Source organism: Protopterus annectens, chromosome 3.part1 (genome assembly GCF_019279795.1).
Source record: "Protopterus annectens isolate FY-2018-M chromosome 3.part1, PAN1.0, whole genome shotgun sequence".
Lineage (NCBI taxonomy): Eukaryota > Metazoa > Chordata > Ceratodontiformes > Protopteridae > Protopterus > Protopterus annectens.
Genome location: NC_056732.1, coordinates 1,147,393,175 through 1,147,537,353, shown reverse-complemented (window position 1 = coordinate 1,147,537,353; position 144,179 = coordinate 1,147,393,175).

Below are 144,179 nucleotides of genomic sequence, written 5' to 3'. Positions count from 1 at the left end.
GGGCTGATAATATTTTTTAGTGCAGGTGTATTTTGTGGTTGGTAAAGGACTTTATGTGCCACTATTAGCTTGTTGTACTGCAGTAGGCTTGGCAGTTCAAGCCATCCTAGGCGATTTAGGTTGTGACAGTGGTGTGTCTGGTAGGCTGTGCCAGTAGCAAATCTGGCAATGTGGTTATAGCAGGATGATAGTTTATTAAGATCTGTTTTGTTTAAGTTGGAGAATAGAGGTGAGGCATAGAAAAGAGTTGATAGCAGATGGGAATGGGCAATTGCAGTTCTAGCAAGTGGGATAAGGAAAGGTTTGATTCTGTAAAGAGAGACAAGATTTTTATTAATGGTTTTGATAGTTTGATTGATATGTGCATCAAACTTCAGGTTGTTATCAACTATGACACCCAGTAGTTTAGTTTGGGCTTCTGATAGTGCCATTGTTAGCAGTTATGTTGAAGGCTGGTAGCTGGTCCTGCATGTGGGGGAGAAGAGGAGCAACTTAGTTTTGTTGGGGTTTAGGATTAGATGTTGATTGGAGAGCCATTTTTTCACTGTATTGAAGGTAATTTGGGTTAATGTAAATAAAGCAGCCGGTGAGGTGTCAGAACAGATCAAGGAGGAGTCATCCACATATTGAATGCAGGTATCATCTGGGATGACTAAATGAAGGTCATTGACAAAGATGGAGAAAAGAAGGGGTCCTAGTATCAAACCCTGGGGGACTCCTAATGTGATGGGTAGGTGAGATGATAGCTTGTCCTGCCATAGGACTGCCTGTTGCCTACCCTGCAGGTAGGATTGAAACAATTGGAGTGCATGGTTGTTTAAGGAGAAGGCCTTCAAGGTATTTATAAGCATTTTGTGGTCAACCATGTCAAAAGCCTTGGATAGATCTAGAAAGAATGCTGAAGATAGTTTGTTATTATTGCAGTTGTGGTTAATGACATTAGAGAAAGAGAGGAGGGCAGACGTAGTACTGTGGTGTGGCTTAAAGCCATGCTGAAAGTTGGACAACAGTTTGTTCTGTGAGAGGTAGTGCATGAGCTGTATGTGTACACACTTCTCCATAATTTTTGCTAGAGGTGACAGAATAGCTATGGGTCTAAAGCTTGAGGGTTCAGTGGAACTACCTCCTTTATGGAGAGGTATGACATGGGAGAGTTTCCATATAGTGGGTACAGTAGCTTCAGATATAGCTCTGTTGATCAAGATAAAGATGGCTATGGTGTCAGCAGGCTTTTGCAGATAGTCTGCTAGGAGGAAGTTGGCAGCTAGGGTGGTGGGTCTTGGTTTCTTAAGTAGGGCATGAATAAGTTGAGTAGGAACAGGTTGGAAGGTAAAGTATGTTTGGGTACTGGGTATGGCAACATTAGAATTAGACCCATTGGGAGAGAGTTGGCTGGCTAGAGACTGGATAGTCTCTGTGAAGAAGCTGTTGAAGTTATTAGCAATGTCTACTGGGGATTTTTGTTGGGAAGCTGAGGGGGGTGGAGTGGCGGTTTGGCCTGGGTGGAGTAGTTTGTTTATTCCTGCACAGAACTTTTGAGGTTTTTTGGTGTTTTTGCAGTAGATGGTAGTAGTGTTTCTTTTTGTCTAAGGTTATGGATTTTTTGGTGTCATTCCTTAGCTGTCTGAATCTTAGTTGATCAATATATATATTGATCAATATATAAAGTATATTAATGTAAAAGTGTGGGCACAACACACAATTTCTATGTGCAACACTGCCATCAGGTGGACATTCACTCCTTTTACGCTATACTTTTGCAGCTCTCATCTTAAGTACTGGAGCAATAGATATATGCACATTTAGATCCGGGAACCTATTAGCTTCTAAAACCAACTGCCAATAAAGCTACCTGGCCTCAATCTTATTTTACCAATGACCTCCCCTTGGGTCTTGCTCCACTTTTTCTAATACAAAAAAACAAAAACTAGCACTACTGCAACTTAGAGAATGTTTATACAAAGTATTTTTCATATCTTTGTTCTTTATTTCACTAAGATGTTCATATATTCTCCTTTTCAATTTCCTGATAGTTTTGCCTATACAAAATGCCACGCAACACTTGCAGGTAACAGGGTAAATTACTCCTACACTATGATAGTTGGAATAGGTGTTTGCTTCCATAAACCTATCCCTACGTGCAATGTGTATTGTTTCCTTAGTCTCAATATAGGGGCAATGGGAACAAGTCTCACATTTAAATGTGCCTTTTCTCTTTCTATTTGGTAATCCTTTCCTACTTTCTAATAAATCTTTTAAATTCCTACCCTTCCTATAGGTAAACCGAAGGGGTAACTTGAAAAGTACTTCCAAATCTGAATAGCACCCAAATTTCTCCCAATGTTTTGTGATAACTTCCATGATACCAGCAGTATCATTAATGAGATTTATAGCAATATTCCCCCCTTGGTTTGTAAATTCTTCCATGATGCTCCCATTGTTATTGTTATTACTAATATCACCCCCATTATCAGGTATTATACCTAATATAGGACCATATTTCCCAGATCTACCATCATTCACTTCTTTCATAACTTCCTCTATAAATTCTAGTAGATAATTTCTCGCAAGGAACATACTTTTTAATTTTTGACTTTCTAACTCATAGTCCACATGCATGAAAGTCATCCTTGAACTACGTATAAATTGTCCCTTAGGGATACTTCTTTTTTGCCTAAAGGGATGTGAGCTAATAAAATAAAGATAGGAATTGGAGAAGGTATCCTTTCTTTGAATAGTGGACTTAAATTTCCTATCCTCCTCCATTTTCCAGATGGTAACATCCAGGTAATGCATTTTTCTGTGTGTAATACAACAGGTAAACATCAAAAATATAGTAGTTTGATTATGATAACTAAAAAATTCTATCAACTTGGTCTCTGTCCTTGTCCAAAAAATACAAATATATTCCAAATAACACCTATAATAATTCCAATATTTTGCATATTCGGAGAAAAATACATATTTCTCCTCCCAAACTGATAGGATGATATTAGCATAGGAGGGAGCACAACATGCTCCCATCGTTACCACTTTGGTCTGTTTAAAAAAACTCTCCTTCAATAAAGAGATAATTGTGTCCTAGAACCAAGTCCATGAGATCCATGCAAACCAAAAAATTGTCCCTGTCAAATCCCCTGTGGTTATGAAGAGTCTCCCCAAACCACTCCATACCAACTTTGTGGGGTATGACATTAAAAAAATCTTGTATGTCCAAAGTCACAAATATCAAACCTTCATCATGCAACTCATCCTTCACACTCCTCAAGAAATCCAAAGAGTCTTTTAATATCCACCTTCTGATGTCCAAACGGTTTTCAATTTGTTATCCAAATATTTGGCCAAAGGATACATTTATGAACCATTGGCGGCCACAATGGGCCTCAAAGGGGAGGGGGGGGGGTTTAAAAGAATCTTTGTGGACTTTTCGGATTCTGAAAATAGAAGGTATTTTTGGTCTATCCATAACTAAATATCTGTAGGTATCCTGAGTTATCAAATCTTCATACAGCATCTCCTTTAAAACAAAATCTATTTTTCTATATCCTAGATTAATTTAATTTTTAGATACACAAATATACCTAGTGGTGTCATTTAATATTTGCAACATCTTACCAGAATATAAAATATTAGCCATCAACACCACCCCTCCCCCTTTGCCGTGCTGCATACCTCTAACATATGCATTCTCTCTGAGTGTTTTTAATAGTTTATTCTCCCCTTTAGTTAAATTAAACTGATTGTTCCTGTTATTTAAACACTTCCTCAGTTTCAGTTCCACTTGTGCCTAGAAATTCTTTAACTGGGGTGGAAGGTTGGGTTGATAGTATTTTTCATCTTAACTTCAATATTTACACCAACTACATTTTTGCCTTGAAACATAATTTCCAAATTATTTCTCAAAAACATTTTCAAGTCTATCAAGACATCCGATATCTAACTTTTACAGCTGGGGATAAATTTAAATTATTTGCCGAATAGCTCAAAGTGTATGTCAGTAATGTCTATACTACTGTAATTATATGAACTAAAGTCATTAAGGATGTACCTATAACCTTCCACTTTAACACTCTGCGATAGAGTTTCTTCATCATTTTCTTCCAAATTACCCCCCCACTCGATACCTCCTTCCATTTGGGGGTTCAGTTTGATAGTACTGCACTGGTGTTTTTTTGTCTTAGCCTCTCAGACCTCCTCAATTCTGGGTATTCTAAAGGGTAATTAACTTCAGTATGGTTGTAGTAATAATCATTGCCATCATGTATATAATAATCTGCATGTCCATCCCTGCCACCATTAACCTTCCCCTCACTATCCCTATATGGTTCCACAGTCTTGTATGTATACTATTTTGAACTTCAGACCTCCTTGGTGATTTTGGTTTGTATAATTTCTAAGGAGGTACCTGCCAATTAAACTATGACATACCTCTCAACCTCTTAGCACAAGAAATCTAGGCAAAGCCAAACATAATGGGAGGACAAAGGCCCAACAATAGGGACACATTTTAATATTGATCTTATAAACTTAGAAAGCTTCTAGAATAAAAGGTTTTCTGTTGCATGCATTTTCTGAAAGATATGAAGTCTGAAATTCAAATATATGTCATGATTTAGTGAACTCAGTCCTCACTGATTTGTCAGCCAACCACAAATTATATGAGGAACAGACAAAAATATGAGGAAGAAATCTGGACATTTGAGAAGTATGACTATGTGGGATGTATTTTTCAGCCATTTTAGCTATCCACTTCACCTTATATGAATATGCTTTTAAAGGCATTTAGATTATTAATGATACCATCATGGGGTATAGTGTCATATGTTTTGGCCAGATCTAAATAAGCTATGTAAACAGAATGACTGCTGTCTGCAACCTGTGTAGCCTTCTCAAAGAAGGTAACTAAAGTGAGTAGGAGGATCTCTTTTTGGCACAGCCACACTGATATGAATCTATCCCAATAATTTATTTATTTACATATTAACATTTGTTGACCAGGAAAGTCCACTGGGTCAGAAACCCATTTTCAGTGGAGACCCGGGTAGAAAAGTTTCACATTAAAATTAAGATTACACAGAGTTACTATTTACTGTTATAAACTGTAAAGATTAGTCTTTGACATTATTCAATAATAAATTAGTAATAAGCAAACTAAGAAGTTTTATACAATTGGGTTAAATGTCAATTTTGGATAAACCATAATTCAATAGCATATTGTATACTGTAATAAACAACAGACTATGTCAATCCATTTTTTTACAGTCTGATAGGAGGGAGAGTTAAGGAGCTACAGATAGTATGAGGTAAAGTTAATGAATGATAAAGGTAGGGTGTAATGTGTTTAGGAAGAAAAGGAAATTGAAACAGCAGGTAACCAGGATTAGATCTGTGGAGGTCTTTGGATTTAGGTACAAAGGCAGGTTTGTTTTTTGAGAAAGTGATTTTTTAGGATATGTTTGAAGTTTTTCATAGAATCAAGCAGTGTAATAGTGGGGGGTTAGGTCATTCCATAATTTTGCTATGGCATAGGAATATAAACTTTATCCAGACGTCTTGTTAGGTTTGGAAACTCATAGAAGTTGTTTGTTAGAAGATCTTAAGTCTGTAGAAGGGGTGTAGGCTTGTAAGATATCTAAAAGTGTTGGGCAGTTTTCTGGATGGAATGTTGCTTTATGAGCAACAGCAAATTGGGTGTACTGAAGGTAATGGGGGAAGTCCAGCCAATTCAGTGTCTGGATGGCTTGGCAGTGGTGTATGCAGTTTAGTTGGCTGCAGGAAAATTTAGCAGTTTTATAATAGCATGATTGCAATTTGTTACTTAGGGATGTGTGACGGTTTGTAAAAATGGAGGAGCCATAGAGGAGTGAGGGAAGAGGGAGAGTACTTGCTAATTTTATTCTTGTGGGAGTATCTATACAGAGCTTGTACCTGTAAAGTTTGCCTAATTTAAAGTGAGATTTTTTTTTTAATTGCATTAAGTAAAAAGTTTATTATCTATGGTGATGCCTAGTAGTTTTGCAGTAGACACTACTTCTATTTCAGTCTTTTTTTGGGAAAAGATTTTAAAATCTTTTGGAGTTGGTTTGGATGAGAAGACTATATACATATAAATATGTCATTTTACAAAAGAACCACTAGAGTGAGGAAACACATTCTAATGTTTTAATATGCATTTCATTAACTAGTGAATTTTAACAGAATCAAACATCTTAAATATTTTAGGCTGAGAAATACTATGTTATTTTTTTGTACTGTCATCATTTTATACTGTAATTTTTAAATGTTCTTTGTGCTTTTACAATGTGAAATTTATTTTATGTACTTTTAATGCTTTAAAGCACAAGGTACTTTGCAAGTTACACCTTAGTTATAATTAATTAGGAAAATTGGGAATTTTTATTGGTTGTGGTTTTAATTGGTTGAATATTTTGAAGTGTATATATATATATATATATATATATATATATATATATATATATATATATACATATATATATATATATATACATACATATATATATATATATATATATATATATATATATATATATATATAAAATGTGTGTTTTTAACTGAAGCTTCATGTATCTGATGAAGTCTGACTGAACAAGACGAAAACAATGTGATTTTAAATCAGTTCATGCTTTTTAAACTACTATTAATCCAGCTCAGTTTTTGAACTTTAAGGCTGTACTGAGTTCCTTTTCTGTGGTACATGACTTTGTCTTGGTTTCAAGATTATTTTGCTGGGTGCCAGTTTGAGTTTCTTGGAGCCATTTTAAGCTTAGTCAATTACCCCATGTGAGAATCAACCCTTGCACCTTGTGGCTATAAGGTAAACACCTTAACCATTATGCCAACCTCCTAAGAATTTCAGATTATATAAAGTCATTTTTTAATAAAAAGTTTGTCCTCAGTACGTTTGAGAATATTATGTGTTCATTAGATGATATCAAGATGTCATGCAGTGGACTGAAAGTCAGTACATTGTCTTTTTCAGGGTAAGTTGAAGTTCAATAAGTTCAATCTGAAGATCTCTGGGAATCTGAATAGGAGTGATGTGGTGTGTGACAAATATGGAAACTCTACCTCAGTTTCCATTAGACATGAAGCACATTAGGCACAAAACATTGGTATGGAGGGAATGCTAGCTTGGCAATGAAGCCAAATCTCAGTAACTACACAAATGTTCAGTTTGCAGGAGAGCTTCAAGATTAGCCAACTGATTATTAAGATTTCTGCTTTTGAGAACAGCCACATTGATGTGGTCCAGTTTAGCCAGACTCTGCCTTAAAAAGGCAGTATGTGGCAGCAAGGGCTTTAGAAAGTATGCAGAAGCCATGGTGCAGGTAATCTTAAGAGTAGCACTTTGGACTGTCAATCATTTTCTCATCTCCATAATGACACATACTGAACCACCAGAAAGAAAATTAAATGCAACACTGAATTTGTTCAGTCATTTGAGTGCATAATCAGTTTGAGTGAGAATATTTTCCCCAATTACTATGTCATTACTGTTTTTCTGATGGAATGAGATGTTCTATATAGTCTGTGGTCTACTCCCTTTATATGTGTGAGGATGGTGTTTATGTGGTGATGAATATCTGCTCAGACCTAGTCTTTTTAATCCTAAAAGGTTTTGTAAGTGAATTTTTTTACAGCTATAGAGTACATCAGTTTAATGTGCTTGAGGTGAGATTGGATGATGATGTCTGTAATACTGACAGCCCAGCTAACTGGAATTTTGTGTATAGTTGTATGTCATTTCTGAATATTAATATGATTCATATGATTATCTTACAAATGTATGAGAACTATATGTTATGTGTATATTCAACAATATAACCACAGTGTACCCTACTGGAAAAGAACAAAAATGTATATAAACTATATACCTGAGCAAATGTATGTTTTAATAGTAAAAGCTGGAACATACAGAGTTAACTTGCAAAGCTTCAAGAAAATAAGTTGAAAAGTAAAGTGTTTTATGATTGTGATATCTCTCAGTACACAGACACAATGTCTGCTATTTTATTGGGTGAAATGGCTGCCACCAAATTGCATAAATATTTGCACCAGTCACAGACTGGCTTATGTCTGCCAAACAGACGTTCACTGTCTGTGAGCATGTGATAGGTCATGCACTGCTTGTGAGTACAACGTGCTATAAGACCTCCAACAGAAATGATATAAGAAGGTTTACTTTCCATTTTGTCCAGGTGGATCTTCAGTGCGGTGCTCATTATAGGCATAGGGAATCCACATAGATCAAATATGCATGGAGGGAAGGAAGGAAGGGAATTAAGGAGACAGTTGAACTGTTCTTAATAAGAAGTGCTCTCAATGCTGGTTTTGTCAAATGGAAATAATGAAAAAGAGGCTATTAAACTATACATTAGTGGTACTGGAATACATAAAAGACACGAGAGAATAGAGAAGAAGAGAATGGGATTTGGGATGAAGGGAAATGACAAAATGCAAGGAACTGTGAAAAAGAGATAGCGACCAAGTATGGCAGTTATTTCAGAGGATACTATGATAATTAATGCTGCAGATACTCTGGCAATTATTTCAGAGGATAGTATGGTAATTAATGCTGAGGATACTCTGGCAGTTATTTCAGTGGATATTATGGTAGTTAATGCAGAGGATACTCTGGCAGTTATTTCAGAGGATATTATGGTAGTTAATGCAGAGGATACTCTGGCAGTTATTTCAGAGGATACTATGGTAATTAATGCTGAGGATACTCTGGCAGTTATTTCAGTGGATATTATGGTAGTTAATGCAGAGGATACTCTGGCGGTTATCTCAGAGGATACTATGGTAATTAACGCTGAGGATACTCTGGCAGTTATTTCAGAGGATAGTATGGTAATTAATGCTGAGGATACTCTGGCAGTTATTTCAGTGGATATTATGGTAGTTAATGCAGAGGATACTCTGGCAGTTATTTCAGAGGATACTATGGTAATTAACGCTGAGGATACTCTGGCAGTTATTTCAGAGGATAGTATGGTAGTTAATGCAGAGGATACTCTGGCAGTTATTTCAGAGGATACTATGGTAATTAATGCTGAGGATACTCTGGCAGTTATTTCAGAGGATAGTATGGTAATTAATGCTGAGGATACTCTGGCAGTTATTTCAGAGGATACTATGATAATTAATGCTGCGGATAATCTGGCAGTCATTTCAGTGGATAGTATGGTAGTTAATGCAGAGGATACTCTGGCAGTTATTTCAGAGGATAGTATGGTAGTTAATGCAGAGGATACTCTGGCGGTTATCTCAGAGGATACTATGGTAATTAATGCTGAGGATACTCTGGCAGTTATTTCAGTGGATATTATGGTAGTTAAAGCACATGAAACACTGACAGCTATTTCAGAGGATAGTATGGTAGTTAATGCACATGATACACTGACAGCTATTTCAGAGGATAGTATGGTAGTTAATGCAGATGATAATCTGGCAGTTATTTCAGAGAATAGTACAGTAGTTAATGCAGGTGATACTCTGGTAGTTATTTCAGGGGATAGTACGGTAGTTAATGCAGATGATGCTCTGGTAGTTATTTCAAGAACAGTGTTGTAGTTAATTCAGAGGATACTCTGGCAGTTATTTCAGAGGATAGTATGGTAGTTAGTGCAGCCGATGATCTGGTAGTTATTTCAAAGGACAGTATGGTAGTTAATGCAAAGTATACTCTGGCAATTATTTCAGAATATAATATTGTAGTTCATGCAGAGAAAATCACTGGCAGTTATTTCAGAAGATAGTGTTGTAGCTAATTCAGAGGATACTCTGGCAGTTATTTCAGAAGATAGTATGGTAGTTAATGCAGATGATACTCAGCAGACATTTCAGAAAATGTTATGGCAGTTAATGCAGAGGATGCTCTGGCTTTTATTTCAGAGGATAGAATGGTAGTTTATGTAGATAACACTCTGGCACTTATTTCTGAAGATGGTATGATAGTTAATGCAGATGACTGAAAGCTTTTTCAGAGTATAGTATGGTAGTTAATGCAGAGAATACTCAGGCAGTTATTTCAGAAGATAGTGTTGTAGTTAATGCAGAGGATACTCTGACAGTTATTTCAGAGGATAGCATAGTAGTTAATGCAGATGCTACTCTGGCAGTTATTTCAGAGGATAGTATGGTAGTTAATGCAGAGGATACTGTTGTAGTTATTTCAGACAATAGTATGGTAGTTAATACAGATGGTACGCCGCAGATATTTCAGAAAATGTTATGGTAGTTAAGGCAGAGGATGCTTGGCTGTTATTTCAGAGGATAGTATGGTAGTTTATACTGATGACACTCTGGCACTTATTTCAGAAGATGGTATGGTAGTTAATGTTGATAACTGACAGATTTTTCAGAGGATAGTATGGTAGTTAATGCAGATGATACTCTAGCAGTTATTTCAGATGATAGTATGGTAGTTAATGCAGACGATACTCTGACAGTCATTTCAGACGATAGTATGGTAGTAAATGCAGATGATACTCTGGCAGTTATTTCAGATGCTAGTATGGTAGTTAATGCAGATGATACTCCAGCAGTTATTTCAGAAGATAGTATGGTAATTAATGCAGCTGATAATCTGGCAGTATTTCAGGGGACAGCATGGTAGTTAATGCAGATGATACACTGTCATTTATTTCACAGGATGGTATGGTAGTTAATGCAGGTGATACTCTGGCAGTTATTTCAGGGGACAATATGGTAGTTATTGCAGGTGATACTCTGACAGTTTTTTCAGAGGTTAGTATGGTAGGTCATGCAGAGGATACTCTGGCAGTTATTTCAGAGGATAGTGTGGTAGTTAATGTAGAGGATACACCGGCAGTTATTTCAGAAGATAGTATGGTAATTAATGATGAGGATACTCTGGCAGATATTTAAGAGGATAGTATGTTAGTTAATGTGGAGGACACTCTGGCAGTTATTTCAGATGATAGTATGGTAGTTAATCTTGATGATACTCTGGCAATTATTTCAGAGGATAGTATGGTAGTTAATGCAGATGATACTCGGGTAGTTATTTTAGAAGACAGCATGGTAGTTAATGCAGATGATTTTCTGACAGTTATTTCAGAGGATAGTGTGATAGTTAATGCAGATGATACTCTGGCAGTTATTTCAGAATATAGTATGGTACTTAATGGTGAGGATATTCGAGCAGTTATTTCTGAGGATAATATGGCAGTTAATGCAAATGATACTCTTGCTGTTAGTGCAAATGATTAAGGCTATGACTTGCTAATGAGCTGATCCTTGTGATACAGAATGTTGATTCTCAGCCTGCATTTGTCTATTGTTTCACCTTGAGCAAGTCACTTAACCAGACAGCATTTTGGGGCAGTTGGAAAAGTGGGCTAGGTCTTTCAATGCCCAGTAACTGCCTATGAACCTACTAAAGAAAACCAGGGAGGCAGAAAGAAAACCAAGCAGAATGGCTGGATGAAGTGAAAATGGCAGAACGGTTTCTAGTTCATGCAGGAGCAGGGGATTACAAGAATAAAGTAGCAAAGACATGGATGCCCTGGAGGAGAAAATGCAAACATTGTAAGGCTATATATTGTTGGGAAGCAAGAAAAGAAGACTGACTGGAGGAAAGAGGGGCAGTATCCCAGAAAAGATGCAATCACTGAAGACGAAATGCAATGAAGGAAGCACTTTTATAGGCAGCAGGGCAATAGAATAAGCACATTTCTTGCCGGGCACTGTTCGCTTTTCTCTTCTTCTTCTTTTTTGTAAATTATTTCACCCTGGCGGTATCTGCAAATGGCCATTTGTGATTGGTGCACCATCTGGCAAACAAGTGCAAAGTAAAATAAATAAATAAAATAAAGAGTAACCTCATAAAGAAAATGAGGAAGGTGAAAGCAGGAACATGATAGAAAAGGGAGAAAAAGTAAGACAAGAAGTAAAACTTTAATGAATAGCTATATTCCATCGGTAAGGAACATAAAGAAAAGGTCGGGATGAAGGAAGTGAGAAAAGATTGCAGATGTAGAATGGGAAAAGATGGATAATAATCACCACTGTATGGCAGGTGCAGGTGACCATGCACCAAACTGAGACAGATGGAAGTGGAGGTTCACAGGATCTCAGTTCAGTTTTATGTAGCACTAAAAACGAGTGATGATAGGAGACATGGACAAACTCTTCAACAGTACCCACAAGAAAGAGAAAGCAAGGTTAATGTTTCTTCAAAAAGATATGGGGCGATGTATGGAGTCGAGGACATCCAGGTTGATTTCCCTCAAACATATGGATGGCACAATTCTGGCAAAGAATTTATCTTCAAGAATCAAGAAGAATCTCACAGAGCACATACAAAAGGTAAAAAGCTCTTCAGCAGATAACTGGTGACTAATTTTGGCACTGATGGAAATAGATAGCAAACATGGTAACTCATGTTCAGCATCAAGAAAGCCTTCCCAAATTGATTAGAGGGGCAACCTAGCAACATGTCTGAAATACCTGAAAGCAGGAGACAAACTTCTAAGGTGAGTAAGGCCACACACAAAAATCAGGAGACAAAAAGTCAGGTCAAAAGGAAGATGACCATGAAGGTACACATCAGAGATGCACAAGGTAGCAGAGGAACAAGACAGGCAATATCTTTGTCACTTAGGTTATTCATAATGATGAAAGTAATCTTAAGAAAGGGTTTAATGGAAGAGATACAGCACTTGGAGAATGAAGGCTGTGGAAAGGTGTAGTTTCTCTTGTTGCAAATTATTGTTTTCTGATGTGCAAAACACAGAAGAGACTGTGAAGAGGGGCCTGCAACAGTTTCAGCAGTTTTGGATCAGTTTGTAATGGAAGGTAACAATATGTAAACAGAGAGTATATGGAGAAGAAATACTGGGGAGGGATATGGCAATATATGGGCTAAGTCAGGAATGAAGTAACTAGTGCTGGATGTCTAGGGGACAGCAGAGAAAACCAGGGAAGAAAATATAAGAAGTTGAAGCTAGTTGTAAGGAAGAAGGTGAAGATATCTATGGCAGTAGGAAGGATGAACATAACAAAAATGTTCATCAGCTGTTAGTTGGGGTACATGTTAAGACACCTGCTATGTGTCAAGTCAGACATTTCTGAAGGATGTCCATAAAATATGAATTAAATTTGTATGTAAATGATGGCTTACTAGACTGACAAATGAAATAATACACAGGGGAGGGTAGATGGAGATAAGGACAGATATTCATTTATTTTGGAGCATACCTTCAGGGCTTTCAATCCTGAGGCTGAGAAGAAGAAAGAAAGGGTGCTTAGAGAGGAAGACATGCTGGAGAACATGCCAAAGGAGAGAGGGAGACATCAGTCAGGTTATGAAGGTGAAGGCTTTTGTCAAGAGAATGAATAAAATTGTGAGTGCTGTGCAATCCAAATGTGGAATTGGATCAAGTCAGCAAACTACCAAACAGGAAGGCAATCCATGGTAGAAAGGATCGTCAAGGAAAAGACAGGATAAAATGAGGGAGGCCCTCATATAGGAGGAATGTATGAAGTCCTGAGAAGACAGAATAGGTAACAAATGAAGCATAAAACAGAAAGATGAGGGAGAAAGAGAGATTGAGAGAAAAAGAGAGAGCAAGGGATAGGGGCATTGTAGAGGAAAGCAAAAATTATACTGATTAGAGATAAATGAATTATAAGTGGCATTCAAAAGGATAGGAATGGATATGAGGGAAGAGAAGGGTAAATGTGAAAGTGCAAAGGAAGGGTAACCCATAAATGGTGACATTTTGAGAACATGGGAACTGTGTTCCTTTAAAGAAGTAGGAAAGATGAGAAATGAATGCCAGAGGAGGAATGAAATACAATGGCCTTATGAAGGAAATATAGTTAGGGAAAAACATGAAAATATATGGGAACCAAGGAACAGACTGAATGGGAATCAATAGAAATCATCAATATGGCACACTCAGTAACTGTCTTCTTAGGAGTCTGGCACATTCCTCTCAGCCTCTTAGTGCAAGAAATCTGGACAAGCCAAACATAATGATCCCAAATCTAGCACACATTTTAATAGCTAGAGTAATAGGTTTTACATTAGCATCCATTTTCTAAAGGATAAGAAGTCTGAAACTGAAATGTATATCAATATTTAGTAAATTTAATCCTCATTGATTTGACAGAAACATTTGTATGAGGAAGAGAACAGAATGTGAGGCTAACATCTGGATATTCTCTGGAAATCTGTTAGTTGAGAGGTACGGTCAGGCATAGACAGCTGACATTGTTATATATGTGGTTCTATAGTCTAAGGAGGCTAAAGAGGGAAAGAGAAGTATGAAAGCAACTAACGTTCAGAGTCGTGGGGGTTAAGGTGCATCACTAAAGGATATGCATTGGCAATGCAGGCTTGTAACGCATATTTGGGGGAGGTTATTAAACAATGTGGGACTGAAATCATATAAGAATAATCAATTACAAATGTTATTGGCATCCACAGCACTGCTTCCAAGAGTAACTTATGCACAGAGGCAGATATGGGCTGAATTTTCAATGTTATTCCAGTATTTATAGCATTGAAAGACGAAACATCACTATTTAAACACTATTAGCTTGTAGAAGTCTAAATCCCATAAAGCATGTATTAGAGATGACGTCTTTTGTGGAGATAATGATGTTTAGAAAAACTAAAATTGCTTACTTTAGTGGAGAGGGAGCTGAACAGTGAAGTATACTGGGGACTTTTATAGATGCTTAGATGGTGATAGCTAAAGGTAAAAGTATTTAATCGGTGTTTAATCTTTTATTCCTACTGTCCTGTCTTATCCTTATATCTTGACATAAGTCATACTTTACAAATAGTATTAGCTATGTTCAAAGCCTAGGTTTTGTTGTCATGATGTAACAAATTTGTATTTTCTTATGTATGCTACATTTTGTTTACTTTATACTTTATTTAATATTGTAATTTGTGCATTAAAATTTACTGTTACTCATGGAGCTTTTTTCCTCAGGCCCCCACTGAAAATGGACCGGTGTCCAGTCTGACTTTCCAGGTAAACAAATGCTAAATAAATAAAATAAAGTAGAAGGGACAGAAGAAATACAAAACAACCTCATTTAATATAGCAGAGAAAGGATAGATATGCAGTACTCATGATTCCTTCATTTTCTATTCAAGTGTTTAATTCACAGAGACACATGAGATATGGAGCCTATCTTAGCAAACAATGGTGCAAGACACAGAGAAACTACTGTTGGATTGGGTACAAGCCCATTGAGATACACGCACACACACTCACACACACACACACACACACACACACACACACACACACACACACACACACACACACACACACACACACACACACACACACACACACACACACACACACACACACACACACACACACACACACACACACACACACACACTCACACATTATTTTTAAGCTTTTATTGTACGTGCAGTATTCTGTTCCTAACTAAAACAGTTTGCACAGCCAAGTTAGACCTCAGTGTTTGTAGAACATAGCCTTTGTTAGAGTAAGTTTCAAGATCTAATTTCACCTGTTTTTTAACATTTCTGTATTGCTGTAAATAAATCAAACTGTAGTACATGTATTCTTAATTTTGTTCTACCTTGCTGCCCTGAAGATTGATGTGACTTTAAAGCCAGTGCTTCTGTTGTTCTTTGCCCCATATGTTAATATGCCTTTCGAATTTGATTCCTCACTTCCCTCTCACATTGCTATTGTCAGTAGCTCAAAAGTACCAGTTGTGTAAGCTTTTAAATATTTCTTTCCTCCAACTGTATACCATATTTCCAGAACACTGAGTGCCTCTCCAACCACTTGCACTGCTCTTGTGTTGACTGCCCTTACTAAAAATTGTCTTTGGAAACTCCTCCCAATCACATATCATCTGTTTACACTAGTGAGAACTAGTTCATAGATTCATAGGCTTTCACAAGGCTCACAACCACTACGGCCTTTATGACCTAGGTGTGTAATCTAAATGTGCCCCATGGGCTATTATATCCCAGACATTATTGCAAGTGGTCTGTCAGGGCATGATTTAATGACTGCTTCTGTCCATCAGCGACATGGGGTGCAGACCAGGGCATCCACTGATACAGGTTATGCTTGAATTAGGTTAGGGGAGGACTCTGCTGTATCTGGATGGGGAGTCTATTCCAGAGAATGGGAATTCTCTGAGATGCATATCTATCCCTCCAGCATGTCCTATTTATGTTGCAAGCAAAGTATAGTTCCTTAGATAAAGTAGTTCTAATGCTGTTCATTTTGCAGATATGCAAAAGATCCATCAGAGCAGGATCCAAGGATGCCTCGTATGCCAGGAACAGATCACCTCTCAGTAGTCTATAGAAAGCAGAGTTTAGAGAAAGAGCTTTGAGAGGATCTGCATAGGACATTGTGTTTACATCCTATATTCTTTTTGTGAGGAACCTTTATGGACATTCCAGTTTTTTCATGTATCTGGCCAGGTATATACCGGAGGAGGCATTATGCTTAATGATAAGTAGATCAAATTCAGAAGTTCCTCCTTTGAGACTGCTAAACTCAAGCTACCTTCTTCTTTTTGTCGTGTGTGCTTACTGCACAGTGCACTACCTAGAAGGTTTAACCCTGTTTTTCCATACTTGTTTTAAAATTTACTCATCTTAATGTAGTATTATAATGACTCTTCCTATTAATCCACCTTATTAACATTCATATTACTTCCTATTTCACCAGTCACTCAATATCATGAAGCCACAGTTTACCTCGCCATCTGTTGCCAGATTGATAGAAATAGGAACACTGAGGTAATGCAAAAACTGCCTCATGCCAACTCAGAACTGTTTGAGTCTTCTTATAAATAATTCCATGCATGAGAGATGCAAGTATCTACTAATTCTGGAGACCAACTTCTCTTCAAAGAATGTTGACTATAGCCAGCATGTTGTCAGTTTTGATGCCTTTGTGACACAACCATGCCCACCACATCCTATGCAAACAAATACACATTTTTTATGTAAATGTAGTTAAAAAGTGCCTTTCTAAACTACAAAGAACTACTAGGTGAGAGCTTGCTGTACAGGGCAGTCAGTGTCATACTAGCAGGCAAACAACAGCATACACAGAAAGTACAGAAAGCACAAGTAAATAAAGGGGCAGAAGCTCTTAAGGTAGCAAGGCTGACACAGTACATCTGGTGACATCTTAGCCATACGTGACTCCATAATCAGGTGCACGTGTGCCACTCACCAGGCTGAGCAAAGACAGAATGATGGTTAGCTACATCTCATGTGTCAGGATCTGCGATGTCAGTAGACCCTCAAGTCCCTTCACTCTGTCTATACATATGACATGCTTATTGTGCACATAGGAGTGAATGAATAGAGACATACATACTTGGATTATATGAAGAGAGACATGATGGAATTCTCAGAATAAGCATCTGAAATTGGTGCAAAGCTAGTATTGAGCAGTATCCTACTTTCACAAATGAAGAATGAGGTGATAACTATAAACAAAAGATAACTGACTTCAGTCACTGACTTAGCCTTCTTCCTGTCTCATTCTCAGGGGATCCAATATATATCAGCCTGGAAGGAGATCATCAACAGCCCTGGCTACTTTGCTAGGGATGGCCTGAAAAAAAAATGGACATTCCTTCTACTGGCATACTGAACAGGTGGCCAGATGCATGACATACCCACCTCCCTGCAGCCCCAGCCATTCAGGACCAATTTTTGTGCCTTCCACCCAACTCTCCTTTACATATTTTATTTAAAAAATAAAAACATTTCCTTTTTTGCAATTGATACCTGGCTGCGGGGACCCAGGGAGAAAAGCTCCCAAGCAATGGATACAAAAGTTAAGATAAAAAGAAAAAAATAATATACACATCGTATAATAGAGTAAATTTGCACATATTTATAACAACTGATAAAAAATAAACATGGTACAAATATGACAAAATATAAAATATCAAGTTCAGATTATACAGTAAAAAGTATTAAGAGTTTTGTGTGTGTGTGTGTGTGTGTGTGTGTGTGTGTGTGTGTGTGTGTGTGTGTGTGTGTATAGGATTGACCGGTTATGTCATTCATAGGCTACTCATTCTAAGCATAAGAGCAAGGAAAAAAATAACAGTAGAGCAGTGGGAGATAACTTAGCCAGAGGAAGTGTAAGAACATAACCAGTGGTTTGAGTACTATTCTAGTAGGTGCTGTTTGAAGTTATGCTTATCAGATCAGGATAGAATTTGTTGTGGAAGTCAATTCCAAGCTTTAGATACTGCATGGTTATACTGTATAGTGAGTCACCATGAAAGTTATGAGATTTACTAATACTGAGTAGTAATTTATTAGCTGCCCGGAGTGAAGTCAGATTAGTATAAGGTTGAACAAGGTCAGATAAGGCTGGACAGTGGTCAGGTTTATGGATAACAGAGTGTGCAACAACTAACTGTTTAAGCGTGAGTAAGTGAGGGAGTTTAATCCAGCCAAGTTGTTGAAGTGCAGTACAGTGATGTGATCTATGTGGGAGGTTTGCTGCAAGTTTAGCAATTTAATTATAGCAAGAGTTGACGTTTTTTAAGTCTGATTTACAAAGGTTAGTGAATATTTGAGAACAGTAAAGTAATGTAGATAGGAGATGAGTCCTAGCTCTGGTGAGTCTGTCATGACTGGTAACATACGGTTTAGCCCGATAAAGAGCACCTAGTTTAATATGGACTTTTATGATTGTTAAGGCTATGTGACTATGAAACTTTAGGCCATTGTCTATAGTAACACCAAGAAGTTTTGTTTATTCTATGGGTTCAATAACTGTGCCGTTGGAGGAACAGATAGAAAGTGGAGTTTGTTTATTTGTTGTGGAAGAATTGGAAAAGTCCATAAGCTTGGTCTTCTTAGGTTTTAAAATGAACTGATGGACTGTTAGGTATTTTTCAATAATATGTAGGGCATTCTAAGTTTTATTTTGGAGCTCATTTTGAGTGGGGGCAGGGCAGATAAGGGAGGAATCATCTGCATATTGAATGATACAGACGGGATTAGTTGAAGAGCAAAGATCTCGGACAAGCCCTAGGTTTTGTTGGAGGGGTGGCATAATGGTTAAAGTGTTTACCTTATAAAGACAAGGTGCAGGGTTTGATTCTCAAACGGGGGAAATAGCTAGGCTTCAAATGGCTCATAAAGGCAGTTAGCCTAGTACTAATCTATGAACCTATCATTAGTAAAAATGATAAAAAGAAGATGGCCAAAAATAGAACCTTGTGGGACACCAACAGTAACTGGCAGTAAGGGAGAGAGTTTATTATCCGAAAAGATAGCTTGTTTATGGTTAGAGAGATAACTATGAAACCAGCCTAATGTTTCAGTGCTAAAATTGAATGTGCCACGTTTGTAGAGAAGTAATTGATGAGAGACAGCGTCAAAAGCTTTTGCATATCAAGGAAGGTGGCAGAGACATATTGTTTTTTGTTTTTGAGGAGATTAATGGTATTGGTTAAAGTTAACAGAGCATTATTAGTACTGTTTTGGGGGCGAAAGCCATGCTGGGAATCTGATAAAAGGTTGTTCTTTAGGAGGTACTCTAATGTTTGTTTATGTAAACATCTTTCTAAGATTTTGGCTAGTGGGGGAAGGATGGCTATAGGTTTGTAGTTGCATAGATCTGTGGATGAACCTCCTTTGTGAAGGGGTATGACATGGAATATTTTCCAGAGAAGGGGGACATACTGTTCAGAGATTGAGCAGTTAATAAGTATAGCTATAGGTTAAGAGATGGATAAAGCAGAAAGTTTTAGAAATTCACCTGGTAACTGACCTGCAGAGAGAGCAGGGTTTTATTTTAGTTAGAAGATTTTGTATATAACTGTTTTGGATTGGTTTAAGAGAGAAAAGATGAGTGTTGAGACAAGAAGGAAGAGGTATGGGGAGTGGTGAATTTTCTGTTTTGTTAAGTAATGTGGTTATTAAGGTAATAAAGTGGGTATTGATTTGGGTAGCTATACAGTCTGTATGGTGGTTTGTTGCAGGGGATGGAGTGGTGGGTTTCCGAGGGTTGAGAAGGTGGTTAATTGTTTGCCAGAATCTTTGGGGGTTGTATTGGTATCTCAGCTGACATGTTTGAAAGTATGTTTTTTGTCTTGTCTAATTTGTTGTTTCACTCGATTTCTCAGCTGCTGATAGGAGGTATAGTTTGTATTAGTTTTGTTTTAGTGAGAACGAGTCCAGGCTTTGTCTCTTTGCTTAAGTAGAAGAATAATTTCTTTGGATGAATATGGTAGTTTTTTAGATTTCGCACAAACTTTTTGAGTGGAGCAAGGTTGTTAAGTAGCTGCAGGAAAGCAGTACTGAAATACTGTACTGCAAGATCTAATTGAAGAGTTTTTAGAGGTGACCAGTCATAATCTTTTAAAAGTGTGTTAAATAAGGTGGGGGGAAATGGCTTCTTGTTACTTACATAGTGAAATGTAACACTGTTAGTACTATGAGTATGTTTTCTGAAAAGAAAGGTTGGGTGTTGATCACTTAGTGAGTCTGAGAAGCAACCAGTGACATAACTATTGTTGGGTTTATTTGTTAGAATCCAGTCAAGTATAGAATGCCAGTGATAGACCTTGTCTATACAGGTAAAATAAGTAATATGTTGAATAAAGGCAAATAAGTTAATAAAGTTGGTAGGAGAGGAAGAAGAGCAGGTAAGCCAGTCAAGGTTAAAGTCACCAACTATAATAGTTTCTTGTGAAAAAGAGGAGGAGGCCCATTCCAGGATGTTTTTAATATGTGTGAGGTTATTAGCAGGGGGGAAGTAGATAGCTATAAATGTAATGGATTTTCGAGTATTAATGTCTAGCTTTGTTGTTAAGATTTCTGCAGAAGGGAGATGAGGTGGGGTGGTATTAGGTTGTACTAAATTGAGGTTGTCTTTGAACATTATAGCAATGCCACTGCCACATTTGGAAAAGCTGTCCTGTCTTATGATACTATAGCCAGGAGGAAGCAATTCTATGTTTATTTATATGGGACTTGAGCCAAGTTTCAGTGATTATAGCTATATCTGGTGAGTAGTGGGCAATAGCAGCATGGAACTCATGAACTTTATTTAGGAGGCTTCTGAGGTTGAAGTGCATTACAAGTAGGTCAGAAAATTGTCTGTGGAGTGGTAGAAGGGTGATATTAGAAACTGAATCTGGTTAATGATGAGGGTTTGAGGATATGGAGAGTGCAGGGCCAGGGTTTGGGTGAATGTCATACTGGAGTTTGATGTGTGTGAGGCAGTGGAGTGTAAGGGACTTTAGTTTGTAGAGAAGTCTATGCAGTTCATACAGGCACGGTGAAGAGCTATGGATATGAACATATTTGAAAGAGAAATTAAGTGAGTTAGACATGTTAAACAGGTGTGGGGAGATGTACACTGTGTCATTGGAGTTGTGCAGGTTCAGTGCCATGGGCAGTGTAGGATAGTGGTAGATTACGGAATAGTGGGAGTGGTAGGAGGTGGTATACATAGATACTAGTAGTAGAGATATTAATGACGTGATGGAGATGAGAGATTTTATTAGCGTCATGGTGAAAGGAATCCTAAAAGATGAATGCTAAATATTAGGTGCAATAAAGAAGGATGCTAAGAAAGAGTAAACATTAAAATGAAATTAGGTGTTACAGAGAGGTTTAGATTGGTTATTGGGGAAAAAGTAATGTATGGTATAAGACATAATATGTGAGAGAGACAAAGTTATGGACAGGAAGGGATGGGGTATGAGGTGTGGGTGTGATAGTTGTAGTTTGAGGAAATGATGTAGGTGTACAGGTGATAAGAAACAGTCAAGGAGTAGGGAAAACAGAATATGCTAGAATAGTGATTGCAGAGTTGAGAGAGGTATGGTGTAAGGGGTGTGGCCTGGTTAGGTATAAACTAGAGGAAAGCAGGGGTGAGTGGGAATGGAGGTAGGGTAGAGGAGAGAAGTGAGCCCAAGTATAGCAAGGGTGAAAGGAGTAGGTTGGCCCTACTGTGGAGGCAAGGGGGGAAATAGCAAAAAAAATCAGTGTTCTGATGGTGTGGACAGGTAAATTGTGGCTATGTGAAAAAAGTGAGATTACGCAGGCATGTAAAATGGTCTTAGGTTTGGGATACTACACTATTTAATTCTGGTAGATATCACCCTATGGAAAAAGACTACAGATAAAGACTTTAGAACCTGAAGTGTCTAATGTAGATATATTAAGACATTGCCTTTAATTAGTTTATCAGAATGATGCTGGGGAGTCGGCTCAGGGACTGCTAGGGCTCAGGGAAAAGTTGAGGTGTGAGGAAATGCTGCCAGCTGGTGGTGAAGAGGGGAAAGAAAAAATTCAGATATATGTAAAAGAAAAAAGGAGGCAGGAGGGGGAAATAGATTCCAAGAGTAAGTCCTGGCTTCATGTGCAGGCCACTAAGTTAAGATGAAGAATAGAGAACAACAGTTCTATAAATGCAGTACAACATGTACCAATTGTATATGGAAGGGTTTGGCTTCTTGTTCTAATGTATCTTGAGTTTACACATGGCATAGTCCAGTAAATTCCAGGTGCAGAGAGTTAAAGTGATGTGAGGGAAAAAACAATGAGCAGCAGTCAGGTGTAGCGAGCTGAAAAGAAAAAAGAAATACAAAAACAGACGATAAGAGGTAATAAGAACCCACACACACAAAGGCAATACACACGAAAAAAAGGCAGGGACAGAGGGCGAGGAAAAAGAAAGTAGAACTAGAGGTAGACATAAACTAGATGGAAACTAGAATGGAAATAATAGCCCAGGAAAGAGGGACAGCCGAGATTAGGTGTATATACCGCTAGCGAAAAAGTAAAGGTGCAGTGAGTGAGTGGAGTGAATAGAATGGTGAAAATGGTTGGAGGATGAAAACAACAAGTTAGAGATACAGTATAACAAAAGCACACAGGAAAGATAGTCAGAGGTAAGTATTGAAATAGAAACAAAGACTAGAAATGTAGCTTAACAAAATTGTAGATTCAGGGTGCACAGAGGTTAAGTATTGCAATGTTCAAAGGTAAAAAGGAACCTGGCTACAATGTAACAAGAAAGCATCCAGGCATAGGCCGCAAAGAAGGAGCATTAGTGGGAGAGATAATAGGCTAGGTGACAGTCAGGCAGGAATACAAGCTAATAACTAGAAAAGTACAAGTGGCTACCATCAATTCAGAAAATTCAACAACAAACTCAGAAATGAAAACAACTCTTCCAAGTGTAAGTATGAACTGAGAATTGCTACCTCTGTTAAGGACAGCCAAAAAGACTTTTCAACTATGTCAGAAGCTTTAGAGGTAATGCTCAGCAATGTTCAAAGCTAATACAGAATAACAAAACTTACTCAATCCCTCAGCCCATAGCCAAAAAAGTAACAGACAGATTCAGCTCTAACTTTACTCCCCTATCTAGTTTACCTTCCCCTAGCTTATAAGTGTGCACACACCATTCCTTCTGATCACCTGGAATGCTTTCTCTAAAACCAAGAAACACTTGTTCCATGTGTCCCAATAATGTACCATGCCGCCTGCTTGTTAACACCATACAATGCCTGGATAACTCACTAGTAATCCTATCCAGCTTAAGCCTCTCGATTGGATTCACACCAGAAAAATGGAGAACTGCAGTAGTCATCTCACTGCACAAGGGGGGGCCATTACTGATTCAGGAAACTATAAGCCTATAAGCCTCTGCAGCCTTATCTGTAAAACAGTGGAATGCATTATTATGGAACTTATTATCAAGGATATAGGGGGTCTGCAAGTCCTGGATCCAAGCCAGTTTGGGTTTGTTAAAGCCAAATTCTATCTACTGAACCTGATGGGCTTCTTTAAGCATGTCACTGATGAATTAGACTTAGGCAAATCATTTCTTACTGCCTACCTGGACCTGGCCAAGGCCTTGGATACCATCTCACATTGATTCATTACTGATAAGCTAATCAAACTAAATGCAAACCTGTATGCTACCTACTGGTTAGAAAACTACCTGACAGAACAAATCTGTTCATATGGGAGACAAACTGTCTTTGAAAAGCATAGATGCTAGCAGTGTCCCCCAGGGATCAGTCCTAGAACCACTACTCTTTGGTAATTACTTCTCCAGCATCAAGGCATCAGACATCAAGGGCCTGTGTCTTACCAACTTAGAATTGTTATTAACTTTCTGTCCAACTTTCAGATTCTTCAGGAGGTGCTAACATCTGCCAATAAGTACTGTCTGGACCTTGGCCTAAAACTAAATGCCAAGAAATGCAACATTGTGACATTAGGCAAAATGGGGCACCCATGCACCTGCCATGTAATTGACAACCCTTTGAAAGCTGATTCAGTTATTAGAGATCTGGGTTCTTTCATCGACAACAAACTATTATTCTGTTATCATTTATCCACTTTTGATAGGAAATCTTTTTACCTTGCAGGACTAATCACCGGAGGTATTTCCTGCAGATCTAAGGAAGTTATTATCCCTCTCTAGTCCTCCCTTATTAGGGCCATAGTAGAGTATACTGGGCCCTTTGGTATGTATTGTTAGAAGCGTATCAGCCATTCTAAGGGATAGCACCATTTACTCATTAAGATATCCAAAGGCATGCTTTCCTTGAGCTACTCAGATTGACTTAAATATGTCCATTTCTATTTCCTACAGAATCTTGAGAGGTAACTGCTTTCTAACCTCCAAATCCACAAAGGATCCAGTCCTATGCAACTTTCTTTGCATCACAAAACAAAAAACACACCTAGCACCCGCTAAAGTGATCTTAACTTCCACTGACATATAAATATGCCCTGCTGGCAAGGTAAATATATCCCAGAGAATCCCTTTTCTATGGAATAAACTTCATTTGGAAGTAAAGCAAAATAGGTCCCTGACTCTCTTTAAAGGTATACGGGTGAATGGATGAGCAACTATAATTAAACTCTGGGTTTGGCCACTCAAGCCCTCACTGAAAGAGGCTGTTAATAGTCATGACAATGGGAACCTACAATTTTGGGGTATTGTGGCTAGGCTACTAATGGTCCTCTGGATCAGCACTCTAGTATTGCATTATGAACCAAAGAATCTATGAACATGCACACATACACACACACACACACACACACACACACACACACACACACACACACACACACACACACACACCCACACCCACAAGTAAACACACTGTCACTCACTTAGTTATGGCATGCATACACACAGGATTGTCAGTTAAACTATAACATATCTTCAAGACATGGGAGGAACGTGAATCATGTAACAAAATCTCACAGTGACAGGATATGCAGACTCTACAAAGTAGACATCTCAGCTGAGAAGTGAACTGGATAACTCAGTGCAGCAAAGTGACAGCGTTAACCAGTGCTTTGTTTTGTTGGACGATATGCACTGTGGACTAGGAATATTAAGGAGATGATAGGTATTCAGGAAATTGGTTTAGAAGAAAGAGAGGAGACTACTACAGTGCTCAAGCAAGGTAGACCCTGTGCAGTCATTATCTAAAATCCCATTTTCAATGTCCTCCCTGTATCTTGTGGGTTTTCTTCTGGAATTCTTCTTCTCACCCACATTCCAATGACATGCAGTAGGTGGACTGGACACTCATAATTATCCATAGGTGTGTGTGTGTGTGTGTGTGTGTGTGTGTGTGTGTGTGTGTGTGTGTGTGTGTGTGTGTGTGTGTGTGTGTGTGTGTGTGTGTGTGTGTGTGTGTGTGTGTGTGTGTGTATGGTATGGAAAAACAACTGTAGCAGGATCAGCCACTTGATGGTGTGAATATTAGCTCTAGAGGATGGTCACTGTTGATGTGACATCCCAAGCTCATATGCAGAAATGAGAAAATGAGGTTATTTATGTATGTGTATATGTGTAGATGGATGAATGGATAGATGTCTGGATGGATGAATAGATGGGTGGAAATTCAACAAAAGAATATGAGTTAAATACTGCCCAGTATTGAAGTAGCTTTGAAAAATTTTGGAACCTCTACAAATGCTTATATTAGCAATACCATAAAATATTCCTTTGTAGCTATAACTAGGTGTTACTTGTACATTTTGCAGAGCTTGCACACAAAGTGCTGTGCTGGCATGCAATGTATGGGCAGCCCTAGCAATAATTGCATCTAGTTGCAGCCCTATGATTCTGACTTGAGCATACATTAAAGTTGTTATAGTTTATTCTCATCTGAGACATTAAAAACAAGCTGCATTATCCCATTGCCTCAAAGGAATTATGCTTTCTGATTACTGAATAAAATTTTATTGTATATTTTATATACATTCTAAAGGAAGAATAACTGATGTTCATTTAAATCAGTCTTAAGACAGTTTTCATCTCTAGACCAAATACCAGTTATTAGAACCTTTAAAGTATAAAGCTATAGCCTTAAAAATACCAAACCACAACTTTATGTAAATGTATTAGCAAATGGAATTACACACATAATGCTACATTTTATTTATTTTCAATAAAAATTTACTAAAACCAGACACATTTCCCTCAGACCATTACTATATATATGTTATTGCAAAGGTTCTATTTTTACAGTCACATCTGATACTACTAACATATTTTGATCAAAGTGATTATTTAAAGTTTCATTCAAAATCTAGCTTTCCACCAGATACTATTATAAATGTTTACTAAAACCCATCTACCTTAATTCATCTAACCAGGCACAAAAGTTGTGTCCAGCCTCTAGAGTGACTCCATGAACAGCAGTCACCATCAATAGCGTTTACTAGGCAAAGGGGAATGGAAGTAGATTGTCTGGTCTTTTTTTTGCATCACACACATTTCACATTCACAACCAGGGCCGCATTTAGAATCTTCATTCAACCTACTGCATGTCCTAGGAGATAAGAGGAAACTGGAATACTCAGGTAAAACCCACACGAACAGACTGAGGATTTGCAGACTCCAGACAAAAGGAACCCCTATATATAATAAAAAAAAATCCTCTGAATTAGCACATTTTAAGAATGTGTATCTGTATTTATCTAATATTAATACACATACCTTCTTTATAGATCTTGTAGACCAGAGTGTGTGATATACCTTTAAGAAGCTTTCCAGTGAGTCAGCACATGCATATAAGTATGGAGCATGTTCAAGCAAGAGTGCCATTTTGAGTGAGCAGCCGGAGTCTGAGCATGCAAGTATGTAATAAGTCAGTTAGATAGTTTAAGTTTAATGTTCCTGCCATGCATTCTAATGTATTTGTATACAATAAACTACTTAAGCAAACACCCAAGCCTCACTGTCTTCTTAATGCACATAAGAAGAGTAACATGGTGTTAGAATGGGATCCAGAGTTACAGCCATGAGGCAATCAGTTAAAGCTGGAGGAATATACAGGAGTGGATCATCACTACTGCTCAAACGACTTGCAAAACAGGTCAGAAACGCATTTCAGGTACTAAAACTTGCTTAAATGATTTATTTCATTATAAATATAAAACAAACCACTCAGAATGCTCAAAACAAAATTTGTATGGAATAAAATGTCCAAAACTGCAACACATTGATAAAAATAATTACAAAAACATTTGATACAATATCCAAATTGCATAAAATGTACAAAAAAGGGAATACAACTGTATTTTTTTGCTCTGTTCTACTGTTTTGTATTAACTAAAGCTATTCAACATATCCAAAGTGTACAAAGTGTTTGCAAGTGTGTGCACTTTTACAGTGCAGTTATTTTGCAAAGTAAAGTTGTTTCAAAGAATATTTTGCAAAGTACAATTATTTCAAAATATATTTTACAGAGTACAGTATTTCTAAGTGCTCTTTATGCATTTGAATATTATTACAAGTACCTGATGTGTGTGAATGTTCATATATAATTATAAGAGCCAATTTTTCATTGTGTTTTACTATAATCTGTGGGCATGGAAGAAGGATTTTGCAGACCTGCACCACTTATGTTTGATATCAATATTGCAGAAAATTGGAGAATGTTTGAGTAGGAATATTCTATTTTCATACAGGCTGATTTTTCTGACAAAGATACACATGCAAAGACATTTATTCTGCTTAATTTAGTTGGTTCAATGGCCATTGAAAGACAGCGTTCGTTTGTGTATGCACCTGCTGTCTTTGCAGGGGAGAGGAAACACCGCCATATAGTGGTACTGGCTGAAACAAAGAAAGACCCTTGGTGCTTAAAACATAAATTTAGAGAAATGTGCAACCCACAAATGAATATTACAATGGAAAGGCACTTATTTTACACAAGAGATCAAAAGCCTGGTAACACTTTTGCAGCATATATAACTGACTTGAGAAACAAGGCAACTATGTGCAGATTTGGTGATTTGAGAGATGGGTTGACAAAAGACAGGCTTGTGTGTGGTATTAATTTGAGAGAGTGAGAAAGATTTTGCTTCAAGACAGTGATTAAACTTTAAATAAGGCTATTGAGATTTGTTAGATATGTGAGCTTACAGAAAGGCACACAAGTATGATTGCTAATTAGAATAACTGTAGAAGGCACAGTGACAAAGCTCATGCTAATAATATGCAGCACATGGTTAAAAGAAACAGGCCCAAGAACATGACAGCTACTGCAGGTCTTGTAACAGTCTCTGGGAAACCCTGAGTATTTCCAGCAAATTGTAGCGCTTGCTCAGTGAAGCATAAGGGAGAGTCAGTAAAGTCAAAAGATATGCCCCCACCCAACTTCATAGTCAGCTGTCATAATTCTGGTGGAAATTATGAACCCAAAAGAGAAAAGTGCTTAGTTTTTGGTCAGCAGTGTCATTCTTGCAGTAAGTGGAATAATTTCAAAAGATTTTGTAAATCACATAAGGCACATTATTTTATTAAAAGAGGGCATTCCAAGAGGGATGTTTATCAATTAGAAAGCTGTGACCCTACTTTTTATGTTGATGGTGTGTCTGTGCTTGGTGAAACAGTTAAAGCAGTAGATTTGTGGGCAAACAATGAAATCTTTTGTAATGTTTGGATTAATAGGAGTCCCAGAAAGCTCAAAGTAGATACTGGCTCAAACTGCAATCTTATGTCAGCAGAAATGTTTGATAGAGTAAAAGCTGCAGAACAACTTGATTTGACAGAGTGTGTGAAGCTTGTTGCTTATGGTGATGAATAGATTCAAGCTGATGGCTCAGTAGTGCTTTCATGTTATTCTGCTGGGAACAGCTATGACTTGCAATTTTTCATAGCCAAGAGACATGTGCAGTCATTATTAGGCCTCAGAGACAGTTTAAAAATGGGACTGCTTTCATTTAATAAAGACGTTTACCATGTAAGCCTGCATGGCAACAGCTCAAATTTCACCCAAGCTATTTTTTCTGAGTTTGCTGATATTTTTGAAGACAAACTACCAGTTGTGTACTCTATGAAGTTAGACCTAGATATCAGCCCAGTTGTAAGATCAGCATGGAAAGCTCCAGTAGCTATGCAGATTAGAGTTAAAACCAAGCTAGACAAAATACTGTAGCTATGAGTAATTTGTCCAGTAGAATAACTTACTGAATGGGTGTCCTCCATGGTAGTAGCTCAGATGATATCCAAATATGTATTAGGTTCATAGATTAGTACTAGGCTAACTGCCCTTACAAGCCATTTTAAGCCTAGCTAATTATCCCATGTGAGATTCAAACCCCGTACCTTGTGTTTGGAAGGCAAACGCCTTAACCATTAAGCCACCCATTTTTACTGATCCATGAGATTTTAACAAAACATTAAAAAGGGACTGTATTATATGCTCGAAGTTTTTAAACTTTGAAGCTCATATTATCGACCCTATATGAGTGAAGTTTGAAAACTTTAAACATATAAAAAAAATAAATAAAAATAAAAACAACCTACCTGAACACTCTGAGCAGAGGGGCAAGGCCCTCTGCACCCCCACACCCCCTGCTACATAAATATACCAACTCTGAGATTGCACTACATTGAAGTGTGATTGCTGTAGGGAATATTTCCTTTACTTCACTGTAGTGCGATCTTGGAGTTGGTATATTTAAGGAGCGGGTGGTGTGGGGGCATAGCCCCACCACGTGGTGGGTGCAGGGATGCTTGCCCCCCTGCTCAGAGTATTCAGGTAGGTTGTTTTTGTTTTTTATTTATTTTTTTTATATGTTCAAAATTTACAACTTTGCTCGTACAGGTTCGATTATATGAGCGTTGAAGTTTTAAAACTTCAAGCATATAATATAGACTCTATTAAAAAGACCACATCATTCAATGTGCACAGTTGAGGACGTTGCTGCCCTCATGCCAAACACCACTGTTTTTTTCTGTCTTAGATGCAAAAGAGTTCCTTTTGGCATATTTTGCTTGACTGAAAGTTTTCATTGTTAATTACATTTGGTACGTCATTTGGAAGATACAGATTTCTGAGCATGACATTTGGGATAAATTCTGACAGTGAAGTCTTTCAGCGTGTGATGGAACAAATTTTTCTGGCTATCCATGTGCTATTATAGTAGATGATATTCTAGTAGGAGGCAATGATGAAGTCAAACATGACAGAAACCTCAAGAAAGTTCTGGAAAGAGCATGTCAAGTGAATCTTAAGCTGAATCCTCAGAAGTGCAAGTTCAGGCTATGAGAAGTTACTTATGCTGGTCACTTGTTTATCAGTTCAAGCTTATGAATAGATACTTCAAAGTAAAGAGCAATTCTTGAGATGCAAGATACAGACAATGTCCACGCCCTACAACATTTTCTTGCCATGGTCATCTGTCTAGACAAGTTCATTCCAGATTTAAGCCAACTTTCAGCACTGCTCAGAGAGCTGACATGCAAAGATGTAATTTGGTCATGGTCAGAACAGCACCAAAGAATATTTGATGCCCTGAAACAAAATATTTCCAACCTATAAACTCTCAGCTACTCTGCTGTTCACAAACCAGTTACTCTTTCCTGTGATGCTTCTAAGTTTGATCTAGGTGCAGCCATTCTTCAAGAGAGTAGACCAGTAGCCTATGCTTTGAGAACTCTTACCCAAACTGAGATGCAGTATGCCTAGATTGAGAAAGAGCTTTTGGCAATGGTGTTTGCATGTTCAAAGTTCCATGATTATATTCATTGTCAACCTAACCAGATTGAAACTGACTACCAACCTCTTGTCACTATTTTGAGAAAGCTTGTGCATAGAGGTCCAGCCAGACTGCAATGCATGATGCTCAAATTGCAGAAGTACAATTTCAATCTTTCTTACAGAAAAGGCAAATATTTTTATCTTGCTAATACCTTATCCAGATTGCCCAGAAAGACTACAGAACAGCATAACAATGAGCAAGTTGATTTTGAGGTCAAGGAAGTGAGAAATTTTTCTTCCACACGTCTTGAGCATAGAACTCACGCAGCTTCAGATCCAATTCTCCAGAAGCTCAATCACTTTATCAGTCGAGGATGGCCTTCAAAGCAAACTTATTTAACAGTAGAAGTGCAACGTTATTTTCAATACAGAGATGAGATTTTATCAGACAATGGTAACATCATGAAATGTCCTAAAGTGATTATTCCAAAGTCCTTGTAACAAGAGTACATCACAATTGTGCATCGTGGCCATGCAGGAACTGATTTAACCAAAAGAAGGGTGAGAGATCTAGTATTTTGGCTTTCTATGTCAAGAGATATTGAGATAGTACTTTCATGTTGTTCATTATTTAATAGCACAAAGCCACATCAACAAAAAGAACCACTTCAGTAAAAAAAGATTACTGAACTACCTTGTTCGACAGTAGCTACAGATATCTTTGAGTGGAATGGTCAACATTATTTGCTGTTAGTAGACTCTTATTCAAACTGGTTTGAGATTGACCTACTTCCTAACCTAACTTTTAGTACTGTCATTACTAAGCTGAAGTGACATTTTTTTGTCTATGGTAGTCTGGACAGAGTTATTTCTGACAATGGTGCACAATTTACTTGTCATCTATTCAAGAGATTTGCAGAAAAGTGGGACTTTTTTCATATTACGAATAGTCCTGAATAACCTCAGTCAAATGAGTTGGCTGAGGGTCCACTTCTAAATCTCAAAAGCTCAAAATCTCGAATCTCAAAATACTGAACCCAAAATCTCGAAAGTTCAAAATGCTGAAAACTCATAATACTGAATCTCATAATACCGAAAAACATACAGGACACCAACACTTACTATACTCCAGCAGAAGTACATACAGAAACAAAAGGCAAACCATATTAGTCTACTCCAACTATAAGCAGGGGGGAAAGCTCCCCCCTCCACTCATCATGCTGTGCCCCCCCACACCCCCTGCTACTTAAATATATCAACTCCAAGATCGCACTTCAATACACTAAGATTAGTTATGTTTTAGTATAGTAATTTAAAAGGGAGTATGACTAAGGTTACAACAGGCAGTCATGAAGCATGTAATGGTATGTTTGCCATTTTCTTCTGTGAAGTTCGATTTTGGAGCTGATATATTTAAGTAGCAGAGGGTGTGGGGGGTGCAGGTGGGCTTGCCCCCTGCTTATAGTTGTAGAAGAGTAATATGTTTCTGTATGTACTTGTACTGGAGTATAGTAAGTGTTGGTGTCCTGTATGTTTTTCAATATTATGAGATTCAGTATTATGAGTTTTCAGCATTTTGAACTTTTGAGATTTTGAGTTCAGTATTTTGAGATTCAAGATTTTGAGCTTTCGAGATTTAGAAGTGGACCCCTTGGCTGAACATGCTGTTCAAAGTGCAAAACAGCTGTTAGAGAAATCCAGACATGACCATACAGATGTTTTTTCAGCTTGTTAAATCTCAGAAACATTCCTCATGATAAACATCTTGGTTCACCTACCCAGAGATTTATGTCGAGACAAACCAGAGCCACATTACCAATCATCGGTAATTTATTGGTTCCAAGTGCTACAAATAACAGAGCAGTAAAATCCCAAGTGTCGAAAAGCATTTGGCCCAGAAGTCTTAGTATGAAAAAAACAGCAAACCATGCTATACTTTACAAAAAGGGAAGGTAGTGTGGCTGCAGAAATCAAAAGGTTTTAATCTCATTAGATTTGTGAAAAGTTTGTGTCAAGAGCTGAGATCATACATTGTGGAATCACAAGGATTAGAATTCAGATGAAATCAGAAACATTTGTTATCAGTGTCCAAACAGCATCTTGCCTGTGACAAAGACTCTTATTTCTCAGACTTGTCCAATGTTCCTCTTCCAGACAACATTCCTTCAGCAATCCCTGTTCCCGAGAAAATCCCTGAGATTCCTCAAGCAGAATATTCTCCAGTGACTGTCCCTGTTGTTAAACCCAGTCCTAACTATTATGTCATGAGATCAGAACACATCTCGAAACCTACTTTCAGATACACGGCAATGTGGACATGACTGTTGTTTTTCTTTATTACTGTCTGTATAATTGCAAGCATATTAAAATGTCATTGCTTATATGAGACAGCTCAGTAAAGAGGGAGGATGTAGATCACAGTGTGTGATATAGCTTTAAGAAGCTTTCCAGTGAGTCAGCATATGCATATAAGTACTGAGCACGTGCAAGCAAAAGTGCCATTTTGAGTGAACAGCTAGAGTGTAAGCATGCAAGTATGTAGTCAGTAAGTTAATTAGATAGATTGTTTAAGTTTAATGTTCCTGCTATCCATACTGATGTATTTGTATACAATAAGCTACTTAAACGAACACCCAAGCCTCAACATCTTCTTAATGCACATAAAAAGAGTGACATATCTCATTTTAAATTCTAATATCTCATTCACCAATGAATGACACAGGTGACATTCACAACTATGGACTTTAGAGAGGTGTCAAACTCCTGTCACACTGCATGAAAGTTCTGGACAGGGAAGATTGGTAAATGAATTAAAAGAGTAGTATAAAGTAAGATGGGAGATGAGCAATTTGGGTTTAGATCAGGATGCATCTCAACTGACCCTTTGTTTGCAGTCAGACAGATAGTCGACAAGAAGCTAGAGATGACAAAAGAGACCAAATGGGCAATCCTCAGTTTGAAGTAAGCAATGACAAGGTCCAAAGAAAGATGATTTGGGTAGTCATGCGATGGTGCACAATCCTAAAAATACTGGTAGAATTAGTACAAGCTTTGTACTAGGACCTAGTGACTCAAGCACGAACAGTGTTCAGTCTCACATAGGGGTCTCCAGTGGGAGTGGATATTCATCAGAGTTCAGCTCTGATCTCACTGCTGTTCATACTGGTGATGGACTACAATAGTGAACAGGTTAGAAAGGACAGATCAACAAAGTTGCTGTATGCAGGCCATGTGACATTATAGGCAGACTGAGCAAAAACTTCACAAATGGTTAGGAGAATGGAAGGCAAAATTGAAGGCACGTGATATGAAACTGATTAGAGAATAAAGAGTTGTAATGGCAGCAAATGTAGAAATGTGAAACAGCTGAGAATTGAGATAGAAGGGAAAATAGTGGAACAGATTAACAACTTTATCTATCTGAGAAGGGTGGTTGAGGAGAAGGGATGTATGAATGAGGATGTCAAAGCTAAAACTCAGAGGGGCTGCAGCCAACTGCCACAGAGTGTCAGGGGTAGTGAATGACAGTGGAATGCCAAGGAAAAGTAAGGAAAAGTAAGGTGTACAAAACAGTGGTGTAACCATCGCTACTGTATGGGCAGAGCAATTGAGTAAGCTAGAGGTGACTGAGATGAAGTGCCTTAAATTGGTGGTAGGATGCACACTATAGAACAGAAAAATAAATGAAGACATCAGAACAGAAGCAAAGGTAGTTCCAATTGCAGACTGTCAACAACAACAGAATACATTGGTTTGGGCACACATGTAGGAAAGCGGAAGACAATCTAGTAAAGAAGATTTGGGACAGACAGAATTAAAGCAAGACAAAATGATGGCATCCAGCAGAGAGGTTGATGGATTGTGTGATAGAAGACCTGTAACCGTCAGGCATGGCTGTCGAAGAAGGTAGAAGAATGGCACTGAATCTAGAGAGATGGCCACAGTTGATACAGCACCCCAACCTTATGCAAAAAATGGAAAAATGGGGGTTGATGATGATTGCACCAAAATAGTAGTGTCAATTACTTCTTCTAACACTTTCATGAATGATAACATTTACTTTCTGCAAGTAAGATATGTCATTGTCAAAGTATTACAGACCGTTACTTTAGCTTCTAAAGTTTCTAACAATAAATGAAATAACCCTCCTGTAATGAATTTATTAAATGTGAACATGTCTTTAAAAGTCAAACACTCAGGGTCCTTTTAATTCTGAACAATGTTGACTGTCATTCAAGTAATTATTAAAATGTTGGAACAGTGTTACAAAAGACTTATATGACGGATAGTTGGGGGATACTACGGGTGCTTGAGTCCCAAGTTTTTGAAAACCACTGTTTCATAGCCAAGAATTTGAGCACCTGTAGCTCATGTAGGCTGCTATTCACATTCAAACTTGAATATGAGTTCAGGCAAGAAGGAATGGGGAGGAAGCAAAATGGGGATTCTAGGCTTAGAGAGCAGGAGGGGGATTTTAGGGTTAGAGAGTGAGAATGGAGTTTTAGGGTTAGTGAGTTTAAGGAGGAGGAGGGGAGTTTTAGTGTTAGGGAGCAATCAGGGAATTTAAGTTTAGGGAAGGGTTTGTAGTTTTAGGTTTTGGGAGTGACTGGGAATATTTGGATTAGGAATGAGGAGTGGAGGTTTAGGATAAGGGCGTGAGGACTTGGGTGGGGATCTGGCTGGAAGTTTTAGAGTCAGTTTAGGTTTTGGTAGTGCTATATAGTTTATATATAAACAGGTGTTGGGAATGTTATGTCAAAATGGGCAATCAATTAGTGGGAGTTTCAACCCTTGGTCTTTTGAGCAAGTGGCAGAGAGCAATTTCATCTCAAACTACTACAAAGTGAGTACCCATAGTAGACCCAATGCTTAACCATGTCATTTTCATTAACCTCCCAAACCTACATTGTCAAAATAAGGGTATTTCACTCTCTCTTATTCTGATGTAGCTCAGCTTAAACAACTGCAACTGAGACCTCTGCAAGGACGGCAGGTGCCCAGGCTCAAAACAAAATGAGCAATCACAAAAAGCCAGCACCCAACTGGAGATAGGAATATTTAATGTGTGGCAACACAAGACATAAAAAACAAACAGGTTTCGGCCCAATGGCCTTTTTTAATGTGTAACTTAGTCTATAGTCAACCACCTAATTATATACAAAACCAAAATACATTAATTAGTCAGTAATTAAACAATTATAAGTGTTCATTTAAACCAGGTGGACATAATCAGCCCAGTATCGCAATCCATGATTTTTCTTTTTTATTTAACAATTTATGCCAGCCTATTTTAAAGGATCTATGTCCCATAATTCTGTCAATAATAACAAATTTGAAAGTTGCTGTCTTATGAGAAATGGTATGTTTATATAAAGCTTTGGTCAAATATTTATTCCTGATGTTACTAAGATGTTCTGAAATGTGAAATTTAATGAGTCTAGAAGTTTGGCCAACATAAAAAGCTGAACACGAGCAAATTGCAAGGTAAATGGCCCAATCACTGCTACAGTTGGCAAAAACATTAATAGAAAAAACTTTAGAAGTGTTTTTACTAGACAACCTGATGGTACGTTATCCACTTCATTATATAGGAAACTCCACCATTCAAATATATTACTACACGCCTCCAGCTGTCATGCTAAACACATTGTTACCAATATTCCCAAGTCACAATTTATGAGGATACATAGAATTTGCTCTAGCATCAAATACTATAAACATTTTGATCAAGATTTAATTAACCACTTTAGGGAAAGTGGGTATCCTATGTCTTAGGTAATGCAGACCAGTAGAGAGGTTCAACAGCTTTCCAGAAAGGATTGGCTTACATATAAGAAACATCAATTTCAGAGGGACAATAAAATCAGGCTCACCACCACTTATGGTAGAAATACCTGTGAATTTGTGGATATAGTGCAGCAGCACTGGGATATTCTTTTGACTGATGACAAATTATGTGATATATTAGGGCACAAATGCTCATTCTCTTTCCGGAGAGGTAAAACTTTAGGGAGTCACTTTAGCTATTACAAATGTTTCATGCCTATGGAACATTCTATACAGGCTACACTGGATGGGTCGAAAGTTGTGGGATGTTACCCTTGTGGACACTGCTCTTTCTGCAAACGCATTTTTCAGACTAAAGAATTTTCTAGTAAAAACACTTCTAAAGTTTTTGCTATTAATGGTTTTGCCAGTTGTAGCAGTGATTGGGCCATTTACCTTGCAATCTGCTCGTGTTCAGCTTTTTATGTTGACCAAATTTCTAGACCCATTAAATTTTGCATTTCAGAACATCTTAGTAACATTAGAAATAAATATTTGACCAGCTCTTTATATAAACATACCATTTCTCATAAGACAGCAACTTTCAAATTTATTATTGACAGAATTATGGGACATAGATCCTTTAAAATAGTTTGGCATAAATTGTTAAAGAAAAAAGAAAAATCATGGATTGTGAAACTGGGGGATTATTTCCACCTGGTTTCAATGAACACTTATAATTGTTTAATTAATGACTAATTAATGTATTTTGGTTTTGTATATAACTAGGTGGTTGACTATAGACTGAGTTGCACATTGAAAAAAGCCATTGGGCCGAAACCGGTTTGTTTTTTATGTCTTGTGTTGCCACGCATTAAATATTCCTATCTCCAGTTGGGTGCTGGCTTTTTGTGGTAGCTCAACTTAAGTCTTAACTTTGCAATGGGCTATTTTATATAACACTGATTTTTTTTTTATTTTTTTTATTTTAAATGCCAGATTTTGGGCTTGTTGAATGTAATGCTCACCTTGTTCAAGTTCTGTGTAACAACTAACACATTGGTTTAGGTTAGCAGAGAGTATTTTTAACATTTTTTTAAAACGGCTGTAAAATATTTAAAACTGTCTAAGCTCAGTAGTAATAAGCCTGAGAAATATTTTCCAACACGTGGGACCTCATATACTAAACAGATCACGGTTAACATTTGTTTGTAAAATGTGTACTGTATTCCATTCATAGGTTCTTCGACCTATTCCTTCAGCACAGATATCATATAAGTCAGGGGTGGGCAAACTTTTTGATTCATGGGCCACATTGAGTTCTAACATTTGACAAAGGGGCCGGAACAGGAGCAGATAGATGGCATGCTTTGAAAACATCACCTCATTGGGGGAAAAATACACATCTTGGGATATGGAGAAAACATGTGCTTTAATTTCCAATGAAAATGAAGAAAAGCATTACAATAAAATCTCTGACTTCGAAATGAGTCTTTAAACACTGAAAATCAAATAAATGACCATTTTATTTTAAAGCACTGAAAGTTCTGTTATCCTTCAGGATATCACCATCACTCTCCTCCTGACTGTCTTTTTTTTTCAAAAACGGTAGGAGATGCAGATATACTTGTCCTGTTCCTTTTATTCAATTTGTTTCCCCGGTGCCAAACGTCAATAACGACCAGTGCAAGGACGAAACAGTTGCAGCAAGTCAGTCTGTGAAGCGTTATATTTGATCAGTGCGCACTGTTTATTTTAACAACGTGCATATCACGGAGACACACACATTTTAATGGGAGCAGTGTTGTTGGTCTCCTTTTTTAGCCAGCGCATCAAAGTCTGGAGTTAGTTTTGTTGTGGCGATTCTCAGGATGGATCTGAGGTGTAGGTCTGTTAACTTGGATCTGTGGCTGGCTTTGCTGATGTTCATGACGCTGAAGGTCTGTTCACACATGAAGGTAGAGCCGAACAAAGCCAACATCATCTGCGCTTTTCGCCTTAGATTTGGAAACGCGGCATCATTGAGTGAAGCATAAAAGTCATTTAGTTTCAGAGAGCTGAACTTCTCTTTTAAGGCAGGGTCGGACTGAAGGACAATCAGTTCGAGCTGAAGCTCCTCTGGAGCTGTTTTGGGGTCTTGTGACAGAGGAAAGGCCACCAATTGAAGTGACTTGTCAATTTTGTCGAAATCCAAAAAACGACGGCAGAATTCTCCGTGCAGTGCATCCAGTGACTCACTGTATTTCTTTACTTTTGCTCCGGCCTCTTTCAGCATGGCTAGTCTAGGAAAATGAGTGAATGACTTGTTCAAAATCTGCCTGGAGAATAAAGCCAGCTTGGATTTGAAGGCTTTCACGTTTGTGTACATGTTATGCACAAACTGCTCCTTCCCCTGCAGTTTCACGTTGAGCTCATTCAAGTGTGAAAATACGTCCGTAACAAACGCAAAGTCACACACCCAGCTCTTGTTGCTCAGCTCAGGAAATTCATCAGTCTTCCCCTGCCGCTCCAAAAACACGCCAATCTCCTCTTTGAGCTCCCACACTCGCTGAAACACTTTGCCCAAACTCAACCAGCGGACATGGGAGTGATAAAGCAGGTCCTGGTGATCCGCATCAGTTTCCTCCAGGAACGCAATGAACTGACGGTGCTGAAGTCCCCGTGCGCGTATGAAGTTGACGAGTTTCACCACAGGATTCACAACATGATTCAGCTGTAACACCGATTTACATAGAGATTCCTGGTGGATGATGCAGTTGAGGAAAATGACATCCTGGTCAGGGTTTTCATCTTTCACTTTATTCTGGATTCTCCTCAGCAGGCCAACGTTTTTTCCCATTAAATTTGGAGATCCATCTGTGGTGACGTTAACAAGCTTACTCCAGGGAAGCTTCATGTTTTCAATGGCAGTAGACACACGTTCAAACAAGTCCTCTCCCCGTGTTTGTCCTTTCAGAGACTCCATTGTCAAAAACTCCTCCATTATTTCAAAAGTTTCATTGATTCCTCGGATAAAAATGAGGAGCTGAGCAGTGTCTTTGACATCGTTGCTTTCATCCAGTGCTAAAGAATAAAAAGTGAATGACTTCACCTTTTTTTGTTTAATCTGCTGGTGATATCTTCATCTATTAGTTCCACACGGCGAGTCACTATCCGCCGTGATAAACTGATTTTCTCAAATTTGTCTTTGGTCTCCGGGCACAAAATACCTGCTGTCTCTACCATACATTCTTTTAAAAACTCGCCCTCAGACAGTGGTTTGCTGGCCTTTGCTATTTTGAATGAAAGCATAAAACTGGCCTTGGTACTTGACTCTTGAATGGCAGTTTGGCGGTGAAAAAAAACTTTGCTGAGCCTTCAAATTAGCTGCCACCTTCTCAGAAGCAGCTTCCCGTTCTTTTGTTGAGAGCTTGCTAGCATAATTAGCGTGCTTTGTGGCAAAGTGACGGCTAATATTATACTCTTTAAAAACCGCCACAGTTTCTTGGCATATCAGGCAAACAGCAAATGATCAGTGTTCAGTGAAAAAATATTTAGTTGTCCACTCCTTATTGAACACTCGACATTCTCTGTCCACTTTCCTTTTCTTGGGTCCGCTCATCTTCATAGAGGGGCGGTGGGTCAAAGGGTAAAGTGCAAACATGGAGTAATAGGCCTACGCTTCACCTCAACAAAGCCAATATATCTAGAGTGCGCCATCTAGTGAGGAAACATCAGAATTGCAGGGGAAATAAAACATTAACAAGGTTAATTTATTAAATTTTTTCAAGTTTGGCGGGCCGAATCAAAACTTTTAACGGGCCGCATGTGGCCCCCGGGCCGTAGTTTGCCCATGCCTGATATAAGTGTTCTCTTTATTAATCTTTACATTGGAATTAAGTTGCTGCGAGATTAAGCTATTGTTTTGTGCACTTGTAAACATTTTTGTATTATTATTCTGAATATTTTATTTCTTTGAAGTTTTAACATTACAAATGTATTTTTTTCAAGTTGTTTATAGGTTCATAGGTTCATAGGTGTGTACTAGGCTAATAGCCCTGGAGCCTTTACAGGCCTAGCCCATAGGATTACCTTGGCATCTTGCCACCCAACCTTAGTTTCCAGTGCCTCTGTTGAGTAAAGCCACTGGAGTGATCCCTGGGGTGAATTTTCTATTTCCCATCCAATCATCAAGAATTCTCTTGAAGAGGGCCAGTGAGGTGCTCTGCTTGACATGTATGGGAAGTCTATTCCATAGAATGGGCAGTCTCTGGGTTATGAATCTGTCCCTCCAGCAAGTTCTGTTGATTGTGGTAATGATGTTGAGGTCTCTGGAGCATGTGGTGCAGAGGGATTGGGATTTCTTTACATGTAGCAGTACTAACAGAGCTGGGTCAGACATGGCTTTGTAAGTCAAGCAGAGATCACCTCTAAGTAGATGATATGAGACAGGGAATGCTTGGAGTTTTTTGAATCTGTCCATATAGGACAAATGTTTAGCCTAGGATCCTCTTTGTGAGGTACTTTTGCAGCCTCTCCAGTTGTTGCAGGTGTTTAGTGAGGTACATGCCAAATGGGGCATTGTACTCAATGACTGGCCTAATGAGGGAAGAGTAGAGGGAGACAATGACCTCTTTCTTCCTGGATGCAAAACCCTTAGTAATGAGATGTGCCACATAGAAGGACTTTCTGACCACAGTGGCAATGTGGTGGTCAAAAGAGAGGTTGCTGTCAATCTGTATTTCCAGATCTCTTATAATACCATCTGTGTTCAGTGTAATTCATGGGAACCGGGTTTTTCCCATGGTTCTAACACCAGTCATTGTTCTCAGTGAGGCCTTTCTGAAGGATGTCAACATCACTTGGGGAGTTAATAATATCTCCCAACTTGTAATCATCTGCGAACTTTGTTAGCCAAAGTCCCTTCGTGTTGTCCTGGACTTCAGAGAATTAGATAGCAAACAGAAGAGGACACAGGACTGAACACTGTGGGACTCCACTGTTGACTGGTCAGCAGTCTCACTTGGAGCCAGCTACTTTCACACTGTGGGTTCTACCTGTGAGCCATTTTGCAACCCACCTATTGATATAGGGATTGATGCCTAGCTTAGTGAGTTTTTATATGATTTCTGCATTGGGAATGGTATCAAAGGCCTTGGCCAGATCAAGGTAGGCTGTATGAACCACCTTGCCTTCATCCACAGCTCTGATGGCTGACTCAAAGAAGTTGAGCAAGTTGAGCAGGCATGATCAACCCTTCACAAAACCAAATTGTGTGGGATCCAGAGTTTGGAGATTCCCTATATCCTTATTTATTAGTCCATCATGATGCATTCCATATCTTTGCAAATCAGACTTGTCAGGCTAATGGGGCCATAGTTCCCTGGGTCTGTAGTTGCTTCTCCTTTGTGGAGAGGGATGACTGTAGCAGTGTGCCATTTGGTAGGGACAAAGCCTGAGGTGAGGCTGTGATTGAACAGGGCACACAGGTGAGGTGTCAGTTCACTCTGTAGTTCATGTAGAACACAGCCATGGATATAGTCAGGTCCCATAGAAGCTGTATTCTTGGCCTTGGACAGTGCTGTTTTAACCTGTGCATCAGTAATACTGGGTGCCTGGCAATCTACTGGTATTGTGACTGCTTCTTTTTTTTGGGGGGGGGTGGTAAAGTTGGCACTGAATCTGTCGGCCAGTATGTTGGAAATATCTGCTGGCTCAGTATAGGAGGTACCACTGTGCAGTAGCTGAGAGCAAATCTGGGTATTGCTCTGGAGATTCTTTACATAACTATTGAAGGCCTTGTGGCTGTCTTTACTATCTGCTGCAATTCTGTTTTCATAGCTAGAGTTAGAGGACTTGATGAGAGATCTCAATTTTTTGTTGAGGCTGATAAGGGAGTTTTTCCAGTCTTGGGATTTCACCTTATTCTGGATCAGTTTTCTCCTTTTGTTGTAGAGTTTGTTTATGGCAGGGGACCACCAGATTGGCTTCCTTTTTTGGAGGAGAGCTTCTTGGTTCTATTGGGCATGGCGAGATCCATGCATTTGTGTACGTGTTCGTACAGTGCATTGGTGTATGATATGGCAGTCATACAACTATTCTCCATTTGCATGGGTGCCATGAAATTAGCCACCTCTGTTTTTAGGAGCCCAAAGTTAGCTTTGGGGAAGTTTTTCATGGTGGTTACCTTTGTGTGGGGGGATGGTGGGAGAGATGTGAATTTCCAAGATGATTAGTTTGTGGTCAGATATAGCCAGGGAGGAGTTGACTATTGGTGTAGAGCAATGGTCACCCATGTTAGTAATGACTATGTCAAGGATGTTGCTACCTGTGGTGGGGGTAAGAACGAGCCGGTCCATGGCATTGGAATTAATGAATTCCAGAAACATTGGGCAAGTGTATTGGTACATGAGTAGTTTTCCCAGTTAATGGAGGGGTAGTTGAAGTTGCCAGTATGAGGTTGTTAGGTTGGACCCTAATATTCTCCAGGGTGCTTAGGAACATGGACTGTGAGTCTTGGGACATGGTTGGGGACCTATAGCAGGCTACGACCTGAATCGCTGTCTTACCCAATGTTAGCTGCACTTGAAGTATCTCAGATGTGTTATGTTGGGCTACTAGTCTGGAGGTGTGCTCATCCTTTATGAATATGGAAACACAATTGCCTTTGGAGCTTTGGTCCAAGTTCTGGGGACGAAATGTGTGGAATGAGTTATAGCCTGGTAATGCAGGGGTCCTTTCTGCTGCCTTGAACCAGGTCTCTGTTACGGCACAAATGTCAATGTTCTCCAATTTAAGGAGTGCTTTGAGTGAGTGCATTTTGAGATTTAGACTTCTAGCATTGAGCAGCATGACCCTCAGATTGCATTTATTTGTAGCTTTTACAGTGGTTATTTGGTCTTTTGAACACAGCCTAAAAAAGGCGGTGGCAAAAGCCACCAAAAATAGGGCTGGCAAGAACCTTGGTCAGTATCCAGAAGCACAGGGGTGACAGATGCAGGTCATCTCTGTAAAAGAATTGAGGTCTGTCAATCATGTCATCTTAAGCAGACAGATACTGCATCCCCTTAGAATGACACCAGAAATGTAGCCAATTGTTGAAATCAATCATTTTCTGCTTGTACTGTGGTATCATTCTCGGTGATGGTAAGATGCTGCTCAGGGCTTGGGTCATACCCGCCTGGGGTACATAATCCTACAGCTCCTCCATGTCTCTTTTCATGTAGCCCAGGGAGGTACATCTCAGGTCATTCACACCCACATATGCAATGACAGAGTCATATTTGTACCTGTTGTTGTGGGACCTGTATCAAGTCAATTTTGTTCATGCTTTTTAAATTTTTGTTTAATTAGATTACATTAAATTTTAACATTTTGTTTTTGACAAAAATGAATCCAATCATCATTTTAAAACCTCATTTCATGGATACATTCTGTTTTAATTGCAGATATTACTGTTTTTTGCAATTCATGTGTGTTTTCTCTTCTCATCAACTTAATAAAAGTAACTCCATATATAGTACCACAACAGGAATATAGATGTTTACACAACTTGCCCTTCAGGCAGAAAAAAATAGGGTTTGGGGCTCTCAGTTAAAGAGCTTTTCAGTTGTAACACCACTAAATTTTCTATACAAGCAGCTTGAAATTAAAAAGGAACAGCAGAAAAGTAATTTTACTAGATTAATTTTTACAAAAAAAAAAAAGTATTTTTAGGTAGGGTTTACGTGGGCAATCAGCATTGATGTACTAAAATATTTTCAGGATAAATGGAAAACAGATATAATTAGTGAATGTGAAGTATATATATTTTTCTAGTTTGTTAGTAAAGAGGAAAAAATATTTTAAAGCCCATTGTATTTGCTGTTTGAGGAACACTCAGAATCAGAGACTATTTAACTGTACTGAACAAAAACCTTATGAGATTGTGATACACCTACATATTATTTCTATTTTCCTTCTGAGTAAGGTAAGAAGTTTAATTAACCAAGTCTAACAACCAGGATTTAACTAGATTTTTTGTAAGTTAATCCAAGTTCAGATTAGTGTGTGTAAGACCCCCATTCAAGTCATAGCTAGTTATAGATCCCCCTCCATGGATCATGATGCACATGAGACCTACCTGACCAAACTGGAGTCAAACCAAATATTGGCAAACACTCTGGTCATGGGAGATTTTAATTATTTCACTATCAACTGGGAAACCTACTCTAGCCCTAACTTACTAGCACAAAAGTTCCTTGACTTTGTTAACTCAAATGTTCTGGAACAAATTGTTCAAAACCCAACAAGTGGAACAAACATACTAAATCTTGTCCTCACTAACATGACAAACAGATGCACTACTGCAATTGTTGGACCCTCATTAGTTAAATCTGACCACATATTAGGCACATTTGAACTGACACCAACACCAGAACTTACAAAGGGTGAAGTCAGACTAAAATATTTCACCAAAACAAACTATACCCTCCTAGGGGTTGCTGTCTAAGAAAAATAAGGCAAGGCCTCAACAATAGAAAAGCACCTTCCTCAGACTCAACGGGTAAATAAGACAACATGTCAAATCTTCTAATGTTAACTTTTAGAAAGGTTTAGCAATCACAGCCAAAGATAATCATAAGGCCTTTTACAGCTACGTATGTAGCCTAAAAGGTAGGACCCAAGCATGTGTCAAACTAGTAACTAATAGTATCACACACACTAATCCTGCAGAGATAGGAAACCTGCTAGCCGACATTGCTAGCTGACAGATTTGGGGAAAATTGCACTCCTTTATCCCCTCCACACTTATCACAAACCTTGCCCACAACCCCCCCTACCCTACACATCTGAAGAGCAAGTCATTAAAGCCTTGTCTAAGGCAAAATAACCCAGCCTCTATGGAACCAGATGCCATCCCAGGCTGTCTTTTAAACAAACTAAAACATGAACTAGCATCACCATTAAGTACCCTATTCAATCACAGTCTAACCACTGGCTTTGTTCCTGCAAAATGGAGAACAGCAACAGTCATTCCCCTCCACAAATGTGGCTTAGTAACAGACCCAGGGAGTTATAGACCCATAACTCTGACCAGCCTCAGCTCTAAAGCCATGGAACATATCATGGACCATATAAATAAAGACATAGGCTACCTCCAAACCCTGGATCCAACACAATTCGGCTTCATCAAGGGCTGACCCTGTCTGTTAAGCCTGGTGGATTTCTTCAAAAATATGACCAAAGCCATTGACAAGGGCAAATCTGTGCACACAGCATACCTTGACTTGGCAAAGGCCTTTGACACAATCCCACACTCAGGCATTACCAATAAACTTAGCAAACTGAATGTAAACCCCTTTGTTGTAAGACGGGTTGCCAACTAGCTAACAAAACCAGTCACACAGTATCAAAGTGGGTGATTCCACATCAACCAGCAGACCTGTTACCATTGGGGTGCCACAAGGTTCAGTGCTGGCCCCCCTACTGTTTGGTATATACTTCTCAGAAATTCAAGCCAAAACTAAGGGGCTGTGGCTGACCAGGTTTGTGACTACAATTTGGGTGCAATTACTGAATCCACAAATGATGTCAATATACTTCAGGAGGGTCTTACACAGACCAACAACTGGTGTCTTATAAATGGGTCTCAAACTAAATGCAAAGAAATGCATCATCATTTCCTTCAGTAAAGAGTATATCCCTTCACACTACCAAATTAACAGCAATAACCTACGCACCTATGAAGTGGTAAGAGATCTGAGATCAGAAGTAGACTACGACCTTAACCTTGACCACCATGGGTCTACTGTAGTAAGGAAGGCTTTTTACACAGCACATTTGATTGGCAAAGGCATCACCTCTACAGCAAAGGAGGTTATAACCCCTCTATAATCATCACTAATCAGGCCTATAATTGAGAATAACACACCTTTCGGCATGTACCATACAAAGCACTTGCAGCAACTGGAGAGACCTCAGAGGTTTCTAACTAAAAAGATCAAGGGACTCCAGCTTGTGCCTTACACAGACCGACTAAAGTCCCTGTCACTATACTCAGTATTGTATATACTTCTTAGTGGAAACTTATGCCTAGCTTACAGAACAATCTCTGGCCCAAACCTAATGAATTTGCTGCACATCTGCAATTTAAATGGGACTAGAGCTACCCATTCTAGGGACCTAAATATGGTCTGTGACTTGAATAGGATGTGCTGGATGGACAGATTTGTCTCCCAGTGTCTGCGGCATCTTTGGAATAGGCTGCCAATTTATGTGAAGCAGACCACCTCTATAACAATGTTCAGAACGAACCTGGACAAGTGGATGGGGCACCATAAATTGTTACTGGGGATAGCACCCACAAGTGGGGACAGCACCCACAACCCTCCTCGACATGAGCAGTCATTACTAAATACAATCCTAGGTATTGACTAGAGTATCTATTGGGATGAAATGGCTAGGCTTGAAATGACCTCTGGGTCAATAGCCTAGTAAACATCTATGATCCTATGATAAGTGCCATGAAAGGGAAGCAATTATAATTAGCTGGATACTGAAGGTGGGCTTGTTATATTATTTTTGAAACATTTTGAAAGTAGCTGGTATAGTGAATTTGCAGAATCTCATCTACCTGGTATTAGCACTTGGGTACAGAAACTCATATTTAACTATACATCTAGGAGGCATGCAGCTTCTAAAGAAAATTTGTCTGGATATGACTGCAATCTGAGAAACCTTGTCACTTGGCTTTTTTGTTTCTATTGTGAGTCAGTTTGCTATTTAACTCAGAGATGAGCATTAGAGGATCATTTCACTCCATCTTACTGATTTCTTCTTTTAAAATTGTAGTGTCCTATTCTAGTTTTTCACTGTTTTATTCATTTTATGTATATTATGTATCTATTAACTGGGCAAACCACTGAGCACAACTGCCTATTTTTATGGGTGTCAGTACTACTAGTCTGGTTATGTGGCTTGTTCAGGATCACACAATATGCAAGTGAAGAGAGACATAACCAAACTCACGTTTGAGGAATCAGAATCATTAACAACACATAACCTCAACAGGAAGTGCTATACTTCCCAATTTCGTAGCCTACACCTGGTCAAGTATATAGTTGGGGAGGTTTAAACTCACTGATTATAATGTCCTGATGCTGCACTCCCTGAGATCTCTTTTGCACAGACTGTCATTGCTGATGTAACTTCTAATTTGAATACCAACATTGACTCAGTATGTATAAAATGTTCACTTTTCTGTATTGTTGTGACACCGTGGAGTTTGCAAATGCACACAGACTTATATTCATAGATTCCTAAAGAGTTAAAAGGAATGTAGTTCAGTAGGCCATTGAGGAGCCAAGCCCAGTTTTCGCAGACCACTGTCTAGCTGGGTGATCAGCTCCGAGTCAGACACTAAGCGATCAAATCCAGAACTACAGAAGGCAGCTCATTAACAGCTTACTGCCAGACCCTTAACAACATCACATTTAGCTTTGAAAGAAAATGAAATAGTTGTAAAATGGTACAGCTCAGATCCTTCCAGTTTTCCATTGTTTTTCTTTTTTTCAGGAGTTTATCTTTGGTGCATTCTTTGCAGTGATGTAGTGGTTTGTTACAACTCTGTCTTTGCCTTTCAAGGACAGGAAGTTTAGGTCTGGAAAGTAATAAATAGCCAATGTGAGTTTATTTACTTTGATATGGTTTCTGTATTTATTATTTGGAAATATATACCTGGAGCATACTGCATGAAGGGCTACATATGCTTGGAGAATCTAATACTACAAATAACTAGCCATAATATTAAAATAGCTCAGTAGATGCATTACTCTACACCATCCACAATTATGCAATAAGCTTCCGTTTACATTTAGAAGTCAATCCTTATTTTTTCCAGAAATAATCAGGAAAAGAAAATATCACATGAGGGTATTGCAATCAAACTTCTTGAAGACCTGTGTGTCATAAGCTTGACAAGTACATCTATGAACTGATATCACATCATTACTACAATGTTTATTATAATGTATTAGAGCAAAGGTCTAAACATATACAGTGATGATCTGATGATTACATTGTCAATATTTCTGTAGAAGGATACGCATGTGTTATGCAGGAGTTGATTCCATAGTACTGGGTATATCTAGTGCAGTAAGGTGAAAGTAAAATCTCTATTTGAAAGTTGAACAATGCAGCATAACATAATGTAGGAATGCAACTTGTAACTCATTTTAATGTCCTCTTGATACTCCTTTCTTTTTTTCTTAATTCCTATCTGTATGTCTTTCTTCACCAGCTCAGTTTTCTTCTTAACGTTAACAACATATTATTTTCAAATAAAAAAGAAGAATGTGCTTTAAAACAGTGATTTTCAGAATAGGACACCAAATTTCAATATTTAAAGCTGCATTCACAGTTTTTCTGCTGGCATCATAGGGCTTAAAGATATCATAGAAGCATGTATTCATGTCAAGAACAAGAGATCAAGAAATAAACATATATATGCTTGGCCAAACCACTCATACTGGGCCACCAGAAGAACAACGTAAAGCTCACGCTTGTTTATTCCACACAAAATACTATCTTGTAGGGTCAGTGTTAATGGAAGAAACTGAAGCTTTTCTTTTTACATATGAGGAATATCACTCATTCCAGATAGTCCTTTGAGAGAGAGCAAACAGCTGCCTCAATAACTTCAGAGGAGACTCACAGCTTTCGTTGTCCACCATTTTCCTCAATATTGCAATAGAAGATGATGAAAAGCTGTTTCTTCTGCTTCCAAAAAAGAGACCAACATTGCAGGAGAGAACAACTGATTTTACATCAGTATGCAGGCTGTGAACAAGAATGAGTATGAATCTCTAATGACTGGCATTACCAACTTACTATAATCCTCAGTGATTTACCAGAAAATAAAAGTAACTTACGAGGGGCTGTGCAAAAATGCAAGGCAAAATGAGGGATGTTCTGTGAAACTATGCACAACTGAGAGGTATACCTTATGACATTTATGACAGGGCACTTTATGCACAGGACAGGAAAAGGCACTCCTACAAAATTACAGAATTATGTAGTCAGGCCAAAAAAAAGTGAGTAGCATTAACATCACATCGTCTTCCTTGCCAAATTCATTAACAGCTGCAGGAGAGCAGGTTATGTTGTATTCATTAAATGGCTCTATATGACATGAAGCACCATCAAACAAAGAGAAATGGCAGAATGTGCTAATTAAAACATAAAGAGCTGAAGTACATGCTAATTAACCAATTCAATATGGAAAATCTATTCAGGCTTTTGTTCTGTACTCCAGAACTCTTTGGTTTACAGCATGATTACACTTAGAAAAAAACATGTTAGGTGATTCTGCTGTTATTGTAATGTTATATGTACAACAGGCTTTAAATCAAGGTGCCACTGCTGCTGCCAAACCTTGGACAAGAAGAAGGGTGTTTAGACCCTATTTGACTTATCATGGACTGCATAATACAGAAATTGCTGAGAAATACAAGGTGGACAGGGAAATACAGCAGGTAATATGCAACATCTGCTGATCCTATGTCATTTTTAGGGAAATCATGGAGAACCCAGCCCATTAAAAACAGAAGTTTGTATATCATTGTGTATACTACCTACTGCTACTTTCCAGAGACCCATACGAGTTATATTAGGTGTGTCACAGGCATCAACCTCTAGAATATTACATCAGTTTCTAAATGCAATGCTACTACATGCAAGGGAACATGTCTGTTTCCCACACACCCCACAGGAGAGAGCAAGAAGTTGTACAAGGAAGGAGGCACATCAGCAGGAAAGGTTTCTGCTCTATAAACTGTCAGGTTGTCTACAATGCCCAAGAAATCATCTGCAGTGTTCATGTAGGTAACCAGGCAGTTTCCATGACTCTCACATATGGCACACTTGTGATCTTTACACCAGGCTTGCAAGCAGCAACATTCCTCAAGGACATCTAGTGGAAGTGCAGGTTATACACCTGAGCCCTGGCTTGTGTCACCAATGAGAAATCCACACAACCCCACTGAGTAAGGAGACAATGAGGCCCACGCTCACACTAGTATACAAACAAGAAAACAAAGCAAATTCCAACCTAGAAATGGGAGGGTCAAAGTAAAACTTTGAATAATGCAAGTTAAAAACTTTTGTATTTAGCTTCATCAGGCATAAATAGTCACAATACAACCACATTTAAATATCCTAACAAAGTCACATAATGTGTAGTTCATTAAAATCAATTGATAATCATAAATTAAAATCACATGATCTTTCTTAAACTTAAAACAATATATTCTGCCTAATATGAGATTCAGTACTTCTCAATTATGTCAGTTTACCTTATTATACAGATCTTTTAAAACAGGTTTAATTGAGACGGTTCAATTTAGGCCAGGAGCAATATGTGCTTTAAAGCACAAAATCCATTTGAGCTCAACATTCTTGATCATATTAACTAAATCACCACCTCTTAAACATTCATAGTCTGCAGAATCAAAATTTTAAAGAATGTGAGCTATCAGTTCCACTGATATGTTTATAAAGTAGATAATGACAAAGAAGGAAAAACTACACTTAGTCCCAAGTAATGTTGTAAGCACTTTTGTTTATATAAAATCAGCAAACTTCTTCAGACCATTTATAAAGTATGTTAGTGCAAACCCTATGATTTATTTCAGTTAGATGACTGACAGAGGCTCAGTTAATTAATCAATGGGGCGGCAAAAGCCAACACACTCTGGCGAGGCTTAAAAATGCCCTCGGGCAGATAGCCTAGTACCTACCTATGAACCTATGACTGCTAATCCTTTCATTTAGCTTACAATTCATCTTGCTAATCTAGTAGGCATCACATGCTGTACACTTAGCTAAATGACTAAGTTTTTAGTATCACAGGATCCATAGGCATGTAAATTAAAAACACTACCATACACAGGATGTCCAATAGATTTCTGTGTTTAAATATACAAACAACACATACATTTATATGTGCCCATTTTATTAATCTTAACATTATTTAATATCTTAGTTTGTTCTTTTTAACATAGTTTGTTTTCTACACTATGACATCTTCTGTATCCAAAAGCAGGAAGACTATCTAATGCGTTTTTAAGTTCTGGTATCTGTGATACTATCGGACAATATTTTCCAATGATATTCTTAATAGCATTGGTGTTTCTATTAAAAGTGAGCATACATCTACATTTATTCAATGTAGGGTTAGCTTTTGTAGAAAACTAATGTCAGAAGAAATAGCTCTAGTCTCTGTGTCTCTACTATTTATGACTGTCTTTTTATAGAATTCACTTTGCATTGATCATAACCCTTCTGCACAAAATCATCAACTAATTTATTCATTTGTGTCTGCATATTCATATCAAGTGTATTTCATCTAGCTACACACATCATTTGGTACTACATTGTTAAATATAAACACAGGATGCATGCTTGTCCTATGTAGGTACAGTAAACTCAAAGTTAACTGGCACCCATGGAGATTGGTAGATGCCGGATAATTGTAGTTTCTTGTTGCTTCAGAGTTACTATTACAAATAGGCCTGGCTAATACTGTACTCTATACTATTTGTTTGGTTTGACCTGTTCTTAGGTTGGGAAAGAGGGAATGTATTCCTATCTTGCTTTTTAAAACTCTAAAACTCTAAAAACGTAAGGTATGTTTCTGTGGGGGGGGGGGGGGCAGAAAGTCCAACACATGCAAATTGTACAGTATTTCTTCGATTTTTTTTCTGGTTGCTTGAGTTCTGGTTAAATGAGCGTTTACTGCCTATGTATTATGTTTTACATTTTTCTTATATAAGGTAGTATTCAGATCACCTCATTCATTCACAAAGAATAATATCCAAAAAAGTCAACTTGTGTTTCTCGAACATTTTTCTTAAATTTTAAAAAATCTGTAGTTCCATGAATATTAGTTAAGAATTCATCAAGTGTTAGAAGATCATCCTTCCATATCAAAAACAAACCATCAACGAACCTTTCATAAAAAAGAATTCAGGAATGCAGATGCTGACTGGACTGTTAAAATCAGAAGCATGTCATATAATCTGTGTACGTGACATGACTGCTGATATTAGAAATTCACCTTACTCTCTGGTTCCCTTTCCTCGTTTTCAGTTATGAGTTAAGAAGTTTACTTGAGACTTGGATTTCATTTATTTAGTGTGAGAGAGAGAGAGAGAGAGATCTAGATGAACATGGGTCTGAATATAATTTTTTTTTTTGCAAACTCAATTAAGTTGAGTGAGTGCCTAAGAAACCAAGGAAGGCTATTTTAAAATTAACCCACATTCCCCAAAACAAGACTAGGAAAAAAAACACAGTGAATTTGTCAGTCAGTTCTCAGTTGAAACTTTTTTTTTTCCTGGCAGGGTCAACCAGATACATTTTGCATTTTTCCTGGCAGGGTCAACTAGATACTTTCTGCATTTTTTCCTGGCAGGGTCAACCAGATACTTTTTAAATGATTGCATTTAACTGTGTCTATTGGTGCAGATGCTAGAATGGATTACAAATTTTCTTTCTGATATCCTTAGTCTGGAGGCTGGCAGGGTCAACCAGATAGTAGAAGAGCTTAGGTAGCAGTGTTTTTATTGATGAATTTGTGCAGTGAACTGGCTGTTTTGGGGGGCTGCTTGTGATGTTTTTCTAATAATATCCTGGCAGGGTCAACCAGATATTTTGTAGACAATGTGTTTTGGGAACTGTTGATGGCTTTCTTTTTTTAATATAATACTCTGGCAGAGTCAATCAGATACTTGTAGCTGGTCTGTGTTTCTCGAACCCTGCAGGGTTAACAGAAACTATGGAGGCAGTGCACTTTGTAGGCTGCTTGTGGATGTCTTTTTCCTAATATTTATTTTATTTTATTTATTTTACATTTGTTAAACGGGGGTGTCTGACTGAGCTGAAAAGGCCCTTTTTCAGCAGAGGCCCAGGGAGAAAAGCTCCACATAGAAAAATTACAGATACATTTAGTTATTTAGACATGATCAGTATACACACAAATTACAAAATACATGTTTTTATAGTGGTATGCAGCACATCAACAGTTAAAGTGGACAGAACAAACAACAAAATATTAATTTAAAAATATAGGTAATTAATAGATTTGTGGTGTACAGCTGAAATTTGGAACATAGGTAGAATGCATACATAGTACACAGGTACAGCACATACATTGTAGATTAGCCAGTGTTTGTGAGTAAGATTGAAAACTATTTTCAAGTACTCTAGGTTTAGTATGTGTACCTTATCCACTTTCACTAGTCTGGGGAGCAATCATGGCACTGCCAACTTTGCTTGAGATGTTGCTTGATGAGGCCTTTAAAGGAGGCTTTGGACAATATGTTTTGAATGCTAGTGGGGAAAGAGTTCCATTTTTCAGCCACTGAACTACTATATAGTGCATCTCCAAAGCTATTGTAGCTGTTGATGACTTCTAGTAGTAGTTTGCTTGATGATCTAAGAGGCCTTTTGGCTGAGTGATGTACTAGGTTTTGTGGAGGTAATAGATCAAATGACAGAGGCAGGGCTGATTGTAGCCTAGGAGGTTGGGTAGTTCAAGCTAGTGGAGCTGTCTCAAAGCAGTGCAGTGATGAGATCTATATGAGCAATTTGCAGCAAAGTGGGCAATTCTGTTATAGCAGGCTTCCATTTTGCTTAGTTCAGTTTTGTTGAGATTAGTCAGAATGGGAGATACATAGAGTAGGGTGGATAGAAGTTGGGAGTGAGCAATGATTGATCTTGTGTTGTTGGTTAGAAATGGTTTGATACGGTAGAGTGATCCCAGTTTGGCATGTACTTTTTTAATAGTTAAGTTGAGATGACTATCAAATTTTAGGTGGGAGTCTATGGTTATTCCCAATAGCTTAGCCTGTGCCACTTCAGTGATTGGAGTAGCATTTGTTGAGTAGATAGTGAATTGACTGTTATCAGTGTTTTTGTTAGAACTGGATATAATCATAAGCTGAGTTTTCTTTGGATTGAGGATAAGTTTGGCTTTGGTAAGGTAGTTTTCAATGTCAGAGAATTCTAGTTAATATAATTAATATAATTAATATCCTGGCAGAGGTCAAACAGATACTAGGTATGCAGTGTGTTCTGGTTATGCAGTGTGTTTTGGGGGCTGTTTGTGGATGACGTGTGTTTTTTTAACCTAGTATCTTTTTTCAGGGTGAGTCAAGATGCACGAGGGCAGTTTGTCAATGTTTTGTTTTTGAAACAAACTCTACTCTTGCATGAGTAAAGTCTGTATGGGTGAACTGAAATAAGATCACATGCATGTTCTTGGCTATGTGATGTGAAATAAATACAGTAATGAAACCATGGTCTTCTCATTTCTTTATTTTAAATCTTGTAGGCTCAAAGCAGATTCTGTGGGTATACAATTGCTATGGGGGCTATGTCTAAGTGCAAATGGAATGACTGGCCTTTACTGTTGTAGTTCTACTTCTGCTTTGCAAGAGTAATGTGCATTTGAATGAAGTATGATTGACCACTAGGTGTGGGTATTGGTTATGTGAAAAAAAATATTTACATTAATATTTTTTCTTCTTTTAAACTTGCAAGATCAAATCAGATACTGTGGGTATGGTAGAAAGTGGGAGTTGAAGGGTAGGAAATGGGGGTTGAGGCTATGTGAGAATGAAACAATTGTCCCTGCTGTGTATTGTTGTAAATCCAGGTTTGCAAAACTGAAATAGTTTTCTGTCTGTACTTTCAGATGAACTTAATCTAATTAGGAAATGTATGAGTAATTCTTAATTTACAGTATTTCATATCTGTGCATGTATATACTGAATGTCTGTTTAAAAATGTTTGTAATGTAGTGGAGTTTTTCTCCCTAGACATACGCTGAAAAGCTGTTTTTTTTTTTACTAAAGCTGGTTGTATAAACCCAGGTAAATAAAAAGTAAAACAAATAAATAAAATTAAATCTGTGCTTGGATTGCATGCACAAGCTGTGACTAATGTTCTGTCAAAAAATGAAAGTAATGCAAGTACACAACCCAGCTGTTACTATTATTTATACTTTAATCCTGTCAGGGTAAAAGCAGCTACTTTAGTTATGTAATGGAGGGAAGCATTTGTGAATGAAATGAGTTGACTGGCTCTGCTGTTTACTGTTGTAATTGTGGCTTTGGAAGATTAACAAGTATTTGGGTAAAGCCAGCTGTCATACAAACCTGTGACTACTGTTTCTGTGCAACAAAGTAAATGAGTACAACCATTGCTATTTTCATTTCAATCCTGGCAGGGTCAAAGCAGATACTTTAGGTTGGCAATTGATATGATGGTTGTGGATGAAATGTTTCGCACTGTAGCTTTGGTGTAATCATTCTGGCGTTGCAGGACTAAAGTGTATTTGGGTGAAACAAGGTGGAATGCAAACTCTGACTATTTGCATGCATCAGTACATTAATTAAAACATTATTGTTAATGCTGGCAAGGTCAAACCACCTACTTTAGGTAGGTAACAGACATGGGGGAGGGGATGTTTGTAAGTGACTCTTCCTGCTATTTACTCTTGTAATTCTGCATTTGAAAGACTACTGTGCATTTGGGTGGAGTAATGTACTTGGCATCTTCTTGTTTCACTCTTTTAACTCTCTAGGTTCAAATCAGGTACTTTGGGTAGGCAAATGGGAAGGGAGGGCTATGCCAATGTGAGAATGGGCATACAAGCTGTGATTAAGTTCTCTGTGCAACAAAATTAAACTAATACAAATCTATTATTATTTTAATCTTGGAAGGTTCAAAGCAGAAACTGTAGTGGGCAATTATTCTTTTAATTCTGGCTTTGCAGGACTAATGTGTATTTGGGAGAAAAAAGATGGGATGCAAGGTGTGACAGTGTCTACATAACAAATATATTAACAAAAACATTATTATTACTTTTTTTTAATCCTGGCAAGGCTAAGTCAGATATTTTAGGTAAGTCTTGGGCATAGGGGCTATTAATGAAAGGAGAACTGTATGTGAAGCTTTATTTAAAATGTAAATAGGAGTGGCACTTAATCATTTCTGTAATATGTTTAATTCAGGCTTACCACCATCACAACACCAGAATGAGTGAGCAGACTATTACAGTGGCCTGTCTAAAATCTTTTTATATTAAAGACTTGACTTTTGATGAGAAGTTAAGAATCAAGAGGACCGGAAGACCCATATCTGATCTCAAGATGGAGTCTCAAGGTAAAAGTAGGTCAAAAACAACATACACACATAGCGTCAGCAGCTCAATCTATGACAATAATGCCTGGATCTGTAGCTGTGAGGAAACAAACAGTTTGCACTGCTTCCCTTGCTTATTGTTTGATGGAGAGGATAACTGGACATCAAAGGGTGTGAATGTCCTGAAGAGAATGGTAGAAAAGTCTAGAAAACATAAGCAGTCTGCTAAACATTTTGACAACTGAAAGAGTCTAGCATTGTTGGGAACTGTGGATATTATATCTCAGTTAAGTACTGGATTCCACTTATCAGTGGAAAGACACAAGAAAGTAGAAGAAAACTGGCATGCTATATCACTTATAATTGAATGCATCAAGCTGTGCACTGAATAAGAAGTAGTTTTGAAAGGCCATGATGAATCTGAAGACTCACTGAGTGCAGGAATGTTCTGTAGACTGGTAGACTTCACCTGCAAAATTGATCGGAAGTTGGCCGAACACATAAAAAACTTAACTGTATTTTTAAAAGGAACCTCAAAAACAGTTCAAAATTAACTCCTAGACTGAATGCTAACAATATGCAGAGAAGAAACTAAAAAAAAGCATTCATACTGCAAAATTTATAGCACTAATCACAGATGAAGAACCACTGATGTTGCAGGGCTGTGGCAAATTGCTATTATGTTCCGCAATGTTGTCAATGGCCAGGTGCAGACGTTTCTGGAGATATTTATACCACCTGGACAGACTGCAGAGCATATTGCTTGTGTGTGTGATAAGTTAATGGTTGAAGGAATTGGGAAACCTGCAAGAAAAAAGTGGTTGCTCAGATTTATGATGATGGATTTGTAATAAATTGAGTTCAGCATGGGGTCCAAGTCATCATAAGACAGGAATTTAAATATGCTTATTATGTACACTGCTATGCCCACCAACTTAATGTGGTAATGCAAAGAGCCACATTATATAATACTGAAGCAAGGACATTTTTTTTTTTACTCTTGGTGGAATTCCAGCCATTTTCTCATGTTCAGATTAAAGACAAGCCACACTGGACAGTATAGCACAATGAATCTTTTACTATAGTCCAAATCCACATCTACCGAACACACTTTAACGAAAGAGCTTTTAACTGAAAAGTGCTTTCGCAAAAGTCCATAACATAAACAAAAAAATAAATAAATAAATAAAAAATAAAAAAAAACACAAAACTAACATTTATGCAGGGGGCAAGCCCCCCTGCACCCCCCATGTGGGAGACTGTGCCCCCCACCCCCCCCTACTTTTATATTCTCACTCCAAGATCACACTACAGTGGGGAAAAATGAATATTCCCTTATCCACACTGTACTCCAATTTCTGCAACAGCCATTCCCTGCTGATTTCCCCTATCTTTTTATCATACTTTTGCAGAAGTGCTTTTTCGGTGAAAAGCACTTTCGCGAATATATGATCGTCAGTTTCACTTTTGGTGAAATTGCCATTCGTGCATAAGTATGGATCCCAGCACAATGTATGTTTACTACATTATATGTTGTCATAATAGTTTCATGCAGTCAAGACCAACCACTTTTTAACTGTTTAGAGGCATTCGTGCCATGAATACTTGGAACATGGTGGAATTGTAATATCTGTACTGTAAATGCAGTGTATGAAAACTTGGACTTACCATCATGCTGTCAGACTGTTTTTATTATTTGCTCAAGTGTCCTACATCTGCTTCAGCAACTGTAGAGGAAGCAAATGTGCTAATTTGAACACTTGAAGATGAATAATTTAAGTTTTGGCTGACTGTTTTCTATCCCTTAATGCCCTGTGTTTAGGCAACTTCAATGTTGTATGACAGATGCAACCAAAGTTGAAAAGGGTGTACACATATTTTTGAATGCAATTGACAGTGTCAGGTCAGATATTGACAGTATTACAGTACAGTACCTGTAGACAGAGTACATCCTGGCAAGATGTGGGATAGGATCATCAAGATCATAACCACTGAATCAGACATTGTCTATTGGTGCAAATGAAGTGTGTGATGTCATAAAGTTCTAAGCAACATCACAATTTGAACAATTTTGGCATTTTCAATCCTCTGAGCTGCTACTGCCAGGAAACTTCAGCATACAAAAAAGAGTTTCCAGAAAATCTCTTCACAGCAACAATAGAAAACTATCCATTCCTGTTGAGGGGACAACTTAGAATGGAACCTGGAGTAGTGTATTGCCATGACGACTTTGCAGCAAGTGGTAGTGCAGACATGATGTTAAAATTCTTGGTGGCCAACTCATTAACCAGTGTTGATTATACCCACCACACCAATGTCAACCGCTGAGGCAGAAATGTGTTTCTCAACACTGAAAAGAATTAAAATGTTTCTTTGTAGTAGTATGGGGCAGGAAAGTATGAATGCAATGATTTCCATAAGAAAAGAGTTAACGTGGAGTATAACAAACTTCAACCAAAGAGTTATTGATTTGTATGCACAAAATAAAGAGAGATGAATGGACTTTATCTACAAGTGTAAAACATAAGCAGTACCCAGAGGAACACAACAGAGGCTTTTATTTGATACTGTACTACAAGCACTTATTTGGTACCAAATACTGCATTTGCTTGGGAAACTTGAAATGGTCCCTTTTGTGTGTCCAGAAAAAAGGGAAGAAAAATCAAGTCCAGTATGACCTGATGTGTTCCAGATCAGAGCACAACTACTCTTTGGGTGCAAAAACAGAGGTAAAAGTACTGCTTGCAGCATACTGCATAGGAAAGTCTTCAAATCAACCTACAAATGCATGTAGCAATGTGCTTTGCCTTCCAGCTTTGGTAACCATAATAGCAAATTGTATTGACTTTGAGATCATCTTACTGCCTCTCAGAATCACTGGCAAATTAGGCATTGGAGTGAACTTGAATTGTAAATAATGCATTAAGATAGTATAGTGAAATCTCCATATCTCCTTACTTTTCATTTGGCATTGTACAAAATGGAGACTACTTCATACAGGACAATGTATGTTTACTAAATCATATGTAGTCATAGTAGTTTTATGTAGTCAACACCAACCACTTTTTTACTTTTAGTTCTGAAATGTGCTTTAGTCTAGTACTGTTGGTAGACTGTTCAGCAAGTCCAATAGTGACTGAGCAATTATTTTTTGTAAAATGGTAAGCATTGTCAGAGTTTATCACACTGTAATACAGCTCTGCCCTTTTCTTGCTGGCACCACCTCTGTCTAGTTGGCCCCAACCCATTCAGCGTCTCCTGCAGTCCGTCTTTGATTTAAAGTTGCCAGTTTCCACTGCCAAGAAGCAAGGCTAAAGTACTTAATACTTCCACTGCTGTAATGACGATACTAAGTGAAATACAATGTGGTTTTAACAGTTATAGAATAGAAGAAATCATATGCAAATGAGAAGGAACAAGAAATGAACAAGTTTTATTCTGCAATACATATTGATAAGTGCAAGCATGTGAATAAGCAAACATTAGTTATCCACTGTGTACAGCAGACATATATGCAACACTAAGTCACAAAGACATGTGAAATGGGAAGTGTACAGTCAGCATCATTTGCACAGGGTGAGTGGTGGGTGGTAGGAGGGCAAGGCTGACAGCAAAGTGCAAGAAACAAATGTATCTATCAGAGTAAATAGTACTCAGGGCTAGTAATAACAAATGTATAGCACTCAACAGTACTGTTTAGATAAATTGGATGTATATGAGATGGTATGAGCAAGTGATTTTTTTTCAATATGTGTGTTTCTGCATGAACACAATCAAGCACTGTGCTAGCACTATGCTCTGGCCCCTCAGGCAGGTGTAAGCATGGTAGAGTAGTTAGTTCAGAATCATCACCATGACCAGGAGAATCACCTCTGACAGGAGTTGCACTGCTACGTCTATGGCCCTGGCTACAAGTCAGTGTGCTACCTGAATGTGAGCAATGTCTGCTGTATGAGCTCTCCTCACAATTACACCCAGAACTATGACACTGTGACCTACCATATCCAGATGTGAACACCACAATCACTGATGGAGCAGTGGGTGCATTGTAAGTACAGGAGAGGGATCTTGCACTGCAATGACTGCTAGCACCAGAAGATGTAGTGGCTCTCCAGCCTTCTGGATGCCCACTGTCCCCAAAAGATGTTCCATCACAGATACTGCCTGATCCAGTGTGTCATTTAGCCTGTCCAAAAAGCTGCCCAAATGAATCAGAAAGTTACTGACATTGGAATGCATGATGTTTAGTAGTCACAATATTTCTTCTGAGTCCCTGTTGGAAAGTGCCTGTGCCTCTGCTATGGCACTATACATATGTCTGGCAGCACCTAATGACACACCAGCATCACGAGGAGGGTGGACAGCAGTCTTCCTCTGATCACACCTACCAACCATCCTGCATGGCAACATCTCCTCATGATGGGTACAGGGTGAAGCAATCAGCTCTGCAACTGGATTAATAAACCTACCCTGATCAATGGTGTCACCTTCAACCTGTTCTATATCACAGGACTCCATGTCATGGGTATGCATACACATAGTGACTGTGTCAAAAATATGGGCATGGGATGTGGGAGCCACAACCTCAGTATCAGAGTGACCCTCTCCACCTCCAGACTGTCCCTGTTCATTTACACCATCATCATCAGAGGCAAGTGATGCTCTAACATCAGGTGGTAGGAGTTCCACAGTGCGACTGTCAAGATTGCGTATGATAAACAAGCAATAAACATAAAAATGAAAAACTGAAAGATAAAGAATACAATCGATCACATATTTTCCTTGTATGAGGTTTATGTTAAACTCTCACAGATGCTAAAACAACAGAAATTTTTATCTCATGTAGACCTGAATCTACCTTTTAGACAGTAATATGAATAACCAAATGTGTGCTTGCCATGTGCAGGTGGACTGTCAGTCTGCAATCCAGATATGCCTTTATGTGAGGAAGGGGAAAGAAAAGAAGGATGATAAGTATCACACTGCAAATGAAAGTAGAAGAAGTAGAAGAAAAAGAATAGATCAATCCACTTCAAATGTACAGAATAAAAATATTCTCATACAAAAATATAGTGAACAGTTGGATTCCCCCCCCCCCCTCCAAAACCCCATCTTGTATCTCTCCATGATTGCATCATCTGACTCATAGTTATCACTGGCTCTATATAAATATATATATATATATATATATATATATATATATATATATATATATATATATATTAGACATCTAAGAAGTATGCTTATAAAGATATAACAGTGATACTTTGATTTTGTATACCAGGAAGGCTACTTGTGACACTCTGCATCTGTCATCCACATCTGCACAAATGTCAAGGATTCTGCTGAGCTATCTGGATCTCTGACAGTGGACAGGAACTCCTCTGTTTCAGGTAGTGGTGATTCAGTAGCAGGATCCCTTCCTTCATAGCCACTTGTTCCTGGGCAACTTCAGCCATCCTACAGTGGGCAGAGGTTATGACATCACTTTCTCAGTGTTGTATATAGGAGTAAGTTCTCCTATGCCCTCCAACAACATTAATGTCATTGACCACCTGCTGTCATATCCTGTCTCGAGATAGCTGGTCGCCTCTACCTCTACCTAATAGAAAACCTCCATGATGATGTAAGGCCTGGATAATGACCTATTTTTCTGCATCACTGTATGAGCTTGTGGGGTACAGATTTATTCTTGGGTGCCATATCCCTGTATAACATGAAAAAGAAAACAACATATAATATTATATATAATACACAGACAGGATGGCTGTAAACTCAGATATGTGTGAATGAATGCATGCATCCAACATGTACACAACAATTTAAAAGTTAATGATCTCTAAGACTACACATAACTTAGGACAGCCCCCCACCCCCCAAAAATACTTGTAAATCAAATATCAGCAACAATTTATAACAATTCTGTAATGCAGATAACACAGGTTTAATTGCGTCATACAATGCAGCATTAACAATAACAAATTTCTAATGCTACATTTTGAATTTAGGCAAAACTATTATAAGTAACATATCCACTGCTGTGGAGAGCAGTCAGGGGATAACCATAAATGCAACACATTTTTCTTTCTGCTAACACAGGTAAAAATGTCAGACCTTCCTACAAAGTTATAATACAGTCATCTGGAAAAGCCGTGCAAACAACAATTAAAAAAAAAAGGATCAGGTAGCATTCTATAGTATATGAAACAAAAACAAAGGCAAATCCACCAAGTGATAGTCCACGATACAACAATGAAAGTTTGTAAAATTTATTGTAAGCGCTTTCATGCACTTCTCATAAGTGCACTTCTTCAGACAAAATAACATACAAACTAAGGCAATGTATAAATTAAAATAATTAACACATATAATTAATTAGCAAGATTCAATTAAAAAGATTCAATTAAAAATTAAAGCCGTCCTAAACCTTTGTGGCCAACTTAAACAGCGCATTTATGAACATGTGTATGCCATATCCAAAGGCATGGTAACTAATGCTTTAGCTAGTCATATAAAAGAATTTAATACTCATAGTTTTCAATTTATGGTGGTTCAACAAGTATGTAGAAACCCAAGAGGGGGGCCTTGGCATCTGAAATTAGAAGAGCAAGAGCTAATGTGGCAATTAAAAACTAATGCTTATGTGTATCCAGGAATCAATGAAGTTTGTTCCATAAAGTGTCTACTTAAGTTAAAAGCTCTGGAATGCTAGTCATGAGCTATTTATGGTCTTTAATAAATAACTTTTATTAATTTTATGTGGAGATTATATGGTTTTGTAGTGATATTGTGTCTGCTGGTAGTGCTGTTATTAAGTTTTGAATGTGTGCTGTTCTAAAGGTTTAGGATGGCTTTAATTTTTAATTGAATCTTTTTAATTGAATCTAGTTAATTAATTATATGTGTTAATTATTTTAATTTATATATTGCCTCAGTTTGTATGTTATTTTGTCTGAAGAAGTGCACTTATGAGAAGTGCATGAAAGCGCTTACAATAAATTTTACAAACTTTCATTGTTGTATCGTGGACTATCACTCGGTGGATTTGCCTTTGTTTTTGTTTCATCAAGTTTGCAGTCATGTTTTATTCTATAATATATGATTTGTCATGCAGTTATGGCTATGCCTAAAGAAAGGGATAAAGAAAAAATAAGATAAAAATGTTTTAAGCAGTCAGTTCAATTTACCTTTTAATGATAAACTAAAAGCAATATGTAAGAAATAGCAGCATACCTTGACAATACAGCTGTGTAGAAATTAAATTGTTCTCTAGAAGTTGTGTTTACTGAACAGTATCGAGCTCTTTGGATACAATCAGTCTCCCTACTATGATACAACAGCATTAGCTACATGATTACCTTGATATAATGCACAGCCGGCCTTGTGAACACAGTGAGTATGCAAACAAGGTCGGAGATTTTAAATCATTAGCATTGCTGAATATCACAATCTGCACTAAGTATAAGGAGAGTAAACATGGTGTAAGGACACACACAATTACATGCACATGCCCTAGCCATGCAAGGACAAGTTTTGAGAAGTGCTGCCTGCTAATGGCTTGAGGTGTTCATGATTACACTGACTCCAAGAACAATCAAGGTTTCACAGTCTCCCCTCTTTAATATAAACCTACTGAGTGTATATCAGAGAGAAGAGGCAGACTTACTGAAAAAAAGTCTGAAAGCACACTGATTTAAGAGAGAAAAATTCCTATCTTTCAAATGCTGGCTTTAATGATCATAGTTATTACCCCTTAGTAAGAAATGTTCAAATTCAAAAGAGTACTTTAAGCACATGCAATAAAATAGAAATAGAATTGCTATGAAGAAAGCATATATAAGAAATGAGGCACTATAAAGAAAGAGAGGAATACACCTTCAGTGTTTGCTGTCATTTTTAATATTACGTGAGTATACTGGTATCCTAACTGTCAGCAATATCACAATTATCCAGATATTTACTGTCAAATGGGAGAGGAAAACTTTCATTGCTTGGTCATGTTGCACTTTCAGTGTGACTTGATATAATGTCGCATTATCAGTACATCTAAACACGTTCTCCTTCTTGCTGATATATGTCTTAGTCTGTGGCAAATATGGGAAATACTCTTCAATGACTGTTCTTACTACCCTTATGTGAGTGTTGAAATTCATACAGGTTCTTGTGCAAAAGTTGATCAAGCATCTAAAATGTACATTTAAAGTATTTGATCACCAATGTTTCCTGTCATAGCTTGTGCATCATTTGGCACTGCACTCAATTGACTGGCATAGTCAGTAACTGTGAACAGGATTTCACTACTTAAGAACTGACAACTTTTATTTGGACTGCCATCAACAGTGTAATGAAGACTGGCATTGTTGTTCATAGGTTTGTACTAGGCTAACTGCCCTTGTGGGCCATTTTAAGACTAGCCAATTACCCCATGTGAGACTCAAACCCTGCACCTTGTGTCTGCAAGGTAAACACCTTAACCATTATGCCATCCTCCCACCCTTTCTTCAGCTGTCTGGACAGCAACAAGTGAAGAATTTCATATCACCGCACTCCTATTGAGTTCAGAAAAACAGTACAGGTGACACAGGGGTTGAAACCTGTTCACAGATCATTTTTATAAGGAAGTTCCGACTAAATCTTGACACATTTTAGTGTATACATGTGTTGATGTGGGAAACTCAAGTAAGGTCGGTACTGACTATAAATAACAAAAAAGTCCTTTGAAATTAAGTCAGTAGTAATTGTGTGCACTATGTGAACAGTGAAAGCATTTCTTCTGTACCCTGTGCCCTTCTCCATTCCCAAGGCATTAGCTGAAGTCTTGATATTGTGTGACATACATGACAGTACTGATGCGGGAAGGACATGTGAGAAGGCTAAATGTATCTATGTAATGCATTAGTAGCTGCACTCATTGCTAGCTATACACTGTGATTCATTTCATGTGATTTCAAGTTATTCCCAAAAAAGTTGTTTGAATGCTTCTGATGAATATTGCCTTCTGCATCTGCACACCACTTGGCAATGTGAAATTAATTTTCATGGTTTAAGGAATGAAGGGAAACATTTAGTTAAGGCTGTCTTATGTAGCACAAACCAGCCTGGCAACACTGTGAGGCTGTCAGTGCTTTGAATAGTACTCACAGGATCATAGAAGGTTACTGTGCTATGGATTTGGAGGTAATTTCAAGCCTAGTTGTTTCTTCCCCATGTAATACCAGAGATACTGTAGTCAATATCCAGGATTGTATTTACTAATGACTGTTCATATCCAAGAGGGTTGTGGGAACTATCGCTGGTAAGAATTTACTGTGCCCCATCCACTTGTCCAGGTTCTTTTTGAATGGGTCTATATCAGTTCATTGAACGGCTATTCAGTGAATACCCATTCATTGAACACCTATTTATCAAAGCCACTCTTCAGCGAATGGCAGATTTTCACTAGTCCAAGCAAGTGTTTGTCCAACTGAGTGATCACAAAACACAACATAAAATTTAAAACCTGTCACAGTGAGGGGCTACACCCCCTACACCCCCCTAACTAAATCTATGACCTCCGAGATTGCACTACAGTGAGGACATGGGGCAAATTCCAGACAGTGGCCAACCGCTAGTTTTCCCTAGTGAAAATACATCATTTGTTGAAGAGTGGCTTCAATAAATAGGTGTTCAAGGAATGGGTATTTGCTGACTAGCCATTCAATGAACTGATATAGACCTCTTTTGAACAGTGTTACAGAAGTGCTCTCCTTCACATGAATTGGCAGCTTATTCCAAAGTTGCATCAGTCACTGGAAGACAAATCTGTCCCTTCAGCACACCCTATTCAAGTCGCTGGCCATATTTAGATTCTAGGAATGAGTAGCTCTAGTCCCATTTGATTTATGGATGTGCAGCAAATTCATTAGATTTGGGTTAAAGATTGTCCTGTAAGACAGTCATAAATCTCCCTTAAGATGTAAATACAATGCCAAGTATAGTGACAGTGACTTTAGTTGGTCTGTGTAAGGCATGTGCTGGAATCCCTTGATCTTCTTAGAAACCTCTGAGGTCTGTCCAATTGCTGCAGGTGCTTTGTATGGTACATGCCAAAAGGGGCATTATACTTGATTATGGTCTTGATTAGCCAAGAGTATAGAGAGGTTATAACTTCTTTTGCTCTAGAGGCAATGCATTTGCTAATCAAATGTGCCACTTAGAAAGCCTTCTCTACTACAGTAGACAGATGTTGGTCAAAGTTAAGGTCACAGTCTCCTTGTAATTCCAGATCTCTTTCCACTTCATAGATACATAGGGTATTGTTGATTTGATAGTGTGAAGGGACATTGTTTTTACCAAAGGGAATTATGATGCATTTCTTTGCATTCAGTTTGAAATCATGACTAAGTACCAGTCGTTGGTCTGTATAAGACCTTCCTGAAGTATACTGACATCATTTCTGGATTCCATAATTTCACCCTGTTGGCAGTCATTCACAAACTTTGTCAACAATAGTCCCTTAGTTTTGGCCCAAACTTTTAAGAAGTACATATCAAACAGTTGGGGACCCAGCCCTGACCCTTGTGGCACACCACTGGTGACAGGTCTGGTGGATGATGTGGAGTCACCCATTTTGAGAGTGTGTGATCAGTTTGTGAGCCAGTTGGCAACTCATCTTACAACAAAGGGGTTTACATTCATTTTGCTAAGTTTATCAGTAATGCCTGAGTGTGGGATTGTGTCAAAGGCATTTGTTAAGTTGTGGTATGCTGTGCACACATTAGCCCTCATCAATGCCCCTGGTCACATTTTTGAAGAAATCAACCAGGTTTAACAGGCAGGATCTGCCCTTGATGAAGTCAAATTGGGTTGGATCCAGGATTTGCAGACTGTCTATGTCTTTATTTATGAGGTCCATGATGATATGTTTCATGGCTTTACAGATGAGGCTGGTCAGACTTATGGGTCTATAATTCCTTGGGTCTGTTGCTAAGCCACCTTTGTGGAGTGGAATAACTGTTACTGTTCTTTATTCCACAGGAACAAAGCCTGTGGCTGAGCTGTGAATGAACAGGGCACTTAATGGTGATGCTAGTCCACGTTTTAGTTTGTTTAGAAGGCAGCCTGGGATGCTGTCTGATCCCATAGAGGTTGTGTATTTTGCTTTAGACAAGGCTTTAATGACCTACTCTTCAGATATGTAGGGCGGGGGGAGTTGGGGCAAGGTTTGTGATAAATTTAGAGAGGATAAGGGAATGAAATTGTCACCAAATCTGTTGAGTAGTAGGTTTGCTGTCACTGTGGGATCAGTTGTGTGTGTGTGTGTGTGTGTGTGTGTGTGTGTGTGTGTGTGTGTGTGTGTGTGTGTGTGTGTGTGTGTGTGTGTGTGTGTGTGTGTGTGTAATACCATTAGTCACTAGTTTGGCACATGCTTGAGTCCTACCCTTTAGGTTGTATACATATCTGTAAAAGGCCTTATACTTGGTTCTGATTGCCTAATTTTTCTCAAAGTTACCCTTAGAGTATTTGACATGTTGTCTTATTTGTCTGTTAAGACTGAGGAGGGTGCTTTTCCATTGTTGGGGCCTAGTTTCAGTTTTCTTAGACAGCAACGTTTTGCATTTGTTGCAAAGATTGTTGATGCTGAACATCACCAGCGTGGCTTGATTTTACTTGAGGCTCTGGCTTTGATTCTCTCTGGAACAGCCAAGTCTATACACTTATGCAAGTGACTGTACTGGGCTTTAGTGTAAGCTTTGGTGTAGTTACCACGTCCAGCTGCAGGTGAGGCTTGGAAGGCATTTATACCTTCCCCTAGGAGGGTATCATTTTCTTTCGTTAAGTTTTTAGTTTGATGTCACCCCTTGTGAGTTCTGGTTTTACTACCAGTTCGAAGGTGACGGAGTTCTGGTCAGATTTGCCTCATGATGCTCTGACAGTTGTGGTGCATCTCTTTGTCATGTTAGTGAGGACCAGATCTAATATGTTTGTTCCTGCTATTGGGGTTTGAACAATTTATTCCAGGGAATTTGAATTAATAAAGTCAAGGAACATTTGTGCTATTGAGTTAGAGCTAAAATAGTTTTCCCAGTTGATGGTGGGATAATTAAAATCCCCATGACTAGAGTGTTTGACAATATTTGGATTAAATTCAGTTTGGTCAAGTAGGCCTTGTGCATATCATGATCCATGCAGGGGGATCTATAACTAGCTATGACTTGAATGGGGGTCTTATGCACAGTAATCTAAACTTGCAGTAACTCCATGGAGTTGTCCAATCTAACTAGTCAGGGGGTGAATTTTCCCTACTATAGATAAAGTCACTATAGATAAAGTCACTGCCTCCTTTGGTTTTCGCATGTTTGTTTTGTGGTCTGAAGGTGTGGAAGACATTGTAGCCTTGCACGACAAGGGTACTGTCTGAGACCTTGAACCAGGTTTCTGTGACTGCATAGACATCTACTTCCTCCAGTGATAGAAGTGCTTCCATATTGGGCAGTTTTTGGTTTAAGCTGCTAGCATTTAGCAGCATAACCTTCATTTTGTAAGGTAGGCAATTTTCATGTCAGCAATTTTGTTTTTGAGACCTTGGCTAAAAACACACTATGGGGGAGGCAAGAGCCTTTGGCAACAGCTGAAAGCCTAATGACACCAGGTGCAGTGAGGTTTGTTGACCATGTCAGTCCAGGCAGACAGAAACTCAATCCCCATTGAATGACACCAAAAATTAAGCCAATTATTGAAATTGATCATTCGTTTGTTTATACTGTGCCATCATTGTAGGTGAGGACAATATGCTGCTCAAGGCTAGGGACATACCTGCCTGGGACACATACTTAGAGAGCTCATGCATGTCTCTCTTCATAGAGACCATTGAGGTACATCTCAGGTTGCTCACTCCCACATGAGCTATGACAGAGTCATAATGGTACTTGTTGTTAAGAGATCAGTGGGATCTGATGAATCCTGGCGCCAGACAGGCATTTGACTGTGAATTTCTCCTTATCTAACCTGGTGAGTGGGATCATCCGTATGCCTCACTATGGAGTCTCCAATGACAAGAACATTTGTTGTTTGAGTGTTACACCTTAAGGGCTTGGTAGATAAGACACTGGTGTTACTATGTGTCTTGGGTGCTATGAGAACTGTGTAAGTTGTAGCAGTCTTTTGTTTTGGAGTTCTCTAGTGTTTCATTAAGTTTTTTGAGAGAACCTCCATTTATGTTTATTTATGTGTTGGGTGTATACTATGTATATGAGTAGTGGTACTATGTGCATGAGTAGTGGTAGGTGAGTTGACAACCTCTTCAGTGTTACTGTTTCAAGTGAAAGAAAGCAGGGATTCAAGATTCTTTGTGTAGATACATCTCTCTCACTCTGTACTAGAAAGAGTAATTAGTAGAGAGTTGTCAGTGTACATGAGGCAGTTGGTACACTGCCTCAGGAGACTCAAGTCAACAAGGCTGGCAGGAGAAACAAGGGTAGTTGAACTGTCCATAATGCTAGGTTTAAAGAACTGTTATCACAAAGGGGATGCTTTCAAGACTGATCTAAGAGCTGCACTGTAGATGGGTACTTCTGATGGTGCTTTTGGCTGGTGGTTTAATAGTTTATAGCACACTAGCAATACTTCTTAGACTGGAGATGTACTAAAGATGAGAACTACACTAATGTACTACAGCTTTATCTAAGGGAAGAATTATCAAAATTATCAGTCCAGCTATAACACACAATTGCAGGGTAGTGTGTGGTACTGCATGACATGCAAACAAGCAGAAACCCTGTGAAATGGGGGGGCTTAAATACTAGAAGCTAAAAACTTAAAAACACTTTACAAATCTCAAAAGAACCAATGAGGGTGCTTACATCAAGCCATTGACCAATCACCCTTCACCAGACAGGTTACAATCAGCACACTTCTCTCACAAGGGTTCAGAAAGTCCCCTTCCAATCAAAGACGGCTTGGAAAATATGCTCAGAATACAACAGCCACTTCAAACAAACCCAGATGCAGCAAACATGCATCGGCATTATCCTACAGTTACTAGCAACACTAATTTAGGTGGGAATACTAAAACATGTTTTAAACAACAGAAAAGAAGTAGGAAGACACTAACAATGTTTTAAAAAGTTGAAAAATAGCAAGAAGACACTAAAGAATTTTAAACAGCAAATAAATCAGTTATTTAAGACACTGCCTGGTGAGAAAAACAGAACAAACCAAACAGATGCTTTGTAAACATGGAAATGTGGCAACAATTACATTGTAAATAGTGAAAATAGCTAAATAAGCTTTGCAAACAGTGAAAATAGCAACCAAATATGACTTAACAGGCACAGTATGGGACACAAATGCAGTACATACAGTGAAGTTTAGTTTACAGTATTAAAGTACAGTATTAGAGAAGCAGAACACAATCAAAAGTTCAATAAATAGTATACTCAAGCAAAAAAAAAAGCCAGGCAACTTATAGTTTTTGGGAAGCTCAGAAGTCTCTAGTCATCTGGTATCTCAGCTCAGAGTTGTGTCTGGTAATCCACCTCAGTTCAGCTTGGATTAAACAAGCAGAACCCATCTCAAACTCTGACCATAAATACCAGAAGCTAAAAACTAAAAAAAAAAAAAAACTATGAAAAAGCTCAAAAGAACCAATGAGTTTGCTTACTCCAAGATTAGACCAATCACCTTTTACCAGACAGGATCCAATTAGCACATTTCTCTCAAAAGGGTGCAGAAGGGCCTCTTCCAATCAAAGATGGTTGGAAAATGTGGTTAGAATACAACAACCACTACAAACAGACCCAGATGCCACAAACCTGTATCTGGACTATGCTACGGTTACTAGCTACACTAATTGAGGAAGAAAACACTATAAAAATGTTTTAAACATCAGTGAGACACTAACAAATGTTCTAAATAGTACAGAAACACAAAGAGACACTAAAGAATGTTTTAAACAGCAAACACCTCAGTTATTTAAGACACTGCTTGGTAAGAAAAGCAGAACAAACCAAACAAATGCTTTGCAAACAGTAACTAGTAGCAATAATTACTTTGCAAACATTGAAAATAGCTAAAAAGCTTTGCAAACAGTGAACTCTGCAACAGAATATTATTTAACAGGCAGAGTAATGCAGACAAATGCAGTAAAACAGTGCAGTTTAGTTTACAGTATTAGAATGCAGTATAAAATAAGGAGAACACAATACAAAGTGCAGTAAATAGTATAATCAAGCAAAAAAAAAAAAAAAGAAAACAGGCAACTTATAGTATTTGGGAATCTCAGAACCCTTTATTCAGCTGGCATTTCAGCCCAGAGTTGTGGCTGGTAGCCCACCTCATCTCAGCTCGAATTAAACAAGCTCAGTGAAGAAAATACACCTGTCAGGTAACTTTCTCTGTGACACAAGGTATAAGTGCAGTCAGCTTAGAGAAAAAGGACAGCTAATGGATGTTTTGAATCCACTTAAATGATCATTTTTTTCAGAGAGTGGTCTGAATACATATTTAATCATATGTCATGACACCACTGTGTTGTTGTTTAGAAAGCAACTCTTGTTACTATTGTGAGCTTTTGTCTGTCCACTTTCACCTTATTTGTCATTAACTACAAGTCTGATGATGTGGTCTACAAAGTATATTTCTGATGTTGCAATGACATGTGAGAAGGATGATGAATGTGTCACTTGAATAAACTTCATGCTCTGGTTAGTGCTACATATACCCACTGATTGCATTTAATTTACTGTCAACTTTTTTCTCTATCATATATTTTTTCTAATGCCTTTCCCAATTGTTCTCTGCTCAGCAGCACACAAACATGGCTCAATACTCCAGGAAAAAAGTGATAAATTCAGTTTTGGCTGTCTTATGTAGAACAAATATACATGGCCTGCTGCAACATGGATAGTACTTATGCAGATAATGCACTGCACCTGATAGATGTCTGATTTTGTGGCAAAGGCATACCTGAAGGAAATTTAGAGAAATAAGGCATGTGAAGCATTGTTTGAATTCTTTTTAGAGATCATATTGTAATTATACACAATATGGTCTTTTTTTACATTTTAATTTGCATTTGCTCTCCACTTGGCAGTGTGCAAACACAGTTCCCTACCTAAAGAAAAAAAGTGAAAAAAATAGCTTAGGCTGCCTTATATAGTGCAAACACACCTGGCAATGCTGCACATTCCTCATCACTGTGGACAGTATTGAGTTGAGAAATTCTACCTATCATATAACTATATGTGTGGCATAAGGGGTACCTGGTGTGAATTGAGAGAAATAAAGCATATGAAGCATTGTTTGAATCCTGTTCAGAGATCATATTGAAATTATTCAAATATGTATTTTTTGCCATTTTAATTTGCATTTGTTCTCTGTCTGGCAAAATGCAGACACATTTCCCTACCTAAGGAAAAAGTGAAAATTTAGTTTAGGTTGCCTTATATAGCAGAGACATGCCTGGCAATGTTGCAATTTCCTAAGCATTCTTGTCAGTACTGAGTGGAAAAATTCCACCTGTCAGACACCTATTGGTGTGGCACAAAGTGTAAGTACGGTGAGTTTTGATAAAGAACACTGATGACTAAGGGTTCAAATCCAACTAAAATTTACTTTTTCAAAGGATGTAAAAATCACATTACTCACATCATTTTGATTATGACTATAACAACAAAAAATGATAATATTAAACATGTTTCCTGAAAAAAATGTATCAATAATGCATGTATAAGGAAACTTTTTTGTTAATAAATATTTTATTGATTTTTCATGAACAAAAAACAAAAAAACACTTTTATATATATATATATATATATATATATATATATATATATATATATATATATATATATATTAAAAGTTTAAACATAACTAAACAAAAACTATATACAATGTCCATAACAGATATAATTTCAAAGTTATAATTACATTTTATCTAGAAGTTTTTTTTTTTAAGTTTTAACCAAGGCAATTGTTTGTGTGTTACACTTGAAGTTCTTGAAAAAGCAATTTGTAATTCCCTATTACATACAATTTTAGCTAATGAAAGAAAATCTGTAAACGAGAGGACTTTTTTACACTTCCAATTTAACATGATAATTTTTCCTTGCAATTGCAAGGAGCAACCAGAGAAGATGCACTTGTGTCTTTGGGATATAAGCTGGTATTGGTGCACTAAACAACAATGCATTTGATATCTCACATCTGTCCAACCACAATGCTTTTGTGAAGCTTCTAAACTCTGACCAGAATGGGGTGATCATTTTACATTCAAGGAACATATGTACTCAGTCTGCATCTGATATTTCATCACATCTTCAACATTAAATAGTGTCATTTTTTTGATATTAAGGCAATTTTATGTGGAGTAAAAATCTCCTATGTATAAATTCCCATGTAAAGATTTTCAAAAAAGGGGAAGGTGTGGATTGACTTAAATATTAGTGCTTTCTCACTCTCTGAAAAGCTGGATTTATTTACTTTTCTTGTATAATTCCATAAGGAATCTTCCGAGACTTAGAATTCAGCTCTTATGGTTTTATAGATCTTTGACAATGAAATACCATTATTATTGTTCAAAGTGTTTATTTCACAAAAGAGAGTTAATGTTTTAGGAAGTAGTCTTGTGTTTGAATTTCAACATACTTTAAACTCATTGACAATATATTCTCTAAATGTTTGTACAGTTAGCCAATTATTATGATTTATGTTATATCTGGCTATAAGGAGATTTGACTCATACATATTGTTATTATTTAGGAGTTGGTGTTAACATTTTAACCCATTATCTTCCGTGTCTTTTATGTTTTCCATATTGAAAGAATCTAGACATTTTATTTTCATGAAAGCAATAGGGAACATTAAAATATAAGCCTCCTTATATTATAGTTATTATTCATTTTTTTAAAGTTATTCCATATATAGTTAATGAATGACAGGAGTGAAATTTACATTTTTATTACTGTTATAAATGAAATCTTTTACAACAAAAAAATATTTTGTTAGTTTCTGAGAAAAGACCATTATCTATTGCTGTATTAATGTTGGAAAGTAAAATGGCTTTATGTATGTTTTTCCAACTGGAAATGTAATTAGGGTTTAACCATTGACTCATTATATTAAGCATGACTGATTCCGCATACAGCTCAAGATTTGGAAATGCTATTCCACCATCGTCCCAACTTTTGCAGTGCCATATATATCCTATTCTTGGTTTTTGAGGATACCATAAAAATTTTACCAACAAGGAATTTAGTTGTTTTATTAGTTTTTTTAGAAGGATAGGTAATTAGGGTTTGTAAAAAGAATACGATTTTTTGGCAGTACAATCATCTTTATCAAAGATAATATTTCTTCCATAGAGAAAAGCATTTTATTCCAGTTGTTCAAATATCCTTTAATAGTATCCATTAAATCTTTGTAATTTGTTTTTATGGAATCATTCCAATTAGATTTTATGAACACACATACATATTTGAGTTTATCATTTGCCCAATTGAATTTATGTTTTCTAAAACAGTACTTAATTTTTTATTTATTAATAAGATTTCAGTTTTGTTATGATTAAATTTCAAGCATGAGATCTCTTCAAAAACATGCAAGGAGGGTATACTATGGTCAATAGAGGAGTCTATATCATCAATTCTTAATAAGGTATCAGCAAAAAAGCTGAATTTTAGAACAATAATTTGAATTAATAGAGAAACTATATATATTTGGGTTTGTTCTTATGTAATTAGGAAATGGTTCTATAGATAGGGCAGATAATAAGACTGACAATGGACAGCCTTTATTTAGTACCCTTCAATATTTTAAATGGACCTGCTAAAAATGCACCAATTTTGATGTATGATACTGGGCAGGATTCACGAAGCCTCCGTGTAAGAGTTATAACTCATACACGGAGACTGCAGTTAAACGGAGTGATGTCAGCATGCTCTGCATATTAATGAGAGCATGCTGAATCACACCGAAGGCCAACACGGTCCGTGTAAGACAGTAGGGGCGTGTCCATAGGCCGAGCCCTGTAAGCGGACACGCCCCCAGAAGAGGAAAAGTACCCAAAGGAAACACCCACGACAGAGTCCACGGAAATGTGAATAAACAGAACACAACACATGCCCCCACAGACTATGAACAGAAAACATATAAATAAACATGTTTCATATTTTTTTTTTAAATTGTAAAAATGTTTAACTGTGAGTGCGCTCGTTTGCGCGGGCGTGCCCGTAGCGCAGCTACAGTTAGCAGTTAGTGGGAAAGCATATAAGAACTAAATATGCAAAGTAAGCCAGGAAGCAATAGCGTAGCGGTGGAGATGTTGGCTGAAGAGCAGGCATTCATGGTTCGAGCCCCCACAACACCAATTTTTTTTTTTGCAAAATAAGCAGGAAACAAGTCCCTGACAAATATGTACACATAAAACCACAAGTTATGTAAAATGTAATGAAATAGCCCATTTATATTGAAGACATGTGAGGTAACAAAAGAAGAAAAAATGCCAGATGTGCTCATAGCTGAGCTACAGTTTAACAGAGTGAGTGTATCTGCCCGTAGATGAGCAGTGGTTTAGCTGGTGCAAAATGAGTGCCCGTAGCTGAGCAGTGGTCTAACACGCTAAATCTATGTGCCCCTAACTGAGCTGAGCAGAATATGAATGCCGATAGCCAAATGAGGCTTAAACCAGTCTACCCCGTTTGCGCGGAGCTGCGCACTGCGCAAACGAGCTAACCGATGGGCAACGTTGAGCAAGCCGTATCAAAACTGCCTTTACACAGACACACCCCTCAGCATGTCTAGACAGTCATGAAAAATAAAAAGCAGTGGCCAGGATACTATACACCATAGTCAAGGTACAGAACCACTAAGCCACGACAGCAGTACCTGTAAATGCAATAATAGCTAATATATAGGAATGAATACAAACTAGAGCATGACAATGCAGGTTTACTGAAGTTGATACAATTCCAAAATGGCCAATCACAGATATGTGCGGGAAAAACGGACTATATAAGCCCCATAGGTGGGAATACACAGCATAAACGATTGTAGAACTGACCTGCAGGCAGAATGACAGGAGTAGGAGAGGGTAGTCGCTTTTGAGCACAGAGGTGGGGTGTTGAGGAGTCAGGGTACATGGTCTGGCTCCTAGTCCATAATCATGAGGCCCAACTCATGCAGGGCCAGGTCCTCTGGGGAGCATACAGGGCTGAGGCATGGGACCGGTTGGCTCATGATCTCACCAGTGCCACAGGGATTCCAAGGACTGGTGAGCAGGTCCGTCACCACCATGCGGACCTGATGAGACGCAAGCAGGACCAACTGAACCTTTGGATCCAGGAGGCCTGGCAAACACCCAACGCCCCACTACTGAGTAGTAACATTTAATTATGTATGTAAAAAATTAAACTAGCTGATATTATGGAGATGTGTATTCCAATATTACTTCATTTATATTACAGCTGCAGGTGTCCGTTCTGTGAACCGCAGAGCCTATGGCGATAGGCTGGTGCGGTTGCGCCACCAGGCAGGTCAGTAATCCACTACCAGTAACTGTAAAGAAATATAAAAGTATGACAGTCAGCAAAAGAGTGCAGTGTAGTCAGTAAGGAATAAAATCTGCAAGTAACAGTGTGAAAGTGTATGCAAGTATTGCTTGATTACAAGAGTTTTCAGCCTGTAAGTTTAACCTAAACATGAAACTGTCCGACATACATTCTGAAATAAAAATGCTCTGCCTGTAAGAAAATAGTACACAACCTGCAGCAGGCTGAAAAGTATAGCTGCAGAAGATGATGAAATCACATGTATGAAATATATCCCTGTGGAAATACTGAAACATGACAGAAGTGAGACTGCTGGAAAGGATTGTAATAACTACTGTTAAAACATGTCAATAAAGCCTAGAAGTACCATCCTGAATAGTAAAATGAAAGCAAGTGAGAGAGTGTGAGAAAGTGTCATGAATCCAGCAATACAGTAGTAATAACTCCTGAATAAAGTATACTGCAGTCAAGACAGAATGAAATGCATGTGAGATTCAAAACCAAACAGCGAAATCTGTTCAAAGTGTTGCTGCATGTGGAATGTGTATCCCAAAATCTGGATATGTTGCTCTCAGTCTGAAGTACGCAGATAGGATGATTGTCTGATATACCAAACATCCACACTTGTCTACAGCTATATAAAGCAAATGCAGCAAGATGATGTAGCTGAACAAAGCTAGATATGAATGTGTATGAAGAACACTAAAATGTATATTGATGTTGCAGTAACAGTCCTATCACCAAGGTGAAATAGTTATCATATAGAAAACTGTAGTTAGAACAGTAGTGTGTATATAACTGTAGCTATTAGAAATGTACAGCATATGTATTGTTATTCGAAGGTGTTAATATTACTGTCTTTACCCCACCCTATAACCACATATAACCCATTCCACGTGAAAATGGTATGTGCAATCACAATTAACACCCCTGGACGTTTGTCCTGTTGTGTCATATATATCTTCATGTCTGTTGATGCATCTGCCCTGTTCATACATCCGCACCTGATGGCCTGTTGCCATCAATTAACCCTGCATGTTGTTGGACTGTGTATTTCTGTTCAAATTATGCATGTGTTATGCACGCTGTTCAATGGTGTGAATATCTGGGTGTTTGGTTAATGGGAATACTAATGCATGCTGTTACAACTAATTGTGAATGGTATTATATGTCACTAACCCAAACTGTCATGACATAATGCAAAACATAGGATGACAGGGAAGGCGGGTTCCAGCGGACCCACCTCTCCCACCTCAGCTGGCGAGTGCACCTGGCACTAGTGCCGAGTCCGGACCCTCCTCCGGTGGCCCTGTGCCACCTGCGGGTGGAAGCGCTGCAGGGGGATGGGGCTCGCCCCCCTCTGCAAGTGTGGCCAGAGGAGAACCACCACTCACCCTCCATAGCGTCCTGATTGTGGTGCGTAGGGAGATTCGGGACTCTGTTCTTGAGCCCCTATGCCAGCTCGAGGCACGGGTGGTGCAACTAACGGGCATGCCTGTTGCCCCACCTACACAGCCCCCAGCACAGCCCCATCCTGGGCAGTGAAGGAACAGTGGCAACTGCCTATGGGTGGGGATATCAGTTCCACTGTTGCCATCTGTGGGCTCATGGGCTCTGGATATCCAAACCTCCATCCCCGTCAATTGTGTAACCCCCCCCACACGTGTCATACACTGCCCCTGTATGCATCTTGTTTGTCTTGTCTGTTTACCTACCCAACCTACCTCCCCAGCTGTACCGACTTCCTTCACCTGACATACCACTCTCACCTGAAAAAAAAAAAAAAAAAAAAAAGGGCACTCTGTACCCACAAAAAAATTATGCCCCATACATAGCTGCCCATTCTGCACACATGTCTGTTGGACATGGAACCTATCAATTACAATTGGCTGTACAAGTATTATTGTTGTCCTGACACCTCTCTCAGGGGTGGAAGGTTTCAAATGTCACACCAAATTACATACATATGCACAGCTGTTGCTGATGAAGAAATGGGCAGCTATGGGCCTTACCTACATCCCTCCTGCACATCCCAAGCTTGTTTCCCTACTGTCTTACCCTCTTTGCGTCCCCTTTTTCACCACTTTCCTGTCTCCCCATTTTCTTTTCTTTCAAAGAAAATAGCGCGGGTGTGCGCCAGAGTAAGCACCGTTAAGCGGTTGTAGCGGTGTCTTGTGAGCTAACCGCCAGTGCGATGCGTGAGCTCCGCAAACCAGCGCTAGCCCGGTTACAACTGCTTAAAAGTGCCTTAGTCACTGTGATTGACAGGACCTGTACTCAGTTCAAAAGAAAAATGAAATCCCACTGTCAGTCCCGAACCCAGAACACACTAGTCTGTACAACCTACCACTAAGCCATGACTCTTATACAAAAGCATTGTGCTAAAATAAATATAACATGTAATAGTAGGGATGAATGTAAAGGGAATATAGGATGTGTAGTACACAAAGCATGTCATTTAAAATTACTGTCAAAACTACTGGATTTCCATAATAGTAGTGTGTGAACAGAAACAGCCATGCTAGTTGGCAGCTTGTAGATAATAAGGTCAGTTAAAGTACATAGATATATGTATGCATATGTACATATATATATATATATATATAAATATATCTATATATAGTTGTAGGAGTCAATGTGCATACACACTTGCTACAGGGAACATGAGAGAGGAATGGAGAATTGTGAATATACAACACAGCCTGAAGCATGAGAGAGATACTAACCTTTACACTCACAGAACACTGTCCACAGCATACCAGCATGGTCCCCGCCCTCACAATCTGAAAGGGCAACGCCTATCCCACATACCCTTTTATAGCACTGACCTGAAATCACAGTGAGAACTGCAATCAGTACACAACTGGCTGTATGCAATTAGCAAATGCTGCTTACAATTGGTGCAGAGGCCATCACATGGACCTATGCAGATACCTACAAAAGCATCCAGTGCTAACACTCCCCACATGCAATACATTCATTGCATTGTCTGCAAGCAGACAGAGGGAGAGCGAGAAGTGAGAGAGAGAGAGAGAGAGAGCAAAACAAAAATAAAAACCAGACACTGTGACTCTATAACCCGAAGCTGTTAGTACTGACAGTAGCAGCAGCAAGCAGAAGCTGTGGTAACGCAACCAGCTGCGACAAACAGAGGTAATGCAAAGTAGCAGGTTAATAGTGTGCATACTGTGAACCCTCCAAATGTGTCATAGGTCTGTATCCATAGGTATGTCCATGTGATATGTTGTGTGTACGTAGTTCCACCAAAAGGGGATGACCATATATCACATGTCAATCAGTCATAGGCTAGGATCCTGGCAGCATGTGTCTGTGCGTTGGCCCAGCAATGGCTGTAGTGACTGCTTTGAAATGTCAGCCAGGCTCAAAAGTCAGGATTAGCCCATCCCAAAGGCACACTGGCTGGGAACAAGTGTCTGCAGGTACCTGATGTCACTGCATATGCATCCCATACTGCATGATTCCATAGCTTAGCAGACCAGGCCCGTTATGCATATGATGTGGTTAATTCCCAGGGTCAGTCGAGGTGCCCCCTTAGTGGTGTGGGACCACTGTTGCTGTATGCCACTGTCCAGGTACATATCCTGTAGCACGGCCAAGATAAACTATCAGTGTTACATGCGGTGGTATGTCCTCTCAGAGTGCCAGTAGCACACATCCAGGGGTACCACGAGGCCACAGTGATGCTGTGTGTTCTCCTCTGCTGAGGGCGGCCCTCACCTGGACATGTGAGAAGATAGGGAGGTTACATCCAGCTGGGATAAATATTTCAAAGGTGGGGGAGAAGGAGGGGGGATATGTGCACCGAACATGTCTGCAGGATTGTTGCCAATATCCGTGTGTTTGGTGAATGTTAAGTAGGTGTGGATTTACACAGAGCATATCTGAGGCATGTGGTCTATATGTGTAACATAACTGAAGAAGGCCTTGTGGTCATCCATAGTGTTTGTGTCCATTTCCCTCCCAGAGTAGGCCGTGGCTGTTGTTATGATGGACCGTAGTGTAGTACCAGTGCTGACCACAGATGCCTACCCTTAATGTGAATGTGCTCTGTCCTGCAGTAGCCTCCTGCTATTGTTATACAATCTGCCTCTGTCTGGGGTCCACCGGACAGGATGCCTAACCTTGTGCATAGGGTCTGGGTTAGACATGTGTGCAAGTGTCATGCAATCCGTGGCATGTCCGTGGTAAGCATTTGCAAAGGGGTCAGCAGTGTGGCTTCTGGCTTCCACTGGCCCAGTGTGCTGCATGGATACCATCTCAGTCCCAGCAAGTGAATAACTGTCTAATCACATACATATCAAAGTAGTCTACTGTGCTGGTGGTGGTGGTGGGATATGTATATCCAGGCCAAGTAACGTCTGTCCACATCACAGTAGTGGATGGTGTCCCACATACAGTACCCTGGGATGAACCCCCAGAGTGAGGTTGTGCATTGCACCTGTCAGTGTGTGCTGACCGATGGGGCATGCTACTATGTTGTGTGGAATGTGGCAGGTATTGTTGCACAGGTGTTGGCTGAGCACTGATATCTGGCCATGTACCTGTGTATCCACCACGACACACACACATGCAACATATGGGAGTAGTAGTATATCACTACACATGAGTATCATGTATAGTATGTGTGCCATATATTGCTGACATGGTCTGCTGATATCCTGTCTGTGTTCTCTTCCGGCGAGATGGCACGACAGCATAACCCCGCCTACTCTGTGGCGGAAGATGAGGAGATCCACCAGAGCCTGGTGCAGGAGTATGACATCCTGTTTTCCCGCACCAGTCAGAATCCGCAGGAGAGGGCCGCACTGTGGCAAGACCTTGTCCGTAGGGTAAATGATATTGGCACGCATAACAGGACATATGAGCCGGTACGACATCACTGCAGTGATTTAATCCGAAGTGTCCGGCAGCGTGCATCAGATATCCACAGGCAACAGGTCGCCACAGGAGGTGGGGTGGCCACACATCCTCCCTCACCAGACTGGAGGGGCTACTCCTAAGTGTTGCGGCTCCAGCCGCGGAACACCAACAGCAGTACACCTGCATTATGATGGAGGCTGGTTCCACACAGCAGCACGACATGGAGCGTGCAGGTAATATGCCATATGTACACCTGACTGTTCTGTACACTGTATCATATGCAATATCAATGGCACAGATGTGCCCACTGACATTAATCTCATCATTTCTGCAGGTCCCTCCAGGGTTACAGCAAGACAGGCCATCCATGCTGGTGAGTGTGTTTAACATAACCTATAATAGTGCTGATAATGCTAGTAACAGTAGTGTAACTCAGTAGTGCTCTGTGTGTATACTGCAGGGTGTGCATGTGTGCATGTGTGCAGGTGTGCCTGTGCCCATGTGTGCAGGTGTGCCTGTGTCCACGTGTGCATCTGTGCATGTGTGCCTGTGTCCACATGTGCATGTGTGCATGTGTGCATGTGTGCATGAGTGCCTGTGTCCACGTGTGCATGTGTGCATGTGTACACATGACCATGTGTGCATGTGTGCATGTGTGCATGTGCCCATGTGTGCATGTGACCACGTGTGCATGTGTGCATGTGTCCATGTGTGCATGTGTCCACGTGTGCATATGTGCATGTGTCCACGTGTGCATGTGTCCACGTGTGCATGTCTGCATGTGTGCATGTGTGCCTGTGTGCATGTGTGCATGTGTGCCTGTGTGCATGTGTCCATGTGTGCATGTGTGCATGTGTGTATAAGTGCATCACTGGTAACAATGTCTGGAGACTGTAAACTGTGTTTCCTGTCTTCATCCCACAGTTTCTGGGGCTGCTCTGGTGACCTGCAGCAGGGAACCTGAATCCTGTGCCACGGCTACTGGTAATGATGATATTTGTGTAATGGTACAGGAAGGTGTGTCAGGGTCTGCCATTGGTCAGCCAATTGACAGTACACAGCTGTCAACCCCATCATTGCGCACAGCCATCCTGCCTGTACATCCTTTGTCACCATTGTCCCTAGGTGATGGACAGGATACAGCGGGCATAGACCAGGGTAATGTGGTACCTGTGGCACATGCATCCCCACACAGCAGCCATGGGCAGGGTCCTCCAATGGTACCACACAGACAATTGCCCATGGGTTCTCGTGGGAGCATCCGTGGGCGTACTGCCTCTGGCCGACGTGCCCAAAGAGGTCTGTCAACCTCAGCCATGTTTCGGACTGTCATGCAGGCTCAGTCACGTATGGAAAGGTACACCAGACAGGGTCTGAGGGAGCTCAGAGCATGTCGCACAGCCATGACAGACAGTATGCGTGACATTGTGGATGCTATCCGTAACTTCACCGATGTCATAGACAGACGTTGTGGGGACATATTACAGCAGTTCCACAACCAGATGTCCATGAGCCAGGGCAATGGTGGCTGTTTGCGGCGTCGACGTGGCCGTATGCCGGCAGCAGCAGCAGCTGGCAGTCGGCACGGACGACAACAGGCTTGCGCATGCCCCCATAGTGCCAGCAGCAGCCCCAGCAATGCTGGGTCTGTGCTGTCATCGGAACGCCCCAGGAGACCACGTGCACATGGCTCTGGACAGTCCCAACAGGGACATGTGTCCAGTCAACACACCCCCGCTTCTGATGACAGTACCCAGTCTGGCTTTGTACTGGATACGGCCCGTAGCACCCCTGCCAGGCACAGGTACCGTGTCCGTGCACACAGACACTGATCTGTATGGCCTGCCAGATGCAGTCTGTGGCTGTCCACAAACCCCTGTATATGGCAGCCATGAGGTGGAACTGTGTGCGTGCATACACACATGCAAAATGTTAACACTTAGGGCAACCACATACACACACACTGCACCAACACTGCCCCACCCTGTACTGCTGCCCCTCACCAACACACATACACACACATGTCAATTGGTGGTATCAGTGGCTGACTCAGGCATGCCTAATACACACCCTGTGCATATGATGACACTGTGCCACCTCCTGCAATCTCCAACATCATTGCGGGAACAGGTAAACACGTTGCTGATGCACAGGGTGACTACATAGATGTGTATTAGTAGTATCATGTTGGTAACAGTACAGTGTGCTGCTATGACTGTGTTTATCCCAGCATGCCTGCTGTAGTAACTGTATGAATGTCCTGAATTGTTATCTGCACCCATAGTACATACCAAAGTATAACAGCTGCACAGAATTGCATGCCGGTGGTAAGGTTGTCAACAGATAGCCGCATACATGGGTAGCACAGGGGAAAGCTAACGCAAGTAGTGATATGCAATGGTGGACATGTACAGTAATGGTGTCAAGTTGCCCACAACGACTATGCCATGTGGATGTTCGCATGTAGATATGTGTGCAGTACCAATGTAATCCAAATCACAAATAAGTATGACATAATATCAATTCTACCATGGGCATCTGTGCTGCGTATTCCTGGGTACATGTTGATAGTGCCTACATATTTGCATTGATACTTACTGTTATTGTTACCCCTTCTTTGTTGTATAATGCACTACTTCCAGCCCTGTTTACTGTAGCTTTGTTTGCATGCATGTTTGCTTGGGGTCCCCTGGAACACTGCTTACACCTGCAATGCATAGTTACAGTGCTTCTGTAGACTTCTAGTGACATCTGCATAGCGTACGATATGTATGTCAACTTTACACATGACAGAACGTCACTGTCTGTCCTGTACGCATGTACGTTGCCTGTGACACATTGCACACATCTTACCTGGCATTTACCCACGTGTGCAGTCATATATGTCAGTGCTATGAAACAGTAGCAGTCCACCCACACATACACACCTTCAGTACGTTGTTCCCCATTGGCCCTATGTGTTGGTACTCATCATGGCAATCACACTACTAGGGTAGCATGTGCAAAGGTAACCTGTGAATCGCCTCTATTGTCCAGTTGTGGTTTATGTGAGTCATGTGTCATTGCCACAGCTGCCAGATGTATGCAGTCAGCCATCACCCTTGGCCAGGAACGTACAACACATGTGTGGGATGCCACCACACAGCCAATCTGGGGACTGGTCTCTCTGAACCCAGTAATGCCATACCCTGTCAGGTGGCATGTCATATATACTACGTCCAGGACAAACGTCAACCCCAATCCCTGCTGCTACTATTGATAATACCCCTGAAGATGTTCCTGATAGTTTTGACCAGTCCTTTACTGAGACATTTCAGGCCCTAGCTAGCCATCTACCTCCTAGCTCCCCTGGTCCTGAAAGTAGCACCCCTAGAAAACTACTTGCGTCCAGCTGCCAACCAGTCGCCACTTCACTTCTCCATACCTTGATTGTAACAGTAAAACCCACTACACTTTCTGCTGATCAACTCCCTGCCGATTACCTATCAAAACCAGATGATGCTATTGCTTACCCCGTCTCAAAAGTAATCAAAGGAACCATGTTAGAATCTAACTTTCCCACCATTTGGAAAATGTCATATGTAATCCCACTTCACACAGGAGGTAGCTCTACTGAAGTCTCCAATTATAGGCCAATAGCTATACTCTCTCCACTTGCAGAGATTATGGAAACTTTCGTCATAGACAAGTCATGCACCACCTAATCCAAACCCGCATTATGGCAGACACTCAGCATGGCTTACGTCCTCATCACAGCACTACGTCAGGCCTCCTAGCCTTTACTAACACCATAAGCCATACTTGCAACAATAATTATATATCCGCAGCCCTCTTTTTGGATAATTCAAAGGCATACGATATGGTTGATCACCAACTTGTACTCCACACCCTGCAAAGACTGTCTAGATACTGGAGCCTTCCAATGGTTTCAATCCTACCTGCATGGTCGACAGCAGGCTGGCCTCTGGCAGAACAAACTCTCTAACCTTCTACCTAACACCCTCAGAGTACCACAAGGCTCAATACTAGGGCCCTTGCTGTCCTCTATCTTCATTAACGACCGTTATACTGTCATCCCAAAAGTCAGCTGTATCCAATATGCTGAATACTCTACTCTGATCTGCTCAGCCACATCTCCAGTAGAGTTATGGTCAGCTACCCAGACCACCTTTAATACAATAGCAAACTGGCTTTCTGAACATCGTCTGATCCTAAATCCCAATCAAACTAAACTGCTGTTATTTCACCAACACGTAGGTCTACCACTTTCACCGTTACCATAACATCAACTGATGGCACAATAATCTCCCCTGACCCATCTCCGAAACTATTAGGTGTCATCATAGACAATAATCTCAAATGTGACATACATGTTAACCAGATTAGCAAAGCCATCAATAGAAAACTAGGGTCACTTTACAGAATTAAAGCCTTCCTAGCCCCTCCAGCTAAAGGTGCCATAGCTCGCTCACACCTTGTTTCAACCCTTCTGTATGCATCCCCTCTACTCTCGAATATGAACAAGACTGTCCTTAACAAACACTCAATTTGCTACAACCACATTGCCAGGTTTGCCACTGGCCCACCTTTTAGGACACATCATTGCATCAATCTAAATCAGCTTGGTTGGCTTGCAATACCCAGCCTAATACAGTATAACCAACTGATTATGGCCTATAAAATCCTCTATAATCCAGACAATACTCCTGCACTTCAAATATTATCACCCCCTATAACAATACTAGACCGCTTCGATCCTCTAACAAAGTACTACTTCAGACTAGCAAGTTTAATAACACAGCCGGTGATTCTCTCTTTGCAAACCCTGTAAGTAGATCCTGGAACTCACTTCCAGCTGATATTACCCTACTATCCACCTTAGGTCAATTTAACAGTAGACTCAAACAACATTTGTCACTTAACTGGCTATGTCAATGTATCAAGCCTGGCTAACTCGAATGTGTATCTTCTGTGAACCACTTTACTGTGTAATTTTAATTTAATCCTGACTTGTGCTCAGGTCTAACATTAACCTGTGGAACATGTTTGACTTGCTTACTTATGTAATCTCTGTAAATAATCTGTTTGTAATATGTAATGCTAGTATTATGTAATGCTGTATCTGCTACCCTCATAGCTTATCTCCACGGGCCTCCCCTGGAAATGGGCATGCATCCAGTTGGGCTATCCCAGTCAACAAATGTAGGATAAATAAATAAATCAATACAATATATTACAGTGACGACAATACCAGCAGACATTGACACACACTGACAGCATGCTGAACACACTGGGGCATACGTGGGGACTCAGACTAGCAGCCTGCTTGGGCATTACACACCTCCGCAGCTGGCACACAGGCATATGTTCCGTCGGAACAGAGCACATGCCACACATGGCACGCACATCCCCATTGCCACACACTCACAGCCTGTAGGGCTACACAACACACCTGCTACAGACGTGTCAGGTACCTGTCTTGTGTGCTGCACTGGGGTCCCGCTCAACAGGCTGTATCTGGTGAAGGTCACAGTGATATGACTCAGGGGCACTATGGTCCACCACAGCACACATGCATACAGGTCAGTCAGAGGCATGGACAGATATGACTCACTCATTGACCATGCCACTGTGGCTGCCTGAGACATACCTCCCTGAACTACATGATAGGGAACATAGAATGGATCTCTCAGCATGTGGCACAGGCCAGTATGAGCCTGATGTTGGTTGCCAACATACCCTCACCAGGTATTCTACCACTATATGTGGGAAGGGTGTTGTATGTCTACATTATGCTCAGTCTCCACTGTCATTCATAGGGTATCCACTGGCTGTCAACGTGTGCTTACATGCTGGGGAAGCCACAATGATGTGCACGGGTCATCTTGCACGTGACACCCATGGCCCGATGTATAATGGCAAAGCTCCTTGGTACACACATACTGCCTTATGCTGCAGGATATGGTTTACATAGCGACCTCCGTGGGTATCACACAGGTTAGGACATTAACAGTGCTGCTACACAACAACAGCAGTGTACACCGGAAGATGCATGCACCAGACACTGCCATCAGCACGGTGAACTGCAATGTCTGTGCAGTACCAGATTCATGATTCATGGCTCACAGGTGTTACCCATCACTGACAGGTTATGCCCCATACCATGCCTGTCGTCCCCTACACAAGTAACACACATGGATAGGGGGGTGGTATCCCAAGGTAACACAGATACACACACCTCCAGGTTGTTGGCACAGCACAAACCATCAGGGCCTACTCATGTGCAGCTGACAGTGTGTCGGACTGCCATCTGGTTCATAGCCTGGCACACACAACCCTCACATACACAGGAAGACCACCTATCCTCCATAACAACACCGCAATATGACAGTCTCATGAACTGTGTTTATAAGGCCGTACTGCATCCAGCCAAACATTGTGTGTGAGCATTACTGTAGCTACAACACTCTAGTTGAAGAGTTCACAGCATGTGGTCACCGAATTGCAGTGGAATGACATGTTACCACTACCACAACAGGTGGGAACATGCAGCACCTGTACATCGACTACATGTACATTATATGGCCCAGACCAGATGTGTATCCCCTGCTGTAGGTCTTTCACCATAGACACCCACACTGTATAGGGACATACCACATGCGGACTCTGCACAGTAAGACACAGTCATTTTGGTATACATTGCAAATACCATTTATCCACACGAAGCATGTATCAGACATGGTAACTACTGCAGGTCACAGGTATTTATGTGTATGTGTCACACACATACATCATGTGTGCAATGCCATTGCTGGTTTAGGCAATGGCATGCATTGTTATGTACAAACACCCACACAAGGTCATACTGTGTGACACAACCACACGTGACAGTTGTGGGTTACCAAAACATACCTATCTGTACTCTGACAATGGTAATAGACACAGTAGCAGAGCACACTATTGGCATTACTAGCCAACTAGCCCTGTTTGGCTGTGCTGATAGTGTGGTGACATCCCCTGTGTTTACTGGGGGAGTATGCAGCATCTGGTGTATTGTAGTATTTGCCAAAAGGATCTGTTCCCTCACACTTGCATTGACACACACCCTACTACCCCCACACACATGCACACTTGCCATTTGCAGGATTCATTCCCCTACCTAACTAAGTCATGACACGTAAGAGGGATGCATTAGCAAAGCGCACTATTCGGTTTATTAGATAGTTCATCTTCTCTGGCTATACTTATAGGGTGCTGACAACATCAGTATTTTGAAAGGGTAATTGTGCATCAGGTAGTGTGATCTCCTGATTGCCAAAACTAACATGTTTTTCATACGGAAATGCACACACACAAACTCCCCACATCCCAACACACACACATGTCATTTACAGGTTTCAAACTCCTACCTAACTACATTACGATACGCAGGAGAAACGCATTAGCAGAGTGCGCTATTCACATTACTGGGAGGCTTCCCTTCTCCTGCTGTACTTATAGGGTGCTGACATCATCTGTGTTTAGAAAGGGGAGTGTGCATCCTGTAGTGTGTTCTCCCAGTTGCCAAAAGGGACATTTCCCTCACACATATTTGCACACACACAGTAACTCTCTTCATTCAAACACACACACTTGCCATTTGCAGGATTCAAACCACTACCTACCTATGTTATGACACTCAAGAAGAGCGCATTAGCAGAGTGCGCTATTCACATTACTGGGAGGCCTCCTTTCTCCTACTGTACTTATAGGGTGCTGACATCATCTGTGTTTAGAAAGGGGAGTGTGCATCCTGTAGTGTGTTCTCCCAGTTGCCAAAAGGGACATTTCCCTGACACATATTTGCACACACACAGTAATTCCCTTCATTCAAACACACACACTTGCCGGATTCAAACCGCTATCTACCTATGTTATGACACTCGAGAAGGACGCATTAGCAGAGTGCGCTATTCACATTACTAGGAGGCTTCCTTTCTCCTGCTGTACTTATAGGGTGCTGACATCATCTGTGTTTAGAAAGGGGAGTGTGCATCCTGTAGTGTGTTCTCCCAGTTGCCAAAAGGGACATTTCCCTCTCACAGCCTTTCACACACACAAACCCCACTCACCCACACACACACACTGAGCATTTGCAGGATTCGAACCCCTACCTAACTATATTATGACACTTGAGGGAGATGCATTAGCAGAGCGCACTATCCGAATTACTGGGCATTTGTTTTGCACCTGTAGTATTTCTAGGGTGCTGACATCTTTATTTCCACAGAGGTATGTAGATGTAGTACTACCTGTCAGGTGGGGGATAGCATATATATGCATTTGCAGCCACCTACGTCAGGGTCAGATATGCACATCGCACTGGCAGGTTATGTTCTATACCATGCTTTGGGACCACAGGACCTGTAACACACAACACAACCAGTCCAGAACACCACACCCACATCCAGGACACACACTTAGCTTCCCTGGGAACAGTGCCAGGATATGCAGGTATTCACATACACCATTCCAGTTGTTAACATCAGGTACAGGCATATTGTGTGTGAGAACTACTCAGGCCTCTACCACTTTACCCTACCGCCAGTACAATTTGTGGGTCCATGTGCTATGGCAGAACCACACACCACAGCCACATGGGTGTATACATATTGCACCTGTCCATCTGCAACGTGGGTACTCACTGTTCCACACCAGAGGTAGACCACCATTGTTGATATCTGACCATGTCCACCTTTCCCTGGACATCCATATCTCATCTCCACCCCCAGGCAAGGTTGTCACTGCACACAAACTGTGTTTAGCACAAGCAGACTCTACACTTGTGTAGACTGGGATGGATGACTTCAGAGGACCCATGCTGGAGGACTATACTGGCCACTCAGCATAATCCTTGACACTTGCATCCTATGAGCATGTGTACAGTTTGCATTGGTCATGCTATCCCACATATACCCACGACTGCTCCACAACAAGACACCTGTCAGCTGTACACTGGCCATATATGCACCGTTCAACAGACAGAGCGACCTAATACATTGCAGAGCTGTAGCCCACAGAGGGAGGACATCTATGGACGGTTCCAGCATGGCACTTCATTCACACATACTCATTACAACACAGTGTTGACAGTGGAATCGTCCAGAGAATGCAGATAGGGCTCCCCTCAGTCTGTTATTGACAGACACCTACTGTCAGAGATCCTCAGCAACCCTCTCACAGCACACACTGACAACATGGCTGTGGCTTAGCACATTCAATCCCTGAGACCTCCACGGTGCCCCTGCTTGACAGAGGCACAGCTCACTAGCCTCACATGTTGCCTTCTGTGACCTACTTTACAGTGGCACGGTAGCCTACTATCCTGGGGATGCAGATGCCAAGCACACTCTGGCTGAGCTGCCATTCCCTGGGGCAAGAAGCCTAGTATTGACCTCTACACCCATATGTTCAATTGTCGGATGCACAATATTTGTTGTGCTGTTCTACTGTTTGCAGGTCTTTATTGCCGTAGCATTCCCTGTTCCTATGACCAACTTGTGTATCTGTGGCAGATGTTTGCGTATGACGGTGATCCACTATATCACTTATGTCTCTGTGGTCATTTACTGTGTGCACTGGGCTGATTGCTGTGTTGTGGTTGGTTCCTGGACTGACATGTACAGATACCAGATATGTGTGGCCAACTGCTACACAGAGATATGGCCTAAGTGTGTGAGCATGCCCAGTTCAGCCTTTCCATGGCATGTTGTCTGACATATGCCTCATTTATCAAAGTGTGCGAGCATGCCCAGTGTGAGCTTTCCATATGTTGTACTCTGAAGTCCAACACATATTTGAGTGTGTGTGACCTTCGACATTATCACACATTTATGATTGTGTGCTGGGTGTCATGTTGTGTACTAAATGGCCAACTGCTTCGTGTCTGCCACAACAGGGATTATACTGTGCCTGCAGGAATTGCATGGGATACTTTGCAGACAGTTCTCAACATACTTTCATAATGACCTAACACTGTAGTACCGTATAGTGTGCTGGTTCGGTATTTCACTGTAGTGGACAGTATCCTGGGCTTTAGTCCTATCACTGCTTGACATCTTCATAGTGAGCACGACAGACTGTGTAGGGGCCAGTTGTGCACATATGACCATGTTGCAATATGTTCAGATATGGACTACCTACACCAGGCTCGTCCAACATTGCTAGTGTATTCCACAACATGGGTGGACATTGGCAAACACTAGTGATGTTCCTTAGGCCATTTCTGATGGTAGTCACAGGGTGTGTTTGTCCTTCGACACACATTGTAACTGGAGTTTGCCATTACATATGTCATGGTTGGTATACTGTGCCTCTGTCTACCTCTGACATAACAGTGATACCCAGGGTAGCCTACCATCTCCCATACACTCATCAGGATGCCTCTTGAGGGGTGTCGATATGTGGCACTCTGGCTGACCTGTACCAGGAGTTTACTGAAGTGTGGGGTGCCTTCTGTGTTATGGATCATTCTGTACAGCTTGTCCTATGTATGTCAGTGCTGGGGTTCAGGTCTCTCATGTGCATAGCTCACTGCCATTCAGATTGTACAAGTTGCAACATGTTCATTCATTCCAGGTTGGACATGGCATCATACATCAGGCACAGCTTTCCTGTAGCCGGGAAGGATGGCAGTGTGTGGGGCTGCAGTTTGTTTACTCAGGCAACACATGGCATCTGTTCAGGCTCTTTGCTACCCCTGGTGGGGTACTGATGTGGACTTTACAGTTGTTGGAGGTGTCTGCTGCGGTATATCCGACAGGGGCTATTGTAGTCAGTTGTGATGCTGATGGAGGATGGCTGCAGAGCCAGAGTGAGTTCCCCTTATCTACATCTGCCATGTTTGGGTGGGTATATGGTACATGTTTCTGCGAACACTACAGACACATGTTTGTCCAGTGCAGGTTATTTATCACCTTTTGTACCCAGGTCTCACATTACATGTTAGGTGCCTCATGGGTTAACACCTGTGTGGTAACTTGTGGGCACTTACTGTATATCCACAGTGGTTGTCTATACACAGTTCTGCGATTAGCTTGCTGACATGGCTATGGCTACAGTTGTCTGTTTGTAGGTGGCCCTTTTGTGGGTTGCTTGTGTCAGCTGGGGGTCGGATATGGTGGGCTGTTTGTACTCCTCTGCATACATGCTCAGTCACAGTCCTTCCATGTTGGCCTATACCTATGGGACATGTATACAGAACGGGGGTGGGGGGGCCAAGACCAGGCCTTGTGGGATGCCACTCATATCCGCTTTGTAGTCTGACATGGATGCAGCATGTCTGACCATGTCAGTTCTGTCCTTGGTCTGCTTTGCAACCCCTCTACTGACATAGGGGTGTATATTTAAGCTGGTGAACATATCCATACTGAACATGTACGGTATTGTCTAGAAGCATGTGCACGGTCCAGCTATGCTGTCTGGACCACATAGCCCTCATCAATGACTTAATGACTGCTTCAAATGGGTCAGACATGTTTAGGGGCCGGTTCTGCAGTTACAACAGCCACAGTGTGTAGGGTCCGGTATCAGTAGGTCCACATTAGCCTTCTGTCTGCAGTACATACTGATCCTTTCCATAGCTGTGCAGAACAAGCTTGTCAGGATCCTGAGGTGGTAGTTTGGAGTATCCATTCAGGCAACACCTTTGTTGTGATGGACCACTGTTGTTGTACACTGCTCTTTGGGTACATACCCTGTGGTAAGGCTGACATTGGCCAGTAGTGTGATTTTGCATTACAGTACTCTTGGGGTCCATGTTGGCCTCAGCACAGGACACCATCACATACCTTTGCTGCTGTGTGTTCTGCTTTGCAGATGATGGCTGTTACCTCAGCATCTGCAATGTCAGGGGACCATCTGCTGGGATAGGTATTTTGCACTCGGGGGGGGAGGGTGTTTGCACTGCACCTGACAGGTTGTATGTTAGCAATATGTGTGTGTGTTTGGCATGTTGTTTGTAATATCTGTGTGATTCGGAGCATATCTGTGGATGCCCAACATGGTTCCTACCATCACTTGGGTAAGCCTTGTGATTATCCCTAGTGTCCTGTACGTGTTGTATCTTCATAGGTTCATGGGTTCATAGTAGGCTAGACACCCTAGGCCATTGGTAAGCCTAGCTAGAGTGTGTGTGTCTTTCGCCACCCCTTGCTATGTTCAATTATGGCCATTTATGAGGTTCTTCACTGTGCCTCTGTCTGGTCGTGACACAGTGGGGACCCCAGTATACATGTACGGTCATCCATCCACTTGGCAATATTCCTGTTGAGGGGTGTCAGTGAGGGGCTCTGCCTACCATGGATTGGGATCCTGTTTCTGGGTGTGGGGAGCCTATGGGTTATGTATCTGTCCCTCCAGCACATCTTATTTCATTATGTGTTGAGGTTGACATCTGTGACTCTCACAGCTCCAATGGCTTTGATTTCCTGTGGTGTAGCATGTCCATTACTCCTGTGTTGGACATGGCCTGGTGCAACAGACATACAATGCCTCTGTGTAGGCAGTGTGTGACTGCAGTCAGCTGGGGTGTCTACAGCCAGGCAGCATATGACATATATTTCGCACCATTTATCCTGTTGGTGGGGTAACTATGAGGTCTTCCGAACCGCTGCAGGTGTCACGTATGGTACATCCCATATAAGTCATTGTACTAGATTATGGGTCTGATTAGGGAACAGTACAGCGGCACAGTGACCTCTGTTGATGTTGGTGTGAATCCTTTCATGATACGGTGTCCAGTATCAACAGTCTTCATAGCCACATTGGCATTGTGGCTGTCACATGACAGATTAATGTCGACCTGTGTCCCTAGGTCCCTGATGACTCCTTGCATACATAATGGTTTGGCACCTATGTGGTACTTTGTGTACCTTGTCTGGTATTTGGTGGGACATCCATACTGTCCAGTGTCTTCGGATGTCTGGGTGGGGTTCTTGTGTGTGAGAGTGTGGTCTGTCACATGCTACAGACTATACAGCAGTTTTGACTACAGTTATGTGCACATGGGTGGTGTCCGCTGCTTTGTGCATTGTCAGTTACCTGGCTATATGGGTGTCTGTGCTGCATATGGATACTCCCCCTCCTTTGATGTCTTGGTGCAGGTGTTGGGGCCATAACACAATGTATGTGGTATAACCTAGTAGTGCTGGTGTGGTATCACTAGGCCTGCAGCAGCCTTCTGTCACTGGACAGGCATCAATGTTCTCCATAATGGGAAGTGCCTCAGGGGCATGCATATTGCAGTTTACACATCTGGCATTGGTCAGCATTATCCTTATGTTTCCTACCACTTATGTTTTCTAGGGTGGTGGGTAGTCTTTTTGGCCTTGCCTACATACGGCTCTATGGAGGCGGCAAAGGCCTTATCCAGTATCCAGATGCACACGGGTAACAGCTGACAGCCACCCCTGTAACAACAGCATGGCTTGTCATGCTTGACATCTCAAGCAGACACACATTACACCCTCTTGGACTGACAGCTGTAACTGTGCCAGCTGTTAAACATGAGCATTCTGTGTTTGTACTGTGGCATCATTCTTGGTGAGGGTTGGATGCTGCACACAGCCAGTGTCATCCCGCCCTGGGGTACATACTCGGAGGGACCATCCATATCTCATTTGTTGTTGACCAGGGAGGTACATCTCAGGTAATTCACACCAGCATGGACATTGCGTGCATCATATTTCTGCTTGCTTTGGGGTAACCTGCGTACTTGTGTTAAGTGGCATTTTGTGGCTACCTACAAGCAGCTTACTCTACCCTTTCCCTTGTTCAGTCTGGTGAGTGGGACAGCTGTGTTTCTGCCTATACAGACACCTATTACGACTGTATCAGGCATTTGTTTCTCCTTCGGGCCTGTGACTGTTTGGCACACCAGCTTTGCATACTATTCGTTGCATGTGCTATGTTTGAAGGTTGTGGTTGCTTGTGATCTACTTTGGAGGCGTCTGTTGGTGTGGTGTGTTTGTAATTAAGGCCTCCAGGAATATTTGTCTGTGTTTATGTGTTTGGTTTACAGTTGTGGTAGGTCTATGTGGGACTGGGTTTGTGGTGTATGTGGTTACCTTCTCCTCCTGATTAGTGTTGACAGTACTGACTTGTTGGAGCTCAACCTCTGCTTTGGATACATGGATACATCTATCACATATGTTTGTAGTCATTCGGGGGTGTTGTGGTTGTCTGTGTACTTGGTACTGGCGTCACATTGCCTCTGGATTCATAGGTTATACTTGTTGTGGCTGGACTTAGTGGATTGTATGTGTGGACATATGTTGTTGCCATACTACTGGTCAGCGATTACTTCCCTTTTTATGTTTGCTCTATCATGTGGTATCTTCCTCATTCTCTTGCATGGTTTGGTAATGGCTGGAGCCCAGCATGCCAGATGCCTGCGTGTATGGCATTGTGTGTTGTTGTTATTTGTGATTGCATACTCCAAGCATTCCTGGCTGTGTTCATGGAATGCCTGTATAACATGTTCTGTGGTGTGTCCCATATTCTGCACTTGCACGGGGCCTTTTGTGGATTCAACATCAGTTTTGAGGGCTGCAACCTATACTTTACACATGTTTTTCACTGTGGTATTCTGGCCAGGGACTGGGGTCAGGGTGTGTATATCCAGTGTGCTTACTCTATGGTCTGGTCTTACCAGTGAGGGGTACACTTCTCATCTTGTCAACCAGTACACATGTTGCTGATTATCACATCCAGTATGCTTACCCCTCTTGTGGGGGTAGTATATTGTTCCTGGGCATTTTGGTTTATGGAATCTGGGTAATTTTCTCCTACTGTGTTGGTGCTAGTACAATGCTACCGGTGTATGTCTGGGTATTTTCAGTCGAGCAATATAATGTGGTTTGGGGGGCTTGATATATTCATGTATTCCGACATAGGCCAGGTGCTGTTCCTGGTATTAGGTCAGTGGTCTGTAGCAGGCTATATACTGTGAGGCAGTTTTAGCCATTGGTATTTGACCATGGATATTCCATGCTGCTTCTTGTTGTGGTACCAACATGGGGGTGTGGTTATCCTTGCCATTTCTTGCTAGTCACCCTCCTTTTGTAGCTTGTTCCATGTTTTGCGGCTGTACAGCACAGTACGAGGTGTGACCTGGTAGTGTTAGGGTGCTGCTGTGAGCCTTGCCCAGTTCTCTATTACAGGACTGGTATCTACATTCTCCTTACTGTGTGCGTTTACACTGCACACATCTTGCTGTTTGTACATCTGTCATGGGTAGTATTACATCTAGGTTCCTATCCCTTGTAGAACCTATGAGGTTGGGTTTGTGTTTTGAGACTTACCTATTCAGGGCATGCTGTGGGTACTGACAGCCTTTGCCAGTATCCATGGGGCATGGCATGATAGGTGCATGCCACCCCTAGCAGGTGGTGCATCATGTCAAACTCCGCATATCTTCCCAGCCTGTAACACATTGGCTCCCCTTTGACTGACTGCATTACTTCAGCCAATTATTGTACTTGATCTTCTTGTCTTCATAGTGTGGCATCATGCTTGGTGAGGGTGAGATGTTAGGCAGGGTCTTCATGTTTGCATATACTAGATGGTGTTACATTGCTCAACACATGGCAATCATGCCTCAGGTGGTGCTGCAGGGCTGCCTCTGTCGGATGCACATACTACACTCCCTGTACATATTTGAGAGCAGGTTGTGTCATGTTAGGCATCCCTGTTACTATATGAGTGAGTCAGAGAGAGGTATCATTCCCAGGGTTCCTACTGTGCCAGTGTATGTGCTATGCCTTGCCTCTTTGCCAAGGCCAGGACATACTGGGCATGCCTCCTTCTGCCTACTGGGGCTCAGGTTGTTCCTCCTCTGAGTCACGCTCTGCCTGTGATTGCCTTGGCAATGGTGGGGGGCTGTTTGGCCCAGCCCTATGCTGGTCCTGCTGCAGCTGTTTTCGCAAAATCATATTATGTAGCATAGCGCATGCCATGACAATTTGGGTACATGTAGTTGGTGTGTACTGCAAGGCTCCACCAGATGTGTCCAGACACCGGAACCGTGACTTGAGCAGCCCAAACACACGCTCTATCACATTACGTGTTTGTGCGTGTGCCTCATTATGGCGTTCCTGTTCAGGTGTGTGTGCATTTCTGATGGGTGTCATCAGCCATGGCTCCAGTGCATAACCTGCATCCCCCACTAGGTGTCCGTGTGGGATGTCACCATTGGCAAATGTCTGGTACAGCTGCGTCAAATGCCAGATGTGGGAATCGTGATAACTCCCAGGGCAGCCAGCACACACATTCATTATTATGCCCTGGGCATCACACATGACCTGGCAGTTGATGGAGGGGAAGCCCTTGCGGTTAATGTAGGCCCTACCCCGCTCACCAGCTGGTGCTTTGATGCATATGTGCATGCAGTCTATAGCACCCAGTACCTCAGGGTATTCCCCTATTTGCTGGAAGAGATGCATATTGCTGGCCAATACCTCACGGGCATTGGGGAAATATACATGATCACCGACATGTGCTGACATGGCATCCAGGAACTGGTGTAGTACCCTGGAGGCTGATGCCTGTGATATCCCCATCATATCGCCAGTTGGTCTCTGGAAGGTACCTGTTGCTAGTATTCTTAGGCCAACACATACCTTGGTTTCCACTGGGATGGGTTCCCCTCTGTTGGTTCTGTGTGTGAGGCGTGGCCTGCCCAGCTCAACAATTTGCTGCAGGAGCTCTCTGTCCACTCTGTAGCGCTCTACTATCTCCAGCTCATGTAACCCGTGGTAGGTGACCCTGGGCCTGTACACTCTTCTCCGTCTCCTCACTGTGGGTTGTCTGGCACCATCTGCATTGTCACCACCCTCAGCAAGTCGCCTATGTCTCATTATGACAGCTATGGCAGCCCCTAACATTTCTGCTCTGAGTTCAGCTTTTTCAGTTTTCACTTCTATTAGCTTACTCCTGTCTTGCAGTGTCTCTTAATGGAAACATCCTGCACTACTGTTTGCAGAGTTTTAAGTGCTGGGCTGGGCTACTATTCTGCTTGTGTAATTGCCTGCTTCTAATTGTTTTCACCTGCTAGCTTCAGCAGTTATCCCTGCTAGCTTCCTATTAATTCTGTTGCTTCCTTTTCCTCTGTGTTTCCTCAGGGGGGAGCAACTTGCGTACTATCTGAAACATGCTCACAGTGGCTTACACACGCGCACACGTGCTTACACGGTTCAGAATCTACTTATTCGGGTTTAAACGCGCGTACACCCGCGCAAACACTGTTACACTTCTGCCAACAGCCTCCAACATACTCAGACTGCCTTACACGCGTGCACACCCGCGCAAACAGTGTTAAACATCTCCCAACACGCTCCCATATGCTCACACTGCCTTACACGCGCGCACACTGTCCTACTCACCCTTCATGGCGTGCACACGTGCGCATGCACGGCCAGCAAGAAACTTTGGTGTAGGTTACAGTGTACACCTTCCATTTCTTGACTTTCCATGACTTATCTAGTGGCACATCTCTTTCCATGATCTGTGCCTGTCATCTATCATGTTACACTGGCCTCCAATGAACTGCATTTCTTTCTACCATTCCCCCCTGTGATGTCACCTATCTCCTACTCTATTCCTCCCCCTTTTGTATCTCTTACACTACTCAGACTGTGCTCATTTGGTATGTGACTGTGAGATTCAGTATCCGAACCCTCATTTACATGAGATTGCCTACTAATGCTTAGTTACATGTCTTAGACTCAGCTTCCCCCCTTAGCAACCACTACACGGTGGCCTTGTTGGTTTTAGTCTGCTGATCCCTGCATTATCATTCCATGTATTGCATGAAACCCACATTTGTGGGTTTATAACCTTCTTTTTCATGGTTTTATACAGCGCAGCCCATTTGCGCGGGGCTGCGCTGGGTTTAAACATGGGCGATCGCCGAAAAAAAAAATTATATTTTTAATATTTTTGCATCGGTTATCTTGCCAATGGCCACATATTTGGCCATTGGCATGCTGCCTGAATCATATGCAACCTTTTTTGGAGCTGACATCGCCCGTTGTGGATTTTGCAGAAATGTACTCAGTTGTCAACTGAGTACATTTCTGCAGCTAAAACGTCTCCTACACGGACTGGTTTCTGCTTCGTGGATCGCTAATATACCTCATTTGCATACCTTTCGGATGCAAGTGAGGTATTTAGCATGTCCACGCCCAGTCCATGTAAGAGACGTTTTAGCTGGTCTCTTACACGGAGTTTAGGGCTGTTCCTGGATCGCGAGGCTTGCATGGAGTGTTGCACGTCTCTTACACTCCGTGCAAGCCTTCGTGAATCCTGCCCACTGACTTTTCATATAATCTATTTAATAATTCTATAAAATCAGGGGAGAAATTCTTCAAGCACTTTAAATAAATACACCAACTTATGGAATCAAATGCTTTGTCTAGGTCTAAACTAATAACTGACAATTCTTTTTTTTCTTTTTATTGGCATAATATATTAAAGAAAAGAGTCTAATAACATTAACTTGAACTTTCCTGTTTAAAATGAAACCTGTATGATCATCTGCTATTAAGTCTGGCATCAACTGATTTAGTCTCTTCGCAAGAATTGATGTGAAAATGTTGTAATATACATTCAAAAGAGAGATGGCATGACAAGAAGAAACTAGTTTAGGATCTTTGTCATGTTTAGGATGGGATATCATGGCATATTTCCATGAAGGAAATTTGCTTACATTCTTTCTGAATTCTTCAAATGCTTCTGCTAATATCTTTAAAGTATTATCAGGAAACAATTTATATATTTCTGGTATTAATCCATCTAGTCATGGAACTTTGTTATTTTTGAGACTTTGGATTCATTCCTTTAGTTCCTTTATTGATATTGATTTAAATAATTTAGCATTTTGTTCTTTTGTTAATTTTTTGTTTATGTTCTCTTTTAAGAATTTATCTCTGGAAACATCACTACTTACATTTATATTCACTTTGTTGATTGTCTCATGGTGTGTCCTAAATATCTCTAAAATATCTTTTAGATCAGTCACATATTTAGGTTTATTCTAAGAATTATCGACAATCTCATATATGTGCTTAACATTCATTAAACCTTTTGATTTGACTGCTAATCTATGCATATTTTAGGATTAATGGAATATGATTGTAATTTAAGTCTCTCTAAGTTTATTGCAACTTTATGGTTCAAAATTTCAACATATGCTAAATTTAGTTGTTTCAGCTCCAAAGTTGTGCTTATGTCCTTAGTATTTAAGTGACTCTTTAGTGAATCGATTTTTAATTGTATTTTTACTAGTTATTTTCCCCGTACCAGCTTTTGATTTTACCAAATAAGTAAAATTTTAATGTGCCCCATAAAATTACTTTAGAAGTCATATTATTATCATTAAGGTGAATGAATATTTTTAATTCTTTTGAAAACCAATCTTTAAAACCATTTATTTTAATGATATAGGCTGGTATTCTCTGCCAAAAGATTAGATTCCTTTGTTTAATACTAACTTAAAATAACATTGTTATTGGACAATGGACAAGAGCTAATTAAGACCTTTTGTATTTTTGAAAATAGACTGTCAGTAACAAATACTTTGTCAATAGTTGTTTGTGTACCAAATCTATATGAGTAATGTGTGTATTTTAGAGATTTTGATTCTTTAATTTCATAAATATCTCTAAAATTTGAAGAAGTAATGAAATTATTTAATGTTTTAGCTTAAGCAGACATTGCAAAGTTTCTACTTTTAATAGTGTCATTTGGGGAGAGAATACTGTTGAAATCATCGGTATAAATAATATCACCTTTGGACATAATTGAAATTAATTCAAGGTATTTACTTGCCATTTTAGCACCAACATCAGGTATCCAGTTTGTATTAGCCAATGTGATATGATTTTTGTTTATCTCTAAAATTACTAGGCTTGGCATTCCATTTTTATCTGAATATGAATCAATTATTTTAGGTATTGGTAAAGTTTTATTCCATACAATCATACTACCTCTTCTCTTGGTCTGATAATGAGATTCCACAAGTACTGAGTAACCATTAGAAGACATTCTAAGTCTTTTTCTATTAAATGCATGTCTTGTAAAAAGGCAATATCTACTTTATTTGATTTCAAATATTTGATTAAACATCCTCTCTTTATAGGGTTATTAGGACCATTTACATTTAGTGATACACATTTTTAAGAAGATTTTTTTAAAGATACATTCGAATGCTATAGATTCTGTTATGGAAACATAACTTATACTAAAAGTAACTAACATATTTTTGGAACTATATACAACTCTAAACATGGAATACTTAGTTCCCGGTTTGATGACTAAGTCATCAAAACCACCCTCGTCCATCCTTGGATCTGTAATCTGCACCTATCTAATGCTACTGCCTTTGCTCTACTAAACTGACAGATTAGAATTATAAAAAACAACTCTACAGGATTATCCTGGATCATAGATATCATAGATTTATAACAATGTTTGATTAAGTGTTTGAATTTTTTTAAACAGTTAACTATGAATGTGGATTATGATAGCTAGTTGTTGACAGTATCATATAAACCTTTCCTAAATTCATTGACTACAACACATATTTCTGTTTGTCAGTATTATTAAGCAACTGTTATCATGTATCTATAACAATGAAAGTATACCTCTAGATGTATACAAGGTGAAGCTTCAATACTTCAAAGAATTTATGTTTAACAAGGTTGTATATATGAATTGATATATCTATATCTAATAATGCATAGGAAATATACAAATAATACTATATCTAGAAAACAAATATAAATAAGCAGTAAATTTTTCTAAGACAATACTGATGCCTATATGAATTTGAATTGCTCTCTTGAAATGTTATCCCAGGATGTTGCATTAAATTTTGTTAGGGTATGAAAGTTAACATAACTATCCCATCTCTTAGTTCTGCTTTCATTTTACTTGTTCATTATTTCAGGTAGATAGTTCTGAACAGTTTAGATAATTTAGTTAGTTCTTCTCTCCTCAACCCATGAAAACAAACAAGTTTGAGTAATATAATGTTTACATGCAAACAGCTAATCTAGCTATTCCTTTAAGTAATTTATTTAGCTTTTTTCCTCTGTCTCCCCTCCACCCCAGCTCTCCCCTCAAAAAAAATAGTGTATCTCTATGTATGATAGAAATATTATTTAACCCATCTTCTTAAGGTAATTATCTGCCTGTAAGGACTATGTGTCTTTAACAAATTAATGAAATAGTATATAGTGTTTACTGCATAATTATCTTAGATGTGCTTACTGTCCTTGCTTCTTATTTCTTATGACAGAGTATATTCTGAATCGTCAGCTTTGTCTGTAGAACAAATATCACCCTTCCAGTAAATGTAGGCAATTATTGATAGCAAAATTTACCATCAAATTAAGGTCTCAATGGATAACTATTTCATCAGCATTATAATAAAGAATATATAATCATTATGTTGTGTCTTTCGGCTTTTCCCGGTTAGGGATCATCTTGACAGAAATCATGTTATGCGCATTTGGCATATACTGCAGTTGGTATCCAATACCATTTGTAGATCTAGTTCCCTATGAGAATGGAGGAAGAAAGCAATATTTATATATGCATTACAATATAGAGACATGAACCAATCTTTGAATCTCCATTAAAAAACTAAAAGGAACAACAATCTTTCATCTTTCCATGAATTTCCTCCTCAAATATATACAACGACATTCATTTTTATAACTCCTCAGAACAGGTATTGTGCTTCCATGTATTATTTAAAATGCATGACTGGCAATTTCCGATACTTATTCTTCTATATATATATATACATATATATATATATATATATATATATATATATATATAGATATAGATATATATAACTAACAAGTGGCTACACTAATTTGAGGTTGTAATATAAATGTTTATTGTCATTTATGCAAAAATTAAGTTATACCTATGTCTTGATGATGCACAGCACAGTGTGTATACCTTTGTGTTAAAATCAGGGAGATTATACCATGCTATATTTTTATATTCAGCTTATTATTGCTGTGAATGGATGACATAGACTAAATAATAGAAATATGTGAGTCAATCCAAATTTCACAGAATAACTGGGTATTCTGGTGTTTAGCTTAACAGCTATGCTTAAAAAGGAAGCTGTCCTCGTTTCAGAATAAAATGTCAATCTAGACCATTACACAGTAATTTAAATAAAAACGCAGATTTAAACAAGTGTTTACTATGCATAATTTATCTTAAAGAGTTTCTTATTTACTTTTAATAAACTTACAGGTTACGTGTTTGACTGCAACTTAAAAAAATCCAACTATCCAACTATCTTTTTATTATGAGATGACATTACTGTGATTTCTTCCATTATTATCATCGTGTTAGCTTATCAGGAAAAGTCGAGAGTTCAGAGGTAACACAGTTTGTCTGATCATGCTGCTACTCTTCTAAATCAACTGCTTTCAAAAGCGGACTGTATTCTGCACTCGTGGATATATTCAAGTGAAGCTTTTTGGAGTTCTGGCAACAAAGCAAATTATACAGGTAAGCTGCTTAAAGACTACTTGTGCTTAACATGCCATGAGACACTTGACCACTAGGGAAGAAAGAAAGCAAAAATGGATTAATAAAAGCTCTAACTGTATTTCAATTCATTAACACTGTACAACATAGCCAAACACATCTCACTCTACTCTCTATATGCCCAGCAACACAAAACAGTTCTTTCGTCTGATTCCCGACTTGTGCACCCATAAATGAAAGACATTTTTCCCAACATAAACTTTACTTATAGTAAAAACTGTCTAAAGAATACAAAATGAATCTACTGTTGTTTAGTAACTGCACAACCACACTAGATCTTTGTGAAACCACATGCACAAAACTGTAGACACTAACAGTAAGAAAAATACCCTCAAAAAATCCGATTTGACTAAATATAGTGTACTATTACTATTTAACAGCTCTTTTGATCCAGAGACATTGCAAACATGCAGTAAAAAATGTCTGCCTCCCACCAGAGTCTTAAAACAGTTAAAAAGAAAGGGAATTAAAAATAGAAGGCTCAATGTTAATATAGAAAATGCGTATTTTTCAGATAAACAGTATAATAAATGAAATGCTTCGTAACAAATCTACACACTCAGCCCCTAGCTCTTAGAATGTTTTGACCTATCCCCCATGTATAATAGTTTAACCGGATATTGCTTTATGTTAAATTATAATGACATATTATTTTATTATAATATAGAAAAGGGAGAGGGGAAAGAAAGTGGGACATATAGTAAACAGGAATTAATAAATTAATTTGAGAAAAAAGAGAGAGAGAGAAGCAAGTGGGGAAGGAGAGAAAAGTAAGAAAGAAAAAATATATATCTATAATATATATATATATATATATATATATATATATATATATATAGATATATAGATATATATATATATATATATTTTTTTTTTTTTTTTGAAATTGTGTACTTTAAAATATGATCTGTCTCCTGTGAAGAGATTATTCCTGCTAGAGGATCATAATTGTGGAAATTGTCAAGATTATTTGCCTTTGAGTTTTTGCTTGTTTTGTCATTTGTAGCTAATGTACCATTAGTAGCTTGTCTTTTCAGGCTGGGTAAAGAAAGGTCCATGTCTTCTACTTTGTCTAATAGATTGTTTTTCTTGAATAGTCAGTTGCCTCTTCAAGGTTGATAAATACTTTCTGTCCATCGGGAATAGTAATCTCGATTCTGGCTGGAAAAATTATCTGTGCTCTCATCAGCTTTTTTTTAGTTCTTGATAAGAGGAACATGTGCTTTCCCCTTGGTTATTACAGTAGATGCATAGTCATTATCAAACCTTATGCTCTTCCCATTAACTTGTATTGGATTTCACAACCAAGCTGTTCTCAATATTAAGTCTTTGTCTTGTGTTGACTGGAATTTCATAATAATAGATCTTATAGATGCTGGACTTCTTGAGAGAATAGATTTGATAAGGACCTGTGGGGTCTTTTTATCCCAAATGATAAGGATTCGGGCAGGTTTAATACCTTAGGGAACCAATCATTTAAGAAAAGGATCATATTATTTCCTTCCATTTTTTGTGGGACTCCATAGAATCTAGTATTGTTCCTTCTTGATCTACATTCCAGGTCTTCTACTTTTCTAGTAATAAATTATTTTATTTTAATAGGAAATCTATCTGGTTATCATTTTCTGTTTGTCCTCTATCTATCTCATTGACAGGTTCTTCTATGGCTGCTCTTTGATCAGAGTGTTTTGTAATGATTTCCTTCAATACAGCTATCTGTTTCTTGCTATCCATTTTCATGGAAAGGTATATTAGCAATAATTGTTGTAATTCCTTCTTCATGGAGCTACCCTGAAGAGAAGTCTTTGAATGACTCATAACTATTCTAGTCTATAGCAAGCTGCAGAACTTCTAGCAGGGATTTTCTCAATAAAAACATACTAGAACAAAAAGTTCTTCCCAATAACTTGTCCACAATATTAAGTTGAGTAACTGTGATAAAATTCTTCAATGTTTTTTATGTTAAAGTGATAAAATCCTGTCAGAAAAAAAATCTTTTAAGGCAGCGCATCAAGAATGTGCTGTTATATCCTTGGCATCTTGCCCATGCCCCTATGTAAAGTTTTCTTATTAACATATCATTAATGCTTCACGTATAACATCAAACTAATGTGTGCCTAACTTCTTAAACAAGACAATGACATTTAATTTTAAATTATTTTACATATGTATGATGGGGCACATTAATTGTTATAATCATCATGGCTCCTCATTTATCCTATTTGTTTAGGACAGTTATGTCTTGTGAAGTATGATAGCAACACACGCCAACCTACATTACTCAACTCATACAACCGCATTCATCTGAAATCTATTTATAAACATAAGTGTTGACTTTTACAAAATAATGCATTCTCTAATTAAAAATCACACACATACAGGCCTCTTTGAAATGTATCTCTATTCATTCTGAAATTAGTATATATTCAATTTCCATACATAAAAAGTAGTTTTCTTGTGGCAATGACAGTTAATAAACCAGTTTAAAATATGTGCATACTTTATCTCATGGGTTTGATTCCCAGCTGGGGCAACAATATTTTAACACTGTGTAAGCCTCAGTATCACAATATGCCACAATTCATCCTCTAGCTCCTTCCAAACTGCAAGGATTAAAAGCAGTGCCATTAAGCATTCCATTGTTGAACAGTGGAACCTGTGTGAATAGGCTGAGTGTCACACATGGCAAAGTTCAATGCCATGTTTCACACCTTAACTGCTGTGTGATATAAGTAGTTCCAACCTGTCTGCCAAGCAATGCATCTTCTTTCAGTTGTGCAAATGCAGTTGGTAAGGCTGGGCTTCTTTGTGCACAGTCAGTTACCAGCAAGAGCTGAATTCGGCAGAAATTCAGACATATTTTGTTAGCCTGACTTTTGCAAACATGGCTGGCAAGTACAAGAATAGTGCTACATTTAGTGCACAAAGTTGGGTTGTTGAGGAGTCCAGGATATCTGTGGTATTCCTTATGTAGCACCACAGTTTTAGGCTGCTGTAGAGTGATTATACCAGGTTTTAGTATAAGGCTAAGGTTGGAATAGATTAGCCAAGACTGTCTGTAGTGCAACTGGCATTCCACACACTGGGGAATAATGTTATTACCATTATAGTGACCTTAGGAAGAGCAAGCATGACCTCCTATGCTGAAGGGAAGCTGAGTTTAGGACTGTAAACACTCCACAGTTGTTTAAGTATACTGATCCATGACCTGTCTATAACATGGCATTAATGGTCTAGCCAGCCAACACAGGTATTCATTATGCTTTCATATTTATATATTTTCTTTTTATACTATATAGCTGCAGAGGAAATAGCTGCAAACTATGAGGTACACCAGAAAAGATAAACTGACTTCAGAGAGGCATGCTGTAAGTATGCCTCAGGTCCAAATTCAAGTCAGATGTTTCTTTTCATCCCCTCACTCACTAGCATATTGAGCAGACATATCTCAGCTTTCATCTCAAGCATGCACGCATGCCTTTCTCCATAATTCTTGCTGTTTAATTATACAATAAGAACAGCAGATTAACATTGAGTGGATTCAATACCCAGAATCATCAATTACTTTTTATTACTGCATACATATATAATACATCTTGAAAAATCTAATTATGGTACCTGTAATTTTTTTTTACATTTTAACATATTTCTCATGTGAAAAGCTGCTCTTTGTTTCATGATAACAGTAAGATTTGTTTATTTTATGACATATTAATACCTTGCTGTCATATATGGATGTGTTCCTCCTAAAATCTGTACCATACTGGAAAATACGAGAGGACTGAAGTCATTAAATAATGACAAACATTTGAGTTTAAGACTCCATATCCTTCAGGAAATTCATGCTTATGCAAAACCTATGATTTTAGCAACTATCTAAGTTTGTAAGAGCAATATTTAAACTCAGTCCCTATTTGTCCCCCCATCATTTTAGGCTTTGTCCAGATTTTTTGCTCTAGAGGTTGAGAGGTATGTATACAATAGTAAATTATAATTGTTTATATATTGCCAAGGTTTATTAAGAAATACAGTAGTATGACATGCCATGTAGCTAATTATTGCTTTTTTTGTGTTTCCCCACCTTTCTCCCTCTTTTTTATTTTATTTTTGGAGAGGGGTTATAATTTATTAACAATCTGCTGTTTGCATACCTTGCTGCTGAAAATTAAATGACCAATAGCACAGAGTCATAGACCAATCACTGTAGCTCAGCTGCCACATACCTCCACAGATGGCAACATAGACACCCAGCTCTTCAGGTTCACACCCTGTTGGTATTGTTTCCACAACCCCTGCCTTACCTACTCCAACTGTACTAAGTAGCTGTTCCCTGGCTACTAGTCCAGTGGTACTCTCCTGGAGCAGTACCAGTGGAGGTAGTGATTTTGTCACCCAGCAGGAGCTGACAGAGCTAATGAAGGATATCATGGCGGGAGGCTTTGGTGCATATATCATCAGGGTTGAAAAGGTCTTGCATCACATTGCTACGATGAAGCCACATCAGACACTAACCCAGAAAGCTGATGCAGGAGACAGTGGCGGCAGTTCTGAGAGTAAGGACTAGATTCTTACTGTTCTCAAGCTGGACATGGGTGCAACTCCAATGTCCCCTACCTTTCCTCAATTATGATGTCCCCCAAACTTTTGTCTCCATCACAATCCCTGTCTAATATATTCTGTATGCCTGCCATGCTTCCCAACCTACCCTATCTAGCTGATCCTCTCATTCCTAAGCACCTTTCCCAAAAGCCCTCTCTCTTTCATGAAAGAAAAATGGGCACCTGCCTCCCCAAATCACCCCATACATAGCTTGCAACTTTCCCTTTGTGTCATCTGTACACACTTGATTCGGTTCAACTGACCATACAACATTTTTATGTTGCTGTCACCTATCCCTAGTGTGGTGATTCTCCAAATTCATGAAAGTTTGTTTACAATTCCACATTTATGTTGTGAAGAAGTGGATAGCTATGGTGCCCTGCCCCACCCTCCTGCATATTCTGGTATTCTTTCCCTGTGTCCTATCTTCTGCTTGCGTAACCCATTTCACCAGTGTCCTATCAACCACATTTCCACATATTTAATCTGGTGAAAAAATAGATTCACAGACAACACACATGGCCAGAAATGGCCCATGGAAAAGGCTTCATTTTATGTCAACATTTATGTGGAGGTTGACATAGCAAGCAAGGCTGACAAGACAGGGAACGCTGTTTAAATTTTTCTTGCAAAAGGTAGTGATTTCAATGTAATCCACAGTGGTCAGGTAACTTTCATTCAAATTTGCTTAAATCCAATGTACTCTGAGAATAAAGAGCAAGGGTAAAGTAAAGACAGTAGTGTGAAACAGATAATGTAGCAGCTTTTAGGCTGCTGGATGCAATAAAGTAGGAGTTCTTACGTGGCTTGGTGAGATAATTACTCTGTCTGTAGACTTGACAGTTTAGCATAGTATCATGAGTCCGATAACTGTAGATCAATGTACTAATTATTGACATTTCAAACATCTGTATTCCTTTACATTTACATTTCATTAACATACCATATGAATAGTGCATCAAGGCATCTTTTGCCAAAATAGTGTAGCAACAACAGAGAAAGCTAGTAAGCCAACCTTATGCTGCTTATGTCTTCATGTCTGTAGTATTCTCCTGCCACTTATTGCTTTATGGTACAGAGCAGGATACATCCTTATGCTGCTTATGTCTTCATGTCTGTAGTATTCTCCTACCACTTATTGCTTTATGGTACAGAGCATGATAAATTCCTGAAGATTTAATAAGTAAGAGAAGCACACCATACAGATCTTCCTATATGTCCCTAAAACATATTGTTGTTATTACTCTGTGCATCTGTCTCTGTCTCTCTCTGTTCTAGTCTTCTGCTTCAGTAAATTGTCACTGTGTTTCAACTGTATTATTTAAATGTTGTGAAGTGCTAATCCCTTTGTGGTGTGACAAGATAATGCTTGCATATATAGATAGATGTTTTGACTACTTTCTATGGTTTTAATCCAGTCATGAACTGATGTTTTTGTACACTATTTGATGTGTTCCTGTTGGTTAAATGTCATTACAATTCATCATTATTCTTTTTCTGTAGTAAGCTACTTTGTCCCCTTCTTACATCTCATCCTGTTGATGTATCTTCTTCCGTCTGTATCATTATTCGTCCTCCTCTGCTATTGCTCAATATCTGCCACCAGGCAACAAGTGGAAATAAGGCTAAATGAAGTACACAGCTTATGGCAATATCTTGTGATTTTATTGCCTTCGGCCACATTACAATGTTCTGCTTCATGCCGTTGTGCTTAGCTATTTATGTTAAGTAAAATGTACTTCCTATGTAGTGTACTTAGATAATACCCAGGTATACATTTTTTTCTTGGAGTTCTCTAAAGATTCAAATCCACATGGATGAAAAAAGTTTCAGGACATTTTGTCTGACTTCTGCAGCTGTAAATGTTGGCTACACCTTTTGTTAGCACATCATTATCCTGCACACTCTTGTGTGGGGTCATTTACTGCACTGTTATAACTTGATATTACTTGTGAACCTCTGCTATCTCTGTAAAAAACAAAAAAAAAAAAAAAATCTTTTTTTTTTTTTTTCGAGTTAAAAAAAGTTTTTTAGGCTTGCTGTTCCTGAAACTGTGTTTGAGTTTCTGTGAGCCATTTTTTTTTGGGCTGAAGGGAGGGAGGTCTCTCTGTTGTGGCAGTGCAGTGCATGAGCATTGAGCAGCTTCCTTCCTGCCCGTGAGTGAGTGACTTGAAACTGACTTGGCCACTAGGGTCATTTCCATTCCTCTCCTTCCCATCTTCTTCTTCTTTTCCTCTCTGCCTCTTCGAACTTTTGGGCGGCTTTTTGGCTTGGTTGGCTGGCTGTTGGTGAGAAAAGAAAAACTGAGAGAAGAAGGGAGGAAAGAATTTTTTGCCTTTTTTTTTTTTTTTTTTTTTTTTTGTTTTTTTTTTTTTTTTTTTTTTCTGCATAGCTGCCTGTTGCTGAGCATTTTCTGGCTTTTTATTTCTGTATTAGTAGCTGTATTTAGAGCACAAAAAAAAGCTGTGCTTTGAATTTCCCTCTTTGGTTTTAACTTTTTTTCGCTTTTTTCTTTTATTTATTGCATTTTTTCTGTCCTTGACCTAGCTTGTGTGGGGTCATTTACTGCACTCTTGTAACTTGATATTACTTTGCTGCTTCCTCTGCTAACAAAAAAAAAAAAAAAAAAAAAAAAAATTTTTTTTTTTTTTTCAACTTTTCAAAGTTTTTAAACTTTTCTGTTAGTGTGCTGTTTGTTTGAAGGTTTGAAGGTTTTCTGTTTGCTGGGTTGCTTGTGCTCTGTTCATTCTCACAGTGGCAGTGGCAGTGAGGAACATTGAGCAGCAGCCCCTAACTTCCTTGACTTTGTTGAAGTCTATTCCTTTTTTTTTCCTTTTCCCTTGCTTCTCACGCTTTGTTTTCTTTTTAGCTAACCTTCTTTTTCCATTGCAAGCGAGCGCTTAGGCGAGCAGCATCGTTAAACAGCGAGTTGGCGGCAGAGTTAAACACTACAGCAGTTTTTTCTTTCTAAAAACTTCTGTTAGAAACTTTTTCCTTGAACTGCTCTGTTAGGGAACCTAAACAGTTTACACTGCTACACTACAAAGTGCAACACTAAAAACCTAGCACTTGTTCCAAAAACACTTTTCTTAAGCAAAAGCTCAGCACTTGTAAGCATCCTTATAATCTTCTCAGCATTTTCTCTTTCTCTATACAAATCTCTCACTCTTACCACTAGCACTCTCCCACTCCACTAATTTCCCACTACTCCCTCTTCTCATACTCCTTTCTCCAACAACAATCTGTCTCCTCTAGCATCCCATTTGTCAGATGCTGGGAATTCCCTGCACAATTGGTGATTTGCATATCATTTACAATCTACAAATTTCCCCATGTACACTACCCTCCTCATCTCCATGCCGACACTAACCACTCCCTAGATGTACTGAGGCTGAGCTGAGAGAGCAGGAGCTGGTATTCCAGAGACTGGGAGGACTAACTCACAAAAGAAGGAGCCCACACACCCCACAACCACACCACACACACACACAACTGACACACACACAAGAACACATACACCCACACAATAAAAAAAACAACACAAACACATAGGCCTCCAGGCAAGAGCAGAATTTACCTCAGCAAACCAGAACTCCACAACAAACACACAAACAACAACACAACAACACAAACAACACAAACAACACATAAACAACAAAACAAGTAAATAAAGCAGAACATACCACAAAGCATCTCAAGTATAGGCCAAACATAACACCCACAGACTGACACACCACCAGACTGACTGAGAGTCAGGTCACCAGACTGAGTAAAGGCCTGAGGGCTACATAGACTCCTGTCCAACAGCAGCAATCTCAACAGTCAGTCAACATCAATCCACTCCACTCAGCGCAGTCAGTGCGACTCTGTCATTGTCCACGATTGGTGTCAGCGACCTGGAGGCGTGAAAGTTTTGATTATAGCCTGATGGTATATGACCTGATTCAGAAGGCACCTGACCTGCCATCCTTGAGCCTTCCCCTACCTATATGATTAAATGATTTAAATAAGATGATCATTCACCAAGATGGAATGTCTGTCTAATTGGTAAGATTGCTGGATTTAATGTTGTGGCTGAATTGATGACAGCTTGACAACAAGGGCTAGCCATGCACAGCTTGGATGCGTCACCCACCCCTAGGCCCTTGATACCCCATAAGGCTCCATGTCACCATAGCCTTTTTTACAATTGGGCAAAATTCTAAACCTACCACCCTAGAACACAAAAAAAAAAAAAACTAAGGTAATGCTGCTCAAATGCCAGAAATCTCAATCAAGAGATGTGCGTGTCAATGCCGGGGATCTCCAGTATGGAGAACATCCTGTGTCTGCTGTGTGAGAGCACCTTGGGACAATGAGAGCACCACCTCATATCATCAAGAAACCTGGTTCAATGCCCATGCCCGGCAACAAAACACGGACACCTACCCACCATATGGGGTGGCCATCATAAAGGACAACACCCTGGTGGCAACGACGATGCATCGGACCCATCCCGGAGACCATCCAGGCAGGGCAAGACTGCAGGCAAGACTGCTCTGCAATTTGGCCATCCTCACACCACAACCCTCAAACTGGCCTCCCTGAAACAATGGAGGGATAAATGTATCTCTGATAAATGATAACCTCACAACACCATCACTAACTAACACTAGAGACCAATGTACTACAAAACACATAAACTCTACTGCCACTCCTCTTCCTGGAGTTCAAAACTCAAAAAGCCATGGAATAAGCCCAAACACTCATGCCAAAAGGATGTCACAAGGAGAGAACTCAAAATCCCATGGAATCACAAACAACCAACACCGGAAGTCAACCCCTCACTGGTGAGATCAGATCATAACAGGATCGCTGGAGGTCCTCATCTCCCGCCCATACCCTAACCCCAAAAACCACAAAAAAAAACTCCCCAAACTTCAGGTCCTAAAGCCGAAAAAAAAAACTAAAAAAAACCACATGGCTTCACTTCTCAAAACTTCTAAACATTACTTAAAAACTTCTTTTCAAATGTCTAAAGCAGCTGGTGGACCTTAAGCACTACTGCAACTGCAGGGGAAATTGCAACTAAAGGAAACCTAGTGTACCAGCACTGTCAGCCCATAAACAAGGACCCCAGCAAAAAAAGGCAAGCTCTCAGGAAAGCGAGGAAGCTAGAGCAAGATAGAGAAAAACAATTGAAAGGAAAAACACCCAAGCTAAATTATGAGCAAAAAAAAATCAAAGGAGGCAAAAATTGAGAGAAAAAAAATTAAGAGAAAAAATATCCATATAAAATTCTAACAATCATAAAAAAACCTAAAAAAAAAACTCAAAAACCACTCAGAAACTCCCAAAATGTTGCAGAATTTACTTAAAAAAGCCCCAAAAATACTCAAATTACACACACATTCAGTACAAACTCCCAAAAAGGAAAGGATTATAACAAATTTGAGAAGAACCAAATTTTTGAAAGACAAAAAAAAAAGAGGAACACTACCAGAGAAGCAAAGCCCAGAAACAGCAAAAACGGAAAGTCCAAACACCCGCTGTGTGCCCTCGCTGAACTGCTCCAGGAATTAAACCTGGAATTAAACCACCTGTTTACTCCGGCTACTTAATCCATGAGTTCACACAGGAGATAAACCGTGCCTGTTATGCCTACTTCATCAGGGTTGCACCTCTTCCTGTGAATTCCACCGACCTGGAGGCAGAAATAGCCAAGGCTGCCAAAGCATTGAGCCTCATAATGGAGACCACTGGAAATGACATAATTTAATAAGCGGCACTTTGGATCCAACTGCAAAGCTTGATTTGATCAGACATGTGCTTTTTTTATAATTTGGGACATCAGAGATTGGCTTTGTTGAGGCCTATTTTGCCTTTTCCCATGATACCTGACTTTGGGTGACAAACTTGAGCGACATTTTACCCCACAGGGGCCACATACATGATACCTTGAAGGGGCAAGCATCTCATCACCAACCCATAGGGCAAACCAACATGGATGGACAACACCCTGAGCTCCATCACAGTCAGGGTTGCCTGGGCAGGAAACAGACCCTTGGACTCTGGTCAGACTGGAGATGTCACAGGGTCCCTCCAGTCCTGTCACAGGCAGGTTGGCCACAACTCATCAATCACAGGAAGACACAAACACACATCTGGTACCACTGACAAACAGGCACAAGCAAACACAAACTACATCTGATAGACAAAACATATCAAGGACAAGATATCCTTCAGACCATAGTCCTTTGGAGAAGAAAAAACAGTTAAATGGCATATTGTTAAATGTGCCAAAGCTGGGAAATAAATACTGCCTAGGCCAAAAAATCCAGTTAACCCAGCTATGGGTCAAGGGGGCCTGATCACACAGGTAAAGTCATCTAGACTGAAGACCATGGGTCTTTGACAATCATCATTTGACAGACTTACATATAAAAGCAAAAGGAGTCTCCAGTTGCCTTCACATTTGATTGATCATGCAGGATTGATTGCCCATCAGCCAAGGGATTGCATTCTAGATCACTCACCACTCATTAGACCTATGATTGAGATATAATGCCCCATTCGAATGTATCTGAGCCCCAACCTGCAGCAGGGATAAAGGAACCAAAAGTTCCTCACCAAAAGGATAAAGGGAAACCAAAATCTATTCAGATCAAAAATCAGTCTCCAGAAGCCCACCTCTATTCAGTCTCAAACCGCTGGGTGACGGTGACCTAACTCTTGAATATGAGGTCATGTCAAAATCTAGATCCCTCAGAACCACCCTCAAAACAAAATTAGACTTGCTCAGAACCACGGGGAGACTGAGACTTCCTGAACCAACCGCTAGATCCCTTAGAGTATGGCTGGAGAGAGCCAGAGACCTGAGAGACAGGCAAAGAGCAAAACATAATCCCGGAGGCACAGAGAGAGCAGAGCACTTGCTGGCCTCTTTCAGGAGGGGCTTGACCCTTCATGGGGGGGGATCAAGGATATACCCCAGGGGATAGATTTCAGGGGCACTTCTGACAAGGCAGAGGGTAATAAAAATAATATATGGTATTGGGCCTAAAGGGGGGTATGCCAAGCCAAATAACTATGGGCTAGAAAACCTAATGCCCCTTGCACAAGCTATATTAATGCACCTGCTCTCTATTGTGAAGCCTGTCTTGTACTTACCTTTGTACAAAAGTCGGCACAGATCAAAATGCATTTTATTTTATTTTATTTTACATTTGTTAACCGGGTTAGTCTGGCTGAGCTTTTGGCTCATTTTCAGCAGAGACCCAGGGAGAAAAGCTCCTCAGGACTAGAAAATAATTTATTAACTTTTAGTAACAGTAGTAACAATCAGCTCTAGGATCTTACAAGCAGAGACCTGGAGAGAAAAAAGCATACTCAGGGAATTCAATTATGCAGAGTATTAACAATTGGCAGACAAGTATGTGAGTTGTTACAAACAAGGTTTTAAACAATTAGCAGAAGAAAATGTGACTAGTTGCAATATTATTTAAGCTGCTTAGAGCAAAATGAGTTAATAGGCAGATACTTATTAAAAGTAGGTAGGATCTAGTTGTATAGGAGTTTGGAAACAAGAAAGAAAAGTAAGAATGGCTAGTAGGAGATGTAGGGGAGGTAGAGTATAGGAGACAGACTAGACAGGTTGTTTTGAGACTGTAAGAATTAAGAGTGTTTGGAGATAGAGGAAGGGAAGAGGTAGGAAGAGGCAGGGGAATGGTGTTACAGATACATTAAGAGTGAGGTGGTGAAATAGATGAAAACAAAACAGACAACTGCTAATTCCTATTCTAAATTCAACACTTCAAGATATTATTATGTGTGTGCTAATAATTTGTCATAAGTAGAGCAATTCACATTGGCAGTGCTGTGTTAAAAGAGTAATAAAAAAAAAGAAAAAAGTACATAATTATTGTTTCATGCTGCACAATATTTGTATGTCTGTATTACTTTTGTCAACAGGTGGTCTTGATTTAAAAATGGTGTTGACTGGAGTAAATCTGTCATTTAACTTATATCTGCTCTATGATGTTTACACTTGCAACTTTGTTACAAGCTTGGTTAACCCGTTCTCACATATTCCATCACTGTTATTGTACAGTGCGCCATCCAATGTATACCTTGTTTGTTTGTCTTGGCAATGCACATAGTGGAAGTATGAGACAACACAAGTGTGCAATCATCTGGGCATGAAGTTGCAGCAAAGCTGGATTGATAATCTAGTGATGTAGAACAGTGATTATTAATGGTATCCTATAATGTGAAACATGTCAGTGTCCCTCACAGTAACACAATGTACATGGACAACAATATTTGAATTTTACTAGAGAAGTATATAACAATCATAGTGATGTTACATTGTCTTGTGCACACATGTGCATTTGCTGCACTATCTGTGATGCACAGCACTATCTGTTCCAAATAGTGGATTTTCAAAAAGTTCAAATGTCCTATTTCACATTGTTAATGCTTGTCTAATCCTGTGGTGCTTGTGACTAATACAGTGCTAGTCTAGACTGTGCACATAGGGAGGATGTTTGATGCTCAACATGGGAAACACATGGGAGAGTGTGGGTAACACTTGGTGCTGTATCCACATCCCCTGAAAAGTATACGGTTAACTCTTCACACAACTCCCTTAGCTCACTTTTTAATTAAGCATCATCTCTGCAACACACTGATGAGGTCATCCTGACAAAACTGCACTCTTTCCCCTTAACTGTCAGACTTGTCCTGTGGTGCTTGCAACTGATATGTTGGCCTATAGATTGTGTAAGTAGATCTGTAGGAGGTTTGATGCCCAAAATGGAAAACTTGAGTGTGTGTGTGTGTAGCACTTGGTGCTGTATCCAGTTCCCCTGAAAATAATGCATTCAATTCTTCACACAGCTCCATTATCACACTTTTTATTGAACATCATCTATGAAACATACTGATGATGTCATCTTGACCAAAAGTACCCTCGCTACACTTAAAAAAAACAGGCTTCTCCTGTGGCATTTGTGATTAATACAGAGATCTCTAGCTTGTGTAAATAGATAGGTACAAGGGTCAATGCCCACCATAGTAAACTTGTGGGTTTAATAGTGAGCACTGTATCCACTCCCGTATCCCACATTTTACTGAAGCATCTTCTATGAAACACACTAATGAGATAGTCCTGACAAAAAAGAACTCTGTCCTCTTAAGGAGTCAGATTTTTCAAGTGGCACTCGCAAATACTACAGTGTTTTCTACACTGTGTAACTAGATAGATAGGAAGTTTACTGCTCAGTATGAGGAACTTGTGTGTGTGTGTGTGTGTGTGTGTGTGTGTGTGTGTGTGTGTGTGTGTGTGTGTGTGTGTGCATGTGTGTGAGGGTGTTTACAGTTAGACGTGCTTGTGCTCAATCAACTTTTACTCTACATAAAAGTTTCAGATTGTTAGATGACTCCACCATCCTTTAATCCCACCTTTCATAACCACAGTTTCTTAGCAACATAAAGATGTAATTAGGCATACTCTTTGTACTTTGCTAAATACAATTTTCTATACATTACTTAAATAAACAATGCTGTTTTCTAGACAAAACTATGTACACAACTGTGTAAATGAATGCCTCCAATAAGTCTCATACATTGAAAAAAATATCTATTTCAAATTTTTAGAGGGAAAGTGAAGCAAACATTTGTTAAGTGGGAGAGTATGTTTCTGTTTTTTAAATGACAGGTGGTTTGTGAGGAAGCAGTAAGAACACAGGATCACAAAATGATATTCTCTGTTTACATCCCTGGTTCAAAACACAGATGCAGTCATTCCTTCCAAAGTAAATTGTCACATTTTAAATGTCAGACTTCTCATGTGGTGCTTGCATTTCTTACACTTTTCTCTAGAATGTGTAAATATATATGTAGGAGGCTTGAATACAGCAGTGCTTTGCTTAGCTTCTACAAGTGTGTGTCTGACTGCAAATTACTTCAGGATTATTTTACATACATTTGCAGTGGTAATTTTTGCAACCCCAGATGGCTGTATAAGCATTGTACCAAACACATATTCTTAGCAATACACTGCTGATATCATCTCTTTATAAATGCTGCATGCCTCACTTGCACTCCATGTTCCCCTCTAGTGCTGGCTGCTGATAATATGCTATACAAATGGTGTAAGTGGATAGGCAGGTGGCTTAAGTCCCTCCCTGTTTAAATAGTGTGACTGTTATTAGTGTCATATACTATTGGTCACTCGACTAACACCTTTATGTACACTATTACTTATTAGATGGATTTACAGTGGCACAGTGTTACCCTACTAAATTCTAGCATCTACATGGAAAATAGATTTTTGGCCACACAGTGGTTATATAATGCTACCATAACTGCAGCATCTCACAGTCAGACCATGACTTATCCTGTGGTGCTGGACTTTGGTACTGTGCTATTTACATTGTGTAACTACATATGTAGGATGTTTGAGGCCAGCTGTAAATGTGTCTTTCACCCTCATGCTGTGCATACTACTATTCAAACACATATATGATGTGTAGCTGTACAGTATTATTGAAGACTTCATCCACTTTTTTAGCATAAAGATCCAGCTAATAAAGAGTGGTGATCATCATCATCATCATCATCATCCCCTTTTTCCCATTTACATGGGGTCGGGGTATCGTATTAACTGTCGCCAAATCTCTCGATTCAGTGCCACTCTCCTGCCTTCTTCAACACTCATGCCTGACTGTCGCAGATCTTCTTTCACACAATCCATCCACCTCTTTGCTGAACACCCTCGCTTCCTCTTACCTTCTTCCTGTCTGTCCCAAATCTCCCTCACCAGATTGTCTTCTGCTTTTCTACACATGTGCCCATACCATCGTAATCTGTTTTCTTTGATCTTTTCTGCAATTGGAGCTACTTTGGCTTCTGCTCTTATGTCCTCATTTCTTCGCCTGTCCCGCAGTGTGCATCCTACCACTTTCTCAGGCACTTCATTTCCATCACCTCTAGCTTCTTCAACTGTTCTGCCTCTACTGCCCAGGTTTCTGTACCATACAGTAGTACTGGTCGCACCACTGTCTTGTACACCTTACTTTTCAGCTTCTTTGGCATTCTTCTGTCATATACTACACCTGATAATCTCTGCCAGTTGGCTGCAGCCCCTCTGATTCTAGCTTTGACCTCTTCATTCAGACTACCCTTCTCCTCAACCACCCCTCCCAGATACTTGAAGCTGTTTACCTGTTCCACTATCTTCCCATCTATCTCTATTCTCAGCTTCTTTTGATTTCCCCAATCTGCTGCCATTACCACTGTCTTATCTGTGCTTAGTTTCATCCCATGTGCCTTCAGATTTGCATTCCATCCTCCTATCCTTTGCTGAAGTTCTAGATCAGAGTCTGCCTGTACTGCCACATCATCTACATACAGCAGCTTTGTTGCTCTGACCCCTCCAACCTGTTTGCTGATGTAGTCCATTACCAGTATGAACAGCAGTGGGCTCAGAACTGAACCCTGGTGTACACCCACTACCACTGGGAACCCCTCAGTGAGGCCAAACACTGTTCGTACTTGAGTCACTGGGTCCTTGTACATTGCCTGTACTAATTCTACTAATGTTTCTGGGACTTCAAACCACCACAGTACTGCCCAGATCAGCTGTGAGTGATGATATCATCCAGTTAAATGTAGACTGTCCCAATTGTACCATGTGATCTTTGGGAGCTATCTCAAATCCAGCTATTACTGCTCAGACTATTTTACATCAGTCTTATTATGACCGCACATATTGCTAAGACTGTTGTCAAACACTTCTACTGTCTACACACAAAGGTGTTGTTTTCTCTTACAAAAAGTTATGATAATTTCTCACATAGTTTTAGTCAGAGTAATGAGGACATGTGACTACATTTTCCTTACATAACATATTTAGAAAATGTTATCCTCTGGCATGAGAGAAAATGCAATGGCATTCTGTATGTTGTTGACGTAGTACAGCAATTACAAGCACACATATCCCTTGCAGGAATAACATGTAGGAACAGACATACTGTGCTGCATTCATCCTGTACAATATCATGTATTTTCTGTTGTCAAATGCTCATGTGTTCAACATCGCCTGCGAGCATTGTCGGACCTTATACTGTAATGCATGAATGTCATCTACCACACTTTTAATGTGTACATTTACTATGGGAGAGGCTTCCACCATCACTTTTATCTCAAAGAGATTGTTTGCAGCACATACAGCTGATGTAATAAGTTAGCATAGATGGAGTGTGAGAGTTGTGTTAAGACTCCCACTGTGGCACGTGCATATTTCTCAACTGCCCCTGATTTGTAGAGGCATCCCTGATTTTGGCTAACATTTTAACTCTGCCTCTCTTAATCCCACCTAAAAGTGGTGACTTTTGAAGAAAAGGTGATAAATTACACTTAATAAATAATGACAATAATTAGAGTTACAGACTTCTTTTACTTTAGAAAATGTATACTCACTCATGTTCTTTCATTTTGTCAATGTCTCATGTTAATAATACTTATATATGAAAAGTGTTCCTGATTGTCCCTGATTATTTCGGGATTTGTCTATGATTCTGTTGAGATTTGTCCCTGATTGGTTGAGAGCTATGGTTCATCCACACGTCATTAGTCAGTAGAGTCACATAGCTTGTCATACAATTCCAGAAACCGCAGCATTATATGAATGTACTGACATTATATAAACACCATTGTACCTAGTTATGCTCATCCATGTTATGTTGGACAATGTTGTATCAACAGAAGTTGTAATCACATGGCAGTGAATTGATTATTCAGGACAAGTCATGCTGTAAGTGCTCCTGTGGCATGTGCATTGAGTACTGGCTTGTATAACATACCTACATAGATAGGCCATGGCTTAATTCTGGGACAGTGTATGCTGTACAATGGTAACAGCTTACTTGTCAAAGAAGCCTTGATATTGTACTGCTCACTGCTGTGTGACAGTAACATGTGTAGCTCCTTTCCAGCATTCCAACTAAATTTGATTGTTCATATCATATTCATAACTCCTTTTTAATGCACACATTAAATTCTGTTATTTGTGACAGCCTACATTGCTAGTTGTTAAAGTACATGCATTCAGTACAGAGGTCTGGAGTCACAGAGGTCTGAATATGGCAATATCTGTCTGTCAGACAACAGTGTCTTAAATGCAGACAATAGTTATGGCACACTCAGAGGGTCACCTTTTTCAAGCCTTGTCCTACAAGGTGGGGCATCCATACTCCTTACAACAGGAAAGCCCTTCAGGTGTGTCCTTCATGACATGACTGATATAAGTATTTCTGTGGTGTCCATGATTGTTATGCATCTCTCTGACAACTGTCATGTCATATGTTTGAAAGTGACATGATGCAAATGTTTATTATGTCATGTGTTGCTCACAGACATCATATTGTCATAAAATAATTACACTCTGTATTGCATATCTTCATCAAGGCACATCTTTATTAATGCAATTGTTTTTCTTTATCACACTATAAAACTTAATGGCAGATGAGGGATTCCATAATCATTTTTTACTGTATGGCATGCTGCCAGACCATCAGAAACTGTAATTGGTCCTCTGATACAACATTTTCTGTGTGCTGCTGCTGTTGAATTGATGTTATGTTACTAATCCCTGTTTAATTCTATTGAGCATGACCAGTATAATGATGCCTGATTGTCTGCAAATCAGTAATGGAAAACATGAAATCATGACATGTCATCCAAGCTGTGTCGTCATTTGTCTGTTATATATGTTGTGTGTTATTAGATTTCTATTTAGCATTTACATGATACTGCATTACAAGGAACTATGAGTCAAATCATTTGTAGTATGCATATCTGTGGATTATTGCATCTGACTGATTTACTGTCAAAAATGAAATAATAGTGGTATCTAATGTTGCAAGTATAGAAATGATGCATGTGTAATATTTCATTATGCATTCTATAGACTACTTATAGTGCTAAAGGGTCAGCCTAAGTCAATTTTTGCAGGTAAATAAATATATACAAAGTAGCCATTTACCTTTTCTTTTTTCTGTAGTTTACCCTACTTTGCTAACTCTCTGTTCTTCATATGTCACTCAGTCTACAAAGAAATAGTACTTAAGCCAATCTTTGAAAACATTTTAGCTTTAAATTATTGGTCCCTTCTGATTGTACTAATGTTACTGTATTAAAGGCAGCTTGCGGTTCCCCACTGCCCAGTTCCCCTACCTGCGCTGACTCCTTGTCCTGTAGCTTACAAACTGTCATGCAGTATTTCCGTCTAACTAATAAACTGTACCTTTATACTAGTAACAAGATTCAAGCTTTCTGGTTAAGTGGCATCTTAACTGGTGGGTTCTGCTTTCATACTTTTTTTGTAAAGAATATCTGAATACTTGATTCTACATGTACAAATGAGAATGCACATGCACCTCATGTTATGGTTTATAAATATGAAGCTAGAATTCATGCTGGAAAAACAGGCACAAACTACTTTTTACTAACCAGAATAGTCCCAGTAACCCATGATCTGTCCTCTCCTGTTATATCCTATCTTAGCCTTACTGAGATATCTGGTTTCTATAGTCACACTTTGCTTAAAATGTTTGCTTTATTCCTAACTCACATGCAGAATTTTGCTGAGTTCTAGACTGCTGCTTCCTAAGGAGTTGATCTGCATTCATGACCTGAATGGCATGTATAGGACAAGCAGAACATAGGCAATAACCATAAGCCTTGTTCTCACATCAACTGTTTGTGCACAACTTCAACTACTTCTGCTGGCTTTTGCGGTAGTTATTTAACATCTATTTCTTTGTTAATTGGGGCAGAATGTTGATCCTATTGGTCCATTTTCAGGTTCATCCCGGGTTTACAATACTAGAGTTCACTGTCAATACAGAAATATACAATCATTTAAAACACATCAGTCTGTATAAGTTATTTGTAATAAGCTCAATATAGGAGACAAAATGCTGTGCAACCTATTGTGACAAGCATTATTCTTAGTGAGGTGAGCAGGGCAATAGTCATGTTTAAAGCTATATATAAAAGGACATATGATGACAAAGGATGGGTAACTGATGGGGGGGTCAAAAGGTTAGGACTGGTGAGACAGAAAGGTTAAAACAGTGTAGGTAGCTTTAAGTGTAGAAAAGAGGAAGCAGGGGTGAATACTACAGCAAGAAAATAAGGTTCATAGCAGGGATTAAAAATGTAGTATCAGTCATATCTTTCTATGCTCCCTACAGCTAACCATCAGCTACACCAGTTCCATGCCTTATTCACAGGGTTTGTCAGACTCGCCTTGGCTTCTTCCAAATTCAACTCAACCCTTATATTGGACCAATGAGGAGAGCAAGAACATTGGTGCAGCATCATACTACTGTCAGGAAGTGTGCCCAAACCCCTCCCACCATATCTCATAACCTCGTAGTGCATGAAATCTGGACAACGTCTGACAAGTTATGGAGACAAAGGCCCAAAAATAGAGATAGATTTTAAATATTGCTCTTATAAACTTGGAAATCTGCTAAAGTAACAGAGTTAGGGTGAACATACATCTTCTGATATAGTATAATATTATACTATAATATAATACATACTATTTATAGTATACTATATTAATATACTATTATATAATATAGTATTATAGTATAATGACTCGAGTTTCACCCTTGTGATTAAACCTCACCAACCGTGGGTAAATCTTCAATATACCACATCCAAAACATCAGTATCCATTTCTCCAAAGGCTTTGACATGCAAGCAATATTTCTCTACTTTGTGCATAGCTGTTGTTGACTTAATGTATATATCTATCTTAATGTACACAATACACACAGACACACATACATACCAATATGCATATATATATATATATATATATATATATATATATATATATATGTGTGTGTGTGTGTGTGTGTGTGTGTGTGTGTGTGCGTGTGTGTGTGTTTATACATATACATATATATATATATATATATATATATATATATATATATATATATATATATAGGTAGATGTCAGAGTGTGTGTGTGCATGCATGTGTGTGCCTTGTGAAGTCAACAAGATGCAGACAAATGATGTATTATGCATTTATTCCACTTTCACTTTAGGTATTCTAGCACATTTTAATTAATCTGGAAATGTGTGCTACCCACTTCTGAAAACAGCTGTGATCAGAAAAGCAACGTATTCCCCAGAAACTTTAAAATCTGAAACATATTGCTCATAAAACCAAAGGCAGAGAAACAAAGCTGCTTTTCATCCACGCAGATGTACTGAATTGAGACTTCTGATATAAAATTTACATAACATGCAGTCCCTCACTGAAGTCAAATCCATAGAAAAACAAGACACTACTGATGAAGCCAAAAGCTCACTAGAGACTGCTGATATAAGCACTCCAAGAATGCATATCCCCTCAATGAACTTAAATCCAAGAATAGAGGATTAAACTTCTGCAGAAAAACATAATCCAAGTAATTATTATTAACAAAACACATTTTATTGTTTTGGTTTCTGAACTTATTGCTTATGATGATTTTTTTTTTTGTTTCAAAAAGAAGATAATTTATCTATCACAACAAGAAACGGTTTATAGTTTCCTGGTTTCTCAATTCAGTTCTTACTTTTGATTTCATAAAGTTACAGAAAAATAAAAACACTATTTGCATTTTTGCCAGTTGTATTTTTTTCTTTTCAAGCATGTTTTTGTAGATTATTGTTGATATAATTCTTCGGGTGGTTCAGTGGTTAGCGTTGCTGCCTCACAGCAAGAGGTTCTCCGGTTTGATCCTTGGCTGGGGTGTCTTCAGTCTGCATGTCCTCCCTGTGGTCGCGTGGGTTTCCTCCAGGTGCTCCAGTTTCCTCCCAAAGACATGCTGTAGGTGGGTTGGACACTCTAAATTGGCCCTAGATTTGAGTGTGTGCATGTGTGTGCCTTCTGTGGAAGGTTGGGCACCAGGCTGGCAACTCGACACTGTAAAACTCCATTGCCATCATGAGCAGACAGGTGATCTGCTGTGGCAACCCCTAACCGGGAAAAACCAGAAGAAGATTGTTAATATAATTCTTCCCTCCTGCCTTTTCCTCTGCCTTTGATTAAGCAGCTAGCCCATGTGATCCTGTAATATGCAGAAAAATAATAGTAATAGTAATAATAATAATAAAAATAATAGTACCAGTACTACTACTAATAATGATACTTTTATTGTGTTATTACCATGAATGGGTTTAGTACAAAAAAACACTTTTTCAGAAGAGGCCCTGGGGGAGGAAATCTGCAACATATTACACTCATTTTTAAACAGACATTCTGTAATGTAATGAACAAACATTGAGTAATATATTAAGTAATATACATTGGCAATTACACATACAATTGCTGATTTGATTATATGAAAGAGATACTTAACCTGCATTCACCAGCAAAGTTTCTAAAGAAGAATATATTAAAAGTGTTAAAGTACATTCAAGTAACCAGTATAAAGTTCTATAGGGTATGTGTGCCTCCAGCAGATTCAACACTACAGTACAGACCATTCTAATGCAAAACTGAAGACCATTGTCTGTCGTTCTAAAGATATTTCAGCAGTTTTTTTCGCTTATCAGGTAATGTCTTACATTAGTTATATATAAGGTATATTCATTTTGTTACTTTTAGAAAGCTGAGTAAACTTCAGATGTGGTAGGTTCTTCAACAGAGAAATGTTTAAACTTAGTTCACTGCTTCTTGATTCATTTCACAGTGAATTAGTTTTTCACAATGACATGTATGTTGGTGATGTCAGTCTTCTTAATATGCAAATTGAATACATGAATGCTAGCATCATACCATTTTTTGCACGAGCATACAGGGAAGGCAAAACCATTCAATTTATAATCTTGTTGCATTTAGACCAAGCAGGGAATGCTGTCCTCATATGTAAGTATTTTACTTCAGCAACAAGATTTTCTGTTCTTGGTGTGGGAATAACTGATCTGCAAAGGATGTGGCAAAAATGTAAGCTGAGTGTAAGCAAAGATGCAGGGCAGCCAAAGCTGACTAACTCTCACTTTCAAAATTAAGGAAGGGACTTTACACTGGGTAGGACTGAGTAGCCTCAATTGCTGCCATGTAAGATGAAGGGTGTTTGTTAGGAGACAGAGGAGTGTGGCTGTGAGTCCATCTGTAGCACAAAAGTGGTTTCAGCAGAGAAACTATGAGCCAGAGAGTGCTTGCTTTGCTGAGTCAGAGAACACTTAGCCCTAAGCTTAGGTCAATCAGGTTTAAGTTGTGGCTAATATATACCCTTAATTCCCAGTGGATAAATTGTTGCTGCCGTAATGTGTAATGCAGCTGACACAGATGTCATAATCATGAAGCTGACCTGCATAACCTACACACAGACTGTGAGGGAACATTAAAAGCTTGGGTGTCCTGCAGAGTTCTACAGCAGCAGAAGGAGAAAAGAAAGACTGTTTTCCTTTTTACTGCTTATTTTCACTAACTGCACTATTCTAAGCATTTTTTTTTATTAACTTTGCTACTTATTTTGAACTGTTTTTTAATTCTGATACTGTTTGCACTTTAATAGATAATTTTTAAGTGTTTTTCAACTGTTTAATTGCTGAGGGCTGTACACACTCATGTGCGCTAACCTTTTTAATGCCTCAAAAGTGTTTGTATTACTGTATCTGTTCTAATTTTCGAAAAAAAAAAAAACAAGCCCCCCCCAAAAAAAAATCTTATCGCTCAACTCGTTTCCCACCTTTCTATAACCAGTAGAGTCCGTTTTTCAGATTTTGCTGAATTCTGGGCTGTTTTGTAATTTCGGTGTTGCCCAGACCTTACTAAGATTGAGGGACGCTTCTCTGTTCATCAGTGAGAGTGGTGATCTTTGAGCAGCCTATCTGTCACTGGAGCAGTGGTTTCAGCTCCGAATCTGTAGTTTTATTGGCCATTTTGGGCTATTTCTATCCCTTTCATCTTTCTGTTTAAAAACCCATGTTTGGGTGGTTTTGTGCTCCTCGCACTGCTGCTTAAACATGGTTAAACTATTCCCAGTGCCAGAAAGTCTGCTCTTCAGATTTTCCCTTAGAACTAGCCAGTTTTCTAGTTTTAGCACTCAAAACTGTTTCTTTGTGCTCAGCACTTGTCCAAAACTCATTGCAAGCACTAAATAATCTGCAAATTACTCCAGCACTCAACTTTCCTCCCTTATCAAGAGGAAAACTGTTTTTAGTACATAAATTAATAAGCACTAATCAGGCATGTCTAAGGGTCAGCGACCGGTGTTTTCTCCTGTCCACCTGATGAATCTGGCCATCTTGGGGCAATGTAGCAATTGCCTCATGTGCATTGACAATCCTCTCCTCCTAACACCTAACACTACAACCTGTGAGAGATGCACTTATATAGCCAAACTGGAAGCCAAGTCCTCTCCAGTCAAGACTGGACTAGACAGTCAAGAGGAGAAGGTAAACACCACACTGCACTCAACACATAGTCCATCAAAACCTGCATCACCCAAACTCACACATAGTAACACAAAACACACCTACATTTGTGGAGGCTCTCAATAAAAATCTGCCCAAACAACAGACACCTCCAAAGTTGAAATGCAAGCAACCATCAGCCCCCAACACTACCCAAATGACACATAGCCCACAAAATCAGTGTTCCACTCAACCTCATCCCATAAGACAAAACAACATACCCAACACACTAGTCATAGGTGATTCTATAGTCAGGCACACTGACATCCCTCTCACCAGGCTAAACAAGGAGAAAGTTACTGTCAGCTGCCTGTCGTGTGCCAGGATCTGCCATATAATGCATGCACTCAGGTCACTCCACAACAAGTACAAACATTACTCTGTCATTGTCCATGTTGGAGTGAATGACCTGAGATGTACCTCCCTGGACTATATGAAAAAATACATGGAGGAGCTCTCTGACCATGTGGCCCAGGCAGGTATGACACTAGCCCTGAGTAGCATCCTGCCATTGCCCAGAATGATATCACAGTACAAGGACAAAATGATTGACTTCAACAATTGGCTAAGCTTCTTGTGCCAGGCTCTTGCCGCTCCTATAGTGCCTTTTTAGGCAAGGCTCAAATGTCAAATGCACCGCTATAGTAGATACAAATGGCACAAAGTGAAATTTAAGGGTAATGCTACTCAATCCTAGAAGTCTAAACCTCAAAATGCACACACTCAAGGCACTCCTTAAGATGGAGAACATTGACATCTATGCAGTGACAGAGACCTGGTTTAAGGCTTCAGAGAGCACCCCTGCATTACAGGCTACAATTCTTACCACACATTTTGGCCACCTAACCTGGACCGAAACAGTAAAGGAGGAGGTGTGTCCATATTCATAAATGATATCTACATCTCCAGGCTAGTTGCTCAACATAATGCATCCGTAGTTATCCAAGTACAATTAACACTGGGCAAGACTGCAGTTCAGGTTGTAGCTTGTTACAGATCCCCCGCCATGCCCCAGGACGCCCACTCCATGTTTCTCGATATACTGGATAATATTAAGGTACAGCCCATACCCTAATATTGGGAGATTTCAACTACCCCTCCAACATCTGGGAAGACTACTCATGTACTAACTCATTTGCTCAGTGTTTTCTGGAATTCATCAATTCCAATGCCCTGGATCAGCTTTTCCATACCCCACCAGGGACAGCAACATCCTGGACTTGGTCATTACCAATATGGGTAACAGATGCTCCACTCCAGAGGTCAACTCCTCGTTGGTCAGATCCGACCACAGTCTAATCACCCTAGACATCCATATCCTGCCCCCACCACCCATTAAAGAAACCACCATAAAAAACATCTCCAAAGCCAGCTTCATGCTTCTTAATACAGAAGTGACTAACTTCACGACACCCATACAAACGGGCAATAGAGGCATGACTGCTGAATCATATACAAATGCACTGAATAAGCATATACATGAGTACATGGACCGTGCCATCCCCAACAGAACCAAGACGCTATCCTTCAAAAAAAGGAAGCCAGTATGGTGGTCCCCTGCCATAAACAAACTCTAACACAGAAGGAAGAAACTGTTGCAAAAAAGAGTAAAATCCCATGATTGCAGGAACTCCCTGGTCAGCTTCAATAAGAAGCTGAGATCCCTCATAAAATCCTCCAAAGCCAGTTATGAAAATAAAATTGCCATGGATTCTAAAGAGAACCACAAAGCATTCTACAGCTATGTCAAGAATCTCAAATAGCAACACTCAGATTTGCTCTGAGCTACACCACAATGGCACTAGATTTACTGAACCAACTGGTATTGCCAACATCCTAGCAGACAGGTTCAGTGCAAACTTTACCCTTCCCCTCACCCCTCCCCTAGGGCCCACCTCCATACCAGAATATTGCATAGCCCCTGTAATCACAGATGGACAAGTAAAGACCACACTCTCCTAAGCCAAGAACACAGTATCCATGGGACCAGACAACATCCCAGGCTGCATTCTGCATGAACTACAGAACGGACTGGCACCCCACCTAAGTACCATGTTCCATCATAGCCTCAATTCAGGCTTTGTGCCTATGGAATGGTGCACAGCAATGGTTATTCCACTCCACAAAGGGGTGGCACCAATGACCCCGGGAACTACCACCCCATTAGACTGATGAGCCTGGTCTGCAAGAACATGGAACTCATCATCCTGGACCTTATAAACAAAGACACAGGTATCCTCCAAACTCTGGACCGCATTCAGTTTGGGTTTGTAAAAGGTAGATCATGCCTCCTAAACCTGATTGACTTCTTTGAATCAGTCACCAGAGCCGTAGATGAGGGTAAGGTGGTGCACATAGCCTATCTTGACCTCGCCAAGGCTTTTGACAACATCCCCCACTCTGGTATTATATATTTAAACTCACTTAACTGGGCATAAATCCATATCCCATAAGATGGGTGGCCAACTGACTCACTAACAGAACCCACACAGTGAAAGTAGTCGACTCCAAATCTGACTTCAGACCAGTGACAAGCGGAGTACCACAGGGTTTGGTCCTGGGTCCTCTCCTGTTCGGTATCTACTTCTCAGAAGTCCAGGTTAATACAGCTGGTATCTGGCTAATGAAGTTTGCAGATGAATGGAAACTAGAAGCCATAAGAGATTCACCTAAGGATGTGGACATTCTACAAAGATGGCTCACTGAGACTGATGCTTGGTGTCAAAGTCATGGCCTAAAGCTCAATGCTAAGAAGTGCATTGTCATCCCCTTTGGGAAAAACACCATACCCATGAACTACCACATAGGCAGTAGCCTACTAAAGACCAAAAGTGTGATGAGAGACCTTGGGACACAGGTGGACAGTAGTCTCTCCTTTGATAATCATGGCACCACTGTAGTCAGGAGATCCTTCTACATGACACACCTCATCACAAAGGGCTTCTCCTCCAGAAAAAGAGAGGGCATCATTCCTCTCTACTCATCCCTCATCAGACCCATTATAGAGTACAATGCTCCATTTGGCATGTACCTCACAAGACATCTACAACAACTAGAAAGGCCACAGAAATACTTTGCTAAGAGAATTACCAGCGTCAAACAGATGTCATACTCAGACCATCACATACAAACCCAGCTCTACTCCATCACATTTCGCCTACTCAGAGGTAACCACTGCCTAACATACAAAGCCAGATCTGATGGACATGCTACACTTAAAGAAATCCCAATCTCTCCAGGCCACACAGTCCAGGGACTTAAATCTTATCACCACAATAAACAGAATATGCTGGAGGGATAGATTACTGTGCCAGAGACTTTCCATGCTCTGGAGCAGACTACCCATGCATGTCAAGCAAAGCTCCTCATTAGCCCTCTTTAAGAGAAATCTTGACAATTGGATGGGAAACAGGAAATTCACCCTGGGGATCACATCTATGGCTTTGCTCGACAGGGGTACAGGAAAATAATTTTCTTTGGTGGCGAAAGCCAGGAAACCATTTTTGGCTAGGCTTAGAGCCAATAGCCTAGTACTTACCTATGAAATTATGAAGTTCTACAGATAGGTGATAAGCTGCAGTGGAGCTTGGCACCCGTGTGGTTAGGTTTTATACTTTCAACTGATGAGAAGGTATACAGCATACATACCATGTTTTGATCAGTTTGGCTTGGCTGGTTTAACTATTTTAAAGGATTGTAGATGTGTAGTTTCTGCAGAAATAGCTTCTTGGAAAATAGAGGTGGGAAATTTTCTGCAAGTTGCATATGCTTACTGGGCTATAAGGAAGAATACTACAAGACATAAAAAATACCCAATGCATATTACACTTGTAAAATAAAAACACAACGACCAACCAAGTATTCCGAAATGTTTTAATCCACACACTAAGCACTTTCACCATCAACACATGGCATCATCACAGTGAATGGAATCAAATTGTTCCCTTGCTTTTATACATAATATTAAAACAATGCTCCAATTGGCCAACAGCATAATTACCTTGTTCTTAAAGAAGCATATGTCAAACTATTACATACAGCTCGTGCATTTATACAAACAATATTTGTGAAACATATATATTTATACAAATTTCTTACTAATGAAAAATATGTATATATATGCATAACATATAACAATGTTTTAAAAATTGCATGATAAAAGTATACATTTTTTACCCATCTATATAACATTTGCCCTTTGTTTCAGTATTGGTTTTAAGGAGATGTGTTCGTTTAAACCAGGTGGCATAAAAGCTTTTAACAAAATCTGCCATTTGTATTCCAAAAGTTCCACCTTTAGTTTCTCATCTCCTCCTCTTTCACTGAACAACACCCTATCTATGACAAAAAATACAAATCTCCTGAAGTTAGTACACTTCGTACTGTGTACATATAGGGCGTTGTGTACGTCATGACCCTTGATAGCCCTAAGATGTTCCCCTATCCTGTCTTTTAGTCTCCTAATAGTCTTACCTACATAGTAGGCACTACAGTTGGTACACGTTGCCAAATACACCACCTTTGTAGTATTACAATTAACTCTTCCTGGACAGGAAATAGTTCTGTTATACCCTTGTATACTAACATAAGGTCCATCATTTATATACCTACACATCCTACAAGTACCACATCTACTCATTTTAGAGACAATGTTTTTGATATTGTGCTGTTCCAAAAATTATTTTATATTTCTTCCCCTTGAATAAACTATTCTAGTGAAGGTCCCAAGAAGAATTTTTAATTCACCACTGAAACAAAAATTCCATGCTATACGAATAACTTCCTCTATTTCTTTTACTCAACTGTTGTAAGTTAATACTAAAGCTCTAGAATTAACTAAATCTTGTTGTTTAGATATTGTCGCGATATTAGTATTCTTTGCCCCTAAAATAGGAAAAAATGAAGTGTTTCTTTTATTTAGAACTTAATTGCATGTTTTAGTCAACAATTTCAGGGGATAACCTCTTTCCAAAAACATCCGAATCAAAGTATATCATTCTTCTTCCAAGATTTTATTGTCATTTATAATTCTGGACAACCTTGCCATTTGCCCCTTTACAATACCCCTACATTGATGCAAAGGGTGACAACTACTGTAATGCAATAATGAATTACTGTGTGTTTCTTTCCAATATATTTTACTTGTTATACCCTCTACACCCTTTACAAGAGTTATATCCAAGAAATCTATTTGCTTGTCACTCCATTTACTAGTAAATTTAAAGAACGTAGTTGTTGTGTTCAAATAATCTACAAAATTTTGTGCTTCTTGTTCATTCCCTTTCCACAAAATCAGGACATCGTCTAGAAACCGATTGTATAGTAATATTTTGTTTTTATATGTACAATTCAAGACAAATTGTTCCTCCCAGTGAAGTAAAACTAAGTTTGCAAAACTGGGGGCACACTTTGCCCCCATTGCCACACCTGAAATCTGGTGGAAAATCTCTCCCTCAAACGTCAAATAATTATTCTTGAGTACTATTTCCATACAAGAAACTACAAAATTCACATTGTCATTACTTAAACATTTACTTCTAACCAAACTTTCAGTAAAATAATCTATACCTTCCTCGTGGGGTATTACTGTGAACAGATTTATGACATCCACAGTTAAAAAGGACCATTCCATGCCCATACTTTGAAAAATATTTAACCTTTGCAAACAATGCCAGGAGTCTTTTCATAATGTTGAGACCTTTTTTACAACCTGCTGTGTTGTCCTTTCCACATAAGCAGCCAATGGTTCTGTTTTAGAACCCTTTGATGAAACTATGGCTCTAAACAGTGGATTATATAAATGTTTACGTGTCTTTGGAATTCCAAACACAACTGGAGTAACTGGGTAGTCAACTTTCAAATAGTTATAATCATCTCCATTAATTGCTCCCTGGTATAATGCATCTAGTAAAAACAAATCAATTCTGTGGTAAGAAATATTTACCTCATTTAATGAAACTCTAAGATAAGTTGTGGTATCATCCAAAATGTCCATCATTTTGCCTATATAATCAATATTTGACATAATGACAGCCCCCCCCACCTTTATCTGGTTTCATAACTCTTAGCTCTCTATTGGTTGCCAGTTGCATTCTCTTTCACTTCTATTTAGATTGTCATCATATTGCACATTTTGATTTGTTTTAATATTGTTAATCAACCCACCAATACACATTTTCGCAAAAATAGCTACTTCGTTATTATAAGGTGGGATGAAAGTACTCTTTCCGTTACAAACACTAGTTGCCGTATCATTTACTGGAATGTTGTTCGTCTCAGTAGTATCGTTGAAAAATATTGCCAAATTTAACTGTCTAGCATACAATCTAATGTTAGAATATGTTCTCACAATATTAAGTTTGTGTTCAGGTACAAAGGAAAAACCATTACTTAAAACATCATGATGGTATCCATTTATATCAATGGCACTGTAATTATATACATTAAACCCTGATTTTTTATAAATTTTAACCAAAGGTAAAGCATTCACTTTTGTACATACAGAGTCTTTAGAACTGTCCAACAAACTTTCATCATTATTATTTGATACAATGTTGTTGCTAAATATAGATGAATTCAAATTCAGTTCTTCATCTAGTGTTCCTTCTTGTTGTAGTTGCTGTTGGTCCATTGTCTCCTCAATGGATATCTGATCGTCGTTTGTGATAACTGTTCGTGTTGCCACCCAGCATGGTAATGGTTCCCTCCACACCATCCCTCTTGCTTTGCAAATGTTCCGACCTCCTTAATTGTGCAGACCGGTCTAAAAAATCATTCTGACCTACATCATTATCCGTTGTTGTTTCATAATGTCCATTATGTACCTCTGTATTGTTAACCCTATCTCCCCTCTGATTTCTGTTGTTACCTGGGGGATAGGCCACATTAATTTTATAGTCATGCATGTCCCTCGATAATTTCCTAACCTTAATTTAAACACTTTTATCAACATATTGCTCCAAGTTAGACAATACAGACTGATATTTCTTGTTATCAACATATTGTTCCAAGTTAGACAATACAAACTGATAGTTCTTGATATACTGTGAAAATAAATCGTTCACAATATTTTCTTTTAAAGATACAACTTATTTTTCAAGTGCCAACAACTTACTTTGATTGTTTTTTAACAATGATGTCCATCATTTGTAAACCAGATTTGTCGAACAAGTCCACTAACTCTTTGTACACCTGTGAACCAACATCAATCCCATTCGGAAATTTCCATAACCTGAGTCCCTTCAGCACCTGTTTAAGTGCCATAGATTTGTTAAGAAATGCATTGTTGAGTTGTAGGCCTCTGTATTTTTGACACACTCCCTCGAACCATTCAATTTGCTTCTTCAAGGACTAGGTAATTCTTCCCTCCTCATTCGGGGCCAAGAAGTCCACTTCTGGTAGGTTTAGCCATTGTCATATATCCCTTCCTTTCGGTCGACTACCTCTGACTTCATTAAAATTTTGTTCCCCATCTCCAACTGAGTTGTTCACCACCTCGAGGGCTGGCAGTGAATGCAGGGTAAACAATTCAACTTGCGAATCAGTTAACGTCGCTTCCGGATTACGTAAAATGTTAGAACTAGTCAGCAATGCCGTCAACTGCTTAACGGAAGCGGTCAATTCAATCACAGCTGCTTCCATATTAAATGGAAAGCTGTGTAACTTTTAATATAAAACTGTTAATTTATAAAAAACATTTGTACCGTTTCAGAAATCCTCTTAGATCGAAATAATACACCAAATAACATAAAAAATACCCAATGGATATTACACTTGTAAAATAAAAACACGACCAACCAAGTATTCCGAAACATTTTAATCCACACACTAAGTGCTTTCACCATCAACACATGGCATCATCAGAGTGAATGGAATCAAATTGTTCCCTTGCTTTTACACATAATATTAAAACAATGCTCCAATTGGCCAACAGCATAATTACCTTGTTCTTAAAGAAGCATGTGTCAAACTATTACATACAGCTCATGCATTTATACAAACAATATTTGTGAAACATGTATATTTATACAAAATTCTTACTAATGAAAAAAAAAAAAAAAATATATATATATATATATATATATATATATATATATATATATATATATGCGTAACATATAACAACATTTTAAAAATTGTATGCTAAAAGTATATATTTTTTACCCATCTATATAACGTTTGCCCTTTGTTTCAGTATTAGTTTTAAGGAGATGTTTTCATTTAAACCAGGTGGCATAAAAGCTTTTAACAAAATCTGCCATTTGTATTCCAAAAGTTCCACCTTTAGTTTCTCATCTCCTCCTCTTTCACTGAACAACACCCTATCTATAACAAAAAATACAAATCTCCTGAAGTTAGTACACTTCGTACTGTGTACATATTGGGCGTTGTGTACGCCATGACCCTTGATAGCCCTAAGATGTTCCCCTGTCCGGTTTTTAGTCTCCTAATAGTCTTACCTACACAGTAAGCACTACAGTTGGTACATATTGCCAAATACACCACCTTTGTAGTATTACAATTAACTCTTCCTGGACAGGAAATAGTTCTGTTATACCCTTGTATACTAACATAACGGCCATCATTGATATACCTACACATCCTACAAGTACCACATCTACTCATTTTAGAGACAATGTTTTTGATATTGTGCTGTTCCAAAAATTATTTTATATTCCTTCCCCTTGAATAAACTTTTCTAGGGAAAGTCAAGAGGATTTTTTAATTCACCACTGAAACAAAAATTCCATGCTATATGAATAACTGCCTCTACTTATTTTACTCAACTGTTGTAAGTTAATACTAAAGCTCTAGAATTAACTAAATCTTGTTGTTTAGATATTGTCGCGATATTAGTATTCTTTGCCCCTAAAATAGGAAAAAACGAAGTGTTTCTTTTATTTAGAACTTCATTGCGTGTTTTAGTCAACAATTTCAGGGGATAACCTCTTTCCAAAAACATTCCAATCAAAGTATATAATTCTTCTTCCAAGATTTTATTGTCATTTATAATTCTGGACAACCTTACCATTTGCCCCTTTACAATACCCCTACATTGATGCAAAGGGTGACAACTACTGTAATGCAATAATGAATTACTGTGTGTTTCTTTCCGATATATTTTACTTGTTATACCCTCTACACCCTTTACAAGAGTTATATCCAAGAAATCTATTTGCTTGTCACTCCATTTACTAGTAAATTTAAAGAACGTAGTTGTTGTGTTCAAATACTCTACAAAATTTTGTGCTTCTTGTTCATTCCCTTTCCACAAAATCAGGACATCATCTAGAAACGGATTGTATATTAAAATTGTGTCTTTATATGTAGAATTCAAGACAAAGTGTTCCTCCCAGTGAAGTAAAACTAAGTTTGCAAAACTGGGGGCGCACTTTGCCCCCATTGCCACATCTGAAATCTGGAGGAAAATCTCTCCCTCAAACGTCAAATAATTATTCTTGAGTACTATTTCCATATAGTTACACAGTACGAAGTGTACTAACTTCAGGAGATTTGTATTTTTTGTTATAGATAGGGTGTTGTTCAGTGAAAGAGGAGGAGATGAGAAACTAAAGGTGGAACTTTTGGAATACAAATGGCAGATTTTGTTAAAAGCTTTTATGCTACCTGGTTTAAACAAACACATCTCCTTAAAACCAATACTGAAACAAAGGACAAATGTTATATAGATGGGTAAAAAATGTATACTTTTAGCATACAATTTTTAAAACGTTGTTATATGTTATGCATATATATATATATATATATATATATATATATATATATATATATATATACATATTTTTAATTAGTAAGAATTTTGCATAAATATATGTTTCACAAATATTGTTTGTATAAATGCACAAGCTGTATGTAATAGTTTGACATATGCTTCTTTAAGAACAAGGTAATTATGGTGTTGGCCAATTGGAGCATTGTTTTAAAATTATGTATAAAAGCAAGGGAACAATTTGATTCCATTCACTCTGATGATGCCATGTGTTGATGGTAAAAGCGCTTAGTGTGTGGATTAAAATGCTTCGGAATACTTGGTTGGTCGTTGTGTTTTTATTTTACAAGTGTAATATCCACTGGGTATTTTTTATGTTATTTTGTGTATTATTTCAATCTAAGAGGATTCCTGAAATGGTACAAGTGTTTTTTATAAAGTAACAGTTTTATATTAAAAGTTACACAGCTTTACGCTTAATATGGAAGCAGCTGTGGTTGAATTGACGGCTTCCGTTAAGCAGGTGACGGCATTGCTGACTAGTTCTAACGTTTTACGTAATCCGCAAGTGACGTTAACTGATTCGCAAGTCAAATTGTTTACCCTGCATTCAACGCCAGCCCTTGAGGCAGTGAACAACTCAGTTGGAGATGGGGAATGAAATTTTAATGAAGTCGGAGGTGGTCGACCGAAAGGAAGGGATATGCGACAATGGCTAAACCTACTAGAAGTGGACTTCTCGGCCTCGAATGAGGAGGGAATAATTACCTTGTCCTTGAAGAAATTGGTGGTTTGGTGCAATATGGAAGGAGTAGACGGAGCGGATCCACCTACTGTCATTTCTTTGGCAACCTCGCTGAATACACTTAACATTACTGTTGCTAACCTCGTTCAGCTTGTGGAAAAGCTGAGCCATCGTAAGGACAGCGTTTACTCCAACAACAACCCTCAAGGTTCTAATTTTCAGGTCGCAAGCCCTAGCTTTGCCGAGGGTGATTCCAGTATGTTTGGAATCACACCAGCTCAACGTTTTCAACCTTCGAACTCTACTCTTCCGGGTAGAGATGATGAACGGACTTCAGGTAACCCGAGCACATCTATGAGGAACACTTCCGGTAACGAACGCAGATCTCTAAGTCAATGGCTTGAAGGGGAACGCGAATGGTGTTCAGTGCCATTAAACAACATCGAAGTAAATGGTACATTAGATAAACAACTAAACTTGTTTGAAACACTAAGTACAGACTATCGAAAGTTGCAATTAGAGAACAGCTACTTGCGTGAATGCAAACGGAGGGAACAAATACCTAAAGGGCTTCGATTATGGCGTTATCCCACAGAAATAGACAAGGACTCTGATCTTTTTTTGGAAGTTATTCAAATGTTCAGTCGCCATGGATGTGAATTTTTGGAATGTCTTATCAAAGATAATGACAGGAAAATGGTAACCCTATTTGATAAAATAAAAAATGTTAACAACAGTATAAAAGCTGACTTACTGTTTGATGTTAAAAGGTTGCAGTATGATAATATTTTTAAAAGCATTGACTTGTATATTGCTGATTTAAAATACAAGAAAGAAGGTAAATTAAAAAGAGATGAAAAGGAGTATGCACAGCACAGAGCATACCCGCCCCCACCCAGAAGCCAATTTAAGGCTAAAAATTATTATGACAACAGTGACAACAATGATTTTGAATTTAATGATGATGGGCAGATTATCCCTGACCCTTTAGAATTCCCCCCTCTGAGGAGGTCAGAGCGACTAAGGAACCAGAGAGGAGGTATGAATTATTACAACAACAATTACAGGGGGAGGAGGAGAATATATTAATGCATGTGTTTGATGAGTTTGATGTGTCTTATGATCTCAATTTTGGAAACAGTTCAGTGCAAATTGTATGTAACAAAAGCAATGACTTTAAAATATATAATTATAGTGACATTATACTTAATAACGATGTTGCAGATGTGTTTGATAAAGGTTTATCTTTTGTCCCAAGTAATAGAGCTTCCTTGGATGATATTTTAATTGATTTAAAATTGTACACAAGAAAACTGAATTTTCAATTTTGTTTCAAAGACAGTCCATTAGAAAGTAGTAATACACATCTTAACAAAAGGCCAAGTGTATTTAACCCTCCCCTTTGTCCTGTTATACAGACTTTTGAAAAATTATGTGAATATAACATTAGGGAGATATTTAAACACACAAAGTTTAACACACATGGTCATGATAAAACAAAAAACTTGAATACAAAGGAGAGAGAGTTAATAGATAAATTGTGCAACAATTATGAATTAAGAATTTTGAAACCAGATAAAGGGGGTGGGTTGGTCATTATGAATAAGAACACATATATTGACAAACTATTAGGTATTTTACACTCTGAGACATACTGTCAAATTAGTCTCAATGAGAAGAATATTCTATATAGAAAAGTAAATATATTATTGGAAGAACTTCTTATGAATAGACAAATATCCTTAGAGGAGTATTCATTTATGGATGTGAAACACCCGAAAATACCTACAATTTTTGGAATTCCAAAAATTCATAAAGATTTAGAAAATCCTCCCCTTAGACCCATTGTCGATGCTAAAGCATCGAAGACATATTTTGTTGCTAAATTTATAGACACACAACTTAAAAATACTCTTTCAGATTGCAATTGGATTGTGAAAGACTCTTGGGACCTATTAAGAAAAATCAACAGAAAAATGTATGATGAAACACTGATTTTTGTGACGATAGATGTGAAGGACTTGTTTTCAGTAATTCCACACAACATTGGCATTGAATGGTTTTATACATTTTTGTGCCATCATACTAGGTTTTCACATGATCGTATTCTAACTTTTAGAAGCTTGATGGAGTTAATTTTGGAAAACAATGTAATAGTATTTGAAGAACAGGTTTTCAAACAGTGTAAGGGAGTAGCTATGGGGGCCATATGTGCCCCTATTTTTGCTAACATTGTTTTGGCATTTTGGGAAGAGGAATACATATTTAAGAGCCCTTTTGTAAAATATTGGACCCATTATGGTCGTTACCTAGATGATATCATTATTTTATGGAATGATAGTGAAGATATGCTTAAACAATTTTTGGGGTTTATTAATGAAAGTACTGATTTTTTAGAATTTTCATATACTACTTCATCTGACACAATACATTATTTAGATATTTCTATTAGTAAAAATAATTTGGATAAATGTTTTGAGACGACCATATATAGAAAACCTACCTATTCAAATACTTTGTTGCATTTTGAAAGCTTTCAACCTTTACACCAAAAGAAGGCATTAATAAAAGGACAAGGGGTAAGACTAGCCAGGGTGATATCAAATAATTGTGAGTTTTTAGACCAAATTAACATCCTTACCGATATGCTAGTTAAAAGAGGTTACCCTTTGGGGTTTGTAGAAAATACACTACAGGAAGTAATCTTCAAGAGAAACAATGGTCATTTTTTTCCATTATTAGGTAAGGGTACTGCAATTGGTCAACCAAGTGGGGGGGGGGTATAGTACCAAAAACTTTTAACAAAGCTGGAATTTTTAGATATAATCAGCAATTTACAGAGGTTAGACATATTATACAACATAATTGGAATGTATTTAATATGAATAAGGAATATATAGAAGTAGTGGGTAAGGTACCCAACATTGTATATAAAAAAGATATAACTTTGAAAAATATGATAGAGAGGTCACAGGATAGTTATTATGGAAAGAAAGATATGTTAAAATGTGGTTTCTGTATGCAATGTCAACATATTATGGAGGGAACTGAGATCTACATTCCAAACTATGGGAAATATGTATATAAGAAAAAATATTCATGCAACAGTAAGACAGTGGTTTATTTAGCTAAGTGTTCCCAATGTCCTAGTTTTTACATAGGTAAGACGATCAATGCACTGAGAAGTAGAATATACCAACACTATTATGATATTAAGAAACAAGATATGAAAAATGTCCTGGCTTTACATATTGTAAACAATGTAGGACACGAGTTTAAGTTTTGTATTATAGAACAAATTTCTTTAGGTGAAAGAGGCGGACCCCTTAATGATTACCTGGAGGCTAAGGAACTTAGGTGGCAGTTAAGAACTAATGCTACACAAGAACCAGGTTTGAATAGTAACATATCTATTAGTTCTATTTTAAGATTAAAAGCTGAAGGTTATTTACAAATATAAAAAAAAACATATATCTATCTTGTCAATTTATTTATTTACAATACACTGAATTTTGAAGTGCTATTTTTATACTAATGAATGTGTTGATTTGTTTTGTATTTATGATAGTTAATTATGATGTCATTAATTGTTTAATTGATTTATGTATATAAGGAGGGTTAGCTATGATGTACTTCATTCTGATGAAGTTTTTATTAAAACGAAAGCGCTTAAGTATACCTCGTGGACTGGTGTTTTATTCCTTCTGGTGGTGTAATTAGTTTGTGTGTTTTGCAGTTACGTGGTGGTTTGTCCTTGAAGAAGCAAATTGAATGGTTCGAGGGAGTGTGTGAGGCCTACAACTCGACAATGCATTTCTTAACAAATCTATGGCACTTAAACAGGTGCCAAAGGGAATCAGGTTATGGAAATTACCGAATGGGATTGATGTTGGTTCAAAGGGGTACAAAGAGTTAGTGGACTTGTTCAACAAATCTGGTTTACAAATGATGGACATCATTGTTAAAAACAATCAAAGTAAGTTGTTGGCACTTGAAAAATAAGTTATACCTTTAAAAGAAAATATTGTGAACGATTTATTATTTTCACAGTATATCAAGAACTATCAGTCTGTATTGTCTAACATGGAACAATATGTTGATAAAAGTGTTAAAATCAAGGTTAGGAAATTATCGTGGGACATGCATGTCTATAAAATAATGTGGCCTATCCCCCAGATAACAACAGAAATCAGAGGGGAGATAGGGTTAACAATACAGAGGTACATAATGGACATTATGAAACAACAACTGATAATGATGTAGGTCAGAATGATTTTTTAGATTGTTCTCCACAATTAAGGAAGTCGGAACGTTTACAAAGCAGGAGGGATGGGCGGCAACACGAACAATTATCACAAATGACGAACAGATATCCAACGAGGAGACAGTGGACCAACAACAACTACAACAGGAAGAAACACTAGATGAAGAACAGAATTTGAGTTCATCTATGTTTAGCAACAACATTGTGTCAAATAATAATGTTGAACGTTTGTTGGACAATTCTAAACACTCTGTATGTACACAAGTGAATGCTTTACCTTTGGTTAAAATTTATAAAAAATCAGGGTTTAATGTATATAATTACAGTGCTATTGATATAAATGAATACCATCATGATGTTTTAAGTAATGG